The 106,294-nt window shown below is 40.7% G+C and overlaps 1 protein-coding gene across 1 annotated transcript; it reads left to right on the top strand.

Annotated features, from left to right (window-relative positions):
- Nucleotides 1–3,428: 3,428 nt before the first annotated feature.
- On the top strand, nt 3,429–88,840 carry CDK5RAP2 (CDK5 regulatory subunit associated protein 2). The gene is made up of 39 exons (XM_086624920.1): nt 3,429–3,481; nt 3,626–3,687; nt 5,291–5,358; nt 9,713–9,823; nt 11,224–11,300; nt 12,652–12,775; nt 15,698–15,849; nt 17,813–17,975; nt 19,397–19,450; nt 19,876–19,995; nt 20,596–20,688; nt 22,373–22,591; nt 28,104–28,274; nt 29,025–29,198; nt 35,058–35,155; nt 40,272–40,402; nt 42,007–42,122; nt 43,600–43,728; nt 49,135–49,230; nt 49,922–49,969; nt 50,924–51,111; nt 53,271–53,724; nt 56,918–57,185; nt 58,633–58,749; nt 60,941–61,541; nt 63,558–63,790; nt 66,542–66,590; nt 67,377–67,561; nt 68,692–68,817; nt 73,125–73,241; nt 75,075–75,264; nt 75,480–75,601; nt 77,320–77,568; nt 79,229–79,312; nt 79,435–79,694; nt 82,256–82,402; nt 84,252–84,390; nt 87,743–87,789; nt 88,648–88,840. Exons 1-39 carry the CDS (start codon nt 3,429–3,431, stop codon nt 88,705–88,707), a joined length of 5,895 nt encoding a protein of 1,964 aa, XP_086481046.1. The 3' UTR covers nt 88,708–88,840.
- Nucleotides 88,841–106,294: the final 17,454 nt, after the last annotated feature.

Raw genomic sequence — 106,294 nt, 5'->3', positions numbered from 1 at the left:
CCTTCATTACACTCCTGTGTGTGAGATGAGAACCATGGAACGAAAATGCTTTTTAACATTAGATATTCATAAGTACAGTTGACATTCTGTGTCAGATAACCCATCTGAAAAATGAGCCCCATGATCTCTTCTATCTGCTTATTAAGAATTCCAGCTTTCAGCCGCTTTCATTAACATGTTTGGTAGCTAGACAGGCAACGTGTATGTCCCCGTAATTGTCTGTGATGTTCACATAGACATATTTTGTCAGATGTATGCACTCACTAAAAATGAAACCTGCACAGCAAAGCTAGAAATTGGTACAGGATATCACATTTTTCTTCATGATCGCAATGGTCTTTCAAAGGAAATTTATGTTAGATACTCGGAAATCCACATCTGTGGCGTCAGTAGTTTTCAGCAGTTCTGGTAGTGTCTGCAAAAGGACCTATGGAAAACTTGCCTTTGTCACTTGTCAGTGTTAGGAAATTGCTTTTTTTTTTTTTTTTTGGCACAGAAGCAAATACAAATGCTAAGGGCAAGTCTTTTCTGCTGAATGTGATGTCAAACTCTTTGGCCCTTATTAAGCAAAGAACTTGGAGAGGTAAGTCAGCATCAATTAAGCGAGCTTAATTTAATTTAATTTAACACTTAAAACTAAGTGTTCATTCAAATGTTTAACTGAGCCAGAGCTGTATAAGCAAGGGCCACACTGGTGAAATTGCAGGGAGTTTATTCAGACCCGATTTGCATTAGCAGAACAGTTTGATTGTGTGTGACTTGACTTAGGAGGAATTTAGCTCTGAACTGTAAAAGGAGGATGCGTAACTGAATGCTGAACCAGGTCCCCAGAGGGAGACTTGAGAAGAGGCTGGCAAGGAGGACCCGTGCTCAGCTGACGGTGACATCCGTCCTCCTGGTGCCACCATCGTGTTTCAGGCACAGCTCACTGAGCAGCTGGCTTTCATCCTGCTCCTTGGGACTTTGTGGTCAACTCATCCATACCATTACACTCACCGTAAGTATTTCTTTCCTAGACTCCCTTCAGTACTTTGTTTCTGAGGCAGTAAGGATCTTGGGCTGCTTCGTGAAGTAGGAAAGAGTCATTCCAATACGGCTTCCTGGTGCGAGGATTTAGCATAATCTGCCCAAATGTACTATTAATTAAGATAAGGTTAACCAACATTAAGCAGATTATCAGAAGGGAAGTTGTTAACTGCTTCTAAGCAACACATTTCCCAGCCCTTTCTGCCCCTCACAGCTTCTGGGTGCAGCTGCAGATTTTAAAACCTTGAGCAGTGCAGCAACGCAGGGAAATTTTCCATCGTGTCTGTGTGTATATATATGTATATATCTGTATGCCTCTGTCCATCAGACAGCCATTTAATCAAGTGATAAGTTTAACAAGGAGGGCCCTACTGATTTCCTTTCGAAAGACGGGATGTTGAGACATGCGCTGTGGCTCTGCAGGCACAGAGGTGCTTTACCAGCCCACAGCACATGACCAGTGAATGATTTGCGTTGTGCTTGTGGCTGATGGATGCTGATTTAATGGCGTGCATCAAACATGTAATGCCTTACTGTAACCGTAAACAAGAGCAAACTGGTGTCCTCCTTTCAGTTAGTGGATTCATTCATTTTATGAAGATCTGCTCTGCAAACACGTGAAGCCACATTTCCGGCTGGCTGATCAGATCCTGGTGCCATATGGCAGACCCGATTTTGCAAACTTAACTTCAGCTTGGCCCAAGGTGAGGCTACTGCAAAAGGGGACCTGGTCACGTAAGGTGACAAACATCTCATAAGTGCCATGGGGGAGTAGAAGGGACCGACCATCTCTTAGGGTCATTGGACCCCAAGAGCAAGGCATCAGGCATATCCGGTCGGATATGGGATGAGATTAAGAGCTTAGTTGTGCTAAGTAGTGCCTGGCATTTCCTGGCAGCTTGGGCCTCTAACAGCTGCTCCATCACGCCCTTGCACATGTAAAATTGACAGACAGAAGTATGGATGAGAAGCTCACCATGACAGTGGTTGCAATGGCTGCTACCACCAGTCTAGGGTGTTTTACAGGCTTACAGCTTTCACCTGTTTTCAATAGAGAGTAGAGCTGGGGCAGGTACCCGGAGAAAACGGAGCAGCACAACAAATTGGAATAAGAAAACCACAAAACTAGCATGGCCCACAGTCAGTCCTTCTCCATGTCCTATTTCCTAGCCAGGTAAGAACCTCCTTGAGATAGCCCAGATGATAGTGAGTAAGTGAAACACTCAACACCAAAGAAGAAACCAAATCTAACACTTCAGCACATGGTCGCTCCTGTGGGTGAGAGCCAGGCGAGCGTCTCGCTGGAACGGAGCTTCCTCACGTTACAGGTCACGCTGGGAGTAAGTCCCAGCACGATGCCCCACTTGAGGTTGTAAATATTGCAGGAAAGTACTTTAATCCTACACACGGGTTTCCAATATTGAGTCAGAAAAAGAGGGAGATGTGTGTAAGAGGCAAGGGGAGGTTTGGAGCTGCGTGCACTCCCAGTATGGCCACCCCAGGCCAGACCCTCCTCCGCGGGGGCAGCGGCACATGGCGGGAAACGATGGCAGCATTTAATTCAGTTTAGCATTTCCAACTGCTGATGCTCTGAAATGTTCAATGTAATTGCACCTTCTCCTGGAAAAAAAAGGGAGAGCTGCAACGCTTCGATCTTTGCTTTACAAAAAAACCCACCCGATTGTTCAAAATCAGCCTGCCTCAAGGCAGGATGGCTGATGACAGCAGCTGGCCTCCCGGATTCTCACCCCCACCAGTCACACAGAGTAGCGACTAGAATTTGAAACGAAAGCGCCATGATCTTTCTCTCCGGGTCCGATGGCGGTTTGGCGCCGCGGAGGACATGGAAACAATCGGCTCCAGCGGCTCCGCCAGGGCAAAAGCCTCTCCCGAACGTGGGTCTCTCGGAGCAGCGCCCGAAGCCACCCGCCTCGCCACAGACTCGACAGGCGCGCCCAGCTTGCCCTCAGCAAAGATGGCAGCTGCGCCCGGGAACGCCCCGCTGTGTCCTCAGTAAAGATGGCGGTTTATCGCCTGTCTGCCTTTGAAAAAAGATGGCAGCTGGCGGACGCCTCTCGTTGCTTCCCTCACTCAAGATGGCGCCCGACGGCTTTCTCCTCTTTCGCCCAGCTGGCAGTCTCCGCCATACCCCGTCCCACTCTGCCCTCAGCCAACATGGCACCCGCCCGCCCCACTTCGGTCACGCCCGCAGCAAAGATGGCGGCTCCCCTTCAGTTTCCACTGTGCCCGCCGCGCACGCTCCGCCGCGGTGGCTTCAGCGGCTTCACCTCCGCCGACGCAAAGATGGCGGAAGCGGTTGCGGTGGTTTGAATTCCAGCGAAGCCGCCAAAGCCGCGCACAAAGGAGCCGGAGCTGGGGCCGCCGGCGGGAGCCGCGGCGCCATGGACTCGCTGCCGGGGGAAGACCTGACGCTGCCGGTGGCGTTTGAGGACAGGTAGGCGGGCGGGGCGGTGAGGCGGGGGCTGACCTCCCCGCGGGCCCCGGTGGCGGGGCTGGGCCCGCCGGCCCCGAGCGGGTGGCGGGGAGCGGCCGCTCCCCGGGCTTTCGGCGCCTCACTGCTGTCCTCCTCCTTCCTCAGCGTCTCCCGGCTGCCGGACGTCTCCCGCGGGGACCCCCGGCCCGGCCCGGCCGGCGGCGCAGGTAAGGCCGGCTGGCGAGCGGTGCGGGGGAGCCTGTCCGCCACCCCCGGGGCGCGGCGCTCCGTGCGGGGTTCGAAACGGGAGGAAAGAAGGCAGCAAATGTTTCTAAGTGATTTAGCTTTTTTTTTTTTTTTGAAGTTATGTCTTTTTACGACTATAAACCGCAGCGACTCTCCCGATTGCTGCTGCCCGCTCCTTGCCTGTGGCCGTTACGGCTCAGTTTTCCGTAAGATGGTCAGCGGTTCTGTGGAGCGGGTACCTGGAATGTCCAGCCAGGCAGTACTGGTTCGTGTTCTGCCTAGTTTTAGGGAAGTTACGCGCTGCCGATCATCAGGTTTTCCAGTTCAGTTATTCGAGTTCCTTCCAGCCTGAAGTCCTGACCCAGACTCGGTGTCAGCTGCGTTGAGCAGCCTTCCTGTCCGGTCCCTGTCGAGCAGGCTGTAATTCAGTGCGTTTTTCTGTGTGATGTCCGTGTAACTGTTCATCTTCAGGTGTGGGAGGCTTGCTTGGAACACTTATCTTAAAGTAAAATGGCTGAATGGTGTTGTTCTAAACCTATCTGTGTGGTTAACTGTTCTGTTAGGTAAATTCGAGGGGTGTGTTTTTGATCTCTCTTTACGCATGCACGCAGCAGCATAACTTGGCTGAGTTCGTTGCACAGACGAAGCAGATGACTGAAACTAAGACAAATCAGATACTTCACCAGGAAGAGCTATTTGCTCGAGAATAGAAATAAATAGAAGAAATGTACCAAAGCTGCAAAATGATGTTCCTGTATTCTGCATGTGCTCTAGGAAAGCTGTCCTGTGACATTAATGAGAATGTCAAGATTTAAGAAACAGACCGGTATTCTTTTAGGGTTTTTTAGAGACTGCTCTACATAGTTGCATAGCAATTTTGGAAGTACTTTAAATTAAATGTTTTCTTTTTGTTCATGTGAGAGTCAGTCTGAGTCCTTAGCTACCTCTTCTTTATGTTTCAGATGGTGCAAGCGCTGCATGTTTTATACAATCTCATTATTCTGATTAAAAGTTTACTCTCACAGATTTGAATGGAAGTTATGCAGTCCTGTTAAATGGGACTGTTACAGAATGTGTGCGCAAACAGATGTTTAAGTACATGTACATCCAAGAGGAATTACATTTTAGAAACATGGATACTGGCCGTTTCCTCTGGCCATGGTTTCCCTGAGTCTAAGGTGCAGGCCTGTCCTGTGACCAGTAAGATACTGAAAGATTTGAACTGCTTTCTGATAGTTTAATAGTACTTAATTCTGATATGGGAGTCCTTTGTAGTCGCTTTACGGATTTATTCTTCAAAGTGCACCTCACATAGCTTAATTTCAGTGTACGTCTTGGTTTACATGAGTGATGTTGGACTTTGGGAGCTTAAGCGGTGGGCAACTTACTGTGATCAGAGCGAAGTCCGGATGCTAACTGCTTAGTAGCACTAACATGTAAGGTAAACAAGGGGCCAAAAAAAGCCTCCATTGCTTCCCAAAAGGCATTGTACTTATGTTTAGATTAGGCCTTTGCCTTTTCCACATCGAACCCTAGCTTAGAGATTCTGCTGTCTGAACTTGTTCTGTCTTCTTAAATGTCTAGTGTTACCAGACGTGGCAGAAGACACAGTCTCACCAACTAGAGCTCGGACCATGAAGGACTATGAAAATGTAAGCAGACTTTTAATATAAGACTTGATGACTGATTTATGGCCAAGATATTTCTAATACACTGGCTGAAGTGTTGGCTCTCTGGGTCGGGTTCTTAGTTTGTGTCAGTTAACACAGATCTGCTGGAGGTGTGACCAGCTGGCTACTTGTGCTTTGAACCTCCAGTTCTTAAGTATTGCTTTCAAAAACAGAGGCAAAAATTTGTTGTTGAGGCTAACCAGCTGCTGCTCTTAAGTTGTGAAACAAAAATTGACACCCTCTGCTCAAAAGTTCATGCAATCACCGGAAACACAAGAACTTGGTTTGCATGTCTGCAGTTGATTTATTTCGGGGAAGCATCAAGTTCATTTTCATTTAGGCTAGTACAGGATTTGGCTTTTTAAATCATGGACTGTAGTATAATACAGTATAATCCTGTGTTGCAGGACAACTTCCCTGTAAAAAGTTTTAATTTGTTTAGCTCAAGTTCTCGTGATTGTGTGAAGAAACTGTAGAGGGGAAATCTGTAGAGCAATCAAAGATGTCAGAGATAACTGCTACAGATAAAGGCTGTGGCTTGCTATCTTTAGGATGCATTCAGATGTCTGCAGTTTTTAGCGTGCTTCTGAAGCTGCTCTTACCTTTTGTAGCATTTTTATGTTTGAAAAGAGTGCTGCTTCTAAATTCTTTCAGTTTCCTGTGGCCTTCTATCCCTCTGAGGAGAAAGCTATGCTCTTTGTTCAGAATTTAAAGCTTATGTCAGAAGGCCTTGGTGAAGGATGGTTTTTACAGTCTGTCCCTATTTCACTTTTTCTTTTGTTTTTGTGTATTGGCTGGGGTAGAAAGACACTGCTTTAGCGTTAATACGTGCTTAAAATCTTTTACTGTGATATGTGCCAAAGACCTCAGTCTAGAATATGCGTTCTGCAAGTGGTTTACTATCTGCAGTGTTCATTTGCACAGGGGAAAAAGTTGTAGAAGAGAGGAGAAATCTGTTGTTGTTTGTTCTGTGTGATGTAGAGGAGCAAAGGTCTCCCCACAGATCTCTGGCTTCATGGGTGCACACAGGCCCCTTACGTTAAACTCAGCTGTAAAACTTCTCGTAGGCTTTTAGGGATGCCAGCAGTAAAATGAAGCTCAAAAATCCGTTCAAGTAAAGGAAGAAGAATCCATTAAACACAGAGATATTTCTATAACTTGTCTGTTTGAGTCTTTAAAATTGGTGATAGCTGGAAGGCTAAGCTTGAGAAAGGGAGCATTTACTTCCTTTGGCCTTTTACTGTTTACTGAGTGGCCAGTAGTAGCTGCGTTTAGATGAGCTTTTGGACTGGCATTGTAAGGCTGCTCTTACCCCACTTCAAAACAAATCTGAATTAGTGGGCAAAGTTTCTGATATCTCCTGCTTGGAAATGGTTTGTGTGTGTGTATATATTACTGCACGAATTTGCTGATCCTTGAGGCTGTGTTATTTGTACAGGATATGAGAAGGAAGTAATGAAAAGAGGGGGCTCCTTGCCTTGCAGCTCAGAGAGAACAGGATGGATGGAACGACCCTTGAATGGGCTAAAGGGTAGATCCATGTAGAAAAGGTCCTTTAAAGTTTAGACTTGGAGAAGATGCTGAGCTAGATAATATTAGAGATGAAGATTTTTTTAGTATTTATGGTGTGTCCCGCTTTCTCACAATATGAGGGGGAACCACCTTGTGATAAAAGTGTGATTACATGGGCAAAACGAAAGGCTTCTTTGATTGAGCACCTCGTTATGGTGTATTAGATGTTCATGAATGGAAGGGGTGATTGGCCTTGAGTCAGGGAACTAAGTAATAATATTTGTGTTTTTTTTCTTGTCTCCTCAAACCCAATTAAGAGCGTGGCTGTATTGTAAAATGGCTTCTGCTGGCAAAAACTGTGTTGTGCTGTGAAACCACAGCCTCTGCTGACAGATGTCTTTTTGCATAAAAGTGGCTCTGTGCAGACTTGGGAAGGAGCTAAAACTGAGCTGGGCAAGTGGTATTTGCTGCTGTGCTGTCTGTGGTGTGGAATATTCTGTGTAGAGTGTATTGCATTGTCCTGGTTTTTCAAGAAGTGTCTGCTATTTCTTTTCTTTCATTCCTGTTTTAAATACAGAAATTAAAATGCGTGAAGGAATTAAGACTGAGTCTTTAAGTGCGTAAGTCGACAGGATTGCCGTTAAAATCCCTTTGCAGTCTGAACTTGGTCACATTTTACACGTTGTCTTTTATTAAGCTATAACTTTTCGATTGTAGTCTGCCTGAATTAACCTTCTTCTGAGAAAATGAATGTCAGAGATGACATTTGTTTCACTTCTTGGTTTATGATTTCATAGTCTGGTTTGTTTGCCTTTTGAAAATAGTGCTCTTAAGCTCTTTGGTTTAATTCTATTGCTGCTGAAATACATGTGAGTAGAATTAAGGTATGCTGAGTGTTTTTAAAATATTTTTTTCCTTTTGACTGGGAAGTGTGTTGAACGTAAGACTAGTCAGAAGTTCAGTGATCCAATTTCAGAGTGTCTTTGGCACTTGGACTTTTTCTGAATGAACAAACAGAGACTAACTGTTAGGAATGATCTCCTGACAGCTTAAAAAAACCCCACAAACAAAATCAAACGCTGTAAGGTCTGCTCTCACTAGTTGAGCAGTGCTGAAGTTGCCAGCAAGATGTGCAGGATCTAGCCCAGTTCTGCAGCCTTGCTTCGTTTAAGAAATCTTTAATTTCTTTGCCTACTCTGGATAAGGATTTCAGATTTGAGCAATGTTCTGCATTAGGCACTGTGAGTTGAGGTAGGAAGTTGCATTGTTTTCATGCTTATGTCTATTTGAATGTTCCACAACACTCGTACCCCATGGTACTCACGAGGGGTGATGCTTCAAGCAGTTACAACTTGCATATTTCAAGTTTATAGCCACTGCTGTTTGTAATCATCCAACTGGAGTTGTAAAGAAACAAAGAGAAAGTTAAATAGATGTGTGGCTGCTGCTTCTAAACACAGGCTTCTTCAGGATGTGTGAATGGGCCACCAGGTTTGTGTAGTCATGTGTATTTTCAGTTGGTTGGATGGTATTTACTTGTGTGAATAATGACGAGGCATCTTGCCAGGCAAGGATTATTAAACTGAAGAATTGGTTGCAGATGCAGGTTCTGAGTGCAGTTACAGAAAATAATCTTCAGTTTCACAAGCCAAATATTTTAAGAATTGTGTTGCTCATAATTTTTACAAGTGGTGCTGTATTCTTCTGGAAGAGCCTACATAAATATTTTATTAGTAGCTCTGTGACATATTAGATTTCCTTTTGCTGAAAGCATCTGGCAGGGGACACGAGTCTTATTTGAATGAATGTTTTATGCTTAGTCTCTTAAAAAAATTTAGAGGGAGACTCCTTTCTTTAATGAAACTATCAACTATGTTACTGCTTCTACTAGGAAGGTTAAAAATCATAAGCAATTTTTTCCCAAAGAATTGCACTGTGAAATATGGGATGGGATAAAGGTTTTATTGGTGTTCGATTCTGCTCATACACCTTGTGTGCTCTTGCCATGAATAAGGCTACCATCCCCAGCTTTTGCTGAGAAAATACTTCTGTTTCAACGTGATGTCTTATATTTTGTTGAAGTTCTATTTTATAGAAGAAAGAACTACTTAATATTTTTAGATTAAAAAAAAAACCTCTCTTGGATTCTTTTTATGTAAAGTCAGACAATGTTTTAGTACTTAAGGAATATTCTAAAGAGCACTGTCTGTACAACAGCATGTATTGTATGTTTTTAAACAATACTGTTTTATAATTCTTATTTGCTTAAGTGCTAGTGTCTGAGTTTTGCAGGGCTAAAAATAAACACAAGCTAAATGGTAACATCTTACAAAACCACACAAAGTTTATGTGTGTGCCAATGTACCTATATATCTTAAAACCTAAAGAAAACTGAAAAACAAACCCCAAAGCATTCAGAAGGGGCTGGAGTGGGATTTCTTCTTGTTCTGGTGAGGAGTGGAGATGGGGGGCAGAAAAAATGTTATGGCTGGGATGGGATGGTGGGAGAAAAATGTGTTCTGTGATGTGCTGAAGTGGTAGAAGATAGAAACCTGTTGAAGGGTTGGAGTATTTGCAGCTCCCTGGGTGGCTTTATCTTGGAGAGAATAATGTTTCATTTTGGCCTGGGTATGGTATGCTGTTGTTCACACCTTCACAATTTGGCAGTGTGTGTGTGTATTGCCTGCGCGTATGTACACGTGTAACCATGCCCAGTGGGCTGAATTCTCATTTGTACTGTGGAGCAAAACAGTAGTTTTCACTCTTTGTTTTACTTGGTTTGAAACACATGCCACAGCTTGCTCGTTCTCTTTCTATTTCACAGCAAATCACTGATCTGAAAAAAGAGAACTTCAACCTGAAGCTTCGTATATACTTTCTGGAGGAGCGAATGCAGCAGAAGTTTGATGGTCCCACTGAAGAAATATACAAAATCGTAGGCATTTAGAATAATTGAATAGAAATATATATATATTTTTGAAGAGTTTGTTTTGTGGGGAGGTTACCTGTTTTACTTAACTTTTGAGTCTTTTTTGTTGTTGGAAATCTTGGTATGATAACTTTATTTTATTCTGGCCTAATAATTTTCAGTAATAACTAAGTTAAATGACCTTTATAAGGTGTGGAAAAGTTAATTTCAAATGCATGAGTGTCCATAGTCAGGAGACAGACTAAGAGATGTTGTGAATCTTCAGTAGTTTTGCTACTGAAATCATATACCGAATGGGGAATACGAGAAGCAGTGCTTCCCCTGAATTTGGTATGTAGTTATTCTGCTTTCTACTATTGGGCACTTCAGGTCACCCATTTGTTCTTTCCTGGGTTTATTGATGTCAGTCAAGCTACTTGGAGGTTGTTTGGGCACTCCAGCTCAAAGCTGCTTCCTTTGAAGCATGTAGATAAAGTTGTGTTAGGGTTGTGTATAACTTCTAGTTTTATTGCTCTAAATTGAAATAAATTGCGTATTTGTACAGGATTCAGGCAATCTGTTCGATTCCTATGTCAGTTTGTAGAAAAAAAACTGGTATATTTTTAAGTTGGAAGAAGGATTTAAGTGGAGTGGTATGTCTCGCATCCTCGTTATTTCAGATTTACAGAAGATAGGAAGCGTTTCTCATGCCCTTTGATGGTGCCTGCATTCTAGAAGGGAAAAGAAGCTGTTTTGGTAACACAGTAACATGTTATTTGTAACAGATGCTTGCATCAGGGATGGAAACTGAAGTCTCTCTAGATGCTCGTTGCAGAAGTTAAGCACATTGATGTTTAGCTAGGTCATGGTTTCAGCTGGATATTGCTGATTGGTCTTTGGTCCTGGTCATCTACACTGGTGTTTTTCTTGCAATTGCTAAGGTATTGAAATGGTATCTGTCCATTTGCAGGCCAAGTAGTTCTTTGTACAGTAGGTGCTTATGTCATGAGTAGTTTTCTCAGACCATAACAAAATAATTTTAAGATTATTAAAAACCTTGATAGTGGATAGCATCAGGTTTTTAAAAGAAAATGAAAAGAAAATATCTCATAGCTCAAAGAAAAACCATGCCTTAGAAACTCCAAAGTTGATCTGCATTACTACCCGTTGTAGCAGTGAAGCGTGTGTGTGTGTAGGGCATTTGTACTGCTTGAATACCGTAGTCCTAAACACTTTTTGAGATTTCTGAAAGTCTTGAACCTTGCAAAAAAAACTTGTCCTTTAAAGCTAAAATGTCTCTATGCTATTCTTAGCCCAATGATACTTCATGTTTGCTGGTCCAAGCAAAAAGTAATCTACGCATTGCCAATAACTTGGGTAGGATGACCTCTGAATTCTCTTCAGACACTTTCATTCTTTTGTCCTAGAACATTGAGCTGAAAGTTGAGATAGAAAGTCTGAAGCGTGATCTGCAGGAGAGAGAGAAACTACTCATCAAAGCCTCGTAGGTACCGGTATATTTCTCGATGTCTGTTACTTAGGATTTCCAAAATCTTACTTCTGTTTATTTTTTTCCTGATATTTTAAGAATATGAGGATCTCAAAGTAGTATTTTAAGGGCAGTTATCTAGAATTTGCTTAGTTTGTTACAGAAATTACATACGTGAATTCTTAAAGGCATAATGATGTTAATGTATTCACAGTGGGTGGTAGGACTTTGAAATTGTCCTTTTTCAGGTAAATAAAGGATTCCCTAGTTGGGAATAGCTTGGCATTCCTAGTAGATGTTAAGCTAAGAGCCTAAGTGTCTCAGCAGGTCAAGTGGTTGGTGTGTTTTGGGTTTTTTTTCAGCACTGAATTGAGAAGGCATTACACAAAACACTTCTCAGGCTGAGAGAGCAGTTCAGAGCTAATCTAGAATGAATCTTGTGGTTTTTAGTGATATAAAAATGAATACTCCTTAAATTCCTTCTTTTCTCTTAGAACTTCTTTTCTAAATAAATATTACTTATTTAAAAATTATAGTGCTACATTGTCTTATGGTGTGGGCAAGGTGGAGTATGCTTTGGGGAGGGAATGGACGACTGTAGGTCTGCCAGCAGCCTGTTAAAGTGCCTACTTCTACATGCCTGGCTCAAAACTAATTGAGGCTGGCAATGCCTGACAGCTACTGACAGCTACATGGGCCTCAGTTTCCATGGAATTTTCTTTGTGTGGCCTACCTCACATGGCATTGAATTGTTAGCAATTAGCTTTTTTTCAGTAGTTCAGAGAGGCCTTGTTTCAAGTAGGTCCCGAGGACCAGATTTTTGTCCAATTTTTGTTTTCTCTCTCCGGGCAGTTCTCAAAGGGTATTGCTGGGCTGTGAACGGAATCTTGCAGAAGTTCATAATAGGAAGCAAAATTTAGGAGGAGATCATGAACAGGTGGTCATCCTTTCTTTAGCAAGGAAACGCTGTTCTTTTCTTACAGGGTATTAACAATTACTGAAAAGGCATCTGGAGAAGTCTCAGCAGCTACATAACTTCGGTTTATTCCAATGCTGCTTTCTGTATAAAATACAAAGGCTTGATACTGTATTTGGAAGCTTTAAAAGTATGAAGGAATTACACTTTTCCATCATACTTATGAAGTACTTGCTTATCCACTGTGACAGGGTTATGTGTGGAACTCTGACTATAAGACTATAAAATTGCTATATAGCCTGTAGATGTTTGTTTTTAACCTTAAAGCGACGAGCAGGTACATGTGAAGTGTAATACACTTGCTTGTGTATAATCTATCAGACACTTGCACCTTAAATGTTTTCCACTCTGATATGCAGTGGGATTTTTATCTATATTCTGGTCTTTCAGTAAGGCAGTTGAAAGCTTGGCCCAAGGTGGTGATGCTGAAATACAGCGTGTGAAAGAAGAGGCACAAAAGAAGATGCAAGAAATGGAAGAAATCCTGACTGGCAGAATAAACCTTCTGGAAGAGGTGAGTGGCCAGATCTGATCTATCTATACTTTTAAAATTGTTTCAGCTTTCCTGGAAAAATACCCAGTGCAAAGCCAGGAAAAAAAAAAAAAGAAAATGGTTTTAGCTGCTCTTGAAATGTCAAATATGAGGATAACAGTTCTTCAGGAAATTTGTACCTATTGAGGGTATTTAGGTACACTCAGCACAGACCTTTGATTCCTGAATTCCAATGCGAGGAGGCTGTGTTTTCGGAACTGCAGTCTCTGTTCAGAAGAAGAGGGGCTGGGTTTTGAACAGTTCTACTGATAAGGTCTCAGCTTCACAAGTAGCAGAAACCACTCTGTAAGCACTCCTGTCAGTTCCCATCTTTGTAAGGGGTCTCAGGGTTGCAGTAGAAATCTGGGATTCTGTATCTCCACTGGTGAGTGTGTTACCGGCTGAGAGAGGCCACCTACTTATGGCACCTCCCAGGTGGGTGAACCAGCGGGTGCTTCCCTGTGTTGTGCCTGACACCCTGTTGTCAGGTCGACCTTTATCTGCCAAGTGTTATTGGCTTCTGCCAACCACATCCTGGGCTGCATCCAAAGCAGCGTGGCCAGCAGGTCGAGGGAGGTGATTTTGCCCCTCTACTCTGCTCCTGTGAGACCCCACCTGGAAAACTGCATTCAGCTCTGGAGTCTCCAACAAAGAAGCACATGGAGCTGTTGGAGCGGGTCCACAGGAGGCCACGAAGATGATCCAAGGGCTGGAGCACCTCTGCTATGGAGACAGGCTGAGAGAGTTGGGGTTGTTCAGCCTGGAGAAGAGAAGGCTCTGGGGAGACCTTCTAGCAGCTTTCCAGTGCCTAAAGGGGCTACAGGAAAGCTGGAGAGGGGCTTTGGACAAGGGCATGTAGTGACAGGACAAGGGGCAATGGATTTAAACTGAAAGAGGGGAGATTTAGATTAGATCTAAGGAAGAAATTCTTCCCTCTGAGGGTGGTGAGGCACTGGAACAGGTTTCCCAGAGAAGTTGTGGCTGCCCCATCCCTGGAAGTGTTCAAGGCCAGGTTGGATGAGGGTTTGAGCAACCTTTTTTAGTGGAGGGTGTCCCTGCCCATGGCAGGGGGCTTGGAACTGGATGATCTTTGAGGTCCCTTCCAACCCAAGCCATTCTATGATTCTATGACTAACGGCACCTTTTTGCCTAACATTCCCCTGTTCCACAGGGTTATTCTTAACAATATCTTTTTAAATTCCTTGCTGTCTGTGGTTGAGGCAGTTTATTCCTGTATTGTTGAGCCATTGCTGGTATCTTCACAGGAGAATTGCTTCACGTTTTCCTCCTTTTGTAGTGTAAATGCAAAAAAAAATTCTCTGTATGAAAAACATGCTTCCTCAGAAGCAAGGAGAAGTTCAGTTTCTTGTAAAGAACGAATTTGATATTGAATGGTCTGTGCTGGAAATGCTTGTGTCAGGTTCTAGAAAATACATAAGCTCATGGTGGTTTTGCATCATTGACGGTGTACACTTATCTGGAGGTGTGGGATTTTGTACCTGTGTTTTTGAGGGAAATAGATGTCTGGTACTCTTTCTTGTAAGTAAATAGAAATAGCACAAATGGGTATTTTCCAATATTTGCTTTCCCATCCCTAAAGAATGAAGTGGTCATGGAAGATATTGATATCAATCTCCTGATGGTGTTTTCTATCAGGATGATTTAACAGTATTCATAAAGCAGTGAGCTCCTTCAGGGAGGAGGAGGGGGCAATATCCATGACCTTTTTTTCAGTTTAGTGGAATTGGGATTTCTCAAAGCATTCTTTGTGCTATTGGATAGGTGGAGAAGTTCCTAAATTACTTATTCAGTACCAAAACAGCCAGTGAGGCTGTTTTTTCCCAGGTCTGACTAGCAGAAGAGCAAATATTGTAATCTCAATGGTGATACAGTATTTTCTGTAGCCTGAAGATAGCGTTGGCCTCTGACATTGGCCTCTTGACATTAATTTTATTATCCTTATGAATGTAAACACTGCAGAGCAGTATTAGTCACTTGTTTACGTAGCACCATATAATTATATAGATCCAGGTAACACTAACAAATATTAATTTCTTTTAGAGTTTTTGATTGAAAGGTGAATGCTGGCAGAACAGCTTTTCAGGAGAGGGAGTGAACGGTGAAGGATGTTTTCTTCATCCTCCCCCAAAGACAGAGGCTTTTTAGTATAGACTTGAACAAGAGAGAGGAGTTACTTTTTAGGCTACCAGAAGGCTTTTATTTCATAGAAAGCAAAATTCAGCACAGCAGAGAAGCTTACAATATAAAAATGAAGATCTGAAACAAGTTTTATGTAGCGTGTGACAAGTGTGGTTCTTCTGGTGTTCTCTGTCTCTATGAGCTGGGTTACTGGAGGAACTTGGCTGGAATCTCTGGGTGTTACCTCTGTTTCCATTGCTGTTCAAGAGAAAAATGTCGGTTTCATATTTTATCAATTCTTGCAAAATACTATAAATGATATTGGGAAGAGTTCCAATTAGCTACAATGAGCTGGTGAATATTAATTTCATCTCTCATGGAATAAAAAAGCCCTTCTTTAACCTTTTTAAGTGTATCTATTTATTATGATAGTGGGAGGACAGTGGGACAAAGCCAAATTATAATAGTTAAATCTAAAGCCATAGCATAAGGCCACTTTTGTTTCCAGTTCTGCTATCAGTTAGAGTATTTGTTTTATTTCCTTATAACAAACTTCCCTCCTTTATGTACCATGGAAAATGGATTAATCTTGAAAATGCAGACACAAAGGATTTGGAAGCATTTGCAAAGCTCTTTAAAATACTTGGTAAAAGTTGCTAAATTAAACATATCAACATATATTTGGTAGAAGAAACGTCAATAAGTGAAAAATTGTGTGAGCTTTTTTGTTCTTATAGGCATCAGGATTGTGTGTTTTAATTACAGAATCTTAAAGCTGCCCAGGATGATGTGAAAAAAAACATTGCAATGACCGAGAAGGAGAAAGCTCTGAGAATAGCTGCTGAGCAGAAACTTTCTTCACTTATGAACGCCCCTGCAAAGGATGTGGATATGATTACAGGAGCTGAGAAAGACAGGTCAGAACTCTAGCCAGTGATGTTTGTAACTACTGGAATTCTTTACTGTTAAAGGTGTGAAGAGTCGACATGGATGTAGGTTTTATGGTTTGATCCTACCCTCAGATACATGAGCGAGTGTTATTGGCTGTCTTATCTACTCGGCTATTAAAAGAATAGCAACACAGCAACCAGTTTACACGCTCCGTGATAGCAAAATCATCTTTTAAAATTGTCTGAAAATGTAAAAGGATCCGTGTGCACGTGACATGAGCATGTCCTGCTTTAAAGCATCTTTGTAACCTTGACTCACCTCCTGCTCGCTGCTTTCTTGAAACTGTTGCTGAAGAGAACTTGGCTGTGCCCTTTGTGTTCACTTGCTGCTTTCGTGGTGTTTGTGCTCTTCAGTCCCAGCGCTGTATCTACTGAGGTTGGTAAATCTAATGGGAAGAGAAACATGGTGTGTTTGAGCTTCATGGTTGTGATCGTGTGCTTTGCAAAGCGCTGGCTTTGCGTTCTTTGGCAGGTAGTTGGAAAAGTGTGTGAGTTGTTCCATAACTTTAGGTGGGGAAAATGTATAAACTCAAATCTTCGTACTTTGGGGGATTTTAAAGTTTTTTTTTCAATTTTTTTTTTTGATATGTAGGGTAAAATACATGCCTGGCCAAGCCTTCCAATGAAGTCCTGTTGGCCTGAGGCTTTCATGTCGTAGGTTTTATATTCTGGTAGGACCAAAGCAAGGTTTGCAATGTTTTCCAGGCAGTTTTTGTAAAGGCGTACAGATTCAAAATGCCAATTCTGAAATCAACAGTGACATAAAATTATGAAACTGTTCTAGTAGGTTTTGATACTGCACCTTATGTGCCACCACAGTAATTATAACCTGGCTCTCAAGTTATCTCCCTCCTGTCCCTTTCCTGTCTTCCTCTTTCTGTCTATTAATCATGTGTATGAACACAGTTGCTCTCTTGAGTGACTTGAGCTGGGAAGGAGTTATAAAACCAGTCCCTTTCAGCAGTACTTGAGTTACCATCTCTATAGCTCATGTGAAGGCAGTGCTTAAAGTGTGGAAACAAGTTGTTGGGATTGGATCACTGAAGTGAAGGCTGTGTGAGTGTAACACAAAATGTCTCTCTCCCTCCCCCCCATCTGCCTTGTGATCCAGCGTTAGCAGGATCTTCTGTAATTACATGCTGGTAGATCAGTGTAAGTATTCACAGGACTAGAGAGACGCAGTGCCAATGGAAGAAGAGAATATTTGACGTCTTGAAGTGAATCAAATATGGATATGCAATGCTTTACACTTGTCTGGGAGTAGCACATCTGGAATTCATAGTGCGTTAAAAGATACTTTCACCATCTAGGCTACAAAATACTAAGAGAATCGCAGCTGGCGTTGTATGCCAGAAAGTTTTCATGTATAACCTTCATGTCTGTCAGAAAACTCAAGCATTTTTGTTTTTATTAATTGGAGTACTGTGAGTGGCAAGATGTGTATTGACCAAAGAAGGTACTACTGACTTTACCTTTTTTTTTTTCTTATGTGAAAAGAGAACCAGCTTAGGTACAAATATAAATGAAACTAGGTACTTGAGGAACACTTAGTGCTGGCATGTAAGGATATGGTGTTGTGTGTGCTAAGTGGAATAGATTGATAAACTTTTTGTGTGGGCTATAAAGGACAATGTAACTGAAATATTGATGCTCAAGTGTTGACATTTGAAATGGTAATGGAGGAAAATACGAATGAGCATTTTGTAGATAGCTCAACCCTGTTTGTTGCTTGTTTTAAAGTTACAGCAAGCAAGTTACTTGCTTTTCTGGTTTGTCTGGAGGGAGAAGGGGTTGTGAAAGTACTCCCCTAAGTTTTACAAGTATTGTCTGGAGCCTTCACCTGTGAAAGTTGTCTGCAAGGTTTACTGTGATGGCTGGAGAATTGGTGGTAGATGATGCAACGTTAATGTTAAAAATCTTACGATTTTAGACTTATAGAGCAACTGAATCTGTCATTGAAAAGTAAAGAAGCTATAATTCGACACCTTGAAGAGGAAAAGTCTCAGAGTAGATCTTATGATGGGAACATACCAGCAGAAAAAATCAGAGACCTTACCATTGCTTTCAGGCATGAAAAAGATCGTGAGATAGAGGTGAGGAAGCTGACCAAACGGTTTTATGTTATAAATCTCATGTGGTGTAGGATTTTAAAGTTTTTGTGCTTTACAGTACCTGAGCGACTTAAGCCAATTTTTTAAAATGTTCTTCACAGTTATTCCCTCCCTCTCTTCTCCATTTCCTTAACATTCATTGGTTATATTGTGGTTTAGTGGTCAATATTCATCCTTATTATCTGGGCTTATCATTCATTCAAAGAGAGGTCATGTTTCCCATTGACTTTATGCCTGTATTATAGATAACTGTGCAATTGCTTTACAGAAGTACATATTAGAAAATGCTAGATGTTAATAGATCCCTTAATAGATGACATAACTTTTATAGAAGTTGTTAATGTTAAAACTTGAGAGTTTATTTTTGGGAAGTATCTCTGCTGTTATGGTCTGGAGAAAAAGCTGTGGTAAGGGAGGTAGGCATAAAAAAAAAATCTCATGAAATAAAGTTAAAGTCTAGCCTTTAGCTTACAAAAGGTGCAAAGAGTCAGTATTTTATTTCACTAGGTTGTTAAACAGGAAGACCGATATCCTGAAAGCTGAAATGTAGAAACAGGTCTTAAGGCTTGTTGTCTTCCTCCACCAGTTATTCAAACAATAAATTAAAGCTGGCAGAATTAAGAAAGTAATCATCGAGGCTGTCATGCTTCTGAGAAATTTTCTTCCCTTTTGTTTTGCAACTGAATATTGATCAGAACCTACACACTTTTTATCTGTGTCAAGAATAGACAAGAGAACCTTCTGTGATTGGACTGATTAGTGGAATTAAAAATTTCCAGTTCTGGTTCATCTTGCAATTAAATCAATATGTGTCAGAAAAACTAGTCTGGTTTCACAGGAGTATTTGTGCATCAAGGTGAAAACAGGGTCATCTTTAATCATTTTGTAGGAGGTGGACAGACCGTATGAGCATTTTAGGATGCAGTATTGAAGAAAAAAATCTGATGAATACCTTTGCACAACTCTGTTTTTATATATGATTACTTAAAAAAAAAATAATTCTGTAACCCCTCCAAGAAAAAGCACTAATTAAAATCTTCCTTGATAAAAGCATCTTGCTGACATAGATAAATGTCATAGAAAAATGCATTTTTATTAACTTGGCAAGTACGGTTGTCCTGTCTCATGGAAGAACATGTTAAGTGGGGTTTTTTGTAGTGTTTTTTTTTTTTTCTCCTTCTTAATTTGGACAGGCTAACTCTGTGCCCAGGTAGATTTGTAGGAAGCAACTTATTAAATATATTCCTGCCAAAAGGCATATATGATGTTTCCTACCCCCCCCCCCCCCCCCCCCCCCCCCCCCCCAGGTTTTAAGCTCATTTTGCTTCATTTTAACGCTTAATGACTTACATTTCTGTTTAGAATTAATTCACTTGACCATAATAACTGTTTTATTCTTATAGGCTATTAGAATGGAGTTTAAAAATGAGAGAAATTCCTTTGAAAAAAAAATTCAGGTAGGTTCTAGTTTTGTTTCTGTTTCCTGGGCCATTTAGAGTGCAAGTTCAGATCCCTTCTGTTGTGTGTTCATAGATACAGAGAGGCCTTGGCCCGAAAGGAAGCAAAGCAAGTCCTCTGGTAACTTCTCTTTTGTGTTAGATGGCAGGAAGGCAGACCTTGTTTCCAAAGCAATTTTCAGTAAAGCTGAGAGGCACGCTCCTCAAATATTGATGGTGATACTCATGGCCAGCCCATGAAATTAGGCTTCTTATACTATATTCCAGGCACATCTTTAAGATGATGACTTGCATTTTGGCACTGTATTTTATGTTAGTAATCTAAGTAATAAGATACAAGAACTCTGAGAGAATGTACTTATTAATGTGCAATTACAGTATCTCTTAGTGGGAAGTTAATGCAACTGTCATATGATCTAATTCAGTCACTTCAAGAAGAGCTACAAGAGAGAGAAGATGAGCTTGCTGTTGAAAAGAAGAATGGTTTGAAAAGGGATAAAACCATTCAAGGGCTAACTGTTGCATTAAAAGCAAAGGAAAAAGAGGTATGATGATTATGAGCATCTTAGTTTGTGGAACTGTCATTGAGGGCGTTGTGTGTGTGGCAGGGGTTGACTGATCTCACTGTAACCATTAGGATGCTTCTAGCGGGTCCTTAATCACTGCTGTCATATCCGTAAGTAGCTCTGTTTATCTGGAGTTTTGGGTCTTGGAGCAAAGGAGAGAGGAGAAAGATACTTAACTTATACTTTCTCCCTTAAGAACTTTGAGGAAAAATGTTTTCAGTTGCACACTGATTTTTATCACCTCTGAGCACCACTTAAAAGGTATGAGAAGTATTTTATGTTGTTGAGTAAGTGGAGCTGTCATAAAGACAGCTGAAATAGGAGAGGTCAACGTCAGCTGAAATTCAGATTTTGTGGAAGAATAGAAAGTATTTAACTTGAATGATAAGCAGTCTAGTGAGTGTTGTATAAGAGCAAGAATTTCTTTATGCAAGATTTATTATGATGCATTTGGTGTTCTTTAAAGTGTTTGTTTTGTGTAGTTGGATGAATGGATAATGAGATGGGATAGCTGTTACCAAATCACCATCCCTTGGAAATAACTGTTTCTACATAGTATTCATTTTACTTTATTTAAAGAATGAGGAACTTGGTTCTGAAATTGAAGATCTAAATGCTTCATTGGCTAAGGCAAGAGAGGCAACTCACAAAGCACACATCCAAAAATTCAAGGTAAGAAGCAAGCCATTACTGTGGCTTCCTCCATCCCTGCTCCTTCCTTCTCCATAATTCCACACAGCAGGTAGTGCTTTGTACTTTGAAAGCAGAGGAATGGAAATTAGTTTAAAATGTTTAAAAGTTTAATCTTTCTTACTTTGAAAAATATTTCCCAAATCAAATTATTTAGATTACAGAGTTTTAAAATGTCAGATTACTTACCTTGTTTCTTGATTTTTTTTCTTCTATAACATCTGAGAATTATTATGGGAGAAATGTGTAAAAGCAAAATCAGTTAAAGACACAAATAATTGTGGAGCTGAGATGATATTGAGCATTCTTTGTTGCCCTGAGAATATTCTGGTTGTTCTCCCAGAAGTATGGTAACAGCATACCCTTCATGAATTGGGTATGAGACGCTTGTTTGGATTTATTTATGTAGCAAATGTGGAACGTTGTTTATTAAAATGCAATTTAGTAATGCTTTCATGTGTGGAGGAGAAAAGACTTCAATAATACATGAATTATCATCATAAAGGTCTTAAAATGTAAAATGGGAGGAAGTTAGAGTTTGATATTAAAAGAGACAACATGTCTCTTGTAATGTTTTCCAACTATTCTAAAACTAAGTCTGATAAAACTAACTAATACTGGTTAGGGGCAGTGATGAACCTTCCATTGTGATGTTTGTTCATCTGCTGGCCTCTTAGCAGGAATGAAGGAGGTTGGTACAGTTGCCTCTGAAGTACACACACCTAAGCTTTTGTGGCTGACTCTGCTGGTTTTTGATTTCAGGGTCTAATGGAGTAGAAATGTTTCGTTCTCACAGAGCACCTCCATTTCTTCAAAAGCCATTTATTTCACTTAAGCCCAAATTTTAAGTGTGCTCTATTGAGAAAAGTATATCCTATTTCTTCAGGTCATTTTGGTCTGTGTGTGAATCTATAGCTTACATTTGCTTTTTCATACCACGGAAGTCCTGCTTTGAAACATTACTCTAATTTTAACCCTTTCAATTTTGAAAGCATAATTATTTTTGAAAAGTTCTAGGTTTAAAAAGCATGCAACTAATCCCTCCTGTCCACAGAATCCGTATTGCATGGTGGGTGACAGAGCAAACCTTGCTCCTCATTACTCTGCTCCTTAGCTACAAACTTGAGTTGAAGGCGGTTCTGTGTGAGTAGATCATGCTGCGTGGCCCCCTGCTCCTGTCATCTGTGTTGTGCACTTCAAGAAAGGCAGTTGTAACAGTGTGTGATGGGGAAGAACACAAATCAGACTTGCTGTTTCATGTAGAAAATGTGCTTATGACTTGGTCACTACTTGACCTAGTCTGGATTCAAACTGATCCCAAAGTAGAAAGCTTTATGTAATAAGAGCTTTGGGAACCAATAATAATGATATGATCTCATTGGCACTACAGACTCCTTTGCAGGTCAACTTTTATCTAATTCTCAGTTATCTAAGACTTTGTTATCCTGAGCTGGGTGTTAGAAAGCAGGGTTACGTTAGTTGGGAAAACTTTCAGTGTAACTTTTCCCTGTTGTGTGAGTTAACTGTCACTTCAGTGTATTTTTGCACCACAATTTTGAAGTACTGAAGAGAGGTGTGGGGGAGTGGGTTTGCACACAACAGGAGTAAAGACTTCCAGTCTCTACAAAATACCCTTGTAGAACTTGAATACTGCTTTGTGTTTCAGGGTGCTGAGGATTATCAAGCTCTCTTGATGGAAAAAGAGACCCTCTTAGCAGAGCTGCGTTCAGAAAACCTTACAAAGGATGCTGAGAATCGTAAACTACAAAGGAGGATTAAAAGGACCGATCAAGAGCTAAATGATTTGAATTTAGAAAGAGAGAAAATGGAGAAGGAGCTGGATGAAGCACAGCTACAGAAGAGCAGAAGTGACAAAACCATTAATGTTATTATCGCTTTTTCTTTATTTCATAGTTTAAAAATAATTTACCATTTCGAGCGTGTCCTTTTCTAACAAATTTAGTTTTTAATTTGAATACTTTCTGGAAAGGTAAATGCATTTGCCTAAAGCCAGTGTTCAAAAGAGTGTGGCCAAGAACATAGAGGAAAATCCTGGCCTATAGTTTGCACTGAAAAATATTTTAAAGTAAATATAATTTTGATAGTCTTAGGTCCCAAAAAAATCATTATTAGCCTTTATTAGGTGGTAAGTGGTTACTATTGGTTTCAGTTTTTCTGATGGGAGAGACTGAATATGTATGACCATGTACCTTTTATATTGCTGCTGTATGTGTCTTGTTACATGTCTATACATTATCTTAAATTACACTACTTAAATTAAACTTTCTTATAGGTTCTGATGCAGAACAGGAGTAAGTAGCCAGTTGTTGCAACCTTAAGGCAAACTTCAGCTTGCTTTTTCCTGTCATAGCAGGATCACTGTAAAGACTGTATATCTAATAATTTCTGCTTGTAAGATTCCCAAAGCACAGGATTAGTTGATCACAGTAACATAAAAGGGATGTGCTGTATTTGTTCGTTAGTTTTACTTGCTTCATATTCTGTTTAGGGTTTTTCACCCTGATGTGGGCATTTAGAGAAGCACTTCTGCTTCCAACACACACAGCTCGTGCAACAGAGTGAATGATCGAGTTTCTTCTTTTCTTCCTTTGACAAAAAAACGCACCTTCTGCTGAGCGTTTGACATAAAACATACTTCTCACCTCTATGTTGTCACATGGATTTTTCTGAAGTCTTCTCACCCAGAGTCCTGCCTGCCTGTGAAGCCTGGTCCGCTTCAGTCAGGGATTAGTCTCCTGCTATATTAAATTATGTGAAAGATTAAATGAGCTTGTATTTATTCAGTGGATGTTTTGGTTCAATTATTAAATAGGGACCGTAATAAAGCAGGTGTATGTGGAAATTCCTGTTCCTGCAATATCGCTTAAAACCAGTAGAGGGATCTCTTTACCTACAAACAAATACGTTCTCCCCCTCTCCTGCCCCCTATTTAACTTGCATTTTTGGTTGATTGTCAGCTGTGGTTAGGCTGCCATCACAAAGTCTCTATCTTTGGTGTGCTTTGAAATTTCTGCAGGGTGTTGAGGTTAAGGAGAGAAAGAACAGATCGCTCCTGTCAGTAAAACAGCCGCAGAGAACACATTTTATTGATTTAAAGTATTTTATATTTAACTGTCTTCTCTATTCAGAACTTTTTTCATCTTTCAGGGGAGCTAGAATATAACTCTGTATAGGAAAGACAGGAAAAAATAGAACTGAGTAGGGAGTTGCCAGGGAATTCAAAGTTACATGTATTACAGAAGCCTGTTTGACTCCATTATGCCCAAGTTTTTCATGTAAATGACTAGCTCCTTGGGGAAAAGCATTCCTGCCAAAAGATGAGCAGTCTTATAAAAATTATATCCCTAACCTATTTCCTGCTCCTTGCAGAACAGCTGCTTCAATTTCAGAGTTGCTGGTACATTTGGAATATAGCAGCATTGCCTGTGAAATGTTGCCCATTAAGTAGTAGATATGGGGGAGTAAAAAAATATGCTGTTATATTTTGCTCTTTGACAAATAGAAAACCACTTCAGTGATCCGATGCAAACTTTTTATGAGACAGCCTTAAAAATTCTGGTCTATTTATGCTCCTAGAGACCTATTTATCAGTGTTTCTATTTTGTTAGGACAAAACGAGCAAGAATGTGCCTAAACGGTAGAAAAAGCCCTCGACATCTGTAATGAACTGCTCTTAGCTCTTCACTTACTCACAGGGAAATTTCCAGTGACTTTTCGTATACTGTAATTGGGTTAATTTCAATTTTTGCACATATCCATTAAAAAAAACCCCCAAACCTTAGACATCCAGAAGCAGTCCTTCTGCCCTGTTATAAACCCAGCTTGTCGAGGCAATTTGGGCTTCACTGTCCTGGAATCGAAGAAGGTTAAATTAAGACTGCTACATGTGAGCTGATCATCCAAATCACAGACTGTGCCCAGTATTAGGAGTCTTCTGGAGCAATGGGCATAGCTGTTCTTGAACAGTGTCCCAGCCTCAGGGTGGGCATGTGCCCTGGCTTTTACTAGATCAACTTTAAAGCAAAAGCTCTTTCAGGTCTGTATTTCCCAGAAGCTGCTGTTTAGCAGTAGTTCAGCATGACTTAAAGCTCTTTGGAAAAAAAGAAACTTTGGACATACATTCTTACATACAATGATGAAGAATAAACACCAACTCATTCTTAATATTGCTTGTGTCCACCATGTTACTGTGTCTGTAGCAGATTTGGTGCTTCTGGATCGAGGAGTTTCTTCAAATTTACATGATTAAACACTCTTAGGTATCCATTCTCTCTCCAGGCTTAAATGTAGACAATTAAAGTGTATTTACTAGGTATTCATATTTGATCAGTTGGTTGGGGAAATGCAGAATAACTCATTAGGCAGAATTTATTTAGTCTTCCTACCTGTAGTTTAGCCTGAGAGGGGTTTTGGAGTTTCATGACTTAATTATTCACCAACCTGTTTTCCATCTGACAAGGAGGGGGAGGCATCTGCTCCGATCTTCTACATTATAGCATTTCACATTCATTTTTCTTAGTTCAACTATCATTAATCATAGAAAAGTCTCTTGGGAAAAAGGTTGGCAGAGGGAATAGCAAAGTTTATGCTCTGAGAACTGCAGGTACTATATTATCCTTGCAACTCAATGTTTAGAAACCAATAGATTTTTCTCCCAGACAATTTGAGTGGTCAATGAGTTCAAGCAACCTGCTATAGTGATGGATAGTTTTGTGTGTTGCAGAATTCCAGCTCATGCAAAGAAGATAATTTTCAGTCTCAACTCTTGTTTGTTTTGGGAAGGACTTAGGGAACTCTGGGGGCGGAAATAGTGGAGGCAAACTATCTGCAAATGGCAAGTCTCTCGCAGGCTTTTTTACTTTTTCTACAATTGTACGCCTTGTCAGTCCGCCTCTTTCCATAAACCCTAGCCATAATATTTGTGCTGCTTTAAAGGCAGGAGCATAGTTTTTGTACCTGACGAGTGGTGTACACCAAGATGATTATGATAATAGAGGGTATAATACTGTTATTGCAGCATCATCTTTTCTTACTTATATGGTTTTCATAAAGAGAAGTCACAGACTATTGGTCACCTGAAGTTTTAAGACAGTTCCAGAGTGTTCCTTTGAAGTTTAGTAACCTAATGGGTAGTGTGTTCACTTAAAGCCTCTCGGTGATGTGATAGTATAAAAGCAACGTGAAAATAGAAAGCCAAGGAGTGAACTTTGCAATGCAGTGAAAATCATAACATTGCAGTTGATCCTTTGCTTCCAATTCACGTGTTGTATATGAACAGGCTTAATGTGACCCACTTGAAGAGCTCCATAACTTGAAGCCAAAAGACTTTGCGCTATTGGACCATTACACTACTTTGAAAAGAGCTGTGCTACACTGCAGTTTATAGTTGTAGTTAGGAAGAAATAGAAACATATTTGAGAGTTTGTGTATATATGTAAAACTTGGACCTGATTCTGCAGTTCTTCAGTTTTCTTAGACAAGCAAGTAGTTCTTTTAGTCCTGAAAAATTAACTTTATTAGTTTGCAGAATGGAAGGTCTAAGCTTAATCATTCTTTGCAACTGACTACCATTTCAGGTTTTTTGGGAGCTATTAGGGATTTCTTAGCTGAATCCTGGTAATGAAACTAAAATTAAGCAAGTAAACCAAAAGGCATTGTAAATGACAATTTGTATTTAATGTGCAAAATAAACAGAAGGAAAACACTGAAGCAGTAAAATGATGTTAAGAGTTTGATGTGAACCTGCATGAAGCAAGGTAATTAAGTCAACAAAAGGACATAAAACAGTTTGTAAAGAGATTGCAATTAAAGTGTCACTAGTACTATTTCTTTGTACTTAGAATAAGAAACAACTATTGAATTTTAAATCCCAGTGGAGGTAAATGTAAAGTTTATAGGTGACTACCATATGTGCAAACTATTTAAAGGACTTGTGATACTTCACAAATGGGCCCTTTTTGGGAATAAATGGAAAACATTTATTTTAAGATCTAGGCTGTGTTACCTGGTTGTTTGGGTCTAAAGAGAAGTTTGGATAGTATAAAGCCGCCTGTAAGTTTTAATTGTTTAATTTCAGACAACAGCTCCTTTGTTACAAATTTCTACCTCTCTTTTTCCACACAATCCGTTCAGTAAATGCTCTAGAAGCTTATAAAATGAGGCTGGTGTGTACACAAGCTATGCCTCCTTCAGTTGACAGTGTTGAAACTTCCAACAAATCAGCAAAAAAGTTTGAAGTGACACAAGCAGTGGTGATGGGGGAGAAATTGGAAAGGACAGAGAAGCCACATTATGGATTTTTCTGCTGCCTTGTGCTCTTGTGTGTTTTGCACTCTGTAACTGGGAGCTATTAATTACCTGCTAATAGTATTTCCATTGGTTTAGCAATTGTCCCAGTTCCTAGTGAAATGTAAGGAATAGGAATGGTTTGATGTTATTGCTTGGAACCCAAAGCTTTATCAGGTGGGCAGACTTTGAAGCTCCAGAGATAGCTGTATTTTCAGACGGTGGATTTTCAAGTGAAGTGGAACAGGATCTGCAGTAATACAGAGGCAAAAGCTATAATTGTGGTGTGTGTGAAGTGTGTGACCTGCAAACTAGGAGATACTGGTTTTTACTTTGCAGTAGTCCATGCTGTTCCCAAAAGATCTGAGAGTCCTTTGGACTTGCTACTGCATAACGCTATCGAAAGAGATTGTTTCTGTGTTTTAGAAGCAAAATGGACAAGAAGTGTATGTTTCTCTGATGGAGAACTAAGATGTGGAGATGATGCAACTAATCTTGAAGCTGCAGGAAGTAATTAACAGAGCCTGAATCAAGATCAAGTTCTGATCACGGCTTCTGATCACAAGGCTGACCTGATTGGTCATTTGAAGTTTGTGCTCTTGTCCAAAGAAAATGTTTTAACGTTTCTGACCTTTTGTTTGATACAAAAGTAACTAGTAATACAATGTTAGTGCAAGAATTTTCTGGTGTGATGAGAAAAAGAGCAAATGACAAACTGAATCACCCGTAACCAATTTTCTCCTATTTGTAGCAAGGGAGTAAATTGACTCAGAAGTGAATGTTCATTCTCACAGCGGCAATGTCTACGTGCGTGATTTTCCCAACAGCCTCCGAGTCCAGTCATTCTGTATGAAAAGCATTTAAGCAATAACAACCTGAATTTGTAGAAGACAATACCTCATCTAAAAGTTTTCTTTCTCTAATTGTGTTCATTGATGCCAAGAGAAAGATACTGGCTTAAATACATTCTCCAGACTATTCATTGATACGAGTAATTTAAAACAATGTAAAGTTAAGCTAATAATGTGGGTGGTTAGTCTTAAACTTTTTTGAAATTGATTTGCTAAATATCCAGTTTCATTTTTTTGTAGGACCTTAGAAATCAACTAGAGAAATTACATGGTGAAATGACTGAGAAAGAAAAAGCAGTTGAACATCATTACAATATTCTTTTGAGTGAAAGCAATCAGAAGTTGCAGAGCCAAGAACTAGTTATCAAGCAGCTAACAGACAATGTCAATCAAAAGGATCTACTGCTTCAGGTAGGTAGACTTCAGTTGAGATGAAAAATAGGAATTATTACAAAATCACATTTGTATTTAGAATTACTCTTGGTTTTGATGATAATCCTTCACTTTTGATAATACTGTATGTGCAGAAGAGGCATGTAATTATAGAGTGTGTGGCATTCAACAAGATTTCTTGTTAGGGTTTTATGAAGCGTGTGGACAGAGGAGGAAGAAAGTTTTGCTAATACTTATGTAGAATTTTCACTGTTGTGGTAGGATACTTTAAATCTCTGAAGTGCCTGTGATTTTCAGTTTATTGTGCAGAAACTAGAAGTTGAGGAACAGGTATAGATACCGAAATATTTTATCTTTTTTTTTTTTTTTTCTGGAGGCCATTCAAAATGAGGTATGTGAAAAGGGAGCTGCCTGAATCTTACCCGACCCCTGCTCGTTTTTTTTATAGCTGGAGATATAACCCTGAAAAGTACTGATGGTATTGAACCAGCAATGCAAAGAGTAATAGTTGAGATTGCTCTATACCTGGAGGCCAAGGTGCATGCCTTGACTTACTATTAAATTCTGAAAAGATTGGATAGCTAGGGAAAGCTTCTGTTTGATCTTTTTTTGCTTCTATTATGTTAAATTGAGCTCTTGTTTTGCGAGGTATGTAAAGCGTATTTAGTGGATCATCCTTGGATATTCTGAATTTTGTTTGTTTGTCTATTTTGCAATATAAAACTAGAGTAAATTTTATAAAACTGTCACATTGTTTTCTTTTGTTAGAAGCTTGATGGAACAGTTAAAGAAAAAGATGCAGAATTGCAGGAGCTCCTGAATAAGTACAAGAACCTTCTAAGAGCCAATGAAGAACTTGAACTGAAAAACGAGGGCTTAGCAAAGGAAGAATGTGCTGCACAGTCTCAACAGTCAATCATCAAGATCGTCAGAGAGTTAGAGGTGAGTTTTTCACAACTCTGATCATTTGCAGATAAATATCTTGACTTCAACTTGAAGAGGATTTTGACTTTGACTTCAAAGGTGTGGACTCATACTCATTGTAATTCACCCATGTAGAAAGGGACTGTTTTTCCTTCATATTAATATAATACAGGAAAATATACAAAATATACAAAAATATACAAATATATCCAAAAGCATCAGGCAAAGTACAGAGAATTAGACTAGTACATACTAATGGTGGAGAAAGCTATTTCATTTCTTTAATAATTTATCAGTCATTAATGAGATTTTCTCAAGGAAGTTTAAAATAAAGTGAGCCAACGGCAAAGGAAACATGAGTGTTGTGGCTTTTGTCACATTCTGAATACTCTAGTGGTGAGGTGCTTCATGGGTTATGGGCACTATTATTTAACGTGGTAGATGCAAGCACACGTGGACTCATGGCTTTTATGACAAGCTCGGAGTAAAGGAGCTGCGTCGTTGTTTGCCAGGGTACCAGTGCAGAGTACATCAAGGTAGATGTGAATATACATGCAGAGAAAATAAAGTCTGTGAAAGGCTGAGTTGAAATTCTACCTCTGTAAAACAAACTGCAGTGCATGCGTGTAACTTCTGGCACAAAGGGACCCAAGAGTGGTGGAAAATCATACAGAATTAATGAAAATCACCTTTCCTCTGTACACCCCACTTCCAGTACAGGGGTATAACCAGGAGAGAGAACAGTGGCAAGCGAAGCCATGCATGGTAATGACCCAGGACCCACCTTCTAATCACAATCTATTCTCTGTTGCTGGTTCACTTAGTGATTGTGAACAATACCTAATCACAACCATTGTCCTCTCAGCTCAACTTCTGTATAAGACATCTCCTGTAAGAACCCACTTTGGCATATTAATCATAAGTTTTTGGACACAGATTATCCAGAGCTCTGCTCTCATTGGCTGCCTTGGACTCTTTGATGACTTTACAGTGCTGCACCAACTCTCAACAAACGCACAGCTGGATCCTCCCCACCAGAGAGAACAGAAACCAAGCTCTTCTAGCCTCACTGATCTTTAAAGTTGAAGAAACTGAATTGAGAGATGCATAACTTTCTCTCTTTCATCATGCCTTTTTACTTTATTTTAATGTAACGATAAATTTTAAAGCAACCAACATCCAAAGCTCTGCTGGGTGCCTTGGCCAGGCCAGGGAAGATAAATGACAGTTTCTAATTAGACTTTGGATACTTGAGCCACTGTCATGGGCTAGAGAGAGGGTGTGCGAGGGCACTGATAATTAGGTTAGTCATGCAACTGCTGACTCTGGTATCTGTGAAGTTCAGAATGAAATGTATTTTACAGCCAAGGACTTTAGAATTGCAGTGGACTCCATATAGCTTTGGAAACTTTATATTTAGTTTTGTGCTTAATGCTCTTCTCTCACAACCAGTACTCCTGCACTTACAAAGCTCTTTTTGTTGGAGCATTGTTTGGTAAATATAGTTTGAACACAGATTTTTACACCGTTGTGGTTTATTACTGAGAAAAAGCAAAATTGAGAAAAGTGGCTCTTGTTCAGTCCTTGAGCTCCTGGGTTCTGTTGTGTTGCACGTGTAATCTTGCACACAGTGTACACTGCAGTAAGGGGTGACAATGATAGGAGTGTTAATTCTAAATTGATTTCTGTGTAAGAAAAATTATTGGATTTGCTGTAATGTAGCCTTTCTGCGATGTCTGTTTTTGGGAGCGGGAGCTTCTATCCCACTTGAGAGTGGGGTAGGAAATGTAGTTAGCTGATACACTGCATGTTTCTGCAGACACAAAGCACTTTCTAATTCCTGTATGATCAGCGCATTATTTGACTTTGGTTATAATTAATCCTGTATTTAGGGAGTTAATACTGTGCAGTCCAGGAATTGAGGAATAATGTGTACATACAGTTGTGATGTCTGATTTGCTGCAGCTAGAGAAATTATAGTCGATACATGAAAGTTATTGATGTAGCTACAGCATTGCAGTTGATGGGTGTCATGAGAATTGGAATTGGTGCAATAGAATCATAGAATGGTTAGGGCTGGAAGGGACCTTCAAAAGTCATCTAGCCCAACCCAATAGTCGCAGTACTGCAGACATGTCTTAGCTGTTGAAATTGATGCAGTGTTCACATTGTTGTTGAGTCGTCGTGATTATGGAAAGTGATGTGGTTGACTTTTATTTTAATACAGGTGTCCTGTCTATTAGATAGCGATTGGTGCATTGTAGCTGTTGCTTTCAGTCTCTTGAAATTGATGTTGTGAACACATAAATGGGGATAGTTCAATTCCTGATTTAATGAGATTAGCTTATAGCTGAAACCAGCAATGTTTTTTGTCAATATCCATGTCTTTACACACTTCAGACATGATACTTCTTACCTGTGACACTCAGCATGGCCAGGTGATGGGAATGGATGTGGTTGGTGTATCTCACCATTTCCAGATGAGCAGAAATTTCATCTTAAAGGAGGTAGCCTGATGAAGTGATATTTGGAGTATATAGTCCAGTAGTCTTGTCTTGCATATCACCGAGAAGGGCCATAAGTTCATCAGAGCCATCAGCTTTGTGACATTTTCTGTGGTCGAGATGATATCTTCTAAAAGTCACCAACAAAGTCTTTTGCTACAGTAATTTTCATCTTTAGATATATCACTCAGTGGCCCATAACAATCTTAATCTTATTAGTGATTGCTTCATTTGTGGTAGACTGTACATAAAGTTTACTGCAATGTTAGAAGAAATTACCAAATTCTGGTACTGGTGGGTGGATGCATGGATGGATCAGTGATGAGGTGCAGGTTATGGCCTTCTCTCAATCATTCATCCTCTGACCTTCAGAGATTTTGAAATGATCCCGATGGTTGTTGTAAGCAAGCGAGTATTCAGTGAGGCAACTGGATATTCTTGTGACTTTGCCAATAGGTTATTTATTATGTTGGGGGTATAAACCTTTTACTTTCATCGCTTACGATTTGAGAAGCCTTTAATGAAAATAAGTTATGTTTTCCACCACTGCTGCTTAGCAATAGTATTTCAGACTTAAATATAGACTTTAATGTATTAGATTGCCTCCTTTCATGGGAATATAAATCTTTCACTGCAATATGGTCCTGCATGTCTTGCAGCTATCTCCTCTAACACATTTTCCCTCACACCATGTGTCAAGAGGTTTAATGTTTCATTAACTCCCACAGCATTATGGTCTATTTAAGTTACAGAGCTGCCTTATGTTTTGTGTACCGTTGGGGAGTTGATTGGAATAATTCACTCCTACGCTTTATTTAGAAATGACAGTAATAAGGTACAAAAAAAAAAAAAGTCATGTTAATGCTGTATCTTCTCATCCTTATTATTCATGAAAGATTCTGAAAAATCAAGATGACTGCTTCATGATTTTGCTAACCTCTACCTAGCTAGTTGAATTTAATAATTTGTGTGCAGTCTGTGACATTTGGAATTAAGAAACCACTCATGTCTCCTGTTACGCGGGAAGAAAAAAAAGACTGAGAGGATTTCATGAGCTTACTGAGATTTTTGTGCAAATGTAGAACTAAATTAACATGTGGATTCTAAAAGAAACATAGGAAACTGGAGCATGGTTCTGGGTATAACACTGCCTTGTTAATACAGCAGTCATAGACCCTGAACGATTGGTGACAACTGTTACCTAATTTGTGTAGCATAAACTCTTCAGAGTGACGTTAGTTTGCCAGTGCTTCAGAAGGAGCTTTTAATTAGGATATAGTTCTGTAGTGTCTTCAGGAATAACTGTGAGGCTTGTATCAGACATATGGAAGAGTTCACTAGAACTTTTAACAGACTGTTAACCGACTAAATTAAGTCAAAAGATTTATTTCTTCCTGTTGCTTTCTACAGTGTTGATCAGTGTCATTGTGATCAAACTTTTTCCAAGTTAAATTGCAATCTGTGTGTTTTATGTTTAGTGACTGTTCTTGGAAGGCTGAGATTCCAATACATTGATGAGACTTCTTAATTCAGGCTGCAGGATGTACTTTTTTACATGGTTTTTGGGTGAGATTTTTTTATTAATGGACTCTGGATCACCCACCTCCATCTGTTTGCGTTTGTGTTTGTTTCTCAGTACTCAGTAAGGAGAAGCCATTGCTGTGTGCTCCTCCTCTGCTCATCTAGATAATAGATTTGATATGAAGCTCAGTATTTTGCACTTACTTCATATATAGAATAGTATTTAATGTGTAAATTGCGCTGGAATCTGGAAACATTGCTAGAATACAGCTATGATTAGGAATGATGGTAGATGGACATCATGCACGTCTACAAAGGCAGGGTCACTGCTTCAGAGAGTCTGTAGTGTTAGGTGGTGGTAGAAGCTGCTCTTTCTTCCCTAAGATCTGACATGCAGATTACCTTAACGAGAGTAATTTTATCAAAACTTGATTACACTTGCAAAATACTATTTAACATATTTGCTAGCATACTGTGAAGTATGAGTGTAAATAATTAAAAGTAAACAACAGTTGTCCTTGCTTTTGTACTGTTTACTTTGCAGAATACTGAATTTTTCAAATTAGCAGTCTTTGCATCGTTAGTGTGAATTAACGAGATTCAACTGTAGCTGATTTTTTTCTTGCAATTCCTTCCTTAGGAATTGCAATTGGAGTAATAGCAGCTGCTTAAAACTCCTGAGTGCAGACTTCTTCCTTGTTAATGATCTGTTCGCTAATGATTTAGTACCTCTTGAGAGTTTAGTTTCCAATCTCGAGGTTGTAATATGGAGAAAATAGAATTACCTTTCGCTCTTGCTCTCCAGAGTTGTCTTGTCATACTGGAGCCATAAACATTCCCTCTTAGCTGTGGCACGTTTTTTGTTCTTCCTTTCAATTTTCAGTTGAAAAAGAAAACTGAGAGAAGCAACAAGGCCTACTGTTCTTTTCAAACAGAGGCAGAATATATGTGTCTGACATTAATACATGTAAATTTGCTATAGATATCCCAGTTACTTTATCTTCTGAGAAAACTTACTACTTATGTAGTAAGTGCAAGCAAATACTCCTTTAAATAGCTGCATTTTTTGCCTCCTGCTGAAAAAGTGGCTGTGTGGTTGTTTTGGAATGAAAAAAGTCGTGGGAAATTAGTGGATCCTTACTGTGAATGTAGCATAAGAGTCTGGATTTAGTATAATAATAATAATATACTTTCTGCGAGCAAGACTGCAGGTAAACAATTTTCTTTTCTTTGCACAAGTAAAGCAGCAGCTTGTGGAGACCGAGCTGAGTGTGCAGAAAGCTGATTCGAGTGTGTGTCTGACATGTTCATCCTTTATTTGTTGGCTTGATACAGTCCTTTTTGTTCAAAAGTGGAACAGAAATTGCAGAATCCCTGCCCCTCAGAAAGCCTGTTTTGCCCAGAATATGGAGAGAACTGTTAGGATGATTTTGGAGTGTGGGCTTCTCTATGTCCCTTTCCCTTCTCTCCCTTCCCCTCCTCTGAAATAGGTACCTGCCAGGTTGTCCCTGGGTCGTTAAATTGTAAACTTTGGAGGTAATGATGCTGGGGGTGGGGAGAAAAGCTTTTTAGGCTCTGATAAAAATGGTAAAAATTATGATATTTTTAGATATGTGACTTACTTACGCTAGGAAAATAGTGAAACACTATTTGTCTCCTTTAATAATACCTGGGTTTTAAGTATCAGGAATAGTTTCCAGATTCATTTTAGGCTTTGGAGGCGGGCAGTCCAGTTCAGCAGATGTGGATTTCTGCTTCTTTCATTTTTTCTTCAGAACATGGGTACCCATAGTTGTAAACATTGAAACTTAAAAATTACATTGTAAGCTTATGCGTTCTTGTTTTGATTTAGGAAAATAAAGAAGCTGAATACGAAAAGCTGATCCTTGCTTTAAGAAAAGAACAAAATATTTATTCTACATTAGTGAAGACGTTCAAAGAATCGGATAGGTAAGTACTGTTTCTATTTTGGTGGATAACCTAAGCTACAAGGGCACAAGTCAGAAGTTGTGAAAAAGGTGCAGGCTAACTGGAGTGGTGATAATTTTGTACTGGCCAATTGTTCATAAGGCATAAACTAGCTGTAGTAGTCTTCTTGAAAGATAAATATTATTGTAAATGAGATTATATTATCTAAATTACTTAAATGTTTCTGAAAATATTTCTGTTTGGCTTGGAATCTCAGGTGAGGCAGGTTTCCATTTAGGTACCAAAGTGAGCAGCTAGATTTTCAGGAGGTACATGTGAAATATAGGGGAAAAATCAATCGCAGTGAACTTTTGGGTGCTGGATGATTTGCCATGGGTTACTCCTAAAATACAGGTAATGCTTTTCTTAAAAGTGGCACTGTGAGAATTTTCATGAGAATATAAGCCAGTAAGATTTTGGAGAATGTTAAACAAAACAGAATAACTGAAGTTTGCATAATATGCTTTCAATGAAATGCGTTCTGAAGTATGGCCGGATCAAGTGGTTTTTAACCTTTTAGAATCAAAGAACACAACATTTTAGAAGGAAATCTGTGGCCAACTTTATATTCTATTATTGCTTGGCAGTTGAGGAAGAGATGTTAGATAAAATAAAGAAAATCTTTAGCCTTCAGGTAAAATAAATTTAAATGTCTTATAAAAAAGTTACTTTTACTGTTACAATTACAAATATCTTAAATATTGGCAGCATTTGAGTGCTAGCTCCTGATTCTTCTTGCCTGAAGGCAATAGCTCATGCCTGCCAGCTGTGTGGGAATGTGTGTTTGTATTTTGCAGTTGGTTTATAGACCACTATGGTTTGGAAACCCTAAAGTGAGTAGCACTAAAGTAGATGAGCTCTAATATTTGAATTAAGTGCATTAATAGTAATGCCATCTTGTGCTTGGCCAGAATCAGAAGCTCTTTCAGATACTGGAATCTTTTTCATTAGAAATAGTGATAGAAGTCAGATTGTGGAGATTATTTTGTATCTCTGAGAAAATAGCAATGGCTTTTGTGGTTTTTCTGTTGAGCAATCACCAAATGAAGGAAGAAGCCACTTTGTTTTAATATTTCCTGTGGGAGGGTGAGACCTGCCATTGAAGCACGTCTGTGAGTAAGGTGATTGTCAACACTCTGTGTAGTAGTGACAACAAAGTAACACAGCTCTAATATTAGTTTTTCTTAGAATATCTTTCAAATGAGGAAAATTATAACCGTGGTTATAATCATTAGGGTGATAGGACTTTTCCAATTAACTTCCGTAGGATCAGGAGCAGGATCATTAGTTCTGTTTTTGTGATACGGAGTTAGAGGATGCACAGAGCAGTGTGTGTTATGCAGTGATTTGCAGAGGTGGCACAATGATTCAACAATAGAGCTGGAAGTTGGAGACAGGTCTTCTTATTTCTCCTCGTCGTAGTTTTATGAGCTGAAATCTGCTGTAAATCTCCTCAAGGAAGACTTGAACCCCCAAAGTTCTGGGGACCTGATAAACAAGCCCTGCAGATAAATTCAGCTTTGTCATTTGTGTAATTGCCATCAGCAGTGACATGGATTTTAGGCAAACATCTGTTTTCTTGCTGACATATCTTTTTTTTAGGCATTATTTATTTTAAGCAACCTGGATGGTTATTTTTCAAAATAAGCTACTGGATGTCAGGACCAAGACATTTCTTGTCTCTCCAAGCAGGGAATCAATGCTTTTTCTTATAAAACCTTTAACTCATGAAAAGGAGAAAATGTGCTTACTTAGCTTCTAGTAATGTGTTGATTTGTTTTTATTCTTAATTTTTTGCTGAGCATTTCAGAGCTCTCCCTTCAAAGGTGCTCTGGAGCAAGGGAGAATTGGTTAAAGCAATAGTTCTTGTGCAGGAAACACAACAGCACACTTATTAGAAGAGAGTGAGAGTCTTTTCATATATACTGTCTTTTAATTAATGCATTTCTGTAATATGCTGTTACTCTCATGCAAGTATGATAAGCTGTATGTTCCTGTATAATCTCCTCTAAGATGGATTTAATTTTTTTTTAAAAGATTCCTGAATTCTCTGGCATTTAGTGCAGTGAATTGGAAATTCTATAGCAGCTTGATTTATCTTAAAACACTGAGGTTCTGAGTGAAATAAATGTGAAAATACAATGAGTTCGGTTCCCCCATCCATGGGGCAGCAAGGAAACCATTCAGCAAGCTCTGTACCCTAGACTTCAAGAAGGCGGACTTCGGCCTCTTGAAGCACCTGATGGGCAAAGTGCCGTGGGAGGCGGCCCTGGAGGGACAAGGGGCCCAGGAAAGTTGGTCCACATTCAAGGAGCACCTTCTCCAAGCTCAGCAGAGGTGCATCCCGACGAAGAACAAGTCGGGCAAAAAGACCAGGAGGCCGGCGTGGATGAGCAAGGAGCTCCTGGACCAACTGAAAATGAAGAGGTTAGCCTATAGAGGGTGGAAGCGGAGACAGATAGCCTGGGAGGAATACAGAGAAGCTGTAAGAGTGACCAGGGATCAAGTGAGGAAGGCTAAAGCCCTAAAGGAATTGAATTTGGCAAGGGATATAAAAGCAACAAGAAATGCTTCTATAGGTATGTAGGGGACAAAAGGAAGTCCAAGGAGAACATAGGCCCCCTCCGGAAGGATACTGGTGCTCTGGTTACCCGGGACATAGAGAAGGCTGAGGTACTCAATGAATTTTTTTGCCTCAGTCTTCACTGGTAAAGCCTCTTGTCTTACCACCCAAGCTGTGGAAAGAACTAGCAGGGACTGTGAGGATGAACCACCGCCCACTGTACTTGAAGACCAGGTTCGAGAACATCTGAGGAACTTGAAGGTGCACAAGTCCATGGGACCTGATGAGATCCATCCGCGGGTCCTGAAGGAACTGGCGGATGAAGTTGCCAAGCCACTGGCTATTGTATTCGAGAAGTCGTGGCGGTCTGGCGAGGTCCCCGATGACTGGAAGAGAGGGAACATAACCCCATTTTTAAAAAGGGGAACAAGGAGGACCCGGGCAACTACAGACCGGTCAGCCTCACCTCTGTGCCTGGCAAGGTCATGGAGCAGATTCTCCTGGGAACCATGCTAAGGCACATGGAGAGCAAGGAGGTGGTGGGTGACAGCCAACATGGCTTCACCAAAGGCAGATCGTGCCTGACCAACTTGGTGGCCTTTTACGATGGGGTGACAACATCGGTGGACAAGGGTCGACCAACGGATGTCATCTACTTGGACTTGTGCAAAGCTTTTGACACTGTCCCGCACGACATTCTTCTCTCTAAACTAGAGAGTCATGGGTTTGATGGATGGACCACTCGGTGGATAAGGAATTGGCTCAATGGCCGCACTCAGAGAGTAGTGGTCAACGGCTCAATGTCCAAGTGGAGACCGGTCACGAGTGGCGTCCCTCAGGGGTCCGTGTTGGGCCCGGCCCTCTTCAACATCTTTGTCGGTGACGTGGACAGTGGCATGGAGTGCACCCTCAGCAAGTTCGCCGATGACACCAAGCTGTGTGGTGCCGTCGACACGCTGGAAGGGAGGGATGCCATCCAGAGGGACCTCGACAGGCTGGAGAGGTGGGCCCGTACCAACCTCATGAAGTTTAACCAGGCCAAATGCAAGGTCCTACATCTGGGTCGTGGCAATCCCAGGCATAAATACAGACTGGGTGGTGAATGGATCGACAGCAGCCCTGAGGAGAAGGACTTGGGAGTACTGGTGGACGAGAAGCTCAATATGAGCCGGCAATGTGCTCTTGCGGCCCAGAAGGCCAACCGCGTCCTGGGCTGCATCAAGAGGAGCGTGGCCAGCAGGTCGAGGGAGGTGATTCTCCCCCTCTACTCTGCCCTCGTGAGACCTCACTTGGAATACTGCGTCCAGTTCTGGAGTCCCCAACATAAGAAGGACATGGACCAGTTGGAGAGGGTCCAGAGGAGGGCCACGAAGATGATAAGAGGGCTGGAGCACCTTTCCTATGAGGACAGGCTGAAAGAGTTGGGGCTGTTCAGCCTGGAGAAGAGGAGGCTCCGGGGTGACCTTATAGCGGTCTTCCAGTACCTCAAGGGGGCCTACAGGAAAGATGGGGAGAGGCTGTTCAGGAGGGCCAGTTATGATAGGACAAGGGGTAACGGTTTTAAAATAGAGGGAGGTAGGTTCAGGTTGGATATTAGGAAAAAATTTTTTACCATGAGAGTGGTAGAACACTGGAACAGGTTGCCCAGAGAGGTGGTGGATGCTCCATCCCTGGAGACGTTCAAGGCCAGGTTGGACAAGGCCCTGAGCAACCTGATCTAGTTGGAGATATCCCTGTTCCTTGCAGGGGGGTTGGACTAGATGACCTTTGAAGGTCCCTTCCAGCCCTAACCATTCTATGATTCTATGATTCTATGATTCTATGACACCTTGGTATTTATTTGTTATTAAATCCAATTTATTTCATTTTAGTGCAATTTCAGTTTTTAGTGTGCTTAAGTCTTTTTATGGACTGATGGGAACTGTCTTGTCGATGTTGAGGGCACGGGGAAGTTCTAGCAAGGGAGAGCTCGAGGTGCTGACACTTAGGTCTTTTTACAGACTGTCAGATAAATAAAGAAATGAAACAGTTTTATCTGGGTCATATATTCAATGAAACACGATTTTTTTATTTTTTTCTTAAGTGGAGCATTAGATAATATAGTATAGTTCTGTAGCAAGGGAACAAAGTTTCCATGGTCACTGTATAATGGAGTACACAGAGCCATCAGTATTATGTGATGATGATATTTTTCTTGCATACTTTCCAGAAGTTAGTGATTTTGATTTTCCTTAAGAAGAATTACACAGAAGTTGGCTGGTAGAACATATCTCTCAGATTTAAGCTGACTTACAAGCAGCACAGCTCAAAACAGCAGGATAAGGATGCCGTATATGTAAAGGTTTAGGTTCATCTTTCCATGTAGGGATTTGTTTATTGTTATGCATCAAAATGATGTAACTGTGTAAAGAAAAACAGCGATGGCTGAGTGAAGTGGACTCTTTGCAGAAGCCCAGGTGTATAAAAGATGCTGAGGTGCACGTCAAAATGTTTTGAATTGCATCTTGAAGATTTTTTTTCTCCTTTTTTTTTCAGTATAAATAGCTTGCAAATGGAACTAAACAACATTTTCATGTTGCGAAAACAACTAGAAGAAGATGTTTTAGCTAATCGAAATCTGCAGAAGGTCTTAGAAGGTCAGATTAAGGACATTAAAAAACGACAAGGTCTGTATACATGTGCAGCCCATACCTTTTCTTGGTCTTCTTGCACAAGAGAAAACTGGTTTTATTACAGTCAGTTTGCTGGGATAGAGAAGAAACATTTGAGAGTAGAAAAAGGTGTGAAAAACTTTTTTTTGGCTTTCTATACTGAAAATTATTTGGGAGGTTTGTAAGAGATTGTCTTTGGGCAATCAAGGCTAATACAGAGGGACAGCTTTTCTCTTTCAATGCAAGTGTTAGTAATTCTGTGGCAATTCTACTACAGTGATCGTTCAAGCTGCCTACAGTTTTGTACCCATAGAATTTACTGTTTCTGCAGAAGTCATAGATTTGTGGCTTTGAATAAATCTGTGGCCATGGGATCACTTTCTTACCGTGGAATGTAATTATTTCACTATACTTTGATAAAGAACTTATGTCTCTGGAAATGGCTAGGCTCCTTTTGACAGAAGGAGTATTTCCAGAGACATAAAAAATAACCAGAGGTTTTGTTATTTTGTAACTGAGAAATAGAAGAGCTTTTAAATAGAACTTATTTTCCAGCTTTTTTATTGTACTTCGTTGGAGGTGGTTTTAGTATATACTTAGACACAGAAAAAAATAATGTATGTGGACATTGTCAATATAGTTTACTGCATATGTACAGATGTATCTGTTTTGTTCCGTAGGAGATATATAAATAACAATAAGGCCTGTTCACTTACCCCTTTAAACTTAGATTTTCAATTTTAGCATCACTCCCTTGACTGCTATGATAAGTGACAAAAGGTAAGCTTCTGCCCTTTCAGTGTTTCCACCCTCAAAAGCACAGAGATGATGAACACCTATGGTAGGCCAAAGGGTCTTGTGATACTTCTGGGTTCTCGAGAGCAGTTGTGTTGAGGGTGAGGCTGCTGGGAATGGAGGCTCTGAAAATTAGTAATCATTTGTGAAGCTTTGTGTCCTTGCAGCAGCCATGGGATCAGTGTCAGAGCTGGGAGGATGGGGATGTCTTTTTTTTGTCCTAATTTAGATATGCTTTCTCCCTATCTAATGAGATATATTTATAGAAATTAACTGTCATCTATATTGTAAATGAACAGGTGTTTATTGAAACGTAACAAATCATTCCTGCAGTTACAGGGGGAATGAATAAGTAGCTATTTTCAATTCAATTAATGCAATCTTTTGACCCAAAAGCAAAATAAATTCAGTGACTTTGTCTAACCCGGCTTTTCGCCTTGAGACCTTGAGTTCATGTTCATAAAAATATAGTTAAAACAGAATAACTATTCATGCCTTACTTATCCTTCCTAAAAATTATTTCTAATTGTAATGCTAAATATGCAAATTATAATTCAGAATTGCATTCAGAACTCATGCTGATAACCACAGAAATACAGCCACAAAAATACAGCATGTCTACATGTCAGAAGCACAAAGAAATATGAGGACAAAATTTGTTCAATTAAACAGAAAGCTTATTTTGGGGGATGAAACATTTTAACTGGCCTCCCACAGACTTACTAGTAGGTTCTTATTTGAAAAATCCTATCTTTGCATTTTATGCTGAGTTTTCGGGCAAACAGAGTTTCTGAAATAATTCCTGTCCTTGGTTATTTTGACAGATGAAACACTGTCTTTCTGTGGAGATCAAACATCTTATATGAGTATCTATTTAGGAGAGCAAGATCATTTAAGCCTGCAGATAGACCATCTGACTCTTGAAGAACTTAAGAAAAAGGTATTAATCTTCTTTATTATTTACTATTTCTAATGGCTTAATTCTACTTTATTTATGGTTTGTGCATCTCTCACAAAAAGGTTTATTTAGGTACAGTTGGGTAGTTCTGAAAGAATCTGAAGTTCTCATCTCTGTGGTTTGTGATCCACCTTTTATGAACTATTTAGTCTTTGTTATGCCACATAAGCTTGAGAATCAACTGAAAGATAGGTGGCTTGCTGCAAAGGTTTTATGATAGTTAGACACCTGGATTCAAGTTTCAGACTCAATCCCGTATTTTAGTCATCATGAAGTATACCGACTCCAAAGAAGAGTTTTTGCATTAAGTATCTTACAACGTGTATCTCTTGCCCCCTTATTAATCATGAAGACCGTAGTGGTGTCTATAATTTATACTTCTGTATAGCATGCTCCATCCCAGGGTTTGCTAATCTTTTGGTAAATATAGCATGTTATAAAATAACTCTGAGGTAGGCTAATATTGTCTCCGTTTTATGTAAGGAGAACTGAAATTCACAGAGATTAAGTGTGCAGATCCTTGTCATACAATCAGCATCGGAGTCCAGAACTTGTTCTTCTGACTCCTTATCCTGTGCAGTGACCTCTGATCCATGCACCAGTTTGCAATAAGGAATTATTTTGAATATGGTCGTTTGGGAGTGAGCATAAGTGAAGTTTTGTATTTCTTACAGCCAGCTGAATTGTAGGCCGCTATTCCAAATCTGGAGGTGGGTAATCTGAAGGAAAGAAGTTTGCCTTACACTGAACAGGTGTCAATAAAAAAAGCCCCAGATTGTGTCCCAGCCCCGTTCTGGGGTTATACCATTTTTATCTCTGAACATACTCCCTTCAGTAGATACTCATTAGCAAAAAAAAGTTTATAAACTATTTCTTGCCTGAAAGCTGATCTGTTATTTTCCAAATATATTAAATGGTCTAATGAAAAGATTTCACGTTCTTCTGTAAACATTGCCTTCTCGATATAATACATGAGTCTGTGACAGTAGTTTGTTCAAGAATCTTGAACATGATTGTCCATTCAGATTTTGTATCTGTGAAACCACTCAGAATGGTGACTTACAAAGGGTGTTTGAGATAGAAGAACAGGTTGTTTCTTAATGCTACTATTTCCCTGTAATGCTGGTTTCCCTTGCACTAAAATGTTTCTTCTCAAATCAGCCTGTTGGTGTGAGGTGCCCTCAGGTTTCTTCTTGATACTGAGTTGTGGAACTTGAATACCTCAAGTTAATAACATGGCTGGAAACTACAGTCTCACAAGTTAAGATTTCTTGAACACTAATTCACAAAAACGTAATCATGTTTTTCATATATAGTGAGATTGCCTTGTGAGCAGATGTAGGAGCCCAGGCTTTCCAACTCCGCAGTTTAGGTTTAGCTGGAGATTTATATATCATCATTTGTTTTCATACTAGTATGGATGTTACTGGTTTTGCTTGTTCTTCCTTTGGTTATTTAGGTTACTGACCTTCTCTTGATGGTTAAGGATCTGCAGTCAATTAATCAAGAACTTAAAAGAAAACAGCTTGGACTTTCTACAACAGATTCTCAAGGGAATGAAGCACTAAAAATATTAAACCACAGTGAGGTAGGTTTTCTGTACTGAAGTAGTGAATCTGACTCTCACATCTAATATACCTTGTGGAGTCATTTACATCAGTGCAGAATGAGTGTAAAACCCTCGGGGCTTAGGTTGCTAATTCCTTATAATAACTTTTTAAATTAATGATGTAAACAACTTTAAGATGTTAGCACAACAGAGAATCAGCTCAATGCAAGTGTTCAGCGATGTGTCAAGTTGATTTTAAGGAAACAACTTGCACATTGAACTATTAATTAGGTCTGTGATATATTTGTTTTGCCAATTGAAAGAGAAGGAAATAGTTAATTTTACAAATAAAGCAATATTTTATGTAACGTTTTAACTGTTACTGAATGTCTGTGTGTCCACTGTTCGAGAGTCATTCTCATGCTGTTTCTAATTCTGTAAGAGCTTAGATCGTATCTGCTCTGCATCTATGAAACAGCGAGAGTTCACCGTGGCCAAAAAAGAAAGAAGAGCACTTTGGGTCGCTTAAATCATAGAATCATAGAATCATAGAATGGTTAGGGCTGGAAGGGACCTTCAAAGGTCATCTAGTCCAACCCCCCTGCAAGGAACAGGGATATCTCCAACTAGATCAGGTTGCTCAGGCCCTCGTCCAACCTGGCCTTGAATGTCTCCGGGGGTGGAGCATCCACCACCTCTCTGGGCAACCTGTTCCAGTGTTCTACCACTCTCATGGTAAAAAATTTTTTCCTAATATCCAACCTGAATCTACCTCCCTCTATTTTAAAACCATTACCCCTTGTCCTATCACAACAGGCCCTCCTGAACAGCCTCTCCCCATCTTTCTTGTAGGCCCCCTTGAGGTACTGGAAGACCGCTATCAGGTCACCCCGGAGCCTCCCCTTCTCCAGGCTGAACAGCCCCAACTCTTTCAGCCTGTCCTCATAGGAAAGGTGCTCCAGCCCTCTTATCATCTTCATGGCCCTCCTCTGGACCCTCTTCAACTGGTCCATGTCCTTCTTGTGTTGGGGGCTCCAGAACTGGACGCAATACTCCAAGTGAGGTCTCACGAGGGCAGAGTAGAGGGGGAGAATCACCTCCCTCGACCTGCTGGCCACGCTCCTCTTGATGCAGCCCAAGATGCGGTTGGCCTTCTGGGCCGCAAGAGCACATTGCCGGCTCATATTGAGCTTCTCGTCCACCAGTACTCCCAAGTCCTTCTCCTCAGGGCTGCTCTCGATCCAAATGCATGATTATTTCTTCATATAGAATGTAGTACATGAAGAAGGGACCAGCATTGTGGTAGATTGCCAAGAGGTGCAAGGAAGTAATTGTTGGTGGGTGTTTCATTCTTTTGCCCAAAGCTACGACTTTGACACAGTTTTTAACTGTGGGGAAGAAGTAGTCTTGGCAAAAGACTTCCTCTGAGAAGAATTTTGGGTGCTGGGTCCCCATGTGTCTTATTATGTGTGAATGTTGAAGGATGTTCAGGATGCTCTGGTGAGCCAGCAGGTTCTAGTGAACCTTCTGACTTGTTATAAAGTATTACTTGAAACGTGTATTACTTGAAATGTGGCTGGTAGTACTTTTCTTTATGCTGTGTTGTGGTTTTTGCTTTCAGTTACATTATTCTTGTGCACCACATGATGGCTAGGAAGGTCAAAATATAAAAGGAATAATGTTGGTGCTAGTACGTGTCTTGTATTTCTGAATTAAACTCAAAATCACAAAAAATTAGAAATAATTTGAATCAGCTGTGTGTAGGGATTGCCTAATTCTATAACTGGGACTGTAGTATTGGTGATTTTTCTGCAGGACAGTTTATTCTGCAGATCTCTGGAAAAAGGGCCGTGTCTTTTACCCTGTGTGCTGCAGATGCCCTGGGAGCAATCATCAAAAGTCATGAATTATTCTTACTTTTTCAGTTTTAAGACATACTCATGTTACCTTTAATTGAAATATGTGTTAAATTATAGATCAACCTTTAGGGGTGCCATGGCTTTTATTAACATAATGAATTTACACGTTACTGTAGCAGCTTTGCACGAAAAGCTGTGGGCAATCCGTTTCAGAGTGCATGTGCTTTCTATAGATTAATATTTTTAGCCATTTGCCTCGTAGTCCTGCAGAGGGTGCTGCACCCCCGCTGATGCCATAGTTAATGCCAAAGGAATTTGTGTCCAGGCTAAGATTATCGTGGCACGATACTGCGAGCTCCTGCATTTGCCTCGGCGTGACAAGTACCTATAGGGCCACGTCCTTAGGAAGCTGCTGCGTGAAATTAGATGTGGAATGACAAAGTGTGAAGCTTGTAAAACAGAAATAAACCTCAAAATTCTGGTAAAGGAAACAGGAAAGTAAAATGTGATATTTTAACCTGTGCCAGAGTGATAATAGTACTGTGCAGCTCAAAAGTGAAAGAAGCTGTAATTAAAAGGTACCGTTTTATCAGTCTTGACAACAAATGGCAACCTCAATTTGGGATTATGGATTGTGACACCTGTGTGTTTTGCATATTAATAACTATTGTCAAAAAAAACCTGAGCTCTTTTTTTATGTGTATTTTGGGCTAGAATTTGTTGGCAGGTAGTGCTGAGATGACACTAACATATGCGCTGTAAGAAGAATTTGGACATACACAGGAAGATGTATCCTTCTCAGGTTCTTAAAATGAACCCATCTTTCTTTTCCTTCACAAAGCTGGAGCACAAATCAGATGAATCTGCATGTTGGTGCCTCTGCAGGGCACCTCCCAAAGGTCCGACAGCCCCTGGTACTCTGATTTCTTGTCTTTGTGTTCGGAAGGGAGGGAGAAGGAGGAGAGAAAAGGTTGTTTTTGTACTGTCCTCTGAACATCTGCTTTCTGTGAGAGAAGCAGCCTCAGTGATTTCAGCCTTCAGGGCTCCAGGGATCTTTGCAAACCAAGCATATCAGTGGTTCGTTTAGGAAAAACATTCTCAAGGTTTTCAGTCTCCAAGGAAATACTTTAAACAGGCAGCTTATTCTTGGTAGACTTTTTTCTTGGCCTTAAGACACTTACTTTCTTTTAATATTTTGTAGAACATTAGGTCATATTCCTTGAAGCACAGAAAGTTTCTTTTTAGCCTCTCAGACACTGGACCATAGGAGCAGGCTCAAACTTCAGCTGTTTGCTGTAATGGTGTGGCATAACCTGTTGGTCTTATGTAATAGTTTCATTCTGAAAATCATCACTTATTAAACCAAATACTGGCCTGGGAAAAGTGTATACTAAAAATGTTGAGTCATAAAAGGGAGTTACGTTGGATGGATAAGTTCTATGTGCAAATAAGTTTATTTTTAATACACAAATGCAGGGTTTGTCCTGAATCTACACATGGAATATTAAACCTTAACAGTTTGGGTTTTTTTTGTCATCGCTAACATTATTGGATTTTTGACATCCCATGATTACAATGAAAAGGTCTTTTTATAATGCGTGCCCTTGCTATATACCACACTCCTATCTGTGTCTTCCTCCAGTTTTCAGATTGTCTTTGCTTTATGTTGTGCTGGAAAACCAAGTCTTAGTGAAAATACCAGAATAATTCAAACATGACCTGGAAGTTAGTTTTCAAGATAGATTTATAATAGTAAAAGGCAAATATATTAATATGCTGCACCATCCCGTTTCTGCCTTTTAAAATTCGTGCTTAAAACCATTAGAGTTGCTTATACTGCTAGGGATTGGAAGATAAAAAGGCTTTTCTCATTTATTTCACGTAGATATATATGTGCATACGTTCTATGCATACTCAATTAACAAAATTAAAACCCGCACATGCATTCAATTCCTGATGTTCTTAGGAAGCAAAAATAACACTCCTTGCAGTATCCTGTTTGTCTGCAATTGGACTGACAAGCTGTGAGCCAAGACTTTCCAGCATGTGACACTGGGGAAGCAGGTTTCTGTTTTCATGCCATAAGTTTCAGCACTGCCCTGTGTATCCCTCGAAGCTGTAAATGTCACATCCACGACCCCTAGACACCAATTTCTTTCCTTCCAGTCCGTCATCTGAGTCTCTGTACCTATAATCTCAATTTTCTGTAACTATGCTCAAGATTCTGCTTTTCTTGTCCTAAGGTAATTTGTCTTTAGCCCAGGTCATACCAAAATATAACTGTTATACACAGCAGTGCTTTAAGACTAATACCTTTATCCAACGCAGGTTTGAATCCTCTGCGCCACATCCTGCCTGTGGTTTAGGCCTATCAGGCATAGCATCGTTGGTGTTTACCGTAGCTTTTTGCACGTTTCTACTATTTAATGAGATTTTAGCAGGAAAGACCTTAAATAACTGTCTTTTTCTATTAGATTGGGAAATACTGCTATAAACCAAGATGATATAAATGTCCAATCTGGTCTTATCACAGGAAAGTGGAATATGGTAACTGCAGGTCACTCGTGGCGGATCCCAAAGTGGGATGAAAGACTGTCTCTCTTACTCAGGTTGTTTTCTGGCAGGCTGTGCCAGAATGTGGCTACTGAATATAATAATTCTTTGTAAATATGAGTTTTTCTTACGATCAATATTAAACTGACATAGGCAAAGCTAAATTCTCTCCTCCGTTGACAGAGGAAACTGAGTAGAGGAGGTGAGTTGTAAATGAGATGAAAATATTCTTGGTGAGCCGTGTGTAAGTGAAGCTTCTCCAGGAGTGGTCTTTGCTGCTGTTGAGAGAGGAGCAGCGTGTGGGTCTCGTCCTTTCCTCGCAGATCTGTTGCTGAGATGTAGCATCCAGCAAACCAAAGGGATATGTCGTGCTGTCTGTTATGCTGATGTCAGGAAGTTGGGTTCTGCTACTAAAAAAGCTGAGTCTTCCTCCTTCTCTTTGCTCAGGAAATATTAGTGATGGGAGATGGATTGGATTCTGTGGCAAATAGGGAGAAAAAGATGATTTGGCACCGTTTGCTACAAAGCGATGGATTTAGGCAAGACGAAGCAGATTGTAACCTTCAGTGTTACAGTAAATCTTTTTAGTGTATAGCAAACTACATGTGCTTTGTTTTAAAAGCCTCTATTTCTTGGATGCTGGAAAAGAGCCTAAATTGTGTAGCAAATGAAAATAAATTCTGGGAATTGGAAAATACAATAGGCACAATAAGAACATGACTAAAGATAGAAATCATTTGCCAGAAGAGGTTAAGTGATTTTTATATTTCTTAGGAACTCTGACGAGAAAGAGTTAAATAAAAATGAAGGAAAGTGTAAGTTAAAGTTTCACTGTATTTAATGAGAGTCATTCCTGGGTTTTCTATTAATTTTCTTTGATCTTGTTGAAGAAATCTAATTCAGTGTTTGTTACTTTGTATTACAGGCTTTTTTTATTTTTCTTTTAAGACATGTCACTGACTTATTTATGCATGTTTCATATCACAGTATTTTTTTTGTGCTACATTTTCACATCATTCCATACTTTGTGTAGTGTCTTGAAATAACAGAGGAGCCTGTGATGCATACTGAAGATGGTGACAATGACAGGAAGATGCAGAACAGTCAGTTTTCTGAGAAGGTCAGCCAGGTAGGACTCTGATTTGGGTACACTATGTTACAGTACTCTTTTCTCTGCATGCCTTTAAAAATTCTTATTTTCTTAGAACACAAAGTCTTTTGCAAACAAAGCATACTTTTCTTGGTATCTGATTTTGCTTTCAACTAATTGTTATCCTAAAGAGTTTCTGGAAGCTTTGTACTGTATTTTTCTGCTGCCAGGGTTTTGCAGTCAAGATAGCTTTCATTCTGGTCCTTGTTTTCTCTTGTTTAAGTACTCATAATCTTCTTTAATGAGGATGACAAAAAGTCACTTGAAATTGTGTTTCTTTACATACATGCACGCTGATCTTCAGCCTCCATGGCAGTCAGGCCTGTAGTACAAAGTGTGTAAGATTCACTTGCTGCTGTGATTGAGGAAAAAATACTGCAGATCCTTCTTCAGGCTTGAAATACTTGATGTCTTGGTAACTTGTTGACTGCATTTTTCTACATACAGGAATCGACCATCCTCCTGTCGTTCAAAAGCGATGCAATATAAAGCATCTAAGGCAAGGGGCCTTAGAGGATCATAGAGTGCAATTGAAGTTGAACCTTTCTGGTTTAAAAAATGTAACATGCTAAAATATGACACAAACCAGGGCGTTTTGGTTAGTAATGTTGAAGAATAACAATTTTCTATTCTTTGGAGTTTGTAATTTCTGTGTTTCTCTGTTTACTAGATGTGCCTTCAAGTATCTTTGGATTTTCCTTCTGAGATGGATAAACAGGCAAGTGATGTATTGTAAAAGTTCTCTTGACTCTTAAACATCTAATCTGTCACTGCTGCTGTCTGCTGATGGAAATTGTATCCAAATGGGCCCAGTCTAAATTCTCATGTAATTGGTACAGAGCACTTCCGTTGATTTAAACGGGGGCTGAATTACTGGAGAGAATCCATGTAGAAATTTCCTAGGACACGTCTGCCGTGCTTCAGACAAAAAGTTGGCAGTTTGTAAATGCTTAAAGTTGCATCCTGTCCTGGCCATCAGGGCTTGCATCTGGAGGTCCCAGGACAGAATTTCATAGAATCATATTATGGCATAGGCTGGAAGGGACCTCAGAGATCATCTAATTCAACCTCCCTGTCATGGGCAGGGACGCCTCTCAACTAGATCAGGCTACTCAAGGCTCCGTCCAACCTGGCCTGGAACACCTCCAGGGAGGGGGCATCCACAACTTCTCTGGGCAATTTATTCCAAAGTCTCACCACCCTTGTACTGAAGAATTTCTTCCTAAGATCTAATCTAAATCTGTTCTTCTTCAACTTAAACCCATTTCCCCTTGTCCTATCAGTGGACACTCTTGTAAAAAGTCCCTCCCCAGCCTTCCTGTAGGTTAATTTGGTACTGTAAAGACAGATGATTCAAAGGTGAACTAATAAAAAGTTAGCTGCAATCTGCAGGCAATGTTCCAGAAGTTTCATACCTTTTCATAGATAAAGACCTTCAGGGAAATCTACTTACTACTTACTAAACAACTGATCATTATGAATTAATCATATGAAATAGAAGTTAATTAGTTTTTCTATTGATAAATAGTAAGTGAAATGTCTGTGGATACTTCTTAATGTAGATAAAGAGCATCAGGAATTACAAAACCCGATTACAAAAAGATTACGGCCCTGAATTTAATAGAACATTACATACCTGTGTAATAAGAAAATGTTTGCAATTTTTTAACAGATAACTCCATCAGGCTATTCGGAGAGTTTCTGCAAAGATAGATGTTGTAGCAGTCCAAATAAGCCTCAGTTTGAACATGATACAACTGGCAAACACTTTGGCAGAATAGGAATGAGTGAACATGAAACAGAAGAGAACTTGCTCACATCTCTTTTAAGAGAAAATAGAACATCGGTGCTAGAATCTACGTAAGTATGAGGGAGATGCACTGCTTTTCACAGTATTTCTATTTGAGAAGAGAATAAAGTAATTTGCCAAAGTGAATTTAGATAATGGCACTGTCTAATTTACCTGAGAGATTGGCAAGGCGCCTTCAGAGCCACTTTACTCTATCATGCAATTAAGTAATTAGGAAACGTACTATCAGTAGAAATCCTTATGAAAAACCCATTACAAGAAAAAAATCTCCAAAGTTACTGATATACACAGTTTTACTGTAGGGACTGGTTGTTTTCAGGATGGGGTCTAGCAGTGTTAAAGGGCTCAGACGATAATAGGTAGTACTTTTTTTTTTTTTAAATAAAGTATCTGAGAGCACACATCGGTGACAGGTGTGGTGGAGGGTATGACACTGTATTGTTGCAAAAATTATATGTGTGAGAAACTGAGGATGGAGGAATTGAAGTTACAATGACTTCTACAGGGATTAATTTGGAATTGACACTGCTGTACGCTTTGTGGCCTTTGCTGTTTCCTTTGAACGGCTTGGACAGAGGTTTGCTCTCATTGTTTATTCCAGTGTAACCACGTGTAGGACTCTGCTGAGAGGAACCATGTTCTAAGTACTTAGGTCACTTTTCATGCAGGAAAAAATACTTGTGTAAATAAATCTGTATAAGCCCCAGTGTAACAAATGTTTTTCAAGTGTGTATGTGTGTTGCACTGTGGTTTTATCAATTCCCAGCTCAAATGCTCCTTTCCATAGGAACTGAACAATACCAAGTAAGAAAAGGGTGTACAGAAAATCCACGCCCTGACTCATTCTGTTTCCCCCAGTTTCATTCTTACACCACTTAATCTCCTGGTTGAAAACCGAAGTAGAGCTTTGCTGGAGATGGTTCTCATTTTCCTTTACTGGTTCTCTCCGCGCTGTAACGACTATGTACTGTGTGGTGTCAGTTTTTTCAGTGCCCATCGGTGTTGTTCCATCAGCTACCTGTGGTGGTTTCTGGAGAGTGATGGGAATGACCTTCCATATACCTTGTGCTCAGCAGTGCTGGTAGCTGAATATCCTGTGGAATTACACAAGTCAAACGCGGTTTCTTTGTTCAGCATGCACTGCATTGACTTTACTCAAGCAATTCTGTATTTTTACATTGCTATTTAAAACTCTCCAACAGCCATAAACGGTCTTAGTCGGCAAAGCACTAGTTAGTGGTAAATGAGGAGCCACTACTACTACTATTTCCTCTTAGAAGAGGAAGAGAAAACATTGTTTTATTTGTTAACTTTACTTAAAAGTCTGCTAATGAGTGATTCGAGCACCATCATCTTTACCACTCTAGTGTGTAATCTTTTCTGTATTCAAGTACAAATGACCAGATTGACTGGTGATGAGCCTGTACTTTGCGTAACTTAATTCTCACTAATGACGTTAGATGCCAGAGAAAGACATCAAAAGCCTAGTTAGCTTCTACCATTTCAAATGCCAGCTATACAAATGCAGTTGTGTTAAGTGCTGGTTTATATGTTTAGTGGCACAATCAGTGCTCTATTGGATGCCTGAAGTCATCTGTAGAACTTGAGGGCTTGCTTATGCTTTAAATGTCTCTTATTTGGCTTCAGTTTCACTTGAAGCATTTCTTTCCAAACTGTTGTCCGTGAACCACTAGTTATCTGTGGGGCAGTCTGGTGGTCTGTAGAGAGCTGTTTTTGCATGCTTTTGACTACTTTCTCAGTTTCCATCTTCCCTGTTACATTGGAAGTTCATGAAGGGATTTCAGAAAAACTCAACATCTAGAGTCTCCTCTGTTTTTGGTACAATTTTATTTCTAAGGTAGTTAAATCAGCAAGTAAACTCTTTTCAAAATTCATTTCTATTTCTTATATTGCTATGCTATGTAAACAATTGATTTAGTTTTCACAGGCTTAGTATCTGTTCATGAATGGGGAAAGGAGCCAGAGAACATATATGGTCATAAATAGGAGAAAAGCATTGATGAAATAATTTATGCTATAACTCGTGTTGTGAAAAGGTTTCAAAACCTGTTCATTAGTGAGTAAAACGGAATCTCCTGGGAATTTCAAATATGTCAAGACATTGCAAAAGTGTTTCTTAGAAGGTATTCTTGTTTGCTTAAATAAAAATAAAAATTCATGCCTTTTCTTTTCTCCTTCCTGAGTATAGCAGACAAGAACAAATGAAAATTGTAAATGAGCTGTTAGATCATCTGAACACAACTGAGGAGGAATGTTCAAGTGAAGATATAGAGAAAAAGGATGAAAAAGATCTTAGGCAAATGATTATTCAACTAAGAGCTGAACTCAAACATTTCAAGCAGGTCAATAAATTCTTAAAGCAGCAAGCAGAATTGCAATCAACTTTTGATGGAAAAGAGAAGCTTTATCCAGATGCAATGCCACAGATTAATAAGGATATTGAGGAACTGAAAGATGCAGCTACACAAACAATGACTTTAGAGAGTAATGTCATGAGATTCAAACATGAAGGCAAAAAAGAAGCCTCAGAAGAAGAGCCAAAATATTCAAGATTAAATGCAGAAAGAGAACATCAGCAAGAAAATGTGTATAAGACGGGTGAGCAGCATGAAAGACTTTTTTTTACAAGGAGAACAAATGGAGTAAGTTTATTTAAGATTCTCTTTTTGGTACGTAGGGAATAGATGTATAAAAGAGAAAAATATGTTTCATTTCTATTATTAAATCTTGCTTTTGTGTAATTTTTAAAATTAGAAAAAGAGATGTAAGCCAAACATATTTTATATAATTGTTCATAATGTTCAGAGCTTTTCATCACATACTTCAGTGTGCTTTAGAACATTAATTAATTGAATTTCAATCCTCACCGGGACCAGATACTAGTAAATATTATAGCTTTTGGAAAAAGAGAGTTTATAGCATAATGGCCTGATTCTTTACTACCTTATGTCTCTGCATAGATGTTCATAATATGCAGAACCAGAGCATCTGAACTGATAGCTTAGTAAGTCTAAATGGTGTTCTATAAAATTGAAGACTTGCACAGTGTCTGAGAGCGTGCTGGTGAAGAGTTAATGGTAGATTTCAACAAACTGGAATCTTAATTTTAGGCTTTTATTAACATCTTATCATTGTGTCTTGCTTTGAGCGAGGTATGACCAGGTACTTTATAATGGGGGCAGTTCTTCATATTTGTTTGCAGCCCGAGTGCACAGAATCTGTTTTGTGAGTACAGACGTAATTGGCTTGTTCCAGATAAGTTTTCAAGCCTTTTGTATGCAGACAGTCTGTGATCCCAAAAAAGAGGTGGGAAAACAGTGTCTACTAAAGAGTTCATGTGTATTGTTTCAGTAGCAGTTACAGAAGCGAAGCTGAAAACTCTTTGAAGATCTTAGCTCTTGCAGAGCAGACAAAGGAGAGTGTTGCTTTTGATTTAGTGCACTGCTAATAGACAATGTTGTAGCACCTTCTGCGAAGAATGGTTTCCATGACTTTAGTGATCAAGAGATTTCTGTGAGCCAGCAATTGGGAACAACTCATTGTTGTTCTGGCTTGTTCTTGTGGGATTCATTTTTCTGAAGGAAGGGACTTGTAAACCAAGACATGTTGATAAGACTTTGTCCTGTACAGGCATTAACATTTCAGTATAGTTTGGGGTTTTGAGGAAGAGATTTTGGCATGCTCAGTTGGTCCCTGGCAAACATCCTTGAAAATTCATGCCAGTCTTAGCAATAGGTTGTGATACCCCAGAAAAATCAAAACCTATGTAACTCACAAAAAGTAGGTCTTGCTTCACCAAACGATTTACATGTAATCAAAATGTATCAGAATATCTTCAGGTACTTTCTTAAAGTTTTCCTTATTGGCAGTAAACCTTTTTTTGAAATGTTTAGGGAGGAAAAAGGATAAAAATGGAAATGTTCTTGGGCTATTGCTAATGCTCTTAGTCTATTAGGTATTTGGTCAGTCGTGTTTGGCGGGTTGGCTGCTGTGATAGCAGCATCCCTGCATCTTTAGGATGCCTTGGCTAGTGTGAGACAGAAAGGAGTGGATGTGCTTTCTCATCTCTTTGTGTTGGTGCTATCTAGGGCAGCTGACTCCAGGAACACATGGAGATGAGGGCAGGTGGAAGTGAGGAAGAGTACAGTTGCGTGGGTAGTAGAGGGTGAAGGGGTTTGAGGACCTAGCTGGTCTGTTAATCACGATCTGCTTCTGGTGGCTTGCTTAAGAACACTAATGAGGCCTTTGAGTTGCTGGTCTTACTTCTCGGGAATGAAGGACAATCTGAAGGCAAGTAAAGGTCGGTCTGCCCTCCACAGGGAATGTGTAGAGTTCTTTCAGCAATTCTCTTTTTTTCCAAGTTCCTGTTTTCATTCAGTTTCAATGTACTGTTTTGATTCATCATTTTCCAGATTCCTCTCTAGTTCAATCAGTTGCAACCTCAATGCAATCCCTGAGTCAATTGCTTTAAAAGCTTTCTTCTTTGGATTAATGCAATGTATCTTTTGCTTCTGCATGGCTTTTCTAAATAATTTCATGTAGCCAGCTGAACTGGATTTTGGGTAATCTGGGTGACGTATGTGTCTGTACAACAGCCCTGAGACAGCTGGAAGTTGTTCGACGTTATTAGTGCAGTTCAGTAAAACTAGCAGGAAGTTCATCCCGCCTGGATTTATGTTTCAGCCTCCAGATGATATTGTATTCATGTATGTACAAAAGAAATTGAGTGTGTCATTAGGAAAATGGAACTTGCTTTTTATTATTTTAAATTCTGTAAGGACTGTAATTGCTAAGAAATGAATGTGGAAAGGTATTTCAGAATACATTGGGTGGTAAAAGAAATTATGGGACTTATGACACTGGTGGAGCAAATGAACAGCAAAAAAATAAACTAAATCTATCTGAACATGCTGTTATTGATTTTTATTATTATTACACACGTTCCATAACTCTCATCAACATATAGCATGTTTTTATTTTTTTGGAGATCGCACTGCTTTATGCTCTGTGGTTTAAACAAGGACACTTTTAGTTCATGCAGACTTCCAAAAGTGAGAGGCTAAAATGTAGTGACTTAAGAAGTTTAACTTTGCCCCCCAGCTCCAATGATGGAATGTCTTTTACAGTAGGAAACAGGAATCCTGCAGAAGCAATTTAGAGAGTGTATGGGTGAAGAAGCTGTTCTTATTCATAAAGACTTTCTCTGTGACAGAATAAATTTCCTCTGTGGCTGAGGCAAAGCTCTGTTGATCTGCTCAAAGGTGTGGAAGAAGGCTGGTGCGAAGCAGGGCCTGTTGGACGGAGGCAGAAGGAAGAAAGGAAAATACGGTCAGGGATTTGTGAATAATTAGGAGGATCCTCAACTTAAAAAAAAAAAAAGATTTAAGGGAAACAGTTGCTGGGCTGTCAGACATTTATGAAATAAATCAGGAGACTGGGAAGCAGTTAGAGAGGTCAGTTTGGGCGAGAAACTGTTTTCCCAGGGTGTACAGAAATTCAGGGTTAGCTCGTATGCCTACTGATTAAAAGCCTTCGCTGGTCAGTGGTGACTTTGCTGTCTTGCTTCTTGAACTGGAAGCCAGTCCCTGTGTGGCTGTGGATGCATAAGCAGCACTTAACAGAAAATTGAACCATTTTTTGTGTTGTTTTTTTTTTTTCCTCTATGAATGTTTGTTTTCCATGTTGCAAGGGTGCAGCAATCTTATTTTCAAAACGATTTTATTTGGCAGCTTACTGAAAATTTTTTATTTTTCCTGGAATATTTGTTTATATTTCCTTTACTTGACTGTTACATGTGAGCTACCAACTTCCCATTTTCTTTCATCCCTTTTTCAGACTGATTCTGCTTCCCTGCCCAAGAAGTCCCGTCTGCCCGTTCCCTTAAAATCATCCAGACCATTAGGAAATGTGTCCTTGAACTCCTGTATGCAGAAATCAGACTCAAAACTACAGTGTCACACCAGGGTGCCTTATGAAGGTCTGAAAGCATGTGAGGTGCAAAACAAACAATTTCAGCCACAAACAAATGGAGAGTTATTATTGAATGAGTCCATTGCTGAAAACCTTGAAGAGGAGCCTGCACAGGAAGGCACGTCAGTGAGAGGTAAATAAAGAGCAGACATAATGACTTGTAATGCTGCTTGAAATTGTGGCTGAAATGCTGCTTGAAATTCTTTCCGTGTAGTAGAAAGTAAAACCAGATCATTTTTACATACGTACAATGCTGCTTAATCTTACGATTTTTTTGGGCAGGCAAATATAGATCTTGAAAACCATTTTTTTTTTTCTTTTATCTTTGCTGCTAGAATGTAAAACAGCTTTGTATGGAAAGGAAAGTGCTTTGTATACATGGCATAAAGTATATAATAAATGACAGTTTCACAAGGTGCCCACACAGGCACTCATATATGTCAGTGTTTAGGTAAATGAAAAACTTCCTTTATAGATTGCCAAGTCTAATGAAAACTGTCTGTAATGGAGACAGGAGAGTATAAAAATACTGTGTTTGTTTATGCTGCATAAATAAGTTTTTCCAATATTCCACTGATCAGTCAAGTCATCCGTGTCTGTTTCCAGTGTGGCTGGGTTAATTTAAACTCAGCTGTTGACAAAGTATCTGGATCTGCAAAGTAGGATGAATGTAAGGCAGAGAACAATGGGTATTAAATAAAGATTTGGAGTGGTAAAAAAAAAAAAAAAAAGGCACTTAGCAGTTAGATTAAAAGCTGAGTAGAGATGTAAAGGATAGGTGAGAGAGAGGAGGTGTAAATATAGGAAATAAGATGCAATCAAGTGGCAAGTGAGCCGCTGTCAATCGCAGAGGTCGCAGAGGCTTTGTTGTTAACGATAACGTGATTGTGGTAAGGGACAGACACGGCTCAACTTTATTGTGAATACTCAAGTTGGCTGGACTGTGGCAATTCATTTTAGTAGTTGCAAAATCCATGGGGAATTCTGAGAAGGGCAGTACTTTTGAATTGGATCCTGAAATGAATCAGAACCTAGTAGGACTGCAGTCCTGTGATTCCCTGTCCACACTTACTTCTTCCCGGTGATAACAGTTGTACTGCACGCTTAGTCATTCTGAGACTTAATGCAGTGGGAGATTGCAGAAGATTAGTTTATGATCAGTGCTCATATTGGAGAAACTTTTTAGCCTTTTCTCTAAGCTTAAGATAAACCATTTCAAAATGCACTAAAAATTGATTAACTTACATTACAAAGGAGACTTGCAAATGTTTATCTTCATTCGTTGGTAGGAAGCCTTTGAAATTCATGTTCTTAGTAGTTATCCTTATAGTTAGTGCAAGTATTTTAAAAATACTTGCAAACACTGTTTCACATGACCAGTAATGTTTGTATTATGTTTTCAATAGTTGTTCTTCCTTAAATGATTTTCCTGTTCCAGATTGTCACAGAATCAAGTTTGGATTTGTGGCGTGGATTTTTTTTGGTTTGTTGTTTTGTTAGTTTTTTTTTTAACTATCCCCACTAAATTGTTTTTCAGTCACTTACTGACTTCTGTTTTATCTTCCTCTACTATTCTCCAGATGACTCAAGGCTCAGAAGAGATAACGGTGAGGTCCAGGTGGAGTTGCATGGTGTTGATCCGGGTACAGAGGGCAAGAATGAATATGTGATGGACAAAAATCAGCAAAACTATCAAGGTAGAGCATTTATGTGGTATAATATAAGAAAAAAAAAAAAAAGGAAATTTTAATCTAGTTTCTTCTGAATTGTGCAAAATTGTAAATTACTGCAGGTGATTGTCTCCCTTGTCATTATTTGTGGGGTTTAAGTCTCATTTCTTAGCTAGTATGGATCAATTGCCCTAAGAATCCAAGTTGGTCATTTAAGGGTTACGCTTTCAGAAGGACCACAGGGATTTATGAGTCTTGTTTCTAGTAAAAATAATGAGTTGTATGCCTAACTCTGATCTCTATTGCTAATGTCCTCACTTCTGAACTCTTCTCTGAATTAAATGTTTGTTACTTATTACTTCTGCATCTAGTTATGAACCATTGGAATGAAGCAATTGAATGATAGAATTTTGCTTATCTGAATTATTTGAAGGCATTCAACTAGGTTGAAACATAATGGAATCATTTAATGAAAATGTAAATAGGCTTAATACTGTGTATTACGTGTTTCTGCATCATCCATTAGTCTTTTTTGGGAGGGCTTGAAAAACCTGGTTAACATGTTGTATATAGAGAGGATACAGCCAATTTTGCAATCCTTTGTCACACCATTAATTTTATTTGTGTAAGTAGTTTCACTGAAGCCGGTCAGTTGGTTTGCAGGATCGTGCTCTATGTGTGCCCTTTGTGTGTGTGGACACATATATGCACAGAGAGCTCATTAGTTCTCCCTTCATTAAAGGGCAGTGTTTCATTAAAAACTACAACCAGTATTCTAATCGGAAATATTTCTTCCCTAACATCTGTTTTTCTTTCCTGTTTTTGTTACCTGGAACATCTGCGTGAAATCAGGATTACAGGGTTTAAGGGTTCATCTGGTATCTGGCTTTTTGTCCATCTCAGTCCACAACCTTCTTTGACATCTGTCTTACTGCAGCAACGGGCTGGTAGAGGAGGAGGAGGAGAAGCTAATGAACTTAAGTGGTGCATTCTCTTATTCAATGTGTCTTCTCGAGTTCAGACACCGGCAATTTCTTGGAAGCAATCCTGTCCTGTGATTCTGTCACCTTTGGAATGACATACGTAATGGTGCGCAGCAATCTGTATGCTGCAGAGAACATCATCGAGCCTTAATTTCAAATGTGTTGATATCCCACTATTGCAGCTTCATTTTTTTTTTCAGCTTTTAGGTTATAGTTGTTTTTATTCTCTTGTGCTTGGGCTTGACTTGGGGCTTCATATACAGCTCCCACCCCCAGCCCCTGCCAAGATTTTTTACTGATTTAGAGCTTGAACCTGGGCGTTCGAGTTCTCCATGGAAACTAATTTGAAAGTATTAAGACCTCCACAGGATCAATGAATGACTCCCAAAAGGGAGGTTCTAATTCATAGTGATCTTTTGCAGAACTAATAGAAGGGGAAAATTCAATTTACTGGCAACCAGAAAAGAACAATTTTGCTAGATACTTACACATACAGCCCTCAACATGCGCAGCACTATAAACATAGAATATGTGGAGGAATATATGGCTTTTATTGGTCTGAATCTGGGGTGATTGCATTACTTATGAATGGCAAGGTCAACTAAGGAATATACTATGCATGCCAAATGAGTGCCAGTAAAACATTTAACACCGAACATTTTAATGGATTTTGTTTAGAACACGTTTTTAAAAGAAGTTATTAAAACCTTTTTTTCAAATTTTACTATTTTGTTGATAATCTTTTTAAAATTCCACTGACTTTATGATCCAATTGGTTTTGTATAATTTTTCAAGTGAGGAGAAAAATAATATTTAATTAGGAGTTTTAGGAAGAACCGTTTAAAGTCATATTGTCTACTTTTAAATTTCAGTGCCTTATAATTTGAGGTTATCATCTTTGTGCCTGGAAAGGACTGGGCTTCATCGGTGTCTGATTCAGGACTGCATGTAGCAAAAGTGATGTTCAATCATTTGGGAAAAGAAAGCGAGTGTATTTGAGTATTGGGTTTTTTTAAAAGGTGGTAAGAGGTTTGAAATATTTAATGTGCAAGTTCAATTAATGGGCAAATCATAGAAAAAGGTCAAAGGTCCACAACTAATATTGTATAGTTCGTAATTATTCTGCATTTTTATTCTGTTATTATAGAAGTTAATGAATTCATTCTAGTGCTGTTAAGAACAGAATGTCAGATAAAGAAATATTAATATTCACACGCAAGCTTCCTGTTTTTCAGAAATGCAAAATCATCGAAACATTAGCAACGTGAATATCCAGTGCTCATTAAAAGAGATAAATGAAGAGTTTCATTCCATGGAACATGAGGACATTGACTCAGCCACCGTATATCCAGGTTCCAAGTGTCTGCATTCTCTCAAATTGAGTGTAACAAGTAGAGATGCACTCGATGACTGTGAAGTCATAGATGATATAGAAGAATTGAAACAAAGAATTAAGAATATGAAGTCTGAGCTTGAAAAGTACAAAATGTTCGTGTTTAAGTTACAGACTTCTGACCAGCTTCTATCAAGCGATATTTCCAATATAGTTTTGAGTGACACAGCCTTGCCCATGGAAGGACATGTTACCCAAGTGCAAGATACAGATATGCAAGAAATCAAAACATTTTCAGGCGTACATCAGCTGATGGATTATGACATCCACACCGAAAACAGGAATGCGGAGCCTTCAAAAGCACCTGATACCTGGACAGCACAAAACCTTAAGGAACTACTATCAGTAAATGAGGCAGAACTTGAAAAAGAGCAAATTGCAAATATGCATCCTGATGAAGTCTATCATCTTCAGAACAAATTGAGAGAAACATCACCATCCACGTGAGTAAAGCTATTACTGTTTCAGGTTCCTTTTTGGAAACAGCAATACCAAATAACACAGAAAGGTAATATGAAGATAATTTTATTCACGTAGGAGCATGTTGTTAAAGTAAGGGCTGAATTTCACTAACATTAACATAAAGCAAGTGAAACATTTAGTTAAAAGATGCCTTGAAGTACAGAACAGTATTTCTCTTACAACAGAACTGCTCCTGATAAGCTCATGTCATCCTCCATAGTGATTCTGTGCCAGACACCTGTGTGTCTCTCCACACCTCAGGTCTACAATTCTCTTTGCTGCAAAACATCCTCTTTTAAGCAAAGTCAGATCTTCTCAGGTTGCTCTGTGAGACAGGCTGACCTCTGTAATCAGATATTACAGTTTTGCATCACTCAGGTTTTTTTCAGGTGTCAAGTATAAGGAAATGGAACATCCCATTTAAGATAGAAGCGTTTCCATGGGCAATTGGCTGGCAGAGTCATGCTAGCCCTTCTGTTTGTGTGAGCACACTTTATGTATAAAATAAGGAGTTTACACTCTAGTTAACAATTTGTTTTGAAGTTGAGTGCCATAATGCCTTCCTTTGAAGTATGTGAAAACAGATATATATAGAAATTAATTAATGAAATTCTATAGCATAAGCTCATAAGCTGGAAAATCATTTAGGGGAGGCTGGGAAGTATGAGTCTTGTTTTTTGTATGGCAAGACTGCAGACAGCATTTCAGCTAGCATATATACAAATCACAGACATAAAATTGAGTCCCATAAGACTAAACCTTTTTTAACTTCCACCACCCCTTTTTTCTCCCCTCCTAATATCATTATTGTCCTGAAGGCCTATAGAATGGCAGGAAGTATAAGAGATAAAGGTATTGGGCCTGTTGGCTTTCTTCAGAATGCTTGAGTAGAAATATTTGGAGATGCTGAGCAACCGCCAACATGGACGATTGTATATCTCATAGTATTACTGTCATAAATACAGTCGTGCTACAGAGTATATATAAATTTACATACCTTGAAAATATACCTCATCCATTTTACAAAGGAAGATCTAACTGTGTAAATTAAGGAATGAGACAGTAAGTTTTTATGGCCACTGTCTTGGACAACTGCATGAGTCACAAGTGACAGACCCAGCAGTGAGTTATGCATCTCTTCCTATACAAATGACAATAAAAATTCTGTAACAACTCACACTGTCGTAGATTTTGTTTATATCCTGTATATTGTTTGATCCTCTGCATCTTTTCAGATCCTCTCTCTTTTTCTCCCACTAATGTATGATTCTGTAGAAACAAGTCTATCTGTGATACAGACAGTGGCAGTATAAAGGGGATGTCTATATCTGCAGAATAAATTCAATGATCTGAGTAGAAATTTATATCCTGGCTTACTGGCTTGTGTAGTACAAGAGTTTGGACACTACAGTGGTTGTCATGGTCGTGTCTCTGGTAATAAACATACAGAGATGTGCAGAATTTTCAGACTGGGTGAGACCATCAGCTCAGAAAGTCCAGTATTGTGCTTTTGGCAGGAAATACATGAAGTTTCAGAAGAAGGGACAGCTCTGTTTGATCTTCCATAGTGAATTAAAAAAAAAAAAAAAAAAAAAAAACAGAAAACCGAACCAACAAAAAAACACAACCAGTCAGGAAAAATATGTGAATTCTTAAAAATTCTTTTCATGCATTCAGTCTTATTTACTTTAATTTGGCACCTCTGCATGCTGTCCGGGTTACTTCCAAGCAGACAAACAGTCATCACTTTAGTTTCTGCCCATCTTTGTAAATGAAGCAGTTAAGTGAAGGATAATAACCCACAAGTTATGCCCATAAATACAAAACTCAACAGTTAGAGACAATACATTTCTCATTGTGGCTGTAAAAGCATTTTAAAAGAAAATTGAGTCACATAAAATTATAGCTTAGGAATATAAGTTTAATTCACTTTTTATTTTTATTTAAATGTTATTTATGGTCAGAAAATTACTTTAAAGATAATTCCATTTTCTCAGATATGATTCATTAGTTCATTCGCAAGCTCGAGAGCTCTCCTTTCAACACCAACAAATTAAAGAGATCAGCTGTGGTTGTGTCACTTACCATCAACATCTGACGAGCCTTATTAAAGCTTTCGAGGAGCTGCTTCAAGCCAGCGATGTCGATTATTATGTTGCTGAAGGCTTCCGTGAACAGCTGCATCAAAGTGTGCTATTGTTCGAGAAGCTAGAAAGGAAATTCCTGTATGGTAAGTGGCAGTATTTTGTCCTTATTGTCTGAGATATATTAACATTTCTGAAATTTGAAGGGTGATTTTTTTTTTTTGTCTTTTTAGTGAAGAGGAAGCCTTACTTCCTCTTGATTGCTTTGAAATGATTTATAGGGAGAATTGTCTTGGAAGATAAAATTTTAGCGCTCGGACAAGACTGGATTTTACTTCTGTAGTTGTCCTCTGTATTGACACCTTCCATTTAGAGTTGTTTATCTTAGCACAGGCATATTTTAACTGTTCAAAATATAGTGGTGATAGTTTAGTAAAAGTTTAGTTACAAGTAGGCTTCAGGATTTTCTATTTCAGGAAGCAGCCCAGCTGACTTTGTTGAGCATAAGCACCGGATACCTCCATGGAAGGGTTCTCATGGGCATGGTTCGCAGTTGGTTTTTAACACAATCTATGTTTAACTAAAAAGAAAAAATTACAGGTTCCTGAAGTTTTTCCCCCAAAGTGCAGTCGCTTGCAAGAAGGGTAAACGCAGTGCAGAGTTCTGGGCTGTGCTTTTAGAGCGAAAGAAGAACTTATCATACAGTAGTCCATCTAGGCAATTTTCTATGGTCGATGCCTTTAAAGAAACTGCAAGGAATCCTGCGTTGGACAGCTAGAAGATAATACCATGCTGATTTGCACAGTATTTATAGACCTATAGAAATACAAGTTAAATTGTATGTAGGTGTAAAATCATCTGTCGCTGGATGCACCGAGAAAAAGAGCCACAGATGTTATGGAGAAACCCACTCAAATGGTGCACATAGAAAATGAAAATAAGGAGGAGAATGGGAAAATCTATGTGATTAGAAGGCAGAGGAGAATAATTCCTTTCAGAATTTTGAGTAGCTCATGAATTTAAGAGGCCGTGGTATTGCAAATCAGAGTGTATTTGAGGGCTTCTGTAGAGCATAATAGTAGAGCAAGACCTTCCTGAGCAGGGGTCCTAGGAGAAGTCAACCAGAGAAATGTTGGCCTGGCATTAGAGAAAGCTGAGTGCTGAATGAGGTGTATACCCAGGAAAGGACATTGTAACGTGTACCAGTAAGCAAAGCCCTTTTAATTATCAGTGAGAACTGGCACATTGTCTGAAAGATGGAAGCTTACACATCTGGAAATGCTCTTGTCCTTTGACTCTTTATCCCAGTTCCCTCGCCTATTGTTTGACAAAGCATTAAGTTGGAAAGGGAAAGCCTTAAACATCTAAGAATTTGGGACCATATCAGGGGCTGTATTGTTCCTGACATTTCTAATTATTTTCATAAGAGACCTGCCAAATAGTCTACCCGGTTAAGAAAAGCACACTATCTTTCATAATAGAAAGCTAAAATGCAACCTTGTTTTGTAAAATGAGCATCCAAATGGACATTTGTTACCTGAAGGAATACTGTATCGTGCATATTGCCTTCAGACCTCAGTTTGAAGAAAGTTAGGGACAAAGGGATGCTGACATGAGTGAAACCCAGCAAGAAAGACCTTTTCCTCTCCTCACAAGTGTTGCTCTTTCTGACCCAAACTACTAGCAATACTTCCACAGATGTCAGCTGCAAAACTGACATTGTCAGCAAAACACTTGAGGTGGCCTGAAATAGGGACCCTGACCCCTACATCTTCCTGAAATTGGCTCTGGAAGATGGCTTTGTTCGGAAACATTCAGGGCCCAGCCACACAACGATCTATATTCTGCCTTTCATTAAAGATAGTGGCAGCATGTTGCAGTTTCGATTGCTCATATAAAGGAGTTGTGTATGAGAAAAAGGTATTATGGCTCCTGTGTCATAGCAGTGTAATAAAAGATTGAGTGTATTCAATGATTTCAGTGGCTACAGAGATTCCTTGCATTACAAATGAGAAGACTGTGTGGTGAATAAACATTAAATGCCTTTAAAAAAATCCCCAAACTAACAGATGGTATCCTATATACTCTGAAAAGTCACTGACAACTGAGACAATTCAATATATCTAACACAATGGTGTTGCACTGAATCACACATTAAAATAAAATGATGTTTGTAGGGTTATAAAGAACATCCAGCGTACTAAGAATTGACTGTAAAGCAGCAGCATAAACAACCGTCTGTCTCTGCATTTCCATCCTGACCTTCAGTTCATTCCCCTGAAATTTCAGCTGTGCAACTCTTGCCTGCCGCTTTTGCTTAATTGCACAGAATTTTTAAAATATGGGGAGCCAAGGTGACACCACGGAACTCTTATTCCCGTATTCAAAATAGTGTCTGAGTCCAGGTCTCTTGCACTGAGTTGTGCTTGTGCTCGCTCACTACAGCACTGCGAATATTGCAGGCAAAATACCGTGTATGCCCCTTTATTAAGGATAACTCATTAGCCTGACTCTGGGTGGACAAAATCCAAGTGAGATGGAGTTGGTTTTATATATTTTTTTATTGAAGAAGTAATGACATGTACCTCTAATCCTTTTGCCATACAGCACGATATTTTACATCTATATGCTAACTAAAACACAAAGGCTGTAAAATCTGGCACCTGTGGTACCTACTAATTTTTTTTGAACTCCAGAGAAAGCTATTGCTTTGTTGCTGGGCTATAAATAGCTTTGCTCATGTGCAGCATTTGACATTAATACACAGTGTGTTGAGTATCTGTTGACTCCTCTAATTTCTCATGAATTTACCATTCTATATTTATATAGTTTAAGATGGATGGGAAGAAAGTATAATTCTCAATACCTATTTTACATCAGATATTTCTGCTTTACAGGCGAGTCAATAGGTGCAGAAGTTACTATACTTTATGAATTAGCTCAAAGGTAAGAGTGCAATTGAATGTTTCTCGAACACATGGTTGTGTGATGATAAGGATAGTCCATGTTTTGTAGCACAATTTCCACTGTTTTGCTTTTTGGGAGGGCTTTGCTTATGTTGCCTATTGTTGATATCCATTTTGTTAATAAAATATCTGTCGAAAACAAAGTAAGGCTTTTTCCCCTGCTTCTCAGCAAACAGCTGAGATACTGAGAGGAAGCATCATGCTACCAAGATTGTTCCTTTCGTGAGCAAAGGAAAACACGTGCCATACACACCATTGTGTATGTTCAGGTATTATCCTACTTGCAGCTGCTAGGAGGGGTAGTCAGCTGCCTTTCTGCGTCCGTGCCCTTGGGGCTGGCTCAGGATCACTGAAGCACGGTGCTGTTGAACTTCATTCTCCAAACACCCTTATGCTGAAGGTGAAGAGAGCAGGTGTTGTTATGCTGCATATGTTGGTTTTATGCCAGCCTGGGATTCTTCTCTGCTACAGAAGTCCTCAGCTGCCTGTTCAAGGCAGCTTGAGGTCCCCTTACCGTGAAGGTGACTACCCAGTGCTGGAACATGAACGCTAGGCTGGAGGTCCATTGATTATTCTTGTTGACTTGAGTGAGGTCTGAGTTTCAGTCTCGATGTGTACATCTGATGTGTAGTGGTTTGCCATGTTCTGTCGCATAAATTCACTTGCGTTACCTGTGTCCTGTAAAGCTAACACCATGCTCTCTGTTTGTGCTTCCAAAGTAATAAAATAATTTTTATATTTTAAAACGTTTTGTTCGGCACAAAAGGGATAACGAGAAGAACATCACAATGTACCAGCAACTGAAGGATGAATCACCTGTGCCATCTGCTCTTCATAGCTTGTCAGACTTTGATTTGTCAGAAAAGTCGTCTCTGGGATCACCTGAGCACAGGCATGACCTCGAAGGACAGCATGGCACACTGACACTTCTGCCAAACAGGTTTCCCCCAGGTAGTTATTTTCCTGCTGAAGATTCACTAGATATTGGGAAAATGTGATAAATAAGACACAAGGGAACTAATTAAGAAATAATGAAGAATGTTTGTCTGCTTCAGCTTTCCAGTATCTTGCATGATCATCGCAATTTCAGTGTAAGGCATACAGAGATGACGATTTGAACCACCTCCTGTTTGAAACAAAATTAACTACGATATTTTGTGTCTTTGTTGTTTTAGACTATCATCTTCTACAGTACTCCAGACGGTCTTTAAATAGACAAGTTCTAAGGGGAAAATAGACAATTGTCAAGAGATTATTACATTGAAAAAGAGAGATTTTCTAATTTTATAAAAGCCAGTGTTATGTTTCCTTGAGAATTGTAAGTGCTGCATAATTAATAAGTGGTGTCATGTTTGACCTGGATAGTTTCACTAAGCACAAGTGATGCTTGCAGTAGTTTGTTGTAGGCAGTGATGAAAATTTAATAGCTGAGATAGCACGTACTGTTCCGGAGGAAAATACTGCAGAGTAAACCAGGAGTGTATGACATGGATAAACTGACAAATAAGATAGTGACAGTTAGAACAGATAAGTTTCTGAGTAAAGCTGAAACTTACGGCCAATGGAAGAAAAACTGTAGAATGGCAAAGCAAGAAGGAAAAGGTACAGTAATGAAATTTGATAGAACAGATTTATTTATTATGATATGCATTATGTAAGTCAAAGTCAAATTTATATCTGCATTACTCTAGTAAGCTTCCTATTGTTATTAGGAAAATTGTATCCTATGGGTGTGTCAGGCCTGAATGTGAAGCTGCATTGCAGAATTTAGGATTAATTTCCCAGATCAGGAAACATTTAAGTTAGATAAAATTGTTATCTACTACAGTTTAGGAAGAAGAAGAAACTTTAAAAGTCTTAAAACGGGACCATTGTTTAAGTTAAAATGAAGAGGAGTTTTCCCTAAATGCCTGGTTTGGGCACTATCTGGAAAAAGACTGTTGTGGAGTTGGATGTTTAACGCTTGCTGTTTTGAACAGCTCTGTGTAGTTCTTTAGCATTAACACGTTAGATTTGACAGGAGTGCACAGAGTAAAGGAATACAATCGTTTAAGTAAGAAGTGGTCTCTTGGCTTATTTAGAGCTATTAATGGAGCATCTGCAAGAAATTCGAATCCTGAGACAACGTTTGGAATACTCCATAAAAACTAATGAGAGACTGAGGAAGCAGCTTGAGAGACAAGTAACAGACAAGGAACTAGATCAAGGTAAGAATTTATTTCGTGCCAAATTAAATCCACCTTTCCTGCTTAAAGCCTGAGGGATCAAATGCTGCTGGAAATGTTTTGTGTGCATTTTTGAATAAACCACGCCCCTTTACAGTCGGAAAATGATGTGCCTTTCTCTGAACACCGCTGCCTCTTGAGCACCCTCAGCAGACTCAGCTTTTCAACGCTTGTAGAGTGGCTTAAATACAGATTTCATGTGCCTCTGGCTGGACTCCATTGCTTGAAGTGGGGTACAGGTACCCTGCACAGCCTCACACCTACAACTGCCTGTATTTCGAAGAGAACGGGACTCCCAGGTAGTGTTATGCCATTTGATGGTACCACGGTTGAATTTCATCTGGAAAAATTGAAAGACCCTTCTAGTTCTCTTATCAACAAACAGCCAGCTTTATTTTTTGCCTTTGGGATATCATGATTGTTATAATGGTCTTGGATTTTAGGATGTCATCCTCTTTTAATTCACTGCCATGTCCAGCCGGGGGCAGTTGCAGGAGAGGAAGCCCTTTTTATCATTATCATTCCAGCAGGTCCTCGGCCCAGCATGAATAGAGGAGGAGGTGCTTTGCTCTAAATTACATTGCTGCTGTTGATCCAAAGTAGGAATTGTGTGGAATTAACTTTCCTATGTCCACTCTCTCTATACCTGGGGTCTCAGTACAGCACTGCTGCTAATGGGACTGTTGGAAATGCCTTCTGTGGAATTTTCTGACTGCTTTAAAGCCAGCTTGTGTTTACATACAGGGATAAAATATCTGTAAGAGAGAGCCTAGGCCATGGCATTCAGCTTGTCATTTGAATTGATTGGTGTGATAAATGTGTTCTACACAAAATGACATCGTGAGTTTTTAATGAGAAATACCTGACAGAAGCTGACGGAAATGTTAACATAGAGTTGGTTTTCATTCCAAACTCTAATATAAAGCAGTGGATGAAAAAATACTAAAAATAGGTATGCAAATTGAGAGTCACTGCTCTCTGTTGCTGGTGTTCAGCCTCTTTGAAAGCCAAGCTCTGTGGTGTGTTTAAAACTTTTCACAAGAAGGTAGCCAGCCTTTCTCTAAGGATGCTTTCGTAGCACCTTTTAGAGCACACTGTACCTGGCATCCTTTCCCACACTTTACCCGGCTCTTGCTCTCCTCCTCACATTATCCCCCATACGACAATTGATTAATATGCAATATTACTCAGAGTGCAAGCAGGCAATAAATACATACATGCTTTCCTTTTACCAGTTTCACTAATATTGACATTAGATTCATTATGTTTTACATCATCCCCATGATCCATTTCTGTTGTTGTTTAAATGGAGACTACCTGAAAATGGCAGTTTGCTTTCAGGAATAATTTACAGTGATGGAAAGGTGTATAAAAGCATCCATTTCATTCATGAAGTATTTACACTGCTGGAAAGGCATACTGTTCTCGTGAAATAACCACACTGAAACACTTCCAACTCTTTTACAGCTTCATAAAGATTCTGGCAAGGGCATCCATTAATGCAGTGAAAGTATATTTTCTTTATAAACTGTCTTATGCCTTCCATCTGTCTTCTTGTTGCCTTAGTGCATCTACCAATGCATGGAGGAGGAATTTGGAAAAGAAAGGAAAAAAGCAACTGCCTGTTAGAACAGCTCCTTTTTGTTACTATGTTCTTTCAGTGCTTCCTGTTTCTCTTCAATTTGAAGATCTCTTTCATGTTATCAGATATGCACATTCTCTCTTCTAGTAATGCTGCTACTGTTTTTCCTAGTAGATAGGCTTTTTTTGACTTTCAGTGTAAAAAGAAGTCCCTAAGTGAAGTTGAAGCTGATTTTCACTTTGGAACATAGTAATTCAAACACATTTTTTAAATTCGTTGTTAAATTCACGGGGTATTGAGTTGCTAGTTTGGCCAAAGTTAAGGCATGGAATTATTCTTATCTGATAACTATTGTATGGATGTATATACACACATCTGCCTGCTCTTTTTGCCATGCTCTTTTTAATACTTAGATTTTTCCAAGTATTTAAATGCTTCTGGGTTTCTAGTATTCTGTAAATGACTCAAGTGCCGGTAACGACTACGTCGTTACTATAGAGCTGAGGTTTGCAGTGCAAGTAGAGCTAAAATAATTGCTTCAATCATTTCAAATATTAGGCTTCAAAATAAAATCAAAGGTTTAATTTTGAGTTTCCTAGGTTTCAAATGTTATTAACAGAAATTGACATTAAAAAGGGGTTTTGCTTGCTTTTTTTAACCCATAAGTAAGAAATGTATCTACTGAAACTCATCATCAGCTTTAGTGTGTGCCTTTATTTTGCTTTACCTGGGAATGAGTGTTTCCTTCTGCTGTGATTTCCAATAGTGCCTGTCTTTCAGTCGGTGTTTCCCTTGAAACCTCCAAAGTGTGCTTCCTTAGCACTCATTTTTTCAGCACAAAACATAATGAAAACTCAAGTGTGTTGCAGTTGTAGACCCTGATGCTCCGCTTTACGCTGGTTAGATGGACCTTTGTATCTATGGAGAGCGTAATTGATGTCAGCAGGGCTCTGCACAGAAGTAGTAGTCTCAGTAGCAGGTCAAATTGCAGGATTGTGGCCTTAATACCACGGGCTCTGCATTATCCCTTATTGTGTAAGATAACTAATAGTTATATTCTAAAGCCTTTCAGTAGAACTGTGATAGCATAACTTTTCAAATAGGATAAAGCTGGGTGATGGGCAATAAATTAAATTAGAATCAAGATGAGACCATCAAGCCTTGGCACTTCAAGTTGAATTGCTTTGTTAAAATCTGAAAGGAAAAAGCCTTTTGAGTTCACATAGCTACCTCAACTCTTTAACATATAGATAGTAAAATGCCATTAGTGCCAGGCTTCTAGAGCCTTTGAGTCTTTCAGTAACGACAAGAGGTGCATATCATGGCACACAACATCCCAGTTAGGTAGTGAGTAAAAGCTTCAGTTGGGATTACAATAAAATGAGATTACTCAGAGGAAGTGCAGCACATCAAATTGAATTGAACTGCCTGAGCTGAAAGACATCCTCCTCATATGTGCAGCTAATTTTTTTGCCAGCTAGTTATTTCTCTATTAACCAAATAGTTGACACTTATGTAGTTAACTCAAACTTTAAAGCATGGGAGATACTGGGATAATCAATCAACTGAAAAATCCTTTTAATAGTAATGTTAATTCCGGTGGGTCCTGAAGTGTTTTACTGACTATAGGCAGGTTGTAAAGGGCAATAACAATTACTTGACTTGTGTTTCAGAGGCAGCCAGCCACCTTGAGAGTGGAACGTGGCACTTTTCAGACTGTACTGTGACGTTACACATCGCTGTGGGATGAGCAGCATAAATACAGTACATTATGAGGATTACCTAGGCTGGAATTTGACTGACTGGATACACGATTTAACGCTTAATGTTCACTTAATGACTAGAGCAATAAGATTCTCAGAGTAGGATTCATCAGCCTTAAGGTTTCTAAAAGTTAGACATCTAAATCTGTGCTGGTTACCCAGAGCTCCTTGTGGAGGCACTGGAGAGAAATACATCTCTTCGAAGGACAGGGCATCTCATCTGCAGAGAGGTGTGGAGAGGATACGTCAGATGAGTCGCTCTCTGAAGGTCCTGTTTGTCCCCATGGCTATTGATGGAAGCCATTGGTTGATCAACACTGGCCCAGATGTCTAAATGTTAAATATATACGAATTTAAGAGGGATGAGTCTTCATCCCTGTGATTGTAAATGGTTTCTCAGTTTGTAAGCAGAGGCAAAGACAGTGACTCCAGCCTTATGCTTTAGACTGAGGTGGTAAGAAATGTTTTATCAGACCGGTTACACTACTTGCTGCATTACTGACCACCGATTAGTTTGTAGAATGCAGCGGTCCTCTGCAATGGTGCCATTAAATACAGCATAGTATGGACAGAGCAAGACTGAAATGTATGGTAAACCTTCGTGCTGTTTGTGTTATTGTCAAAGAATAGCAATGTCACAAACTACTCCTGTGTTTTGTCCTGTTGGAATTTTAGCTGATAGGTGAAGACTGCCAGGGATAATTTTGCAATTTTGGTAATGGTTGCCCAGCAATGAGAGGTACTTGTGATGCAGAGCTTTGGATTACTTGGCGTTAACCTGAGCTGCCTTTCAGTCCGTAGGGATAACCTTCAAATTATATAGGGGAGAAATATCTTTCATAACGTGTTTTTCTGCAATTTTTTAAATTGTTCTTGTCTGGAAAGTTTAATCTTTAATGACCTAGAGATGACTCATAAATCATCTTTTATGTATATATTTATAGGTTCTGCAAACATTTTTATCCATGGCTCAGAGCAGCATAATTCCCTGACTTCTGAAATACATTTCCTGAGGAAGCAAAATCAAGTTCTGAATGCAATGCTAGCAAAAGGATCCAGAGGTAAAAATGTAAAACTGTGCTTTACAGGAGTAAACTGCAACTCATTTCAATCAGAAAACAATAAAATTTTAACAGTCCAGTCATTAAACTGACTTAACCATTCTTTCCACCTCTGAAATTCCATGCTCAACTGTAAGCATTAAAACTGGGGCTAATAATGATAAAGGACTAGCAGTAGTATTCCTCCTTTCTGTTTAGTCGTAGTCTTTTTCTTATGATATTCCCTTTAGTTTCTCCATTCTTCTTTTTGCATTCCTTTCTTTTTATATATTATTTGTCATTTTCCCTCCGGGATTAATTACCATTTCCTTGCTCCTTTTGAAGCTCTCTTAAAAAAACAACAACAAACAAAAAAAACCCCAAAACACCAACACAGAATAGGATTATTGCTGCAAATGAAACCATTCAGTACAGAAGGTTCAGAAGTCTGCTGCAGAGGGTTGACTGGACAGGCCAAGTCATCTTTTTGGAAACACTTCAGAAGAGAACAGAACTGAGGGAATACATTTAGGAGTATTTGTAATCTCTGAGATTAGTGTTAAACTTTCAATATTCTCTCTTCACTGTTGTGAAAACGAGGAAAGTCTTCCTTCTTCTTTTCCCCCAAGAAAACCAACAACTCGCCAACTGGTCCTAAAAGCAGCTTAAGCCACAATTAGGTTATAAGCCTTCATGTTTTCAGACTGTGTAAAAGCACTGACACTTCTTCCAGAGCCATGTGTTCTCTTATCTGTTTTAGTGTCTCTTGGTGCTTATCAGTTTGTTCAAGTTCTACTTTTTAAATTAATGTATTCCCACTTTTGTTTGTTTCCACATTTGACAATATGATCTGATAATATCAGGGTTTCTTTTTTCTAAGAACCATGATGAATAGAGCATTGTCCACCTTGTGTTTTAAAATTATGTTGGTATCTCTGGAGTTTGTGAGCTTCTTTTCCTTTTATTCCTGGATGCACTAGAGAAAGAAAAGCCTCTTAGATACCTTCTGCATGCTTTGGTATCAGGCGCTTTCTCTCTAGTCTTAGCTTAGCCCTTCAGTAGGGAAAGGCTGGTGATGCACATTTTTAACAGCACGTGTGGATTCCCATGTTCATACACTTCCAGCAAGAATACTGAAGATGAGGGAATGATTTTCTAACTGTTGGGAGATGGAACGGTTCCTCCCTGCTGTTTCTTTGCCAAGGTTGCCTCCTCCTTTTTCAATGCTAAATGTAGGGTCACAACAAACTTGGGGTCCCCATAAGCCTCTCTGATTGCAGCTGTCTCAAAATCCTCAGTTGCCCCTATCAGCAATTCTTTGTCAAAGAACCAGTTTGGGGAAACAGCTTATGCGAAGGAAAGGAGAACTGCTATATGTTTGGCAGATGAATGGGTCTGAGGAGGAGAGGAGGGAAGGATTTCTGTGAGACAAAGAGGAACATGGATGCAGCATGCCCTAGAACAATCCTACTGATTTCTTTTCTTCCTAAAGAGAAGTCAAATCCATTATTTTGTGAGGACTGGCAAAATTCGTGTGGCTGCATTGGGATCCTGCTGCCACTAGTTGTTGAATACTGTCGCTCTGACCAAATTGCAAGAGATGTTGGGAGCATTTGGCATATATGGCTGAACACAGGTTTTTATTGAGCCTTTGTGAGTCCTGGGGGTTAAATGTTGCATGTTACAGAAAATGCATCTAGCAAAAGTCATTAGAAAAATGAAATACTAAAATCCTAAAACTCACAAGAGAAGCTGTTATTTTCTGACAGTCTCTGAAAAAGCTGGTTTTGTTAAAAAGTACAGCTTTAGTGGGTTGTGGGCATTGCAAAGACCTTTCGTTTCTTCTTGTTTCAGATAAACAAAAGGAAAATGAAAAGTTAAGAGAATCTCTTTCTAAAAAGAATGCAATCATTGAGCATCTTCATGAGGATTATGAACGCATCAAGAAAGAAAATGAAAGGTTGCAAAAACAAATTGGTCAAAAAGAGGATGAAACCAGATATCTGACATGTCAAATTTACAGCAGTCGTAATGAATTAAACAGGTATTGATTCTGTCCACATTTAGACATTCATTTAGAGAAGAAAATTGTCAATGTGACAAGCATGTTTTTAGCCATAGCCATTAACATTAATGAGATGCATAGATGCATTCAAAAGGCAAGGGAAAAATTATGGAGGAAAGGGGAATGTATTTTAGGTTTTGAAACAGCAGATAAGAATTTAACACTTAACTTTGCCGTTAATCGGGACTTAACAGGTTGCAAACAGAAATTAATGTAAAGCATCGTCAGCTCTCTGAGAATGAGAAGTTACTTCAGTCACTCCGAACTGAGATCAAGGTTTATGAAAAGTTGGGAGAAGCAAGAAAGAAGAGGACAGGTATAAATGCACAACTGTTTCCGTACCCTTAGCCCTTGCAACCCTTCCCTCTCTGAACGTGATGGTGTCAGAGGACAGTAGGGCCAGGTCACTGTTTCTGCTTCTGTCTGCTATGCAAAGTAGAACTGACAACTTGATGATAAAATGCTGCTTTTTACTTAGGAGTATAACTGTGAGGTTGAGATGTGTGATATTTCTGACTAGGTACGCCCGAGTTTCCTTTGTCTTTTTAGCTAAGCCAAAAACAAATACTCAAGATTTGGTGGCTCAGGCGGATAAGCTTCATGGAGATCTTAGATATTTACTTGTCATCTAAATACATGTTGCTGCATCCTCACAGGTAGTGCTTACTCAGGTAGAATCATCGAATGGTTTGGGTTGGAAGGGACCTCAAAGATCATCCAGTTCCAACCCCCCTGCCATGGGCAGGGACACCTTCCACTACATCAGGTTGCCCAAAGCCTCATCCAACCTGGCCTTGAACACTTCCAGGGATGGGGCATCCGCAACCTTTCTGGGCAAATTGTTCCAGTGCCTCACCACCCTCAATGTAAAAAATTTCTTCCTCATACCTAGTAGAAATCTCCCCTCTTGCAGTTTAAAGCCATTGCCCCTTGTCCTGTTGCTATGTGCCCGTGTAAAAAGTCCCTCTCCAGCTTTCTTATAGGCCCTCTTCAGGTATTGGAAGAACCTGAAGTAGCTGTGCTTTCTCTTGTGTGAATATGAGGGTAGTGTCTTCTCCCTAGGGGTGGGGAGAGATGCTGGCACTGCTCTCTGAACGAGACATTTAATAATTTCCTGCCTGCTCTTCTGTCACTTCGGGTGAGGGGTAGGAATGAGACTTACATGAGTTCTTCCTACCCTTTTAAAGAAGCTGTACCACCATGTAGCTGTTGGTATGGTTAGGTAGAAAAGTGGAGTGCTGTTCATTGCTGCGTGCTTGTTGCAGGATCCAGCAGATTTCCCATTGGAAGTTCTTGTAAAAGTTGATTTTTTTCTTCCTGCTACTTTAAGTACTGTTCCTGCCGGCACTGCACGTCATGCCTAGCTGCAGCAGAAGAGCCCTGTTGGCATAAGGCTTTAAGCCAAAGTTGGCAGTAAGTCTCCTTGCAGAACTGGTAATGTAATTAGAGAGTAGCAGCACCCTCCTCATGCAGTTGAGCCCCTTTCCACTGTCAGGAGAACAGTTTGATTTCAGCATGAAAGAATACAGGGAATTGTTTGTGTACTGACCTCCTCCTATGAAAAAACGAACACAGCCCTTGCTTTTTTCGAGTTCAGATTTGTTCCTCTGGTTGCCAGGTGATCACTATTTTCTTTTTTCTTCTGTATATAAAATTAAACTTCCAGTTCTACTCCTTCCCTCCTCCGCACTCCGAGATTACCTATTCCTTTTTCTTTCCCTGGACTGTGTGTTAATGCACTTCAAATTTTGTAAATCCTCTTCATTCTCTTTCTATTATATTTTTTTGCTTTTGGCATGAGACTTATTAGCTTTTATGGTCAAAGTGAAAAATAATTTTCAGCTCTTTAAATCTTTCGAGGGTAGAAGCAATTAAGATGGTTTTTTTTTCAAACCATGATCTTAATGCTGTTTGTAGTTAATTCTTAATATTGAAGATAAAACTGGCTATAATTTACTTGCTCAGCGTTCTGATAATGGCTAATACTATTTTAATTGTTAAAGATATTAAGTGTTTCTTTTGAAATTGTCTCAGATCCCAGATGTGATGCATCAGAAGAATTCCGAAAAGATCAGAATAATCCACTTGACTTACATGAACTATTGACTGAAATACAGAGTTTGCGAGTGCAACTTGAAAGAAGCATAGAGACAAACAAGTCTTTGCATGAAAAATTAGAGGAACAGCTTTCAAAAGAAAAGAGAGAGGAAGTGGGATCAGTGTCAGCTGTGAATATCAACTATCTTTTCAAACAGGAATCTCAGCATTATGCAGGAATGAATGGTACTGTGCCATACATGCTTTTGTTATACTGTAGAACCTGTGCCTTGTTCTTTAAAGATGCTCTTAAAACCTTACACAACATCAACTGTACGTTTGAGAGCTGCCCATCAGCCTTTCGAATCCCTTTCCTCTTAGAGCTATTAGTGCATGGGGAGGTGAAATGCATGCTGCAGTGTCTTATAGCCTCCAACTGTCACTTCCTTTTCATCCATGAAAAGTGTTTGCAGGCAGTCTCTGGGATGGAAGAATGCCTACATTAAATTGCCATAAACTTTGCTTACCTGGGGTTCTTTTTTTTCATGCAGAGATCTATAGCGTTTCCTAAGGGTGAGCATGTATTACTCGAGAAGGATCAATAAGTGCACTAAATGGTCTTTGTATAAATCTTTGTATGAAGTTGTCCCCTTTTTGCCCTTGAGGGATATTTTACCTTTATTTCAATCACTGCTAAGTGAAACTGTTTTAGCAAATCGGGGAAAATGCAGTGTTTATGCTTAGAGTTAGATTATTGTCCCAGTATAGATGTCTCTGGGATACAGAGGGCACAAGAATGTTCCTCCTTGTTGCTGAAGTACTCTGCACAGTAAGTTTTCCACGTTTACAGCGTAAAGCCACCTCTCCTACTGCCTGTACAGGTATACATCGTGTTATGGGAACCAATAATAGTGGGCCTTTTTGGGTCCATAGACGTCACCCGAACACGCACATCCAAACCTTGTGCACCAGACAGAAGATTGGTGTGAGAGCTCATGAGATAAACCAGGGGGTTTTACCACCTTACTTCTGTGGTGGGTCCATCATGTCCCATCACAATCAGATGAAATACATAATGAGCATAACTCTGTGCTACTCTGTACAAGTAAGAAAGATGTGGAATGTAGCAGGTAATGTTTATGGGTTGCTGCCATTCTCTGTGCACTTTATACTTGAACACTGAATTGCAGTCATGGGCTCCACATGGGGATGGTTCCTTAGGTCAGTCGTGATCAAGTAGGTGTGGAACAGCTATTGTGGGGAACCTGTACCACCAGTATCCCCAGATTGCATTTGTTCCTGGTTAATTCCTAGATAGAATCCTAGATGTTGCTTTTGACCTTCATCAGGTAAAGTAGTTAGGAGCTGGAGAAGCTCATTTTTAATTTGAGAAAATGGTGAATAGAGTTACAATAGGTTGGTTTGATATGGACCAGAAAGACTCTGTGGAATGTCGAGAGCTGAATTTGTTAGCTTTCTGGATGTGCTGTGATTAGGCTTTGCTCAGAGGAACTTAGGGAATTTGGAAAGTCTGAAGAGGGGAGGTATAGCTGTGGTTGTAAGTATGGTATAGCTGTGGAGAGTGTCATACTTTTTGTGGAGTTAATGGGAAGCTTAAATTTGTTGATTAAAATATCTTAATCAGGATGTATTTTAGGTTTTCTGACTATGACTTGGTTTTGGAAGATATGTAGAACTTTGGATAGATGCTAAAAAGATTAATGTAAGTAAATAGGGGAAGACACATGGTGTGGTACTAGAAAATTAGCTGCATTTCCCTGCTTCCTGAGTCCAACTGCAGCATCAGCAAAAAAAAAAAAAGGAACAGAAGTAGAGCTAGGAATTTTTTTTTAATGCATGTTAACTTCTACTAATGTACTCTTCCTTGTCCTATTTTTATATACAGAAAATCTTTGCAAATGCCCTCCTGCCAGCAGAAACATTTGTGACCCGCAGAAGCACGGACATTGCATTTTGCTAGCAAAACCAGGTACATCCAAAAGTATCTCAAACGTGTGTGTTATCAATATCCCAGACTTGTTGTTTAAGAGAAGTCTAGTGTCAATTAAGAGTGTATAAGGATAAAAAAAAATAAACTATTTTTTGTCTCAGGTACGCACTCAGCCTCTAAAGATGATTTAGACAGGGCTTCACACTGCAGTAGCACGTCATCTTCCAGTACGGCATGTACCCCTCGTCTGGTGCCCGGGCATCGCATGTGGGCAGACAAAAACGGGCGCCACGTTCTTGGCTTGATTGAGGACTACAATGCTCTACGGAAGCAGATTTCGGAAGGGCAACAGGTTTTAGCAGAAATGGAGATTTCTTTCAGAGAGGTCGCTGGTACGAAACTGCAGGAGTCTGGAATAAAGGTAAACAGTGAAAGCTGTTGAAGGATGGTGGATTTTGCCTCGAGGTGCAAAATGGACAGGTTACAAAAGCAAAGAACTAGGGTAATGGTGCAGCAGGCACCATTACCTGAATAACTCCCTTGGGACACCTCAACCTTAACAGTCCGAGTGTCATCTAGATGCAGGCTCCTGTTTGTGATTCTGGGTTAATGAGGCTACGGATAAATTAGTTAGTTTGGTCCTTTAATAAGCAATCTCACTTTTACTTGCAACTTAAAATGAGGTGAAACTACTTGCTTTTACTGTGGAGATTGGTGACTGTTACACTAGAAACGATAAAAAAACCAAACAAAACCAACAAAAAACACAGATAAAACTAAAATGCTTTGGAAAGGGCTTAAACTAGGAGTATGTATCAGTTACCTAAGGATAAAAATTAAGGAGGTTTTCTCGTAATGAAGGCTTGGGATAAACCCGGGAAATATAAGACAGTTAAAAGAAATCTGATACACAGCTGATAAAGTTGCCCGCTTGTATTCAGCCCTTTAGTAACACCAGGTGATAACCACACATTAATAATTGATGTATGCTAATGAGGATTGTTTCATCTTAGGGAAGCTTTTTAATATTTTTCGACATCCTGGTATCAGTTGAACACTAGCAATATTAGTAGATAGTCTAGAAACTTGAATAAAAATTTGAATATCTCATTAATGATCAAATATTGTCGTCTAAGACAGTGTATTGTCCTTTCTGCATCATGTGTGACACAGTGATATCAAGTCATGGTGCTCTTGCTGTAGTCTTAGTAGTTCTTAAACCAATGAGATTAGTATTGAATGATGTCAGTCCTTTTCCTCTAGAATCAGGAGGACAACTAGTGTTTACTTATGCTATTTTTTCTTACTTAATATTGTTAATTTCTGGATAGTTAATGATAGCGTATTTGGGCTGGATTGAGTAAGACAAATCTGCCTACAAGCATCAACAAAAGGGAAGGAAGGATCTGTACATGTCTGTGGCAGTTAATAAGGAGCTAAGAAAACAGGAAAGACTTGGATCAGGCATTTAAAACAACATGCCAGTGGTAAAAATAGTGGAACAGTGGCATGGAGGCTGCTCAGAGACACTGTTACTGGAGGCACTTTTAAGAACAGGTTACATGAATGTTTGAAAAATTACATGTAATGTTTTCCTGTTTTGGAGTGAGGAAGTAAACTAGGTGACTAATGAAGGTCATAGAATCATAGAATCGTTAGGGCTGGAAGGGACCTTCAAAGGCCATCTAGTCCAACCCCCCTGCAAGGAACAGGGATATCTCCAACTAGATCAGGTTGCTCAGGGCCTCGTCCAACCTGGCCTTGAACGTCTCCAGGGATGGAGCATCCACCACCTCTCTGGGCAACCTGTTCCAGTGTTCTGCAACTCTCATGGTAAAAAACTTTTTCCTAATATCCAACCTGAATCTACCTCCCTCTATTTTAAAACCATTACCCCTTGTCCTATCACAACAGGCCCTCCTGAACAGCCTCTCCCCATCTTTTATGATAATAAAATGTTGTAAAAAAACGTGTTCGCTATTTCTGAAAAACCAGAAGGTCTGAACTGTGTGTATAAATTCACACTACTTATTTTTCTAGTTATAATTAGTGAAGCTGTTGAAGTTGCAGTCTTCAACAATTCTGAAATTCTTTTTGTGGTATCACATGTGTGCTCACACAGTAAAATGATGTCTGAATGACACTTAAGACTCTCTGAAGTATCATATATTTTCAAATGACCTAGTTAAGATACTGATAATGACTGAAAAAGTAATCTCTCTGTAAGTTTTAACTTGTTTTGTTGGTGTAAAGATAAAAGCAGTAAGTTTCACAATTTGCAGTTCGCTATCAAGCTTTACATCACTGAAGTTTCAGACTGCTTAGCAAATGGGATATTTTATGTGACAGGAGGATTCTGGTTAGATAACAATGCTAAATAAGTATTCAAATTATATGCTGCATGGGACAGGAACTGTGAATGCTTTTCTTTCATTACCCTTCCCCCTTCTGTATCACCATTACTTTGGTAATTCATTTGCTCCCCTTGCATCCTTTCCCTCCTTTATTTCACATTTATGCAATTTCTTCAATTTGGTTTTCTCATCTGTCAGCAGAGCAAAACATTTTATGTGTGTCCTGATAGTTATTTTGGCATTGAATGGAACAGTTTAAAGGGTCTGCTAAGGAAGAAACATCTATATTGCTTAAATTGATGTCTGTAATCATTTGCCTTCAAATAACGTGACATGAAATGCAAATGGAGAGAGAGAGTTGCCAAGTTTTACCATGTGGCACAGTGAATCTAGTAAATACAATCTATTATTAATCATTGTTATTGATTAGGATAAATCCCCTCCCTTCCTGAAATTCTCAGTTAATGGATAATTCAGCACTCTTTGTAAACTAACAAATTAGCTTTTGTGGCACGCAATAGCCATGTATATAATCTTAAATATGAAATCATACCAACTGGATGTAAACCATTAATTAAGATTACATTTTAAGTATAAAATATAACGTGTCTCTGATCCTATCATATAGGTACCAGACCAGGCATCACTGCATAGCTTTTCTGCAAATATTCACACAGTACAGCAGATTTTAGAAGAGGCTGCACGTTTACTGAAACTTCTCTGGAGAGTTTCCCTTCCACTGAAAGCTGTACACGGTACTACTCATGGCACCCAGGTACTATTATGTTTCATTTGGGTTTTTTTTTGGTTGGTTTTGGTGTTTCTAACTGTTGTAATGTGTTGAGGAAAATGGACCAGTCCTGATCATATTGTATACTGGGGTGTTTATTTACAAAATACTTCATATTAAAGATGTTATCTGTCACCCTGTTACATGATATTCAGGAAACTTAGGCAGATGGCAAATGATCCATTTCAACAAGAAAAGGTTTGGACTCCCTGTTATATAACCAAATTCAATTTGATTATGTATATAATGGTAACAACAGAAACTTCAGCAACTTTGGTGTAATCTGAGCTACATTTTCCTTTTACGTTTTTGATGCCTCAGCTGTAAAATAGGATGCTTTTTTAAAAGTATGACAAAACCCCGAGACAAGTTTTATAACATTTTAGCTAAAAAGGATTGTGCTATGCAAATGAATGGAAGTAAACTGAATGAGGAGTGAATTATCTGTACTGTCATAATACCACCACTCAGTAATGAAACTGTTTCAAACTCTGGCTTTAAAATAAATCTAAAGTGTTTTCACTGAGGTTTTTGTATGTGTTTCTTAAGGGAGGAAGGATATTGCTGGGAAAAAACCCCACACTTTAGGAAAGTAAACATTTTATATACAATTTTAATAACATTTTTGTTATTATTTTCTAGCATCCTTAAATGTGTAAAATCACAAAAGCAGTAAGAATGAACCGTGCTGTCTAATTTACTCACTGATGTTTCAGCTCCCTATTTGGGATGTCTTGACAAGTGTCTATACTTCCATTTTTATCCTTGTGTGTATATTCTGTATAGACAGCTGTATGGTGGCCTGGATTGCAGTATCTGAGTGTGTCACACGCAGGTCTTTCAGTGTGTACGTGATGTATCTAATGCTTTGCTGTAATACTGATCTAAACCTTCTTCATCTGGATCAGTCACTTCCCAAAGTCTGACCTCAGTGTGGGGGGGATCTGAGTTCCCAGGACTGCACCTAATTAGAGTCTAGTAGAATCTCTTTCTAGAGTTTCTAGATCTTAAGGGCATTAGATTGCTTCTGATGTCTTAAATGCAGTGTATGAAAGAACATCTCTTGAAGCTTGATTCTAAAAGTTACTGAGCATTCATTGCCTTCTCTTCAGCCCCACAAGAGTTGTGAGTAATCAGTTCTTCTGAAGAGCTAAATGCTAGGGGCGCATTCCAGAAGATGCTATTATTTAACAAGTGACACAACAACAAGAAAAATGTACAAGCTCAAGTTTGCATGAGGATCCAGATCAGTGATACTGGCAGACTATGTCAGGGCTACTCGTAGTCCTGTTTTAACAGATACCCACTGCGACTTAGTTGGAATTGGTGGTGAAAACTGAACCTTGAATAATGACACTGTCAAACAATTTTACAATAGAAGTCCTGGTCATTGGTACAATGCCTTTCAGCCCTTTGATAAAGGCAGCATCAACTATTAACAGAACACTGGAGAAGGAAGCTGGAAGTTCTGAACCTGGCAGACAGGATATTTGCTGATCCCATAGCACTGGCCTTCATTATGTTTTCTAGTTGAGGGGAGGGAAAAGAAAAAAAAAAGAGAGGAATGGAATTCTAAAACCAAAAATAGATGCTGGTGTTAAGACCTTTCTCAGACTTACAGAAAAATTAATTGCACTTAAAGCCAGCTAAGAATTACAGTTGTCTGTGGCAGATGTCAGAATCAGATGTCACTGCGGGTGTGAATGTGGAAGGACGGGCACTCAGTGATGCTTCACTCCTTTAATTTGCTCATACTCTAAGGAAGCTTGAGGGATCTTGTACAAAAGTACTTTTACATAATGCTTTAATATAATGTTTTCTTCTCTCACTTTAGGATGAAGGAATGAAAGCAGAAATATTTAGATTACGTAAGAAACTGTCCGAGCAGGAGAAGAAGTTACACAGCACAGTGAAACGCTTGCACTCGACAAACCAGCTGAAGGAAAACATGGAGAAAGTCATCATTGACCAGTGTAAGTGTATGCTTTATTACTGGTCCTTTTTTTATTTTTGTGGTCCGTGGCTGCCTCTAAAATTGGAGAAACAACAAAATCAATATAGGCACCCGTGCTTTTGCAGTTGCTCTGGCTGGTGTTTCCTTGTGCACATTCAGTTGTGAGTGACAAACAGTTCATGAGGTTCCAGTGCAGAACTGATGGAGCTTCTTTCAGATGGCAAGAAGTTGCCCAACTACAAAAGACTGCATAGAATAACATGAGAAGCACCTCGTGGTTTTACACAACCCAGTGATAATGTGTCAATCCATGCAGCTGCCACTAATTGCCACTAATTACTTGAGTTATTCCATTTCGGATATTGCCATTCCACAGTAGTTTTCTGTCCTACAACAGTTCCTGACTGAGGCAAAGCTACTGGTGCCGTAGACCATTCCAGCCAAAGTTTTTGACATTGTCCTTCTTAAAATCATGATTTTGCCTCAGTCTTGATATTGTGGAATTAGGTTTTTCGATTTTCTGAGGTGCTTGTCTGTCGTTTGTATTGCACTCAGTAGCTGAATACTGGGAAAAGCCAAAGCAGCAGCAAAGATTTGTCAACACTTCACACCAGAGTGAGAAGTGCAAGAGAACAGAAGGCTCAGAACAAGGGAAACAAAAGCTTACTAGGAGTCATTTTTTAAAGGAAAATGAGGACATGTCGTGAAATTATATTTTACCCTTAGCAGCCGTATCTAGAAAATTCTGTGGAAACATGTAGAAAGGGGGACATGGGCTATATTGTAGCTGTGTTAAGCCAAGTGACTGTTTTAAGAGATCCATATCTTCTGCTTTAGAGTTTAATCACTCATCAGAAAAGATTTAAGTGGAGCTAACCATTCTGTCTACCTTCATGCTATAGCAACATGTGTATTGTGGGAGGATTTAATTTTCTTCGTAAAAAAAAATCCTCTCCTTACCTTCTCTTAAGAGATAGGACTAAATGAGTAGTCTGTGCTGGAATGGCACTTGTATCGTCAGGGATTCATCTAGGCTGTACAACGTTACACATCATGCAAAGTTATGAAAATGGCCATGAGACTGTAAGTTACTCAAGTCATTTAAATGCAGTGTAGAGGAATAAATGTTATTTTGCTCCATAGCCTGTAATTTTTATATCTAGTATACGTGTATCTTCTGCCTGCAGATTATTAATTTTTTTAAGCATTTATGGGCTGTTCTTTGGTTACTTCTTTCAGAATTGTTGGGTTAAATGATGTACAAGTTACTTATATTAAATCGAAAATTACGTTTTGTTCAGGTTTTAAAGTTAAATACCTCAGTTTGGGGTTGTCATATAAAAATCAAAGCTATTCTACTCTGTCTGTCCAAATAATATCCACGGGGTAGATTTTTATTAGTTTAGTTTAGTCAGTTCCTAGTTCCAGTGACATCTTAGATAGACATACTGGGTAATTTCAGTGGTGCTGGGCAGGGTGTAAATCAGCAGAGATTTACCCTTATGTCCAAAATATTATCCCCACAGCCACTCCACACCCCCATACTTTCAAAAAAGAAAATAGTACATCTCCCTCTTATTTTGCTCACTCCTTTTCAGGTCATTCAACCTCATCTGAACCAGGACCTAATAAAACAAAGCCTGCATTTTCTGAAGCCTCCTTAATGCCAAGTACTGCCTGGCTAGCAGCAGCTTCACTGTTAGTGTCATGTCCTCTAAATTATGTTCATGTGCTGAATTTAGTATTTTTGATTTAGAAAAATCTAGTTTGCCAGGTGAAATGAGTTTTCCAGCAGAGTTCTTTATGAGGAGAGAGCACTGCTACACAGAGAGACCTAGATATGATTTTCTGTGAGTTTCATTGATTACGGGAATTACGAATGTCAAGTTACTTTGCCTTAAAGAGCAATTTCAGATATGTTTCTAAATTGCACCTGTACACAAATTCCTGACCAAGCATACAACAAAACTGGTGGGTCATGTGAAGCTGCTGGATTTTGTTAGGGTGCTTATGTTTGGTTTTGTTGTTTCTTCCTTTCTCATTTTGCTAGCACGAAAGCAAAGGCATCGCAGTGGGTGACCTTGCCTGCCTTCGTTCTCCAAACATCCTGTTAGCTGGCCACTCCACTGAGGATATTCAAGTTCCCTCTGTTATTTACTTGAGCATTCCTAAATATATTTAGAGGCAGAGACTGGAACATTCTTGCGGCTCAGTCTTCTGTGCGCTTTCTCTGGCGAGAGAACTCATTGCTTATAAACCTCATCTGAACCTCTGAACATGTAACAATGCAGTGCCAAATTGCAGTAATCTGCCAAGGGTATAATTATCTCATGACAGCTCTACCCTTGGAGTTGTTGGGTTCTTATTATTGTAATGAAAAATCTTTATTATGGCTAAATTGTTTATTTTTGAGACTGGAATATTAAATTGGTACTTGTGAATGGTATTTTTCAGCAGTTATGGAGCTGACACAGATTAGAGAACCACATATTTAACCTGACATTTCTAAATATCAGTTTTGTTTAGAAGCATCCCCTCCTCCATTCGCAGGTCTCGTGCTGTCCCCACAGACAGCCTAGCTGGATGAATAGAGAACACTTGGAACCCTTCAGATCACTGATGTGATTTCCCCTCGGCATATATAGGTTGCTTTGTCCTTGAACTGCTGGAGGAGCTGGTTGACATCTTCTGCCATCTGTCCTCTTCCCAGCCTGTCATCTCCCATAACCTCTTCACTGCACCACTTTTCTCCCTCTCTCACTAACCCCCGCCCCGTCCAAGTAGGCTACTGAATAGATCAAGCTGTAGGTACCTCGTGCCCCATCTCTCCTTAAAACTTCTTCCTTTGAAGACTTAGACTGATGGAACCAGGTCATGAGTGTCTTGTCCATATCTGTGATAGTAACGTAGTGATGAGCTATATGTGTTTTCATGTGTCGTTCTTGGTATAGTAGAAGAACTTCAAAAACACTTCCCTGGTGTTTCCATCTGAAAAGCAGATTGTGTGCTAGATGGAGCATGGGCCGAGGGTAGGAAGTGGCATTCTGGAGGTGGCACTGCTTCAATGTGGTCCTGAGCGAATCCTTCTGCCCTTCCCTAACTCCGCTTGTACAGCACTGCCCCTTAATCCCGGGTCGTTGCAACCGGAGGGTCATCCATCAGCCTGAGCTGCTGAACGGGGCTCGGGAGGCAGGAACAGATCTGGATTTTGGTGAATAAGAATTTGAGGTGGTGGTAGGAGGCTGCGTGTGATTGCCTGCTCGCTGCCCATCGTGCAGATGTGCGTTCATGTTTAATATTTGGTTTTAAGACTTGGGTAGAGACAATGTAGAAAGACAGTGCAGTATTCTTCATCTCCTCTTTCTTTCCAGTGGTTTTAACTCATGATGTCTTGAAGAAGGCTAGAGGAAACCTGGAAGTAAGTAAAATTTTTGCTTGCATTTAATTCTTTGGTATGTACTTATTAGAAATATGCATTGCTGTGGCAGTAGTATTTTACAGAATTAGTCCCGTTTGCTACCTAATCAAGTCTGAGTGACAGCTGCTCAGTATGATAAAAATTCTGCAATGTTTGATGTTTAAATTAGTTTTATGACTGACCACATAAACAGCTAAGCCTTCTCCTTTCTGATGCTTTCCTTAGATTAATGTTCATGTCTCTCATCTTCTTCCAGTGGTTTATTTTTAGCAGATCACAGTCCAATAACCAGTCTGCTGAATAAGTTCACAAAACACACCCTTATTTAAAGTTTGTGTATGTGTTCATAACTGGTGGGGCTTTTTTTTTTTTTAAATAGACCCAATAGGCAGAGCTTTTGCAAACAGCTATTTGCTAATGCAGTGTATTAAATTAGTTTGAGCATTTAAGTAATCACTGTTCAGATTTGATTTCTCCCAGAAGGTTCAGCCTTTACTCCCAGAAGGATGTAATACGCTTCTTGACTCCTAAATACCATCCTTCTCCTCACACTACGCCACTCTGATTGTACATTTCCTAGCCCTTCCTTAAATTTTCCTCTAACCTTTTCCATGAATCTCTTCTCCCTTATCCTCAGCAGCTGTGCCTTGAACCCTCTGCAGCTGCTGTACTGTTGTCTCAGCCCTACCTGAGTTAGAAAGTGATGACATAAAAAAGTCTTTCTGCTTACAGAAATTCTGTCCCTTTGATTTGAAGATCTGCTGAACACAGAAGCTCCTTTTGCAGCATTATGGCCCAGGCACATTGTGTGCATTTGAAATACAGCAAAATAGTAATAATTATTGCTTTTCTAACCAGGTGCCACCAGCTGAGAATCAAAAATCACCTTCCTGTAGCAGCAAAAAGAGGATTCTATGAAGGAGAAAGTTCCACGACTAAAGACTGGTCGTATGATTGTTGTTTGCTTCTTTATGCCTTACTATTTATTTGATGTAAAAATGTTCGTTCAGCTCTTTTAATGGGATCAGCCTTTGACCAAAAAAAAGAAAAAAAGAAATCTTTTGGTAAATAACTTATTTAACATTTTCTGTAATGTAAAAGATGGTTTTTAATATTTATTACAGAAGCAAGGTACTGAAGGTATCGAAGAAAAATCCAGCTTTTTTTAAAGTTGGCTCACTTGAAATTTTATATTTGTACTTGTTGTGTTATAAAACTATTTGTTGTTTTAGTCAAACAGGTCCTGCAAGAACGAAGAACGCGATCCACTTTTCAAACTGTTTCTCTACTGCTAAAAGAATGTAGGTTAAAAAAAAAAAGTAATTCTGCCAGTTGTCATTGTTTTTGTAGCAATATGCGACATGTTCAATATTTTAAAGCATTTTAAACATATCTGGAAGATTCTTCTGGAAGCTGCCTGATGCTGAGCTTTCTCGTTGCCCTGTTAGAAACTTAGATTGATGCCACGTCTGGGAATATTACTTAGCACCAGACAATTAAACTGAAAAATAATCACAAATGTGTTTGTGTTATTTTGTTTGAAACTTGGAGCACGTACTGAACAAAGAAGTCACATTAGAGTGTTTGTTTCCTGAGTTCAGCTAGAACTAATCCCAGCGTTGCCGTGGGTGCCAGGGGTGGTAGAAGCACTTGGCAGGGCAACCTGCTCACGGTGGCACAAAGTGATCTGGGAAAATAGTTTAATTTAACCCTAACAAGACCATAATTTAAAGTGATTGCTGGTTACAGAAGTAGCCTTTATGGTACAATCATGGCTTTATTGAACTAAACAAATTTCACACAAAGTGTTTCTTTTTTTTTTCCCCCCTAAGTTGATGATATCTCTATTATATGATTTGCCCTTATCATCCAAGAGGCTTAGCACCAGGTCTGGGAAATTTCAACACAGGATCGTGGTTATATTGGGTCCTTGGATATTGCACTCTAGAGACAAACCAACCCGTAATAGGCTTTCACAAAAAATGAATTTGTGCTCATTGAAACATGGCTGTGGAGACAGCTATTGCAGCTGGAGAGCTGGCCAAGAGCTGGGGGCTCTTCCACCTGGTCTGTAGAACATGCACAACACAGAGGCTGACAAGTCTGAATAGGTCCCCTCCTTCCACTAGAGCTTTGGTTTGTTCAAATTACTTTCCCAACAGTTTGATGATATTCAACTAACTCTGAATCGCACAAAGACGCTCTAAATCACTTTGCTTCTAAATTGCAGCTTGATGTTAAATGGTTGGAGCTGTTGCATCCTCCCTTTGGGCAGACCTACTCTGAAGTTCTATGTGGTTGCCAGTACAACAGCTAGGTATCGCACAGATCACGGATAATCTGGGATAAGTGGGATGATCTGTCATATTCCATATTCCCACACAACCACTGTGCATGTGAGCTTTTGTTAGAGAAAAGCAACATAAAGCCATGCACTTGAGGGGCCCCTTTCTGTGGTCCCTTACACAACCTGCTTCTTGCAAGTTCACAAGAGGCCTTCTGTGAATTATAAAAATGGGTTTAATGGGAGGTCCCACAGCCTTCCTGGAGGTGTCCTGCTCTGAGAAGCGTTGTGTGCCTTGGAGATCCCAACCTGCAGTCCTTACCTGAGTTGGCCTGAACCTCCACCTCACCTTACAGCTGCTGAGCACTTGTACTCCTGGTCAGTCCATCAAGGGAGTGAGAGCTCAGTAACGAGACGTCGTTGTGTTTAGCTGACAGCAGGGGGAGGCAAACTCATTTGTCTGGATGGAGGAAAGATGCCAGAAAAACTGAAAAAGTTAAAAATAAACTTTGCAAATTGAAGAAGGGGGAGGTAAGGGGAAAGCATGCAGTCAAACTTGTTCTTCAGTCTCTTCACACATTATTGTCCTTACAGCTCACTAAAAACGTCAAGTTAATTTTACTAAGTAGCTAAATTATAGACACTCAGATGTAATCAGAGTCTGCTATACATTTCAACTTTCAAGATTAATCATCCTACGTTTTTGAGTTATAACACCTGAAGGAAACAGCTGTACATCTATATATAGTACACCCGTGTCTCTTGGTCTTCTTGCAGCCTTTTCTCCCCCGCTACACCAGCTGTACTTAAAAATAAATACATCAATATATTAAATGTTTCCTTTTCCTGAGATGATTCACCACTTACTTCTTAATGGTCCCTGCTGTGCCCTCTCAGAGCTCTCCTGACCCCTTTTTCCTTCCGCTCAGCTCCGAGCGCTGCATCCCGTTCACAGCAGAGCAGACATCTGGGCAGGTCAAGGGGACACAGTCCTTAGTAGGATTTGGTTAACTGGAGGGAAACAAACCCCTAGTGTAGCCTTACCCCGTTAGAAACAGATGATCCTATGACATCGAAGTGTTTCATCATAATGAGAAGTGCCTCTTAAACACACAATTTACTGGGCTGGTTTAAAAATAATTAAAAAAAAAAAAAGCAAAAAAAAGCTTACCAGATGGAGGGCTGCAGAAGACAAAGCTTATGGAGTGTTAAACTTTGTTCCTATTAAATAAAATTAAATTTTCCTTTAAAAATAATTATGCAGGAGAAAAATAAGCAGCGTAAGCAAATGGAATTAAAGGAGGGGCTCGTTTGCTCAGTGAGTTCCGGCCCCTGCTTTGATTGTATGTGCGAGGGGATCTGAGACGCTGCTGAGCGTCGGTCGGGAATGAGCATTCGTGGGGAGACCTGCAGGTCTGTGGTCTTTGCCCGTGACCTTGAACCGCTCCGCTCTTTTCCCGGGCCTGCAGGCAGGGGCCAGGCTCTGGTCTTTCACCAACAGGGTGCTGAAGGCCGGCTGACATGAAGAAAACTAAAAAGGTGGCAAAGATGGATTTTTCCTTCTCTTTAGGCCTCCTACAACACGTGCAGCTACAAATGAGGAGAAAAAAAAATTTTAAAATTATAAAAAACATAAAAATATATAAAAATATATTAAAAATAATATATAAAGATAAGAAGATATAAAAATATATAAAAGATAAAGATATATGAAATACGAAAATATATAAATATATAAAAATGTATAAAAATATAAGAAAAATATTAAGAATCTAAAAAAATCTAAAAATCTAAAAACAACTAAAAAAATCTTAAAAAATCTAAAAAATCTAAAAAAAATCTAAAAAAAATCTAAAAAATCTAAAAAATCTAAAAAAAAATCTAAAAAAATAAAAAAATTAAAAAAACTAAAAAAAAATCTAAAAAAAAATCTAAAAAGCCCTAAAAAGCCCTAAAAAGCCCTAAAAAGCCCTAAAAAGCCCTAAAAAGCCCTAAAAAATGAAATATAAAAAAATATAAAAAAATATATTGGAGCATAGTATGGAGCATAGTGTAAAAATATAAAAATAATGTAAAAATATACAAATATAATGTGGATATATAATATATATTTTATATATATATAATCTATATATTCCCCATATAAGGGAAATATTTCGTGCCATCGGGGGCCACACTGTGTCACAGCCACACAGGAGCACCCGGTGCTGCCGGCCGGCCCCGAGCCGCCCCTCGGCGGGCAGCGGGGGGGAGGCTGCGGTCGCGGCTGAAGAACGTTGTCATTGCCTCCACCTTGGACAACAAATAGAAGGAATATTCACAAAAATCACAGGTGGCTGGCTGCATTAAAAATAAATCAATGCTGATGCATTCGAGCGTTTAAAAACAAAAGCGCAGCGGATCTGGGTGGTATTTTAATCTCGACAAACGCTGCCAGTTCTGTTTTTGCGAGGGAGCAGCGAGGCTGCGCGGGGCGGAGAGGGATGGGTCCCCCCCGGGATCCCCTCTTGGGATGGGGTGATTGTGGGGATGGGGCTGCATCCTGAAAAGCCGAGCAGAGGGGGAACGCACCCTCTTTACATTTTGGGTTTATTTTAAACACTCCTGAACTAGAAGGAAAGTAAATCCTGTCATCACTTCCAAATTCAACGCAAACGACAATATGGAAAGAAAAATTATAAAAAGGAAGTGGCAACGCTCTGGACTTCTATTGACACCAAAATCCCGATTTACAAGCAGCCCCAGACCCCGTGGACACAAACGGCGTGAAGCCGGGGGTGCTCCGAGCTCTCCCACCGGGTGGGCGCGGGCGGTGGGTTACGGCACGAACCCGGATGCAGCTGCACGGCTTGGCCATGTGCAGGATCCCGGCCAGGTCAAACCACTCCAGTGCCCACGAGCCCCCACTGCTGCTCCTGTCGAAGCCCCTTGACGCACCCACCGCTTCTGGCTGGCCATGAGCGGCGATTGGCACCTCTGGGTGCGGGTCCTGCTGTTGGTGCAGGAGCTTTGGCCTCTGGACACTGCAAACAGAGCCGAGCATCACAGGTGGCATCGCGCCAGGGATGCTGTGCCCCGCAGGCTGATGAACCAGCACTAACCTGTACGTACCAGCAGTGCTCACTGCAGGGCCTGGAGCGCTGGTCTCATTTTCAGCCTGTAACAACTTGGAAAAAAGCTGCTTGAATGGCACAGATACCCTACCCCTACGTTTCTGCCTCCTCTTTCCCTCCGTGACCTCTTCCAGCTCCACCGTGGCTCCCCGGCTCCTTTTTTGAGCCTTTCTGAGACAGCCACTAGATGGCAAAAGCAACTCCTGCTCCTCTGACACAAAGCTGAAATAACCTCAAACCAAACTCCATCTCCTCCTAAAATGTCCTGGTTTTTAATTTTTTTTTTTTTTTTTTTTCTCCCCCCACCACGAAGCCGAGTTCACACCGGATCCGCAGTCGAGCATCTGTTTTTCACACCAAGCACTGACCACGGCGCATGGCTCCGCAGGGAATGCTCTCGGAGAAGGGCAGTGGGCTGCTGCCTCCCCTGCCACCCGGCGGTGGTAATTCGGATTTAGCGGGGGGCGAAGCACACCCAGGGAAGGAGGCTGGTCACCCACTTCATGCCTTTTTGCAGAGGGAAAGGCTGTAGCACGTGTTTGCAGCAGGTACCCGCTGCAGGGAGGAGAGGCTGCACCCTCCGCCTTCTCCAGGCTGCAACAACAGCAACTGGCAACAGCCGGGGAAGCCAAGGCTGCTCCTGAGCTAGTGACACCAAGAACAATTTCAAGTCACTTCAGTGGCCCGTTCCCACCTTTCTGTCCCCCTCCTCCCCACGTAAAATCTGTATTTTGCAGAGAAGCAGCACAACATCTAGCGTCAAGCATCGGCACAGAATTGCAACACATCTTTGCAAACTAGCAGCTCAAAAGCAATAAATAAACTGACAAGTAACCCCTTTTCCTACCTACCTACCCAGGAAGTCACTCTGATAAGCTCCCAACACCACAAAACCAAGCCCTCAGACAGCGCTGGGCTCTCCCCATCCATCGCGGGGCTGCGGGACCCACTGCTGCCCCTGCCCCACCCTGCATCCAAACCTGCTACTCCACACTCGGCAACCACGTAACCTTTGTGTTTAAATTTTTGAATTGACCCCTCCTGAGAAAAACCTCTGCCTGTCTATTTTTTATGTGTTTATCTTGTCATTTCTTTAGAAAGATACTTGTTACAATATTTTTTTTCCTCTCCTTCCCCCCAGCCCCGTCGGAGGAATCTACTCGGGTAATTTGTTGAAGCGGGTTGCTGGGGCATGCATTATGCATGAGATGCAATCTTTATTTTTGCACTCCACTGTGTGCATTCTCAAACAGGAATGACATCGCGTGCCTGCACGCAAAACGAACATTAGCAGCTCAAAAAAAAAAAAAAAGAAAAAAGAAATGCCCATTTATTTAAAGGAAAGCAAAAAAAAAACCAACCCAAAACACACCACCCCTCTCCGCTCTTTCAAGCTGTTCTAGCTTGCACTGCTCAGAGCAGCTAAACAGCAAGAGCAGTCGAGTTGTTCCCATTAATACTGAGCTGTTGAATGAACTGGCTCGGAGCTGCTGTGCTCCGTGCGGCACATGCAGGCAGCGCTGACGGTGAACCCAAAGGAGTTCACCAAATGCACCCGCAGCGACGGAGCTCGGGTGGCACAGACCTTCTCCTAGGAGAAGGCTCACTCTCTCCATCCCTCCTGGTATCGGTACACCTATACACACGTATATACATGTACACTCGTATTTTTGAGCCTATTTTTTTCTTGCTTCTGTTCACATGCTTTGTGCTGCAATAGCTTTCAGAGCATCTCATGGGGCCAAACCCCAAAGGCCCCACTCACTGAGGCTTTGAGCCTTCTTACCAGATCTGCCCTTATTAATCCACCCCCCTTACCTTCTCCAAGGGCTGGGTGCCCAACTCCTTGGCTGGTGACACTGGGAGCAGACGGTTTGCTTCGCAGTAGGGGTATGGTAGGAGCTGGTGACACCGGAAGGTCAAACGACTACGGATACGTGCTGCCAAATGTCGTGGCAAAAGCCTTCGGGATAAATGCGTTAAGCAGAACCACACAAAAAAGATGCAGAAAACTCATAGTCCATCAAAACTGCAAACCTCCACCCAACCCTCCCTGTATTTCATGCTCAGAGGTCGTCTGCTGTTATTTTAGAGAGATAAGATGCTCATTTTGAACTCCATTTAAAATGCAGTTACAACACTGATGTCCTTACCAGCCTCTGCTGCAGTGCAGCCCCCAGCACCTCTGTCACCTCCCTTGCACAGGACCACAGCAGCTGCGGAGGGTGGGGGGTTTCTCCTGCAGCCCCCCGAGGTGGGCTATGGCCAGCACTGGGCAACCCTGCGGCGGGGAGAGAGTGAAACCTCCCGCACTGCTGACCACAGCAGCTTGAAACGGCTGGAGGAGAAAACGAAGGACAAGAAACCAGGTCTGTTAATGCCAAGAAGAGCATGAGGAGTAGAAAAGAACAAAAACGTGATCCCCAAGAAGGAATAAAGGGAAACAAAAAACCACATCAGAGAATGAATAAGATGGAGAGAAAGGAGACACGTGGAAAGGGAAAGGAACAGGATAAAATAGGGACTAGAATATAAGGCCAATTATTTTTGATTCTTTGGCTTAGGGGCTAATTTATTACAGCAGTAAATCATGCTTAGGACAGGTAATACAGCAGCCAGAGCCTGGATGTTATTTAGACAGTATAATCATGATATTAATGCTTAGAAAAGTGGGAAATTTTAACTGCCTACAGGCCATGTCTCACTCTTTACAGTCTCCCCTTCTACTCAGCACAAAGAAATATGGCACTTTCACTTTCCCAGAGCCACAGGGCTTCATGGGGAGGGTTTGTGGAAAGGTCCGGGGTCAGGTTTCCTTATCTTAACATCCTGCTCCTGAGCTGGGCTCAGGCTGCAACAGCCACATGTTCCTCTCCCTGCCCCTATGCACTGGTGCTGGGGATGCACCGACCCACACAGCAACCCCAGCAGCTGCTCGGGCACCCACCAGGGCAGATAAAAACAGAATAAAGACATATGTGGCAGCTGGTGCATGTCCCACACACTCAAGTGAAGAGGAAGGTGAGGATATGAGAGCTTCAGCCCTGATTTCTGGGGAGGAGCTGGGCCGAGTCCAGCAGTAACGGTGGCAGCACCTCTGGAATAACATAGTCAAGAAGGTGGAAAAAACCTACAGAACTGCAGCTGGAGAGAGGAGTGAGAATATGTGAAAGAAGCAACCCTGCAGGCACCAAGGTCAGTGAAGGATGGGGAGGAGGTGCTCCAGGTGCCAGAGCAGAAATTCCCCTGCAGCCCGTGGTGCAGACCATGGTGACACAGGCTGTGTCCTGCAGCCCATGGCAGTCCACAGTGGAGCAGAGAGCTAACTGTAGCGCTTGGAGGACCCCATGCCAGAGCAGGTGACTGTGCCCCAAGAAGGCTGTGACCCACGGAAAGCATGTGATGGAGCATGAGGAGTCCTCCCCTGAGGAGAAAGGAGCCACAGAAAAAAGATGTCATGGACTGACCACAACCCCTGTTCCCAGTCCCTCTGCACTGCTGGGCAGAGGAGGGAGAGATATTGGGACCAAAGTTGAGCCTGGGAAGAAGGGAGGAGTGGGGGAAGGTGTTTTTAAGACTTGGTTTTATTTCTCCTTGTGCCACTCTGATTTGATTGGTAATACATTAATTTCCCCAAGTCGAGTCTGTTTTGCCCATGACCGTAACTGGTGAGTGATCCCTCCCTGTCCCTACCTCGACCCACGAGCCTGTCCTTATATTTTCTCTCCCCTGACCGCTGAGTTGGGGAGTGACAGAACGGCTTTGGTGGGCACCAGGTGTCCAACCAGTGTCAACCCACCACAGCGGGAAAAAGCTTTATGCTCTATAAAGATGGTGTACAGATAGAAAGAAACTTCCTAGGGGCAGAAGAGGCGAGGTGGTTAGTCACACATACCAGGAAACGCAGGAGCTGCCCCATCGCCGCAGCCCTCCTCCGTCTGCTCATGGTTCCGCAGGGAGAAGCACATGGAAGCAGCGCTCGTTAAGGCTTCGTTAGGTATGTGCACCGCACAGGGCTGGCACGACTCGCGGAATCGCACCCTGACGCCGTGCCTGGCTCTGCCCCCACCTTAGGGGTACCGTGTCCATCCTCTGCCCGACGCCGGCCACGGTTTGACGTGGCACGAGCACCCCTGGGCTCCGGCGAGGTGCCGCCAGGGCACGGGCAGGCGTCCGGGTGCTCGGCTCCTAACTGTGCCAGCCCTGGAGGCAGCGAGGGATGTCGGCAGCCTTGAAAAACGATGTCAAAGACGTGGAAAAACAACGTGTTTTGCCTCGAGTCATCAGAGCAAATTACGCATTCCCCAGCAGTCGTGTGATATGGAATTAAATAACTCCGTCGCGCGCCGATCTCGCTGCGAACGGGAGAGGCAGGTTCTGCGCTTCCCCCGAGCGTCGTTCGAGCCCGTTTGCTCACGGTTTCCCTCCAGCATCACTTGTGAAATCCACGCTGGGAGCCCAAGGTGCTATTTGGCAAACAGACACGACAGCATCCTCTCGCAGCTCGCTGTTCCTATCACAGGTCCCACAGCCCCCCCCATATTCTCCTGCCCTCAAGGAATGAAAAAAACCACAAAACAACAGAGGAAGAGATTGTACCACCTACCAACCCATACCAGTCTTGCCCATGGTACACATCGGTGCCCTGACAGCCTCCACCAGTATTCTGCTTGCCTAAAGCCACAGCAGGAATTCTTTTTTCGTCAATGGGAATATATTTAAGAAATGTGTTTACTTATATCCCGTAAAAGCACACTAAACTTATCTCCAGACATTGCATTAAAGAAATACTGTGATTTTAAAAGTTACTTTGTTCTAAAACTCCTCCAGGCAGAAAAGATAATAAAAAATAGCAAGCCACTGGTGGTTAAGGAAAAAAAAAAAGAAACGAGAACCATGCGGTTGTAATTTCACTCAATGGCTTATCCCTAGCAGAGCAGCACACAAAATGCTCATGTGGGATAATAAATTAAAATATCTTGGAGAAAGCTATTAATTTATAACAATGGTAAATAAGGGTTGATGGGGACAGCAGAGGTGTTTTTAAAGCGCGGTTCATGTTATTGAGTCCACCAGATGTCATATTGGCACTTAAAAGCCTAAGGTGGTTTGAAATGCAGTACAGATTGTCTCGCGTTTGATCTTCTAAACCTGTCTCCATCCATCATCGTCAGCGACTGCCAAGATAACAGGGGACAAGTTTTGATTGGAGCCTGATTGTTTTTTGTTGGTGTAAAGGCAGAGATGCATATGGTCCCGAAACCTGACATTTCTACTTCTTCTGCTGGAAAAATGTGACTTTAAGCAGAAGCAGGGCTAACTTCCACCCCAAAACCAATTTGTTTGATGGAATTCAGCCTGCAGAACAAGAAGGAGATTTGTATTTATGTCCGCTTGAACGCAGGCTTGCATGCACGCGCTCCTTGATTGTTTTTAGTTACATCTGATGATAATGCAGAGAGAAAGATCAATATGAAGTGAGTTGGCCTGGTAACCTCTGCAAACAGTGCAGAATTTACACTGAGACTTGACACAGGGAAACTGAGAAACATCATGAAAATTTTATGCAGCCAGAGAAGCTTTGTAATGATCTGCTCTCCGTGGACTCTCAAGGTCTCTCGCATTGTGCTGATTTTCCCTCCAGGCTCCACTTTTCAGGAGTGATTTTGCAGCTCCTGGGTGAGTTTGTCAGCAGTGCTCTACCTGCTGACGTGTCCCCCGCGAGACCTCTTGACAGCAATCTCAGCAAGACCAAGAGAGGAGTCTCACCAGCCACCTCCGCGTTATCCTGCATGGAGAGGTGAACCCTGGAGCTTCTCTGGAGCCTAAATACATCCTCTGCCCTTCAAAGGCCTGGGTCCTGTGCTGCAGTGAGTGGCCACCCTAGGCATTGCATGGCCACCCCTCCTACCGCAGCTCCTCCGCCAGCGACCGCAGCCTCCAAGCCTACTTACTTGATATTTCTGAAGAAACCTTGAGCTTTGCCTTAATGCGAAAGGCAAAGAGCTGCTGTCTTGTGAAAGGGAGCAAGAACATGGCTCAGCCCGGGGAAAACTGAACCTTCACAGCTGCACCATTTACGGGGAGGGGGACCTGCTCAGCCCACCATGCCCATTAGCTTGCACAGTGCCAGCACGTAGTGGTGGAAGTCTCTCGGGACCTTGGCTCAGCTCCCACCCCAGCGAGCCCCACCAGCTCCCTGGGGATCAGTCATGTGAGTGATGGCCATGGGATTCGGCTCCAGACACCACAGGGACATGGTGCCCATTGAAGGTTTTATTTGCAATCGCCACGCAAGCTCATGCTTCGCTTACAAGTGCCAGTAAAACACTTACACCTCACTATTAACTGGCCTATATACGCCACATCACTCTTCTGTAAAATACTTCATAAAGTGTTTTAAATCTTTCTGTTGTCTTTTTCCCTTGTACCTCTTGGCCATAAAACCAGGCTGGGCTGGACATCTGAGAGCTCAGCAGATCAGAGCTTGCTGGGAGGGGGAGCCACCTTCACGTTTTCCACTTATTCCGTGGTCTTAAAAAAAATTCTTAGCTGTGAAAGCATGAAATGGAGTAAAATTATGCAATGTGATCTCCTGTGTAAAAAATACGGAATCCAAAATAATCCTGTAATTCCTCATGAGCTCAACGGTGAGAGCCTAGATTGACTGTTTATGGCTGGTGTTTTGGTGAGCCTTCCTCTTCACTGGTTTCATGGAGCGAGACAGAGGAAGCTCCTGGCAAACTCAGATTTTAAGTCTATTTTTACTGAAGATTCCAAAGGACCGATTCAAACACGTATGTGTCTAGAAACAGGATGAGCCATCTCCAGCAATGATTGGAATTATTTACAGAACATCAGGGAAATAGAGCAGAGAAGCCTCCCCAAAACCAGCCCAGTGCTGAGACACACACAATCCAGTGGACCAGAGTTCGTTAGATGAACACTTAATTTTTGGAGAATCTAGGAATGAAAAACCCCAAACCCAACCTACGGTCTGTCAAAGCAATCTGGCTTGTTCCTGGGGAATAACGAAGGAACTAACATTAGGACAAAATGTGCTCACTCAGCATAAACCTCTGCCAGGATGTTTTTCTGATGGCACGGGAAGAGATTAGTGTGTGCTCACTCCAAAACCTCTCTGGAAATGGAAACACTCCACAGGTCTGGCAGCGAGGATAATGCAGTTGTGCATTAGACAGTCCCTGTTATTCCTGAGTAACCCCCCCACCTCTGCAGTATGGTGACATTACAACCTGCCCTGACCTCCTCCCCTGCTTTTCCTGCAGGGTTTTGGGTGGCAGAGGGCTAAGGGGAGACACGGTCCAAAGAAAGCTTTTAAACACACAGGGCTGGGACTTGAGTCCAACAGGCTCAGCCCCTGACTGAGGTTTCTGGTCAGGAGGACAGACACACGGACGTCTGTCATGTCCTGTAGCGCAGGTGTGACACGATCAGGGCTGCACAGAGCATCCCCTGCAGGCGTGAGTGGCACAGGTGTCCTGCACCAAGCTTTCCCCCTTCAGACCTTCCCACCCTCCCTGATCTGTCTCACCTGAAGTTGAGACATCTCTTTTCCAAAGAACCAGTTTCAAAACACTTCCTTTTCCTAACCTTGGACTGCTGACACAGTTGAGAGAGCAAAGAAATTAAACTGTGCGGGATTGCCTCCTGCATCAATAGACTCAGATTCTTATTCACACAGAGACTTAAAAAAAAATAAAATTAAAAAAATCACTGGGATCTCTCTTTGCTCAGAAATCTGTATTCCATTAACTCTGGCATAAGGCACAATGCAAACCAAAAGAAAGAGAAACTCACACCAGCGGGTAGCTGGAAAACAGAGGCAGAGTAAATTACCATACTCAGTGTGCACAGCGAACAGAGGATTCGACTCACACAAAATGATCCTGATGGGAGGAACAGTCAATCCCTCCTCGGAGCTGCCATAAAAGCCTGTGGCCAAGAGGGTCTGTGTGACTTCGGTAGCAGAGATAAGAAGGAGCCAAACTCCAGCGAGCATCACTTTCTTGCAATTGATTAACTGCTCTACTTGAAGCTGGGAAACATGTGCACCACACTCGGAAAAATGAGTCGAGAGCACCCTGACGGAAAACCACCACGCACAGACATCTGAAGGAAAGCTGGTAAACAAGAAAGCGACAATAATCCCGTTATACAGTGACAAAAAGTTTGTTTCTGCCCCTCAGAGGAAGGACCTCAGCAGCAAGCAGAGCAGGGTCCATCCAGACCTGGTGACACCAGCTCCCAGGCAGCTCCGGTTACAGGGTCTGGAAAGCTCAGCGCCAGGAGGGGCTGCAGCCCCAAGAAACCAGCATGACAAACCCGGCTCAGCAGCAATTACCAGCCTTGCTGGCACCAGCCCCTGAGAGCTGCCGGGCATCGCGCCCAGCCGCAGGCACGCAGCACCGCGGGGACGGGGCGAGCTGAGCTGCAGCTCTCCAGCTCCTCCGGACATGGCACGAGCAGCGTGCGAAATCCTTCGCGCAGCACGGTGCTTTCCCAGGGAGGCCTTTTGGCAAAGCTAAATAGATGCCCTCTCCTCGTTTCATCCAGGAACAAGAGCCTACCACCCTCTGGATGCTGCAACCCCCCAACGGGATGAGTGCCGTCAGAAAACGACGCGTAGGCAGGTGGCAAACCAAGACAATCACTAACGACTTGGCTGCGCGCAGCTCCCCATTGTGCCCGCAGCCGGCCCCCCCAACGCCTGCGGGCAGCGATGGGCCCCCTCCACCCCCCCTCCGTGTTTCTCCACCTGTTGGCTCATGTCGGTACAAGCATTAGCGCAGAGGAGGATGATGCTTATCTTAGGACGGGTCCACACGGTGCCTGCGCAATGGGAGCTCAGCATCGCCGAGGTCTCTGGGCACAGCCAGTGGGTAATTACAAGTTCATCTGCTGCGGCAGCAGACGAGTGTTAAAGCTGGGACCCCAGGCAGGTCTTGGTCCCCCCACACCAGACCAACTGACACTTGCTGTACAAAATACTCCTTATTTTCTCAATGGGATGCCCTAGGTTGAAAGCGTTGTCCTACCAGCACTGGACTAACAAAGGTCTCCCATGGATTTGTGTCTTAAGGCAAGCTGCAAGGTCTGATTGAAGCTTTTCCCACAGCTGGGACATTCATAAACACCTTTCCCACATGGACACATTGGGATCTAATGAACAGCCAAGCTTATGGGGCTGCTCTCTTTAGCTGAGGCATGGATTACACCCTTCTGCAGCATGACTGTTTCCACAAGCATTGATAGGATATAACGATACCCAAGGTTTGCACAGCAAGGTGCAGAGCGAAGGAAGGAGGTTGTGGTGGTAGGGAGAGGGGAGTAAAAGATGATGAGAGACCAGCATGTGGGGAGCTGTGCTGGATTCTAGTCTTAAGTGATTTTCCAAAATCCTTCCAAGCAAGGTATCAGTTTGCAGAAGTGACCCATAGTGTGTTCGCATGCATTAATGAAAATGTATTTGGGACATCTCTGTCAAAGTGGGTTGAAAGTCAGAAAAGCAATTAAGATGTGTGTACATACATGTAGGAACTGATCACATCAGCTGGTTTCCTAATCACATCTGGCTGTAAAAGACTTTTTTAAAAAAAAAGTTTTCCCCAGGGTATTGCAGAGTACACCTTCCCTGTTAACAACTTCCCTTCACACACAGCACTTATGGCTCATCGCACTTCGATGAAGTTCTGCACAGGGGTGAACTTCACCAGCAGAGAAAGGAGGAGGGAAATGCTGCAAATCCCAGAAGGACTCGTGCAGCCCCAGGGTCCTCGGGGGAGCCCTGTCAGAGCCCAGCCAGCAAGCAAGACCAGCACACAAGCCAAATGGCACAGTTTCTAGTGGTCCACACGGGCAGAGGTGATTATTTGATGCATGCATGGATCTTTCCAGCTGGAGGTATTTTAAACACATAGAAAATAATGTCAGAATCATAGGACTGCAATCTTTAAATTATATTCAAAAAAGATGCTCAAAGCATCTATCATTGAATTATGAACAGCTTTGGCAGCTTTATTGATGATGTTGAATCTGGTTGACAGATGCATTTACACTGCATAAGCATTTGAGATGCTGGAGTAATTGCTTATTAGTCTTGTTGTGAGGCAAAACACCAGATTGAAATAAATAGGAGCTCATGAACACAGAATTTTGCTGCCTCTTTGATTATTTTTTCAAGCTAACCATCTGCTAAGCATCTGGGATTCTTAGAATCCAAGATCCATACCACACACAGGTGGGAATTAAAAAATACAAATAGAAGGAGCTTAAGAACCCAAACAAACTATAATATAAAGTTGTCCAAAATGACTAAGGAGTTTCTTTCCTAGCTTGTATGCAAATGTAGAAAGTTAAGTTCTTGCAGGACGCCCTACACGCTGAGCAGATGCACAGCCAAGGAACTGCATCAGCTTCATGCACTAGTGCTCTTCAATATGTGCTGGGGCCAAAAGACTTTCCAAATCATACCCTAAGGTGGGGCATGGTGGGACTGCAGAGAAGCAGATGAGCAGGATGCTCAGCAGCAGATGTCTTCTCCACAAATGAGACCTACCAGGAGAATCCAAATTCCTCTGAGGTCACCAGAACTCTGAGGTTCCAGGACTCTCCAGAGCTTTGATTGCTAGAATTTTGGTAGGCATTGGAACACTTTAGGTTGCCTCTGTCCCTTGCTGAGATATTTTTAAACCTTCTACCAAGTTTCAAGCATGTTTAACAGAAAAAAAAAAAAAGAAGAAAAAAGAAAGAAAAGCCCATAATGAGGGAAAGGCTGCAGCGTCTGCTCCATCTTTACCCTGGTTGATCTTTTCTTCTGCTGAGGGGAGGACTGTGTGCCTACACACTATGATGGAGATCCAGCCTCTTACACCAGCTGTCCTTCCCTGATCTCTAAGCCTTACTAATACACCCATCCTTGTCCCCACCACAGCCCTGTGTCGGAGGAGAAGCGGGGTCCGACTGGGCGCTCGCCCTTCACAGCCTTTCCCGTTTGGCCTGAAGACACAGGGGAGGAAGCACGCGGTGCTACGCTGGGAGCCACGGTCTCAGCTGAGATGTTGCAAGCCCCATAAATCAGCAAAAATAGTGATCTGAAGTCCAAAACTCAAGCAGGACAAATTCAGGAGTCAGAAGGAAGTTTGCTACGCAGTTTATTGCAGTCTGCGGGATGGCAGCTTTGATAAGAACATAAAATTGATATTTGAATTTTCCCCAGCTGCCATTGCACTCGATGCTGAGAACATGAGTTAATAAAAACAGCCAGTTAAATAACTGTCAAACTCTAGCAAATACCCATAAAGCAAATGTTCTTTTAAAAAAGCAAATTAGACATGCATTTTTCTCCATGAAAAAGTGCAATTAGAGAGGCTTTATAACTAATATTTGTTTTTGGTTCTAAAATATTAAAAGATCTTTCCTAAACACAGCACAGTGAAGGGTTTCAATTAATCTCCTTTGAACACACACATTCAGGTGTTTGAAAGGGAAAAAGAAGAAAGAATGATTTGTGCATCATCATCTATCATCTCCAAAAAGCTGTAAACAGTATCTTAGGGAGCAGAGTTTGTGTGACAAATTTGAGATTAGGCGGATTCCGATCTAAAAATTAAATTGCTTATCAGAGAAATAATATTAGAGTAAAATAAATTAGAATCTCTACTGAAGACTGTAAAAGTAATTTTTAAAATTAATTAGAATCAAAAAGATGGATCTCAAAGGATAGGACAACTCTAATTTAGACAGACGGTAATTAATTCCTTATTTCAGAAATTCATTAACAGGCTGTAAGAGCAAATCATTCTTTTGCTGGAGTTAAGCTCCAGAGAGAAAGATTCATCTGGAAAGGGGATACGAGAACCCCCCTGCCACCCGCGGGCACGAGGGCAGGGAGAGCCTCACCATGGAGCTCATGGTCGGAGCAGGAGCCGGCTAAGGGGCTGCAGGGATTTATTTTGGGTGGGCAGTGTGTGCCCCGCGTGCGCAGGGTTTGGACCCACAGGTGGTCATGCTTCTGGTGGGGTGGTGCAAGCACAGAGGCTGTGCTGAACCACGGCCCTTGCCAACATGTGTGGGTGGGGAAAACCAATAAATCCCAAAACATTCCTCTTCATTCTTGTGCAAAGCAACGCGATGTGCTTCCCCTCTCCCACTCTTAGGGCAGCAGGTTTCACCCTTCACTGAGCTCCTGACCGACCAGCACAGACCACATCATGGGTCCTCAGGCCCTAGTGCAGAGACTAAAAACCTAGAGATTTGGGGGAGTTTCACCATAAAACTTTAGCATGGAGCAACAGGGAACTGACCTCAGAGCAGACAAGTTTCCACCTTCTTTCTCTGCTCCTACCTAAACCCAATGGACACATTTCACAGCTCTAAAAAATAAACAACTCCACCCAATTCGCAGAGCAATATCCATGAAGACAGTAATTCGTACACCTCGATAGACTTAGTACATGAGTTTCCACCACCGATAAATAAGTGCCCTGGCAGCCTGGTCTGCTGCCAGCCCTCCCGGAGCAGTTCCACAACCGCCACTCCATTCCACAATCCTTCGGAGAGGCCAAGGCACAACGCCAGTCCTTGCCAGCAAGCACACTCAGCTAGCTGGCATCTGGATCCCTTTGATAACTAGTCAGGCTTGGAGCTTATCCTCCGAGCTGGAGGGTTTGTCAAGGGGAGGATAAGCAAGGCACGAATCTGTTGTCTGTACCCAACTGGAGAGAAGCCCAAACCTAAATCCTTCTCTGAAAAGACCTGAGCTCTGGATCTGGATCCGAGGAGCATCCTGCTGGCCTTTCCATCTGCAAAGGAGGCAGCCCGAGCCCCGGATCTGCGGCGTGGTGGTGGGGGGAGAGCCATGAATATGGATTTACCCCTCCAGTCCGAACCCTTTGGGCTGAGGACAGCCACACACCGCACGGCAGCGGCAGCCCTGGGCTGTGCTGGCTTCTTGGCCCTACTGCAATAGAGAGGATTAAGTGGACATTTCTCCAGGGAAGAAACCTAGTGACCTGTGCAGTGCACGGACAGATGGCTCCCAAGCTCTTCATCCAGACAGAGGAAGGAGACGGAAATAGAATAGGAT

Source organism: Tauraco erythrolophus, chromosome 22 (assembly GCF_009769465.1).
Source record: "Tauraco erythrolophus isolate bTauEry1 chromosome 22, bTauEry1.pri, whole genome shotgun sequence".
Classification (NCBI taxonomy): domain Eukaryota; kingdom Metazoa; phylum Chordata; class Aves; order Musophagiformes; family Musophagidae; genus Tauraco; species Tauraco erythrolophus.
The sequence above is the reverse complement of the archived record's forward strand: the minus strand, read 5'-3'. Positions and strand labels throughout refer to the sequence as shown.

Bases quoted from the DNA above. Each gene is read 5' to 3' on its own strand.
- CDK5RAP2 (XM_086624920.1), top strand. From the start codon at position 3,429: ATGGACTCGCTGCCGGGGGAAGACCTGACGCTGCCGGTGGCGTTTGAG. The intron at 9,824-11,223 runs GTAGGCATTTAG...CTTTTGTCCTAG, and splicing joins CTGAAGAAATATACAAAATC to AACATTGAGCTGAAAGTTGA. The intron at 49,231-49,921 runs GTAGGACTCTGA...TCTGTTTACTAG, and splicing joins TTTCTGAGAAGGTCAGCCAG to ATGTGCCTTCAAGTATCTTT.